Below are 139,191 nucleotides of genomic sequence, written 5' to 3' on the forward strand. Positions count from 1 at the left end.
AGTTCTCATGAACTAGAACATTAGAGAATCAAGATTTGAACCAGAGGTGATGGTTTTTAAAATATGTCTGCTAGATATCAAAATGAGTGCATGGGATTTGATATATGTACATAGGTAGGCATAGAAATAGATAGAGATGCTCAAGGATATGTGTATATGCACATATGAATATGTGTGCATGTATATACATGTATCCATTTCCCAACTCTGTCTTTTAAGAGGATATAGAAACAATATCACCCCAGTAACAATAAACACCCTAGTGCCCACATCTTGATTTCTCCATATCATTTTCTGCTAGAAGGAACCCTGGTCTCCTTGGAAAAATGGATGATTCCAAGGCTTGGACAGGGAATACACAAGATGAGTCTGACATATCTCATGTTGAAAAGTAACAAACTACTCAAAGAATAATGACAGCATGTCAAAAGGACACAAGAACCAACTTAAAGGGCTCCCACTCACCAAATCTAGGGCAACCTAAATATCATGATAAGTATGGATACCCTCAGTTCACTGAGAGATTTGAGGTCAGGGACAGTCTTAGAAGACAATAGAAAACAGTGTTCTGAGTGTTGCCCCTAGAATGAGCATTGTGTTAATATCATAGAAATGGGACACATGTGTCCCCAGGTCCCATACCTGGAATGTAAAAATAGTATCCATTAACAGCGTCAAGTAAAAGATTATAACCTATTATAAAAACTAGAAACCCGGGCTGGGCATGGTGACTCAAGCCTGTAAATCTCAGCACTTTGGGAGGCTGAGGCGGGAAGTCTGTTTGAGCCCAGGAGCTTGAGACCAGCCTGGACAACATAGGGAGGCCCCGTCTCTACAAAAAAAAAAAAAAAAAAAAATTACCTGGGCATGGTGGCATATGCCTGTGGTCCCAGCTACTTGGGAGGCTGAGGTGGGAGGATCACTTCAGCCCTGGAGTCAAGGTTGCAGTGATCTGTGATCATGCCACTGCTCTCCAGCCTAGACAACAGAGTGAGACCCTGTCTCAAAAACAAACAGAAAACTAGAAAACCAAGATTCTATGCCGATGTCAATAATATAAACAAGTGTTCTTCCTTACAGTAGAAAACCAACAATACATTTAGAAAGATTACAGAATTTTTTTAAAAAACATGATTTGACAACCACAGTAATAACTGATTCAGGGAAGGGCTACTAATAAATGCTAAAACCAATGGATGCAAGTTTGAGAAATAATAGGATATCTTCATAGTCTCAAAGTATTTCTCCAAAGGAAATACATATTAATTATAAAGAGTAAAACGGTGGACAGCACCGTAACCCCATGAACAAAGTTAACATTGCTAGTAATGGGACTAATTAATAGCACCTGCCCCTCATGCCTTGAGCTACAGGAGCTCAGCATGGCATCAGTGATATTCCTGCCCAACATGCATAACAGAATCTAATCATGGAAAAGCACCAAAAAACCGAAGTTGAAGGACAATTATACCAAGTAACTGGCCAGGTAATCTTCACAAAGGTCTGTGTCAAGAAAGACAAAGCAGCAGAAACTTTCAAATTACAGGGGACAGCTAAATGCAACACATGGTCTTGGATTGTTTTGTTATAAAGGACATTATTGTGAAGTCTGAATAAAGTCTGTAGATGAGACGAGAGAATTCCCTGTTTTTAGGAAATATGCAACAAAATATTCAAGAGTAAATGGGCATCACACCTTAGATGACTCAGAAGAAAAAGGGAAGAACAGAGATAAGTGATACAGTGAAACCCTGATGTTTGGGGGATCTGGGTAAACAATATTTAGAAATTCTTTGTACCGTGTTGCAAGGTTTCTGTAAGTCTGAAACTATGTGAGAACAAGTGTTTAAAAATAAAGCATAAAATGTAAAACATCTCTTCTGCAAATTCTTTGGCACTCCTCCCATGAAGAGGTAAAGTCTAATCACCTCCCCTTGAATATGATTTGGACGTAATGACTCATTTCTAACCAATGAATATGGTGTATGGATGCCTAATTATAAAAGAAGATTCAGCATGTATCAGAACAAGGAAGTTCTGGGGCATGTGTTTTGTGTAATTCACGCTCTGTGTGGTTCATGTGCCCATTGCTCAGATAAAGAAGCTGGAGCTCAGAAAGGTGCCCAAATTCAGAAGACTAATAAATGGTGGAGCCAAACTTCAAACTTAGGGCACTGGAGCCTCCAATCCCAGGCAGGTGGCCTTGTGGACGGGGAGCTGGGACCTGGAGTCTGCCCGCCTGGCCAAGGCCTCTCGAGTGCTGCAAGATGGGTATTTGGGGCCGGATAATTCTCTGTGCACCATAAGTTGTTTAGCAACATCTTTGGCCTCTACCCAGAAGACGGCAGGAGCACCTGACACCCAGTTGTGACAACCAAAAATGTCTCCAGACATTGCCAAATATCTGTGGGGGTGCAGGGTGCAAAGTTCCCTCATTTAAGAACCACTGACCTAGGGTGAACCGTGGTTCCACTACTTACTTTTCACATGACCTTGGACAAACAACCTTGTCCTCAAGGTCCTCTGTGCCCCCATGTCCTCACCTGTAAAATGGAAAAATAATAACATGTGAGGTTAATGTGAGGAATAAATAAGAATCCAGGAAAGCAATTGGCCCATCATGTAAGAGCTACTTTGCCCATAACCCTAGGGTGCCTTCCCTCCAAACACAAAGCTGTGCACAGAGGAGGTACACAGTGAAGATCTGCTGTTGTATAGCTGTGGGGATGAATCAATTAACCATTTCAGTAACAAATGAACAAAAAACTGAATGTCCTGATCTGTGCACTAGTGCATTTGCTGACTGAAGATGTCCTGGCATCCTCTCTCACCATCAAAGAGCAGTTAGGATTAAAGACTCCACAGCCAGGCTACCTGGGTTCAAGTTGAGCTCTGCCACTCAGGAGTTATGTGACCACAGGCTGGTTATTTAGCCTGCCAATGCCTTCATTTCCTTATCTGTAAAATGGGGTAATAAAAGTGCTTACCTCACAGGGCAATGAGAGTGAAATGAATTAATACATGTATTGTACCCAGCACAGGCTGGGTCTCCATCATGCCTGCTGCAATTGCTGCTACAGCAATTAACATTAATCCTATCACACTCCTCTTTTATAGCCCTCCAGCCACACTCCTCTGAGGGTGCCAAGAACAATCCCATTTCCAAGCCTTTGCACTTGCCACTCCCTCTGCCTGGATTGCTCTCCTTCCCAGACATTAGCAGCCCTCCAATCCTTACTTCATCAAGGTCTCTCTTCATGTGGCTCTTTGGAAAGTCCTCCCCTGACCACCATAAATAAAACAGCAGCTTCACCACCCTACTCACCCTGGGCTTTTTGCAACATAGCAATTACCCCTGCCTGGCATTATCTATCCTGGTCAGTACAGCACAGTGCAATGCAGTGCAGTATAGTACAGATCTCTTTATTGGCTTATCTCTCCCACAGCTCACATAAATGTTCCAAGAGAGCAGAGAATTTGATTGACAACTATATTCCCAGCATCTAGAACAATGCCTAGAGCATAGTACGTAATTATAATGAATGGTGAGTGATATTTTACAGAAGGAAATTCCAAAGTCCTCACATAACCCATTTTCCATAACACAGAACTTATTTAAACTGGAGCCTAGAACAGTGTTTTTCACAAAAGATTTTGCTTATAGCAACCCATGCTTTAGAACAGAATATTGTAAAGACTTCCAGATCAGTTAGATTTGAGTTTCTCAAGTAGTGACTGTGGACTCCAGTGAAACAGTAACAGGAATTCCACCAAACAAGGTTCACAAAGTGAATGGCATTGGGAAATGATACAGAATCTTCTCGCACTGGAGATGCATCATGCACAGGAGAAGCTCTAAGAAGTCCTATCGAGAAAACAGGTGTTGAACCTGGGTTTGCTGAACTTATTTCACCAGAGACCCCATCCATTAACATCTGCATCACAAAGCACAATTGGGTAAACAGTGATCCAGCTGAAGTCCTTCCATTTACAGACACAGACAGAAAATGAGGCCCAGAAAGGTTAATTGACTCACTCAAGGTCATGCGACCATCTCCTGAATCGTAGAGCTGTGTGCTTTTCACTGCCCCTAATGTTGCCTAATGGTTCACTTAGCTATCCATTCACAGGAGGTCAGAAACTGTACACGGGCCTCAGATTCCAGTATCATTTTGACTAAATTATATATAAAAATTGATGTACCGAATAGGATTTGCTTTCAATCTCACTATTCCAGAATAGTCATTCATTCAACAAATATTTATTAAGTACGATGTGCCAGGAGCTGCACATTTTGCAGTTGGCTGCACAGAAGACTGACAATAAAATTAGCCTTAGAGAGATCAAAATTGATTGAACTGTCCTTGATAAAACTGCTTCAAAGCAGGGACTTGCAAGAAATTGCATATTCACATTTCATTTGCTTCCATTAATAGTGCTCATATTTAGATCTGATGGTAATACTATGCTCTCAACTGGTGTGGGTCTGGAATAAAACACTCCCCTTGACTGTGCACACTGCAGAGAGGAAAAACAAAATGATTGGAGTCAGCTGGGCTTTTCTATTGAGCACCTCGACCTACAGATTTTCCAATTTCAAGTTCATTCACATTTCATCTCTGGCTTCTACATTTTAGTTAAAAAGCATTTCTCTATTTGCTATTGTCCACTAAGGAAAATGCCTATTTAAAAATAGATTTCTTTTTTAAAGCATCTTGATTCACACATTTCAAAGCCCTTCAGAAAACAGGATTTCTCAAAAGCCATGTGATTCTAAAACATGCTACAGATTTCAGATGGAGAAAGATTCAAGATATTATTCTACATGAACTTTTCAATGAACTGATCGCATCTGTCTAGGAATAAGGAGAGTTGTCTCATGTTACTTCAAAAAAGATTCCAAATGAAAAAAAAAATCTGGGCTTGAGAAGATCTAATGCCATGCCATTGAAGCCAGGTTTCAGCACAGACCCAACATGTGTATAAGTAATAAAAAGAAACCTGAGAAAACAGAAGCTCCTCAAGGTCCTTTGCCCTGGTGTATCTTTAAGGCCAAACTGTAAAGAGAATAAGCATGTACTTCCAGACCCAGCAAATGTCTTCTTTGCATTTTAAGGATGCACTCATCGTTTCTTCAGAAGCAATCCTGAAACCCAGTGTAGCAAAGCAAAGATAGTCACCACATAATACAAATAATCTGTGTTTATTAGATACCAGAATAAATCAGGGAGACTTCTTAAGCTATGGTAAAGAGACCCCCACCAGCACAGAGAGAAGAAATGACACAAGCACAAAGCCACGGGAATCCAGACCCAGGAAAGCTGTGCTCCCACCACATCACTGCACACACACAAAACCTGCTGTTTAAAAATCAATTCAAACACAAACAAGTGACTGAAAAAGCCATTTGTTTAAAAAGGGAGGGGAGAGCATATTTTTTAAGGACCAAGTATCTTTTTTTTTTTTTTTTTTTTTTTTTAAGGAGCCAGCACCATACTCTCTTCTCTCACAGGATCATTGTTCCATCTCTGGTAGGCTGGGTACATTTGACTGAGTTTATTGCAACTGCTTCTGCCAATTCTTTGAACTATCAATCAATGGGGTGAGGTTTCTAAGCACACCAGCTACTACACAGAAACACATGATAAAGGGAGCAGTACTGGAAAGCCATGTATTTGCTTGTGTGTGCATGCTTGTCAATGTCTGTGTGGTTATGCAGATCCATGAGGGGGTTTCTTAATGCAGTTTAATGGAATCCATTTGGGGTGAAAGGTGTTATTTTGTCTAAAGAAATCTCCCCCTCGCAGTCCAGCTCTCAGACAGACTCTGCAACAGGGTCACCATCTGGGGATGTCTGATAGATCTGGGACATGCGATCGAAAGGACTCTCCTCCTCCTCATCGTTGTCCACCTCCCGGTCCCCGGGGGGAACGGCGTTGGGCATCATGTGGATGTAGGCAGCTGCGATTTCCTTGTGGAAGACCGTGTCTTGGCTGTAGGAGATGAGCTCATTGCTGATGTTCACCGTCTCCACCGGCGTGCGGGAGCAGACGTGGCTGCACCCCAGCAGCTGGGCAAACACCTTCCGGAAGTCGGCGTTGAAGGCATAGTGACTGGGTTGAGTGAGGAGTTGGCCCAGCAGAACCAGATGAAGACATCGAATGTGGTCTCACTGACGCAGGGGAAGCCGGCCGGAGGGCCTTTGGGGTGTCCACTGCAGAAAGGGACCATGCAGTTAAGGATGAAGAAGGGCAGCCAGCAACACACGAAGACCCCCATGATCACCGACAGGGTCTTGAGAACCTCGGTCTCCTTCTTGATGGAAAACCGCAGGCTGGTGTCGGGCGCGCAGCCTGCGCTGCTCCGGCAGCTCTGCACGTGCTCTGCGGCCCTCTCCAGGGAGGAAATCCTGCGGATCTGCACCTGGGCGATGCTGTAGATGCGCGTGTAGGTCACGATCATGATGGCCATGGGGATGTAGAAGCTGATGAGCGAGGAAGAGATGGCGTAGGTTCGATTCAGGCTGGAGTCACAGTTCTCTGCCCTCACGTCGGGCTCCCAAACGGCCTCCTCCCAGGGCGTCCAGTTGGCCAGGTTGTTTGGCAGGTCCAGCCCACCTCAAGAGACCGCCTGGTCCCTGTGCCAGTTGAGCTGGACCGGAATGAAGGAGATGAGGCTGGACAAGGTCCAGGCCGGGTGGACCATGACCAAGGCCATGCGCTGGGTCATCTTGCGCTCGTAGCGGAAGGGCCTGGAGATGGCCCAGTAGCGGGCCACGCTGATGACCTGCTGACGCACAGGTTCAGGATGGAGGCGGTGGAGCACATGATGTCGAAGGCCACCCAGACGTCGCAGAACGCTTCAAAGGGCCAGTAACCGGCCACCTCGGCGACTGCCTTCCAGGACATGACCAGCAGCGCCACGAAGAGGTCTGACACAGGTAGAGACACGATGAAGACGTTGGTCATCTTGGCGCGCAGGTGGCGGCTCCGCACGATGGCTGCGGACACCAGCACGTTGCCCAGCAAGGTCCAGATGATGAGTAGGGTCAGCAGGCAGGCGGTGACCACCTGCACGGGCCCCAGTGGCGGTGCCCCCGCCGAGCCCCCCACGGCATTCCCCTGCACCAGCTGCTGGTATAGCGCTAACTGCCCCGGGTACGCGGTGCCGTTGCTCCTTGGCGGCAGCATTTCGGGCTGGGCCGCAGAGTCGGTTTGTGTGCGATCCCAACTACAGCCCTGCGACCCCCAGGCAGCCCCATCGGGCACCCCGAGGATGCGCCCCCTCAGCCAAGGGACCCTCGAGCCCCAGAGGGCGCTCACCATGAGCTGCGCCGGGTCCCGGAGCGCGCGGGGACTTCTCTTGCTTCCTGAAGCGCCTCTGGCTCGGTGGCCGTGGTGCGCCCCTCCAGTCTACGCGATGGGCACAGGAAGCGGCTGGTGCCCGCTGACAGCCAGGGCTGTTCTCGGGAGTCTGCGGCGCGCCACATGGCAGCGACAGCGGCTGTGTCTGGTTCGGAGCGAGAGAAGGGAGCAAGCCGCCACTGAGGGGCTGGGGCAGGCAGTCGCCGGCGCCGGGCTGGCACTGCGGCGCTGCCGCGGTCCCTGGCCGCTCCCCGGCCCCGCGTCTCGTCCCCCGCGCCTCCGCGCTGGACTCCAGCCCCACCTGTGCCTTGGCGCCCTAGCTCACCGCGCTCGGCGCGCCAGAGTGTAGTGGTGATCCCGCAGGTCCCAGGAGCGCCCCAGCGCCAGACCCTAGCCCCGGGCCGGGGAAAATTCTTCCCGGGAAGACCGAAGGGTGCTTGGTGTAGCCCTGGAGTCCTAGCCCTAGCCACGCTTGGGGAACAAGAGGTGGGGTAGGGATGAGGACGCGAGGGCTTCCGGAGGGGGAAAGAGCATTTGAAGTGTAAAGGGGACCGCCTTGGATTGCCCACAGACCTGAGTCCCAATCCGGACTTTATTCCTGGCTCTGCAACTTTAAGGGCCCTACATTACTTTACCCGGCCTTGGTTTCCTTCTCCACAACGTGGAATAATGATTCCTCCTCCTAGAACAGTGTCAGAACTCAGGGAAGCCTTCTAGGATGAGGTGTCCAGTAGACAGTGTCTCCTAGGAACAGGCTCCCGCTTCCCCCAGCCCCTCCCTCAACACCATGAGGCTGGGGCTTCACCTGACCTCTTGGGAGACTGTCCTTTTCCCCACCACCGCCCCCAGTCCTTCAGTGATTTTTCCTTTGGGGAATAATTTGGAATGAACCCAGAAGACAAGAGGAGGAAGAGAGCCCCCCACCCCCCCCACCCCCAGAGAGTTGGAAGCCTCTTCTTTGCAGGGCACTTTTACAGTCTTTCTCTTTTTCAACCTTGAGAGGGGTGGATACATAGCTCAGTGTTGAACAGAAAAGGAACTGACGGGGCCCAAAACCCAGACTGAAAAAAAAAAATGATGGAAAACAATAAAGAGGGAAAACAGTGTTCCTGAGCTCTGAGTGCACCTCCCAGCTGACAAGTTGCATTTGTGAAGTGTTTCGGCCTCTGCTGGCGTTAAGCTCAGCTGAAGGCAGCTGGGAGAGAAAGGGATGTGACAGCAGCCAGCTGCACAGCTCCAGCTGCGACCTGCTGGCCCAGACACCTGCAGCATGGTGAGGTCTAGTAACAGACTAGACTTTCTCCTCCCTTCCTAGTCTCCCCCTTCACCAAATGCACTTGCACCCTGGACCAACACCTGCAAGTGGCCCAGCTTCTCAGACTTAGGCTGCTCAGCCTACACAGTCCCTTCCCCCAACCTCTTTCCCCTTCAGTGCTTTCTGCCGCTGGAGAAGGCAAGACCATCTGTCCAGGTGCCTAAACCTGAAACTGAAGAGCCATCCTCACCTTCGGTCTCTCCTCATCTTCTAGGAGCTGGATCACTCCTCTGGCCATGGACATCCCTGTCCAGAATTGTGCCTCCTCCACCCTGTTTGAAGGTGGCACTCTCCTGGCCTCCAGGCTCTGCCCTGACCCTCTGTCTTCCCAGAGGCAGTGATCTTTCCTGAATGTGACTATGCTCCTGTCACTTCCCTGATGAAACACCCTCAGTGTGTTTCATGATCAGCTCCCTGTGGCCCCTGTTCCTCTCCTGGAGAGGAGAGGAACTAAAAACACAAAAATACAAAAAATTAGCTGGGCGTGGTGGTGGGTGCCTGTAGTCCCAGCTACTCCAGAGGCTGAGGCAAGAGAATGGCGTGAACCTGGGAGGCAGAACTTGCAGTGAGCCGAGATTGCGCCACTACACTCCAGCCTGGATGACAAAGCAAGACTCCATCAAAAGAAATGAAGAAAAGAGAAGAGAAGAGACGAGACGAGGACAGAAAGAAAGACAGACCGGAAGAAAAGAAAAGAAAAGAGAAAAAGACCATATCACCCAAATATGAGAAATTCTCCCATATATACATACTTGTATCTAGATGACTAATCTCTGGAAAGTTATAAGAAAACACTGGTTCTTTCCAAGGAAGGGATGGCCAAAAGGTAGGCTAACTTAACATTGTTCACTCTTTTTAAGACCTTTGTATTTCTTGTATCATGCACAGGTATTGCCTATTCAAAAACAAACCTACAACAGGGAAAGACTGAAAGCTTTTCTTCAATATCTGCTACAAGGCAAGGATGCCTACTCTTAACACTTATATTCACCATAGTCCTAGCCAGAGCAATCACATAAGAAAAGGAAATAAAAGGCATCAGCAGAAAAAAGGGGGTAAAATTATCCCTGTGTGCAGATGACATGATCCTGTATGTAGAAACCCCTAAAAATTCCACAGTTACTAGAATAAATGAATTCAGTCAAGTAGCAGGATACAAAATCAATATACAAAAATCAGATGCATTTCTTTATACAAATAATGATCTGAAAAAAAATCAAGAAAACATTTCCACTTAAAATAACATCAAAAAGAATAAAACACCGAGAAACAAATTTAATGAAGGAAGTGAAAGCTTTATATACTAAACACTATAAAATACTGACAAAGTAAACTGAAGACACACAGCCGGGCATGGTGGCTCACGCCTGTAATCCCAGCACTTTGGGATGCCAAGGCAGGTAGATCACCTGAAGTCAGGAGTTCAAGACCAGCCTGGCCAACATGGTGAAACCCTGTCTCTACTAAAAATACAAAAATTGGCCAGTCGGGCATGGTGGCAGGCACCTGTAATCCCAGCTACTTGGGGGGCTGAGGCAGCAGAATTGCTTGAACCCAGGAGGCGGTGGAAGTTGCAGTGAGCTGAGATCACACCACTGCACTTCTGCCTGGGCAACAGAGCGTGACTCTGTCTCAAAAAACAGAAAAAACCTACAGACACAAATAAATATAACGATATCCCCAAGTTTGTGGATTGGAAGAATATTGTTAAAATGTCCATACTATCCAAAGTGATCTACAGATTCAATGCAATCCCTATCAAATTTCCAAAGGCATTTTTTACAAAAATAGAAAACACAATTCTAAAATTTGTATTAAATCATAAAAGACCCTGAATAGCCAAAAGAATCTTGAGAAAGAAAAACAAAGTAGAAGGTATCACACTACCTGATTTCAACTTATATTACAAAGTGATAGTTATCAAAACGTATGGTACTGGCATAAAAGCAGACACATGGATCAATGGAACTGAATACAGAGCCCAAAAATAAACCCAAACATATATTATGAGCTGATTTTTGACAAGTCCAATAAGATACAATAGGGAAAAGATGGTGTCTTCAATAAGTAGTGGTAAGAAAACTAGATATCTATATGCAAAAGAATGAAACTGGACCTGATGCCTATCTTACACATCATACATAAAAAGCAACTCAAATAGATTAAATACCTAACACCTGAAACCATAAAACTCCTAGAAGGAAATATAGGAGAAAAACTCCTTAATATCCTCCTTGACAATGATTTTTTGGATATCACACCAAAAGCTCAGGCAGCAAAAGCAAAAATAAGCAAGTGGGACTACATCAAGCAAATAAGCTTCTGCATAGCAATAAAAAAAAATGGGGTAAAAAGGTAGCACAGGGATTAGGGGAAAATATTGGCAAACCACACATCTGATAAGGGGTTAAAATCCAAAACATATAAGGAACTCACACAACTCAGTAGCAAAAAAAAATCCCCAAATAACTGGATTTTAAAATAGGCAAGGACCTGAATAGCCATTTTTCCAAAGTCACACAAATGGTCAAATGGTATATGAAAAGATGCTCAATATCATAATCATGAGGAAAATGAAAATTAAAACCACAATAGATATCATCTCGTGTCTCTTAGAATGACTATTAACAAAAAGGCAAAGACATAAGTGTTGGTGAGGATGTGTAGAAAATGAAACCTTTGTACATGGTTGATAGGAATGTAAATTAGTATAGCCATTATTGAAAACAGTATAGAGTTTCCTTAAAAAAAATACAACTACCATAAGATCCAACAATGCCTCTGTTGGGCATATATTCAAAGGTAATAAAATCAGCATCTGAGAGAGACATCTGGATTCCCACGTTCATGGCGGCATTACTCCCAATAGCCAAGACATGGAAACAAACTAAGTGTCCTAATGGACAATTTACTTACCCATTCAAGGACAGATGAATGGATAAAGAAATTGTGACATTTGTTTATACATATATTAAGTCCTCCCTTAATGTCATCAATAGGTTCTTGGGAACTGAGACGTTAAGCTAAATGAACATACAGCAGGTCCTCAAGTAACACTGTTTCCTTCAATCTAATTTTGGCATAATGCAAAATGAAAAAAAAATCAGTTTTGTCATACTTTTTTTTCCCTCTTAACCACAGTTTCTAAGAACTTACTGATGACAATGAGGACTTTATACAATGGAATAGTTAGCTTTAAGAAAGGAGATACTGCCATTTGTGACAACATGGATGAACCGGGAGGAAAGTATGCTAAATAAAGTAAGCCAGACACAGAAAAATACTGTATGATCTCACTTAAGAAGCAGAATGGGAGGCAGGGGGGTGAGAAGCTGAATGTATAGAGAGTAGAATGGTGGTTATCAAGAGTCTGGAGGCAGGGGATGGGTGGGATGGGCAGAAGTAGGTCGGAGGGTACAAATCTGCAGTTAGGTAAGATGAATAATTCTAGAGATCAAATTAATACACAGCATGAGAACCATAGTTAATAATATTGTGTACTGAAAATTTGCTGAAAGAGATTTTAGGTGTACATACACAGAGAGTAACTATGGAAGGTGAAGGATACAGATATTTGTTTGACCATAGTAATCATTTCACTATGTATACAAAGCATGTTGTATACCTCAGATATGTATAATAAAAATAAATGAAGAAAAAAACAAAAAACTGTATCCTACCTGCCAAAAACAGTTTCAAATGCATTATGTCTTTGGATTTAGCATGGAATTCACCTTTGCAGGCCCACTTACCTACAACATTATAAATATACCAGGTGATTCATTGTACTATTCACAGTAAAAGATTGAAAGAACGCCGGGAGTGGTGGCTCACGCCTGTAATCCCAGCACTTTGGGAGGCCGAGGCGGGCAGATCACGAGGTCAGGAGATCGAGACCATCCTGACTAACATGGTGAAACCCCGTCTCTACTAAAAATACAAAAAAATTAGCCGGGCGTGGTGGCGGGTGCCTGTAGTCCCAGCTACTCGGGAGGCTGAGGCAGGAGAATGGCGTGAACCCAGGAGGCGGAGCTTGCAGTGAGCGAAGATCATGCCACTGCACTCCAGCCTGGGTGACAGAGTGAGACTCTGTCTCAAAAAAAAAAAAAAAAAAAAAAAAAAAAAAAAAGATTGAAAGAAACCCAAAGGTCTATCAACAGGGGAAAGAACAGGTAAATTAAATTGCTTATATTTCCATACAAAGGAATATTTGCAGCCATAAAAAAATGAAGGACAGTAAAAAGTAGTAAGACAAAAGGAACAAAATATATATACACACACACACACACACTATATATATATAAACACACATTTCCTTGTACATGCATAAAACACATCTGGAAAGTTACACGAGAAACCTCTGAGGTTTCTGGAGATGCAAACTGGGGGCATGAAGGCAGGGGAAAGGGAGAGACTTCACTGTTTACCTTTTTATTATTTTCCAATTTTAAATCATTTGAATGTATAACTTGTCTAAAAATCAAATTTTAAAAGTTGAGGGAATTAACATTACAGAAAGTAACAAACCTCAAGGAAGCAGCCACCTTCACCAGATGGACAGTCTACCTCACTCTTCCCACGCTCCAGTAGTTACTGAATGCCAGTCCCCTCCCTCCATTCAGTCTGCCCAACCTGCTGGCCTTCTAGAGCCTCAGAGCAGTCCTATTCCCACACCTCCAAACACATCCATACACTGTGATGGTCGATCTGGGACCACCAGTTGAGAGGAAATGTGTTGTGTTTCCACTCTTCAGACAAACAGAGTGTTATTTTATTGAGGTTTGGGATTTTTTCTTGCATTAACAGGGTTTCTAGATCCCAGTAGGTGAATGAGAAAGAAGTATGCTTTTATTGCATAAGGAATTTGTTTCTGATACACCAAAGTGATGATGTATGACTTTTCTTAAAGAAGTGGTTATTAGAAGAGTTAAAAATCAATAGAAACAAAAAGTCATAGGTATTGTTCCAATACTCCAGGAACATCACAATTTGGATTCTGTAGATGTGTGTAATATAATGTGTAATATTACATTCTGACAACCTCAAGTTGAAAACTGCACAGCTGAAGATCACTTATAGTCAATAACACTTTTCAAACTTTAATTTTAAATTCATTAAGTCTCTCCCTAATGTATCATACTTTTTAATAAAGGAAACTGTCAGATACGCTATAATACAGAGGAAAACGTTTATATACTCTTTCATTATAATTTTTCCACAACTTCCAAAATGAAGAAAAAGACATGGAAACATTAAGTTCAGAGAATAATTGTGGCAGACAATTCCCTCCTCCTGAAAGTTCAATTACCCCAACACAGGCAAAATTTCTTACCAACTCAAAAGGAACTGAATTCACATATAAAGACAAACGTGGGATTCTGTTGAGTTCTGTTGGACACAGAACACAATTGCTCAAGCACTGGTTGGGCACCTGTATTCTAATAGCTCACGATTACTGAGCACTCCATGTCTGGGAAGAGCCAGTGCTGGGTGCCTGGCATGCATCCTTGCACCTCATCAGCACAACTATCCTATGGGCTCATCCTGGTTCACCTATTTTATAAAAGAGAACACTAGAATCAGAGAAGTTAAAAAATTTGCCTAAAAACATCCAGAGTAGGTTTCATCATTGCCCACTACTTTATAATGCTTTCCCAAGGGTACTGAGACGTTATCAAAACATGTTAGTGAAACAGTCTAAAACATCACAAATTTTAGGTTTAATACAAAATACCCAGAAAAGGGCAGCGTTATTAGAAATCTCAGCATAATGTAATAATAAGAACTTATGATGATTGTATTCTTTTCCTATTTTTTCTCCCGTACAGGCATATGAAATACCATAAAACTTATTTTAGTGGTGTGTGTGTACATGTAGTTTCAGGATAATATAGTAATCTAAAACATTTTTAATATGGCAAAGTTTGGCAATACTAAATTTTTAAAAAGGATTTTTATTTAGCAAACAGAAAGCAAAAATGTTGTCCAAGTAACATGCATTTATTTTATCCCTAGGAATGTACCTTTCCTTCTGCAAAGGATGTGAGATCCTGGCATGTAAAGGAACGTGAGGGACTAGTCATGAAAATACTGTATATTCAATTCCTTAAATTCTAAAATTGTCTTAGCATTTAACATCTAACACACTAAACAATCTTTTTTCATATTCAATAAAAATAAAGACAAATTCAGTAAATTCAGATGGGCTATTTTATCACGTAAATTTTAAAAAAGCAAGGGTAATTTTTCAACTGATTTTCTTTTACCATGATACGAGTCAATGAGAAAATATGAAATTGAAACATATCACCATTTCTCAGTGTTTACAAGTGGTAAGTCACAAGGAAAACCTTCCAAGATCTTCTGTGTTGTTTTTAAAAGGTATTATAATCACATAATTTGGGAAACAATGTGTACTATTATCAAGAAACCTTTCATATTTTGTGAAATGGAGCACTTCCCAAATTTAAGAGACTATGGAAACCTTTTTCAGACATTTTTTAACATCCTCAGAAATGGAAATTCTTGTTAATGCTGATCTGATCAATTCCTCCAAGTATATGGACTACTTCTTTGCAAACTCCAAGCCCCCAAATCAAATTACCTGTTCAACTGTATCTGAAAATCAGTTACATACAAGCATCAGAAAGTGTTTCTCCCAGCAACATAGACCCAAAACACACTACAAAACAAAAATTATCAAGAACATACAAAAGACATATCTTTTCATGTATTTATTTATTTTTTGAGATGGAGTCTCACTCTGTCACCAGGCTGGAGTGCAGTGGCTCGATCTTGGCTCACTGCAACCTCTGCCTCCTGGGTTCAAGCAATCCTCTGCCTCTGCCTCCCAAATAGCTGGGATTACAGGTGCCTGCCACCACGCCCAGCTAATTTTTGTATTTTTAGTAAAGACGAGGTTTCACCATGTTGGCCAGGATGGTCTTGATCTCCTGACCTCAGGTGATCCACCCGCCTTGGCCTCCCAAAGTGCTGGGATTACAGGCATGAGCCACCGAGCCCGGCCACAAAAGACATACCTTTTCAAAGCCACAATTACCTCTCACCTGGACCATTGTTTCTCACTGATCTACCTGTCATAACTCTTGCACCTAATCATCTACTTATATCATAGGAGAGTGTTCCTCTTAAAATATAAATAAGATCATGGTGTTCTTCTTTTCAGGAACATTCAATGGCCTCCCATTCCATTGCTATTAAGCACAAACTACTGACACATCACCTTATGGTTGTGTGAGATATACTGAGCCGTCCTTCTTGTCCTCACATCTCTAATCTTCTCACCTTCTGACTGTCCCCTCTGCTCACTCTGTTGGTCTCCACAACACTCTTCAAACATGCTCAGCACACTCTCACCCAGAGCCTTTACACTGGCTTCTTCACTGTCTGGGGTGCTCTTCTCTCAGGTAATCAAGTGGCTCACTCACTCACCTCTTTAAAATCTGTGCTCAAATACTGCTTTCTGTTCATATGGACTCTAAACACCTGTCTGTACTTCCAATTCCTTTTTTTCTTTTTTTTTTTTTTTTTTTTGGAGACGGAGTCTTGCTCTGTTAACCACGCTGGAGTGCAGTGGTGCAATCTCGGCTCACTGTAACCTCCGCCTCCCAGGTTCAAGCAATTCTCCTGCCTTGGCCTCCTAAGTAGCTGGGATTAGAGGTGCATGCCACTGAGCCCGGCTAATTTTTGTATTTTTAGCAGAGAACGGGTTTCACCATGTTGGCCAGTCTGGTCTCGAACTCCTGACCTCAAGTGATCTACCTACCTCGGCCTCCCAAAGTGCTGAGATTACAGGCATAAGCCACTGTGCCTGGCCAGGCAATTCCTCTTTATCAAACTTTATTTTTACCATGGAACTTGCCAAACACATTATAATTAACTGATTTTTTTTAAGAGTTGAGTTACCTAACATTAAAATATAAACTCTATGCAGAGAATTCTACCTGCTTTGTACACTGATATGATTTCCAACATCTGACATACAGTAGGTATTCAATAAATTCTATTGTCTAAAAGCCGGCTGCAGTGGCGCATGCCTATAGTACCTGCTACTTGAGAGGCTGAGGCAGGAGGATCACTTGAGCCCAGGAGTTGGAAACCAGCCTGGGCAATGTAACAAGACACTGCCCCTTAAAAAAAAAAAAAAAAAAAAAAAAGCTATGAAATAAAATGTAATGGAACAGAAATAATTATCACTTCACTTCTGAATCAGTTGAAAATAAATAACTGCCCCAAAAATGAGGAAACCTACAGTAATCCTCTTTAATTCATATTGGATTTTAGGTTACTATTAAAATATTTTGCTATCTCAAGAATTCAGCAGGCTGAGCAGAGCAGATGGCTTGAGCCCAGGAGTTCAAGACCAGTCTTGGCAAAATGGCAAAACCCCATCTCTACAAAAAAATACAAAAATTAGCCAGGCGTGGGGGCCCACATCCATGGTCCCAGCTACTCAGGAGGCTGAGGTAGGAGGGTCGCATGAACCCAGTAGGCAGAGGTTGTAGTAAGCCAAGATCATGCCACTGCACTCTAACCTGGGCAACAGAGCAAGACCTTGTCTCCCAACCAAAAAAAAAAAAAAAAAAAAAAAAAGAATTCAGCTAGAAAAACCTTATATTTACTTTGATTAAGAAAATGTTTATAAACCAATACTTTATGATGCACACTGGTGAATATGAAGTTATACCTGAAGTAATATTAAATGACAGCTTTTCCATTTCTAGAATGTATGCCTCAACTACCTTAACTTAAACATGGTATTATCCAAGCTCACAGTATCTGAGAAGGTTTGTGTCGTTATCTAGCAAACTAAAGTCAAGACCTCTGTATTTCCCCACCTGTGATCTTCAAAGATATGGTGCTCCTTGAGATTTCTGTAAGGTAGGTCTGTTCTAAAATGTGTGAAAGGAAGAGAACCCGAAAAGGCAAGGTCTAAGAAGATCACTCATTTGGAGATGGCAAGGGTCACATCGGGGTTATCTAAGTCAGTGTGATTTACCCTTTGGTAAACCATACACATATTTCAAAAGTTACTTTATATGCTGTAATTCTTGCACACATATTTCACGGAAAATAAATTAGTATTACCTCGACTATCATCCATATCACCATCCCTTGAATGTTCTGATTGGATGTCTGGAGGGGTCTGAAGGACGGCCACGCTATTCTGATTTATAATCTTCAATTTCAGTTTTGGTTTTGACAGTTTTCTTCTTGGAACTGTAACTGTGAGGCTCTGTAACTGAGTCTTCCCTGATTCAGTCAAACACACACCATCCTGGGTATAAGTCTTGGGTGGGTCTAAAATTACAAAATCCCAAGAATACAAATTTAAACTTTCATTTTAAGTTTGACCGATTACTGTTCCAAAATACCCATGTCAAGGGAATGTGACTGTAGTTCTAGAAAGTAATTACGTATCTATGAAATGCATGAATAATTAATTTCATGATACCCAATAAAAACTAGGAACAATAGGTCAAACTTCCTTGGATTATAGGCAGAAATGTTACATGTTTTTAAAAAATGGTCTTCCTGGGCCCGTTGTGGGGGCTCATGCCTGTAATCCCAGCACTCTGGGAGGCCGAGGCGGCAGGCAGATCACGAGGTCAGGAGATCGAGACCATCATGGCAAACACAGTGAAACCCTGTCTCTTCTAAAAATACAAAAAATTAGCCCGGCGTGGTGGCGGGCACCTGTAATCCCAGCTGTGCGTGAGGCTGAGGCAGGAGAATCGCTTGAACCCGGGAGGCGGAGGTTGCAGTGAGCCGAGATCGTGCCACTGCACTCCAGCCTGGGCAACAGGGTGAGACTCCGTCTCAAAAAAGTCTTCCTGGCATTTTTATGTTCATGTCCCAATAAAAAGAGTTAGAAGCACTGCAAATATATGCAATGCTCAGCTAATCCACTATGAGCTTTTTCCTGGAAAAGATCAAAAGGCAGGGATCTATTTACACAAGAGAAGAGAGAATACTCCAGAAGCTCATCTGGAAAAATCAGAGTATCAACATAATTACTAATAGGGAGAAGTAATAAATAAGTACAAATCCTGCAGATTTAATTTTAAATGTACAAAACTGTTGTTCCTTAGAACAATTTCTGTACTATCCAAATGTTTTTGTATCAGGTGCTATTAAATACAAGTATTCAAAAGAATGACTGTTTAATAAGAATATCATATTAATCACCATACTAGGCTTATTAATTATTTTAAAAAATTAAGAGATTGAATTAATTCTAAAAGAAATCTGCTTGCTAACTAGGCCGTATTTTCTGTTAACTGATAATTAAGCACAGTAATATATCAATGAAACCAAAGCAAGTATGGCATTAATGGTTATTCTAAGAGCTGTTATTTTTGTTGCCAACTTGCTGAAATTTATAGGAATACTGCCCCAGTAAAGCTGGATGACATTTTATATATCATTGTGGAAATGATTACCAACATTACAGAATTTGGATAGAACACCCATATGATTGAAGCAGATTTTACAAGTGGTAAGCCAATTATGTAAAAATTAAGCAAAGTAAATTAATTAAATTAAGTAAAGCATTTCAAATTTTAACTAGCTCTTTTACTTTTGTGACAATTTGTGCTACAAGTGAAGATCCACAGCAGTCTGAGGAAGGCACTGAAATGAAAAAAAAAAAATCCAGGTAATTCTTTTCAGAAAAGGTAGAGTGTATTTACATACTTACATATGATTAAAATTTCTGTTTCTATACTCATTTTATTAAAATAAATGTTTGAACACTAAAGTTAAAAGCACTTTTTAAAGCAACAACAAAACAAGAAGTGATGAAGGAAATACTCAAGTCATGGAGGAAAACCTGGCTAAGAAAGAATCAACACATTGGATTTTAACATATTGTCAATAACTACAAGATCATGTTCCTTGGAAGCAAAATTATAGTTTACATCTAAAGTATATGCTTTTTATTGTTTCATGTAAATTGTTTTATAACAAGTTGTGATAAGTCATGTATAACCAACAATAATATTTTTCATAAAATACTTGTCAAAGTAAGTTTCACAAAGACAAAATAGAGTAGAGCTAAGCTAATTCATTGGTTATGGACAGTAAGGTGCAAGTGAGTGGTACAAGAGTGCAGACTCACAGTTTAAATTATTCTCTTACCATTAGACGCAGGCATATAGGGTCTGCACATGTTACAATCAAAACCAATGTCTGCTACATTTTCCACTTCTTCCTCAGTATTTAAGTTCTGACGAACTGCATGCATCCATCTAAAAAGACCATATTTGTACATTTTTTTAAAAAAATGGAATATACTGAGAACTGCTACCTTTTAAAACCTGTAACACTGAGTCATCAAACTTAAAAGCCCTAAGCCTCACATGCTCCTCCTACCTTGCCCTTTTCTCCTAACTATCCCTATTAACAGAAAAACTTTCATAGAGCTAAGGAGGAAATAAAAAGGAATGAGAACAACTATTAGAGAGGAAGCAAAGCACATTACATAAGGAAGCTAATTATTTTATCATCATATATTAAATATTTCAAAGACAGCAAGGAAGCTAGTTAGGGCAAACACAAAGGTATTCAGAAAACGGCAAATGGCAGTGCTAGCATATATGGGCTCCAGGCAATGCATCTAACTTGAAGTAGACATATATCATGGAAAGCGATGTTGAATGGTAATTGGGAAATAAAGTAAAAAGTTGTCTTACAATGGAACAGATAATTAGTAGCCAGAGTCCCAAGAATACTGTACTACTGATAAGATAATACTATCAATATATGTTCACTGCTTAACTTCTAAAGAGTACAACAATATACCAATGAAAGCAAGGAAACATTCTTGATTTTGAAATTCCACATAATTACGTAGGGAGGGCAGAAGGTGCTATCTAATACCTAGATATCTAGTATCTAGAGCTTCTAGAGAAAGTGGTTTAAGGAGAACAGAAAGTGTTAGATATTTTTTATAATCTATTAAAAGATTCAGAAATCCTTCATAAGAAACAGCATAGATGAAGGCAATAATTCTCCATCTAATTTCAAGGGATTCCTAAACCCTCAAAAAGGCCTAAATTAAAAATCTTCAGTCTTGGGTGGACACAGTGGCTCACACCTATAATCATAAAACTTTGGGAGGCTGAGGCGGGTGGATCACAAGGTCAAAAGATGGAGACCATCCTGGCCAACATGGTGAAACCCTGTCTCTACTAAAAATACAAAAATTAGCTGGGCGTGGTGGCATGCACCTGTAGTCCCTGCTACTCCGGAGGCTGAGGCAGGAGAATCGCTTGAACCCAGGAGGCGGAGGTGGAGTTTGCAGTGAGCCGAGATAGCACCGATGCACTCCAGCCTGGCGACAGAGCAAGACTCTGTCTGTAAATTTAAAAACAAAACAAAACAAAACAAAACTTTAGTCTGGAGTTGAGAGTTCAAAACAGGAAATCAATTCTGTAAGTTTCTAGGTGACTAAAAATCTACAAGGCAAAAAGCTCTGTACCTAAAACTTGTGATTAAGGAAAAGCTATTTTCCATTTTTTTTTTTTTTGCTACATTTCAAAGAGAAAAGCTTTAAAAAGATGAAAAAATAGCACAATACCTATCACATTGTCTTCATTGCAGAATAAGATCTTCTTCTTTATAGTTTCAATAGCAGACTGGACAGGAAGATAAACTTGCACAAGGAGCGCACTGTGTGTAATTGTTCTGCCATTCACATCTTAGACCTGCAGATGTTGCTCCACAGTGTCTGCACCAAACACACCTGAAATCCAAATCCCCCCGAAAAGTCTCAATTTTATTTTCTTAGTTATTCAGTTACTGTAATTCAGGAAGCTACATACGAACATAATGGGGCAAATGATTTAATGTGTATGTGAAAATTTTTCTGATTAGTGGTATCTATCATAGAATATGTGTATTATTCAATTAAATAGGTATGGCTAATTTTTAAAAACTAAAGTGGTATGAGAAAGCTCTGAACTTGAAAGACTAACAAGGCAAACAAACCCTAGAGAACCATTTGCACTTCCAGTCTCCTTTGGGAACTGTCTGCAATGGAGGGTCTAGGCAGTAGGTGTGATAACTTATGTCACAATCATCACACAGCAGGAATCTTCCTGGGTCAGTTGCCTTCCCACAGGCCTCACACACAGTGCACTCAAGACACCTCCAACCTTTGCTAAGAACCACTTTAGTGATCTGTAAAAGAAACAACCAATCCATGTGATTTATGCATTAACCTAACATAATCAAATATACTATATAAATTAATATGGTGCTTATGTACCTAGAAGCAGAAAGGGGCAATCAACTAACATTTATTGAGCGCCTACGGAGGCCCAATACTGGGTTGGGCATGTTCATACACGCTTTTAGGAGGCTACTGAGCAGAATAATAGAAAATGGCACATATTTTAATGCCTTTTTAAAGTCCACATAATTACCTTATGCTGTACATTTAATGTCCACTGTATTTATAGATATAGTGACCAGATTTTAAAGAAATCAAGTAAGCTTCACTATTATTGATACATAATTTGAAAATACATCAACAAAATCTCCATCTACATTTCCATGCTTAGAATCAATAGAAAAAATACCAAAAAAAATAATGTAAAGCATGAGTTCTTAGGGACATTTTATGATCTTAGAAGATTTCTATTTAGACTATGAAGCTAGGAATTCTGAAGTTCACATTCACTCCTCTGTTTATTCTCCCCTCTCTCAAGGGTATAAGTTAGCAGAATATTTGGGAATTTCCAAATCCCTAACAAACTCCTGAAGGAAGCCACACCATGTAATATTAAGATTGCGGAACTTCTTAAAGATCTCAAAAGACTAGGATCCTCAGACAGAACCAATCAAGTGCCCACATTATAATGAAACAGCAAGTAATGAGGGTACAGAATAAAAATTCAGATCATGAGGTACAAGAAAGCCTAAAAGCTACCAGAGAAGAAAATAAAAGAGTTAAATTCAAAGGAACACCCATCAGAATGGCACAAAACTTCCCAACTCCAGATGCTAGAAGAGTATAATCTTCCAATTCTACAGGAAAATACTTTTCAAAGTACAATTCTCAACCTAGCTACACAAGCAACTATGTGTGAAGACAGAATACGTTGTAGACACAGGAAGACTCAAAATTCAGCTCCTTCATTCTCCTTCTAATAAAGTTACTTAGAGATATGCAGAACAGAATGAGGATGTATTACAAAGAAAAGGAAGACTTGGGATCTATAAATCAACAGATCCGACAAAGGACATCAGGCCAGGGAAGTTTAAGGATGAGAACAACACACCCAGAAGCCACTGGCACATATCAGAGCAGGAGAAGGGAATGTCTAGAAAGAGGGTAGGACTTCTCCCAGAAAAAAACAGTACTTTAAAAAATAATCTTATATGATAGTTCTATAGTAGGCAAAAACAAAGTACGAATGGAGAGTCACTATTACTTTCTTGTTATTAAAAACTCCATGAAAGACAAAAGAAACTCATAGTATACTGTTTAGATCTGCAGTGAACATTTACTGAGTCATAACCAACACCTTATTAATTGAACTAAACATAGTAATACAACTATATTGGGAGAAGGAAGGAGGTGTATTTTAAGACCTAAATCAGAATTTATTTATTCACAGCAGAAAGTCAACAAAATCTAGCATTGATAAAGCAGTAAACCAGTTGATTATTTAGAGCTATAGCATTAACCGCAAGAAAAAAGACCTGAAAAGATTAAAAGTGATTCCCTCAGATGTGGACGTAGAGTAAGACAAGAGTTGGTTGTTCATTACAAGGCCTTTTTTTTTTTTTTTTTTTTTTGAGATGGAGTCTTGCTCTGTTGCCTGGGCTGGAGTGCAGTGGTGTGATCTCAGCTCACTGCAACCTCCGGCTCCCATGTTCAAATAATTCTCCTGGCTCAGCCTCCTGAGTAGCTAGGACTAGAGGAATGAGCCACCACACTCGGCTAATTTTTGTATTTTTAGTAGAGATGGGGTTTTACTGTGTTGGCCAGGCTGGCTTGAACTCCTGCCCTCAAGTGATCCACCCACCTCGGCCTCCCAAAGTGCTGGGATGACAGGTGTGAGGCACCACACCTGGCCCATTACGAGGCTTTTAATGTCATTTGATTTTTAAACATGTATATTTATTATTTTGATTAGCTTATTGATTTTTAAGAATTTGTCTTAGATTACCAAGTTAGTATATTATTTGCCCAAATGAAGGAAATGGCCTGGGGTAAGATCAGAGTGGCTTAGAGCAGTAGCCAGCAAACATTTCCAATAAAGGGCCAGAGAGTAAACAGAAAGTTTTGAGGGCCATATGATCTGTTGCAACTTTATAAAAACTCTGCCAGTGTAATGCAAAAACCGCTACAAATATATGTAAACAAAAGAACTTGGCCATATTTCAATAAAAGTTTATTTGCAAACACAGGAAATGGGCCAGATTTAGTCTATGGGCCAGTCTGCCTGACCCTGGCTTAAACAATGACCTGAAGACAAAGTGGCAGACAGATCTGAGGTGTTTAGTGGCAGAATTTTTAAAATATTTATCTTCATTCCTACTAAGTTTTCTTCACAGATACCTGTGGTCCCTTTTACAACCAAACTCTCACGTTTCTCCGCTTATATTCACTCTTCAAAACACTACAGTCTGGTCTCTACACCCACATCCACTCATAACTGCTTAAGCCAGGCTTGTCAAGACCTTCTTATTCTCAAATCTAATGGAAACATTAGTGTTTGTGTTTCTTGACTTCTAGTACTTCAACACTTCAACAATTTCTCCATCTTTGAAATTTCCTTTTAACTTAGGTACTGGGGTTGTACTATCATTTTTTTCTTCCATTGAACCAGTTTAGCCTTAGTTTTAAAAGTTTTTTCAAATAAGATGTCATCCAGGATTCCATCCATGGTACCATGTCCAAAGTTGTTACAGATATGTTTTATAATCTAATACGGATACATGCTTCAACGATAATGGAGTATATGGGACCAGCCTGTTTTCCCATAAGATAGTAGAAAATTGGACAAAGTGTATGAAACAACTGTTTTCAGATATTGGACAACACATAGTAAAGGAGACAGTGGTCTCTGAGAGGAAGGAAACACTCAGGGAGTCCTATGATATTCTGCCTAGAAACATTTTCCAGAATGCTGCCCAGGGAGGGAGAACCTCAGCAGAGTACAATCAATGGCCTCGCTGAGGTTAGGGGAGGCGAGGCAGTGGAATTTGCAGGACACAGTACTCAAAATGAAGAAGCAATAAGGACTAAGAGCTCCAGAAATCTACAAAGGATCCCCTGAAGTCTTTGGTGGAACACCAAGCCGTACTTCTAGAAGCCCAAAGACCCACAACCAGGGGAAAGTACATCTACTGGGAATGTGTAAGCTGCACAATTACCAGAGCTTGCAAAAGGCTCAAAGACAAGTGAAGCACAACCAGTCAGAGTACAAAGACACTGGTGAACAGGGGGTAGAATTCAGTAGTGATCCCAGAAAGGCCAAGTCTTAAGTATAGGGTTAAACTAATGCTAGGACTGCAGCTACCAAAATGTGGACTAGGGAACCCCAGTGGGTCTGTAAAGTTAAAACAAGTTTAAATAATACTAAGATTTAATTTGCCTTTTTTCACTTTAATTTATTCACAATTATACAGTGGTGTTTATAGAAGCTACATGTTGTATCATAATATTACATTGACATTGTACAGGTTGTGCTTCTGTAGTCTTGTGTTACAAAATGTTCCTAGTTTTAATTTCTAAAATGCTGAATAGTCCATAGTTAAAATCCTCATGAACAAAAACTATGGCGTCCCCAGTAATTTTAAAGAGTGTTAAGGTTCTAAAACCATAAAGTTTGAAAATATCCACCTTAGAGTGAAGGCTTTCTAGACTTGCCCCAGCAAGCTTAAAAAGAAGCTTCAAAGGTATCAAACTTATCCACAAACAATTGCCTCCTGCAATAAAAATGCAAGCTGAGCCAATTCATATATCCCTAGTATATTTCTAGATACTGCTGTATTTCTCAATGAGACTGCAGTATTCTATACTGTCCAAAACAGTGTCATGTAAAAGGAACCACACATAATTTTTAAAAACAGGAATAACTAGGTGTCTGATAGTGCACTAATTGTCCAATCTTAACTTATGTAAGTCGTACTCATCTGTAAAATGGGAATTCGGTAATTGTTGGATGGGTTAAAAGAAATACATTACTATCTTGAAAGGGATCTTATTCAATTTCCTTAGGTCCAAAACATTAAGCATTCTAAAAAACAAAATCTAATGATAGCAGCTACTTTTATACAGAATATAAAGTACAAAGAAGAAAAGAAACATGTTTTATGCATATATAACTCCATTTTTAATTGGCTTTATATACTCTGTGTTTTTCAGTCACATAGCATGAGCAACTAATTTTAAAAAACTACAGAAATTAACCGTACTAGTCTTCTATTTTGGATAGTATTAATTACAATCTTTCATTTTGATTCCTAAATTCACAAAAACCTGTATTACCCTATAAAATAAATACTAGTGTAGTTATCAACAAAGAATTCTGAAGGAGATAATGTTGATTTGCTTACTATACTGACATTTTACTGACAATGATATAACACAGTGATGTCTGAAGGGCAGGGGAGAATGGTATAAAAATCACTCATGGTTCACAACCTATTATTGAAACTGAGGTTAGTATTTATATTACATAGTATGGCAATACTAGAAAAGATTTCCTTGTGGAGTATACAGTTTAAGACCTCTGCTGTACAGCTATACCTCCATGCTTGCTTCCAGTGGCCATGACACTTTATTCAAATATGTAAGTTTTATTAAGACTGAGTTTATTAAGAAAAAACCAAGAACCTTAGATACAACTAGTGAAGTATTGAGACCTGTCCATATTTAAAACCAAGCACACGATACCACTTAAAAGGTTCCCCAGAAAGCCTCTATCCTGAAATGCTTGAAAGTGAGCAGTGCTGACTCTCGATTATTACCGATTGCATTAAATATGACACTTGTTTTCTTTCTTTTGGCTATAAGGAGAAAATGTCATTTTGTATATGAGTGAGCACAGAGGAGACAGAATGTGGGAAAGAACAGAATGGGATAATAATTTTTTACTAAATACTCCAGTTCTCAGCTTTATAAGTCAACAGACAAAATGAATCAGCTAAACCTAAAATCTTTGTGAATAGTATAAATTGTCTTTTAAATTAAATGCATATATTTTTATGTTTTACTTTTTCAAGACAAAAGCAGGATATTAGTACAATATAAGATTTATAGAGGAGCAAATTTCTTGAGATAGGAAACCCTTAAAAGCAGTATTTAAAGTACTTAAATACTGTCACATATGTTTAATAATCATAATACTTAATTGTGAGAACTGGGAGCTCATGTTACTACTAAAACCAAATAAAAATTCAATACATATTTGTTAACTCAGTTTAAGGATGTTTACCTTAATACTGACACAGTATGGATGGTAACACTGACCACACTGAGAACAGGCAAGTAATCTTCCTTCTGCTCCTTGGCCAAAACTGCCACAAACTACACATATATCCTGAAGTTAAGAAAACAGAACATATTTTAAATGGAGACTAAGCTAAAAACCTACAAATTTTACTTTAAAAATACCTTCTTAACTAATATAGCTCTATAGCTAAATATTGGATCACTTCTGTGTATATGAGATAAAGCAGAAATGTGCAAGGAGGAATTCAATGAGGAAGACAGTAAATTGTCAAGTTCAAACCTGATTCAAAGTGAATTTGTCACTGCTAGAAAACAACACAACCATATCGAGCACAGAGTTTTCTTCATCATCCTTATTTGATGAAATATCTGCAGTAGACACCTATAAAAAGCAAAATACACAAAATACGAAGTTATATTTTTCACTTGTTTTACACTTAACTGGAAAGCTTCAGAAAATTCATAATCAAAACATATATTTTTGCTAAGGTCTAGAATAACAATTCCAAATATTAATGCTAAGATACTACAGCAAAATGGAGTCATGACATTTTATTATTCAACTCATTCTCTCTTTAGAGGTAGAATTCCTTTAGACCAAGAAGTAATGAGAAAATATAATAAACCTGTCTTAGTAAGACTTGATTATGCAGAATTCTAATCAAGAAACTATAAATGATAATATTATAGGTATGTACACCACAAATCTATCACTATTTTAATGACACACACTTGGGATCTGCAATGTAGTTAGTCTGAACTGAGATGTCCTGCAAACAGAAAATACAGCACATAATTACATATTACATGTTGAAATGGTAATATTTTAGATATATCGGTCAAAATGGAAGGCATTAAAATTAATTTCGCCTGTTCACTATACCTTTATTTTGTTTCGAGAGGAGTTTCACTCTTGTTGACCAGGCTGGAGTGTAATGGCGCGATCTCGGCTCGTTGCAACCTCTGCCTCCTGGTTCAAGCTGTTCTCCCTTACTCAGCCTCCCAAGTAGCTGGGATTACAGTTGTCCACCACCATGCCCAGCTAATTTCTGTATTTTTAGTAGAGATGGGGTTTCACCATATTGGAAAGGCTGGTCTCTTAACTCCTGACCTCAAATGATCCACTGCACCCAGCTCACTGTAACTTTTTAATGTGGCTACTAGGAAGTTTTAAATTGCATATGTGGTTCTCATTATATTTCTATTAGCACCGCTTTAGAATATTATTTTGAATAACATCCAAATTTCAGTATCAGCCAAATGATTATCAACCAATATTGTTCAGTCTGGACTTAGTTCTATTTGACTAAATCAACTAAGTAGCCACTGGTTTGTTAATAATTTCTAGAGTGATATGAAACAAAATAAAGCTCTGAACTAGAAGTTGTAGAAGAAGACAAGGAGGGCACTGCCAAAATCATAAAATACAATCCTCTTTCTTTAAAAAGCTTACAACCGAAGCCTGGAAAGACAGAGTTGAAACACAACAGGTTATGTTCAAGGTCAAAACATAAAACGACTGAATTACTTTTCTTGAGGAACAACTGAAAGATTAACCAGCTGGGTGTGGTGGCTCATGCCTATAATCTTAGCACTTTGAGAGGCTAAAGTGTGTGGATCGCTTGAGCTCAGGAGTTCGAGACCAGCCTGGGCAACATGGTGAAATCCTGTCTCTACCAAAAATACAAAAAACAGCCGAGCGTGGTGGCACACGCCTGTAGTCTCAGCTACTCAGGAGACTGAGGCAGGAGAATCACTTGAACCCAGGAGGCAGAGGTTACAGTGAGCCAAGATTACGCCACTGCACTCCAGCCTGGGTGACAGAGGGAGACCCTGTCCCAAAAAAAAAAAAAAAAAAAAAAAGAGGAAGGAAGGAAGGTTGGTTGGTTAACTAAATAGAAGGACTATATCTCAGTATTTTTCAATACAAATACATTTAAAAGCAGTTTTTTTTTGTTTGTTTTTTTGTTTGTTTGTTTTTGAGATGGAGTCTTGCTATGTCACCCAGGCTGGAGTGCAGTGGCACAATCTCAGCTCACTGCAAGCTCTGTCTTCACGGCATTCTCCTGCCTCAGCCTCCCGAGTAGCTGGGACTACAGGCGCCTGCCACCATGCCCAGCTAATTTTTTGTATTTTTAGTAGAGATGGGGTTTCACCATGTTAGCCAGGATGGTCTCGATCTCCAGTCCTCACGATCCACCCACCTTGGCCTCCCGAAGTGCTGGGATTACAGGCATGAGCCACCGTGCCCAGCCTAAAAGCAGTTTTAATGGATAGTACTAATGCTTTATAAGAGCAATTTATAGTCATATGAACCCTAATGACTACAAGTGTTAATAATGCCAATATTCATCATTAGGGAGTAAGTAAAGCCATGACAAATCCAAACATTAGAAAATTACGCAACATTTTAAAAGTAGGGAGGTAGAAACTTGTATAGACTGCCATGAAAGAAATTATCAAAAGACGTTGTTGATGAAAAAATAAATTGCAGAACAGTATTTGAGGTATAGCACTATAATATAAAAACATGCAAAGTCATTATATGTAGTCTATGGGCACATACAATAGGTTGAATCATAAGAAATTGCTGCTTTTCATCAGTTCAGAAATAATATTGGCAATTTCATATGGATCAACCTAATATATAAATATACCAAACTGGTAACAGGGAAATAAGGAGGACTTGAGGAGTTAGTAATGGTAAATTCTGATCTACCTATAACGCTTTAATTTTTTTAATAGAGAAAATGTATTGATGTGTTATATGCATAGCATTAACAAAATTAGCTTTCTAAGATTTTAGAGAATCATCCAAGATGATTCACAAAAGTAGAATCATCATCACCAGTAAGAAACTAAGTGACTACTAAAAGTAATCATTAATTCAGTCATAGGACTAATGATGCATTGACAAGGTTATTGAGATATATAATTGTGGAAATGGCTAAAATAGAGATAAAGTATCTATTTCTACCTCCCAACCACTAACAGAAAATTCAACACATTATACACACTGAGCAGCTCAAAGAAATTGTAAAGATCCATTATTATTTTTAAAAGGAAATTTAACCAGTGGATGCTTTCACTGAAAATGATAAACAATATATTCCCAGTATAAACCAGAAACAAAGTCTGCAGTAGAAAACTACAATGTCCCTAGATTCAAGTGGGGGTGGGGAGTCATATTTAAATAATAAGTGCAGAAAAACCAAAATATTTTAAAATAATTGTCCATGCAAGAAAGAAAACAGTATCATCTAGCTTGAAGACCCACTGTTTTTATTTTATAATTTATTTCATGACCTTTAGACTGCTAGAAAAATAAAACCTAACTTGAGGGCAAAGGTAATCTTTCAGAAAATATGTGCTATTGTTGCCTGCATAGATAATAGTGTGATTTATCCAGAAGGTGATAGAAATTTCATTTTCCTAGACCACAGATATAAGCCAAGGAGAATAGAAAGCTCTGACCTAAACTTCACAAGTGTCCCTTCCAAGCAGGGACACGTAAGAGTAAACAAAAAAAGAAGATCAAACTAAACTCAAAGTGAGAAGATAGGAAAAAATAAAGATGAGAATATAAATCAATAAAACAGAAAGGGGAAAGAAAATAGAGAAAAGTCCATGAAAACAAAGGCTGACTCAAGAAGATCAATAAGATTGATAAATCTCTAGCCAGACTGATCAGGAAAAAAATAAGACAAGATACAAATTATTAGTATCAAGAATGAGGAAGGTGAAATCACTACAGATTCTACAGGTATTAAAATAATAAGAAACATTATGATCAACTCCATTCCTTTAATTTGTCAAGATAGACAAAATGAACAAATTTCTTGAAAGGTGCAAATTTATGCAAGGAGAGACAGATAACCTAAATAGGTACCTATTAAAGAAATAAAATTTGTTGTTAAAAACTGTCCCACAGGCTGGGCACCAGTGGCTCATCCCATAATCCTAGCACTTTGGGAGATGGATCACCTGAGGTCAGGAGTTCGAGACCAGCCTGGCCAACATGGCGAAACCCCATCTCTACCCAAAACACAAAAATTAGCTAGGCATGTTGGTGCATGCCAGTAATCCCAGCTACTCAGAAGGCTGAGGCAGGAGAATTGCTTGAACCTGGGAGGTGGAGGCTGTAGTGAGCAGAGATCACGCCACTGCACTCCAGCCTGGGCATGGTGGCTCATGCCTGTAATCCCAACACTTTGGGAGGCCAAGGCAGGTGGATCACATGAGGTCAGGAGTTCGAGACCAGCCTGGCCAACATGGTGAAAAACTGTCTCTACTAAAAATACAAAAAAAAAAAAAAAAAAAAATTAGCCAGGCATGGTGGCAGGCACATGTAATCCCAGCTACCCAGGGGGCTGAGGCAGGGGAATCACTTGAACCTGGGAGGCAGTGGTTGCATGAGCTGAGATTGTGCCATTGCACTCCAGCCTAGGCAACAAGAGCGAAACTCCATCTCAAAAGAAAGAAAAAAAAAAAGAAAACACAACAAAAACCCCCCACAAAGAAAATTTCAGGCCAAGATGGTTTCACTAATAAATTCATGTATAATATAAGAAGATACATTTCCACTACTACACAACTTTTCCAGAAAACTGAAGATGAGAATATACTTTCTGATTCATTCTATGAAGCTGGAGTTATGCTGATACCAAAACCAGATGAAGACATTACAAGAAATTAAGACTACAGGCTGGGGCATGGTGACTCACGCCTGTAATCCCAGCATTTTGGGAAGCCAAGGTGGGAAAATTGCTTGAGCTCAGATGTTCGAGACCAGCCTGGACAACATAGTGAGATGCTGTCTCTATTAAAAATTTTAAAAAAGTAGTTGGGTGTGTTGGCACACAGCTATGGTCCCAGCTACTTGTGAGACAGAGGTGGGAGGTCAAAGCTGGAGTTAGCTATGATCGCACCACTGCACTCCAGCCAGGAATTAGAACGAGAACCTGTCTCAGAAAAAAAAAAAAAAAAAAAAGAAGAAAAAAAGTGCACAGGTCTACAACCGTGGTGCATCCACAGTTTTATTAATATTCAGCAAGAAAAGGAAGTACACTGTTAACAAGTACAACAGCATAGATTAATCTCCAAATAATTGTGCTGAAATAAATCAGTCCAAAAAGCACACAGTTCTGTATGATTCCACTTATATACAACTCTAGAAAATGCAAACTAATCTTGGGGACAAGGACGGATGGCAGGGGGAATGCAGAAAATTACAGAGGGACATGAAGAAACGTTGGGAGATGAATATATTCACTATCATGATTGTGGTATCGTTTTCAAGGGTGTATATGTATATATCAAAGCTTATGGAATTGTACATGTCAAATATAGCTTATATCAACTATACCTCAATAAGCCTGGTTTTAAAATTTTTCTTTTTGAAAAAAGGACAAGAATCTAAGCTTCCTTATTCCTGGTTTAGTAGTAAACTTGAACAATTTCACCTGTCTCCTATACTTAAAATGACATTTCAGAATTTTAAAAACAGGATTTTAATAAAATAGCGAAGTTATTACATAAAATATTTGCTAGTAGTTAACAAATATATTTGTAATACACATATAAATAAAGCCTCGTAACATGATAGTAAGCAAATATCAATCTTAAAATTTTTTAAATAAAAGAGCAACTATATTACATACTGACTTTTTAGAGAGGGTTGGCATAGAAAGATAAGGAGTCAAAGAGGAAGGTAAGAAAAGAGAAAGGATGAGAAAGTAAATATACAAGAAAACGTAACCAGAGGCTCAAAAAAAAAAAAAAAAAGCAAAGTAGGACAGTAAAATAAACATTTTGACCTATTTATATGATTTTTAAGTTCAAAATAACTTGCTATGAGATTTTCATCATTAACTGACATTTAGATTAGAGAAAATATACATGAAGCAAGCCTCACCCCAGGCAATACAACAGCTCCGATTCCACTTTTCAGCTTTGACCTGCCTCGGCCACCTCGCCCCGACAGTCCTGCACCTCGAGGTCTCCGCTTTCCTGGAAATCCAGACCCATGGCCCTATGTAACAGATTAGGAAAAGTCAACATTCTGTGACAGCCCAAAATAATTTTTAAATCCAAATGCCACTGAGATAAAACATTTTATTAAATGTTATACAAACACTTCTTTAGATAAGTATTAAGAGACCTGGCTTATTATTTTTATCTTTAAAAGTATATTCCACAACTTAAAATTCTAAATATAAAATGCTTACAACCTTAGAATCATACTTTCGGGCTGTCACTGTGAACGCTATCAGCAAGCCTTTGCATGATTTTTCTCTTTGCCACTCCTACATTCTCGGTGACGACAACAACTATAGCCTTATCCAGATATTTCGAAGTGCAACAAATTGTATTCAATATAGAGTAAGGATAAGGAAGAACTCTCTCATTAACTGGTCTCGCGGTGATTACAGTAATAGCTAACATCTATTGAGTACTTACTATGTACTAATCTAAGTATTTTTTACTCTCAACAATCCCATATAGTAGGTTTTATTATCCTCGTTTGAGATGAGTGTGCTGAGGAATAAAATGGTTAAGTAACTTGTCCAAGGTCGCTTAGCTAGCAAGCCTGGCTCCAGCGTCCCTGGGTTGGAAGCATATTCTGTACTGCTACATCAGCATGAAAGTTTATTTTTGCTAGTGTGTAACAGTATTCTTCCTGTCATTAAAATTAAGTCAGTTTCCTTCACTATTCAACAGTTCTCTTATGAACTCAACATTTCTACCTCATTCACCATTGTATTTAGAGGAAAATTTATTATTATTGTTATTACTTTTATTTTTGAGACAAGAACTTGATCCGTCACTCAGGTTGGAGTGCAGTGGTGTGATCACAGCTCACTGCAGCCTAGAACTCTTGGGCTCAAGTGATCCTCCTGCTTCTGCCTCCCAAAGTGCCAGGATTACAGGAGTAAGCCAAAGCGTCCAGCCAGGAAAAATTATTTGAGGATTACAGGAAAGCTGACAAAAGGCTTTGTGAAAGCTTTGCTTTAAATAATCTGAATAATAAATACTTGAAATGGAAATAATTTATCTGACTTCTTACACAAGAAATAAACCTATGGGAAAATGTGTTAAATTCCCTGATAATTTCAGACATTAAGTACCAGAGTATGGTGTTCCCTGCCCCCTCACCCTTGTTCGTACTAATTAATTACTCCTTGAAAAAACCTGGCACCTACCTAAGTAGATGAATTATGTGTATTTAAAATTATCCAGATGCTCAGGAAAATACTTAGGTGTTTCCCTCACCATAAGTTAAATAATATGTCATATCTTCAACTGATGTCCCTTATCATAGTTTGAAATAAACTGATTCCCTATTTAGCAGAATGGTTTCCAAGTCAAAAATTTATGATGATACTGTAAGCATAAAATAGAAACACATGAACAAAAGGAATGGGAGGAATGGCTTTTTTCCCTTTGGATGTAATAAATACAGCCAGCTCCCAGTTTCAAACTGCCACTCCTGTCTTCTCTTACCCTGCTCTCCTTGAGATCCCTTTTGAGAAGTGCATCAGCTTCTTTGCACAACAGATAGATGGGGTCAGGTTAGTTTTTTGGGTTTTTTGTTTGTTTGTTTGTTTTTGAGATGGAGTCTCGCTTCTTTGCCCAGGCTGGAGTGCAATGATGTGATCTTGGCTCACTGCAACCTCCATCTCCTGGGTTCAAGCAATTCTCCTGCCTCAGCCTCCCTAGCAGCTGGGATTACAGGCACATGCCACCACGCACGGCTAAATCTCTTTGTATTTTTAGTAGAGACGGGGTTTCACCACTTTGGCCAGGTTGGCCTCGAACTCCTGACCTCCGGTGATCTGCCCCCTCAGCCTCCCAAAGTGCTGGGATTACAGGCGTGAGCCACTGCGCCCGGCCGAGTTTGTTTTGTTATTAAGCTGGTATAAAAGATTTTTGAAAAATTAAGTCAGTGATTAAAAATCAAGACTACAGTAATCTCTCAATTTCTTTTCTCAAACATGAAATGCTGACCCAGAAAAAAGGTAAGTAAAAATTGGTGGTCTATATTATCAAACTGTCAAATGAGGTATATTTATACCTCAATATCTTGGATGATATCAGGGGGAGGTAGGGAGGTTAAAAAAAAATAGTACTTCCAGTCATGAAAGAAAATAAAGTATAATCTAGAATTCCTTAAAATCCTTGATTAGTCTGAATTAAACAGCCATATTCCAGAATATTAAATATAGAATATGAAGAAAAACTGTCATCTCCAGTCAATGAAGTATTTTAACTTTTGAGTTAATACTTTTTCAAATTAATTTTTTTCTCTTCAAAATGCATCACACTACTTAACTCACTTCAAGGACTGGCACAGCCATCAACCAATGTCATGGGGGAAAAAGCCTTGTCATTTTAAGGTATTAAACAGACAATGAAATCTGCCACAATTTTGGTATTTCTTCTCCATAAGAACATAATAAATTAATGGAGTTTTTTCTTTTGCTTTTTTCTAAGCAACAAAGTTTTATGATATCATGAATGAAAAGGTCCTTAATTACCTTTTGGTCTACATGTCAAGGACTTCTCCCTCATAAAACCGGTAGTAATCACAACAAAAGGAATTAACCATAAAAAGAGGTATTAAAAATGTATATTGATTTTTAAATGCAAGCATATTATTTCTTTACATTAAAATTTTTAGATTTAAAAAGTGTTTCTGGAAGCTCAATCTAGAAAAGAAAGATTTAATTCTTTACACCCAGTAGGGCAAAACAAATCAGACAGAAATGATATATGAATGTAAATGCAATTTTATTTACCACTTTGATGCTCCAAATGGCACTGCCAGGAAGCTGCCTGGGTTTAAAAATTTCCCGACCTCCTGAAATGTCTGGGGACCAGGAAGGTGGGCTCACTGTATTATGGGTACTCCAAGCCTCCTAGGATATGGCAGTTGAGAAAATAGATGTGTAAAACTCAGCAACATAAAAGGTCAAAGCCAGCAACTAAGGAATTTTAGAACAGCAAAAACAAATGCAAACATATGGAAATTTAGGACAAATTGCTTCAAGGAAGGCAAAATAAGCTAATCACTAACAGTGATTTAAACATTTAAGTATAACAAATAACTTAAATGATTGCTGCTACAGAGACATCACTACAATGAAACATTAAAAATTAAGGTTTATATGACATCAACATTGACTCATGAACTGCAATTACTGCACCAAAAAGTAAATAAAAGTCAATCACACTTTAAGAATTAACACTAGAAGAAAGTATTGGGGGGTTATTTTTCTTCTAACAACTATCACTCTACTTAAAAGGAGAAATGGATAACCATAAGGAATTCTATATTCTATAGCTATAAACAACCAAAACCAGTAGGCCAAAGAATGCAATGAGAAACATAAGCAATAGATAAATGCATAAACTTTACACTGTAGAGAGCTGGTAACATTAAAATGCAAATACCATTATAATCTTAGCATTTAATCACTCTTTCTTCAGTGACCATTAGTTGCCGGTTTGGTTTCGGTTTTTACTCAGGGAAATGAATACTTTATGGAAATTACATCCAATGGACAAAAGTGAAGAAACGTTAAAGCAAATTGTCCTAAATTTGCAAATTAAAATGCCTAAAGTACCTGATAAATTATATAGAAAGTAGTATCTTATTAAAATCTATATAACTAAAACTAAAACATTTTACTTCCAAACAACCACATTCAGCAATACCCTGAACTAATCTGAAGATGCTAAACAGCATAAAGAAAAATGTTTACTCCACAAAGATAACATTTTAAAGAAAAACAAGACAAATGTCAAACAATAAAAGGATATATTTTGAATTAGGTAATTCAATGGTGCATGCATAATTTTACCAATCAAGTAACCAAAACTTAAGACAAGGTACATGGTACTTACCAGGTTTCTAGAATATCATCAAATTAACAAGTACTATCTCATTAATCACATAAAAATACCACCAGGAATTAAAATAACCAGAAATAAGAATGTGACTACTCTTGGGGTAAGAGATAGGTAACGGAATAACAGTATTTTGGAAAAGCCACACAAGCAATAGACTGGTTTCATTTTTAAGTCACAAACTCAACCCACACACATTGAAGTCCAGCAATCCAACTCATTCTCTCCAGCAAACACTTTATTTTTTTCCCCCTCCAGGATTACCCTCAGGTGTTCTTTCTTACCCATCAAATCTCTAACCTAGCTCAGGTAATCACTATGCTGATTTCACTGAGCAGCAACCACTGCAGGTCAATTACCTCACTTTCATAATTTCAAATCAACTTGAATCTGTACCTATGTCTTCTTCCCTACTATTAGTAGGGAAGTGTTGTCAAAAGCCATTTCTCTTTTCTCATTTTACTCATGCTCCTAACATCTGGCATACTGTTCTGCTGGATTTGGCAGCAGCCCACCTGTGGATATTTCACTGACTTACTCGCTAATCTTTCTTCATCTCCTGTACGTGTTCTTCCTCTATTTGACTTCCAAAGCCCTGGAGTTTCCCAGGGCTTGAGCCTAGATCCTAAATGGTGTTATCTACAATGAGGGCATCTTGCAAGTTGATGCTTCCCACATTCTTATTTCTAGTTTTAATCAAAGATCTCCAAATTAGCAGGATTTTCAACTTCCTCCTTAGCATTTCCATTTTCTCACATAAAACCCCTCTTAATTTTGCCATGGTTAAAATTTCTCCCTTAACCGGTTTCATCCCAGTCTTCCCCATCCTTATAAATGGCATCCAGTCCCTTGTCACTCTCCTCTGCTCCTTCAGTCCTCTCCCCCAACACCTCGTCAATGCAAATCATCAGCAAATTCAAGACTTTTTATCTTCAAGTTTTGTCTCCGATCCTTCTGCTTCTTGTCACTTCCACCACTAGCAGCCCACTCGTGGCCACCACCATCTCTCACCTAACCTGCTACAAGAGTCTACTGCTGGTTATGCTTCTCCCACCCTGCATCTACTCAAGCCTTTCCCCACAGCAGCCAGAGGAACTTTTCAAAAGTACAAATGTGATCAAGCAAGTCACTATTCTATTTCAAATCTTCAATTGCTTCTCAGAGCACTTAAAAGACAAACCTTTCCCAGTGCCTTTCTCCAGCTCATCTTGTGGCACTTGTCTCCCTGCTGCTATGCTCCAGCTATTCTGGCTTCCTTGCTGTCCTTCAAACATGCCAAGCTCTTTATCAATCAGAGCCCAACTGACTCAGAACACTTCACTATACCATTCCAGCCCTTCAATAAATGTCTGGCATTTTCTTTCTTTCTTTTTTTTTGAGATGGAGTCTCGCTCTGTCACCCAGGCTAGAGTGCGGTGGTGCGATCTCGGCTCACTGCAACCTCTACCTCCCAGGTTCAAGCAATTCTCTTGCCTCAAGCCTCCTGAGTAGCTGGGATTACAGGCATGCACCACCACGTCCGGCTAATTTTTGTATTTTTAGTAGAGAAAGGTTGTCTCCAAGTTGCTCAGGCTGGTCTCCAACTCCCGACCTCAAGTGATCTGCCCACCTTAGCCTCCCAAAGTGCTGGGATTACAGGTGTGAACCACTGCGCTGGGCCAATATTATTTTTTTAAGAAAATACTAATAAAAAGGAACAATTGATATTAAATAAAATTTAACTATTGACTATAAATATATGTTTCAAGAGATTTGAGTGAAAATACCATTCTACGTTAAAATAAAAAATATAACATTCGATAACTATAGTAATAACATGTTCTCAAAGATTCAAGGGGCTAAAGCTAATGAGAAAAAGTTAAATATAAACATCTTACAATTTACCTAATTACTTGAAATAGAAACTTATGTTTATTCCTGTATTTCTCCATTTTTCCAATTTCTAATGTCTACTTCTTTCCATTTTGTATTTTCTTATATTGAGGCAATTTAAAGAGGATATGCCAGGTCTTCAGAAAGCCAAGAACTGAACATAAGCACTCTGGAACCTATCTGAACTTAATTTTGTCCAAGATTTTTTTAATGGTTGAAAATTGGCTCAACTGGGGATACTAAGAGGAAATATCAGGGGCAAAGGGGATTTGGGTTAAACAGATCGAACAGGATTCTTACTGAAGGCAGGCCAGACTGATCAGAAATCATCTGGAGGGTGGTGGGAGATAACAAATTTGATCAGATATCAAAGGTGATCAGTACTGAGAGTGGGGGATTCTTTGCAAGTTTCTTCCTAAACCTGAGAGATGTGGGTCAGACTAGGATGAACACTGAAAGCTGAGGCTGAGAGGTGGCTTAGAGGATCCCAACTAGAGTTTGGGCAAGGGGAGAGGCTTTGTCAATGCAAACATGCATTCAGCAATATTACCAAGTACAGATGCATGCACATAAAAATACTGAAAGGAAATATAAGAAAATGTTTAAAAATTTTTAGTGGCTTATTTATTTTATGTAATTTAAATATATATATATATAAAATTAAGGTGTACTTTGAACACATACTAACACATTCAAAGAATTAAGTATACATTTGATAATACATAATAGTTACAAAATAAGCAAGGTCTTCATGCAAACGAGTTTAGAATTTCCAGGGTTTATTACTTAGCATTTGATCAGCAGGCCTGTAACTTCTTCTGCTGCCCATTCATTGCCCATTTTATTAAAAATTCCTCAAGTGGATGCATTGGAATGGAAGAAACACTGACTCTTTCCTTCAAAGAAGGAAACAACAAACCTTGTTTGACAACCCTGGTCAAACAAGACAAGGACCAAGTGGCCAGTGGTAAGGAAAGTTGGTCAAAACTAATGAATGACATTTTAGATTAAAAGTGAATTTTATTTAACCCAATTATTCTTATCCTATGCACACAAATTTGAATTTAAGTTAGCTTGATGTAGATGGTCACCCCATTCCAAAGCATGAGTCCAAATACCCTAAGGTTCCAGAAGGAGCCAGCTTTCTTCAGAAGGTGGCAAGCGCATTGCAAAGTACTGAGGAAAACTTTCTTTAAAGTATCTTTTTTCATCATTCCATATTTTGCTCCTTATAATTGCAACTGCTCTCCTTATATGTCTCTTTTGAAACTTCTCACTTGTCTAAGGTGCTATTGTTCCTCCTCATCTTTTTTTTTTTTTTTTTAATAGCATAGTCTCTCTCCCTCCTTGCCATGCTGAAAAGGCTTCTGACTTGCTGTTCTTGCCAGGAAATATTTCTGCAGGGCGTATTGGAGTGGAACTACTTACAGAGTGTCAGGGCAAGTCCTTACATTTGTTTATGCTTAGGACACAACACAGAAGATAATTTTCTAAGTTAAAGATTGTATGATTTTATCTTGACTTCAGAAACTGGTCATACTTTTTTACTTTAGTTTCTAAGAACCTCAGAGCTGAACTTGAAACAACTTTAATAATTCCAATGAGACATTTGTTATTTATCCTTTTTAAAAAAGACTTTTCTAATTTAAATAATTTTATTATTGCTCTAAATTTGCCAGGTTCATTTAAGAATTTTATAAACTGTTTTAAAACTAATTTACATTAAGTTGGAATAAAGTTAACCAAATTAATACAAACATATTTTATTGCACTTCTCTTTATTGTGCTTCACAGATAGGAACATTTTTTCTTTATTTACAAATGAGATGTTTGTGACAACCCTGGTGAAGCAAGTCTATTGGTGCCATTTAACAAACAGCCTGTGCTCACTTTGTGTCTTGGTTTCACACTTTGTTAATCTTCACAATTTTTAAAATATTTCCTTATTATTATATTCGTTACGGTGATCTGTGATCAGTGATCATTAATGTTATGGGAGGCAGAGTTTGCAGTGAGCAAAGATCATGCCAGTGCACTCCAACCTGGGCAACAGAGTGAGACTCCATCTCAAAAAAAAAAAAAAGGAGTTTTTATATGTAGGGTACAAAATACTATCTGACCTTAGGGTGTGTGCAAATTTTTCTGAATTAATTAAGACTTAAATACCAACAGGAGTGATTGTTTTTGTTACAATCACCAGGTGGGTGATCTGATACTTTCCCCTGAAAAATGCATATACAAAATTTTCACATAATTTAAAAACATCCACAGATGCATAGCTATGGATTCAGTTTATGGATCAAGAATTCAACTCCTCAGAAGTAAAAGATTACATGAGAAAGTATCTGATATTGAGGTGACAAGGAATAATGTTGAAATGTATCTCATTAAAAAGTGCAGACAGTTGTGGCTAAGACATTGGGTATTACAGAGGTGCATCCATGTGTCCAGTGAGAAGACTTTAAGAATCTGTTTGGGAATAATGAGAACATGAGCATTCTCCTCCCTACCTCTAGCACTCCCCTCCTGCTATTTGGGTATTGTGAATTTACCAAACACAGTGATTTAGGTCACTTTTATTATTTCAGAAATTCCAGATACCTTACTACTTATATAAAATAGCCCTTGAAAGGATGCTTACCATTAAATAATGTATAATACAAAGAAAAGACAAATGTATGTGATCTGTAGTGCACAGTTATAATACAATCTGAATACTACATTTAAATTTTTCACTCCACTTTCCAAGAAATAAAGCATTGATTCTAAATATATTATCTATTTGTCAAAACAAATAGAAACTATCTAGTGTTTCATTTATAAAAGAAATTAATTAATGGTGTCTCTAAGTTAATTTTTTACTTCTTTTCCCCATATCATTTTTATATTATATGAGAGCATATTTTTCTACTCTACCCTAGAATTAATAAACGAAAAATAAGGTATGATAAGAAAACTTCAAATATAAACATAACCAAACTAAAATAACACCTTTTTTCTTCTATTTACTTTATTTCTTGAACTCAGTGATGTAATATGTCTTCATCTGCCTCTGAGAATACACTTAAAACTACAGAAGTAAATTAACATTTTCCCAATTCACATGTAGTGCAATATTTAAGATTTCATCTAATTGAACACGTGTTGGATCAAATTTATAATACTAAAAGCACTCTTCTACATACTGCAATGTCTAGATGGAAGACAAGCTAGTCAGGTGGCAGAGTGAACATCATTCTGGTAGGCCTTTTCAAGCTGTCACTTGCAAGATGTTTGGACTGCTGAGAATGTTAGCCATAATTAATTGCAGAGATAGGAGGCTGCAAATGGGTGAGGTAATGTTCAAATGCATGGAATGATGACTAGTCATAGTAAAAGATAATAGATGTGGCCACATTGCTTTGAGAAAATTTAGAGAATATTTTGGGTCACAATGATACATTTCTGCATTATTTGTGGAATGTTTTCAATGTAATTACATCACACAGGTAGACTTCCAGATCCTGTGTCTAACTTACTTTCCTTGGCTCTGTGGGAGAACACATATTCTAATGAAGTTCATTTTAAGGCAAATATTTCTTGAAAATACAAAACTGATAGATATATGTATGCAGGTTTCCTTCTTATACGTCTTTTATAAACAATGAAGTTGTATTTCTCCTTTAGTGTTTAATGTGTTTCATCAGATAATGCCCTAGAAGTTTTATCAAATTTTTCTGTCTACCATTTGAAGATGTATGAGAGGGAAAAAATGCAGTCTGCCTGCTTCACTAACAAAAGTAGGACAAAGGCCATCACAACTGAAATATGTGAAACACTTGGTTTTATGAATTTCAAGCATTTTATATCTCTACATTTGGACTCGAGTAAAGACATTTCATAGAAAAACTGAAATATTTTTATTTGTTTATTTTTTAATCTTGATAACCTGCAATAGTTTACAGCCAGAATGGCAGCTTTTATGTATGTACACTCATTTAAATACAGTTTCATACCGTAAATAGCCATGGGGCAAAATATCTGCCTCTAGGCACAAAAAAAAAAAATCTTTGCCGCTAAATAAACACCTTTAAGTGATACTGCAAAGAATAGATATGAGGTAATTTTTTACCTAAATGACTCTGGCCTGTATTAAGACATATTCACTGTAACAATTCAAGTTTTAAAATCCTTGTTTTGTAACTCAAAAATATATCTTTTTTACAAAACACATCTTTACATTTATTGCTATTGTACATTTATTTGGCAGGAAACAGGGATGTTTGATGTCTTGCAATGATAAAGCGATCGTATTCAATAGAAAATTGTCTCACATTCTGCAAGACTTTTGAACATTCTATAAGACAATTACATAAGTGAAAAACAAATTTGTAGATATTTGAGTACAACCATTTAATATATGAATAAAAGCAGTTCAGAACATTTTAATGTACACTGCATTTTCTGATAGTAAGATTTTAGGTTAAAATAAGATTATACTTCAAAAAGTGTACCATTTTGAAAAAAAAATCATATCACTGCTGGCAATGCCATTTTCATACTAGTCCAACATATTGCTTATCCATCTGTGTTTGTTTGATTTTACTGTTATTACTTTATGATAATGCTAAAGTACATACATACACACACACACACACACCTAAGGTGTGCAGGCTTTCATCCAAGCTTACTGGTATTAATTAAAAATCAACCAGAGGTAGGGAAAAATAAAACTTATTCAAAAATACTATTGCAATAGGGAGAATATTCCAAACTCAATCTACAGGTGTCTCAGGATCAAACAGGAAAAGGCTTTCCTTTTCTAGGGAAGGACAAGCAGGGCTGGCAGAAGCCTCCTTGGAGAGAAGAACAGGCAGTGGGGTGAGCAGGTGGCAAAACCAGGATGCTCCAATAAAAATAGTTTCTCTGGGAGTCCCGCTCATTTTTGGAGTGAGCTGTTAGCGGGCTGGTCTGTCCTTTAGTGCTTGTTCAGTCTTAGGTGGTGAGCCAAGGTCCAGGGGCCTGAGGAGAGGAGACAAGACTGTCTGAAGTTTGATAAAATCAAGTCAATGGGTAGTTATGAGTAATTGTGAGCAATTGGTCAGCTTTGGGCTCAGCACACACCCCACCTTATGTTGTTTACCACAAACAAAACTTGTCCCTAAAAATTTTTAGGAATGGCATCAGATATAGCGAAGGTTTGCAAACTGATTTTCAGGGTTGGGCTGGTCTTCATGTGTTTGTTAACCTTGAGGACTAGGTATATCATTTGTTAAGTGTGTTATTGGACTGACAGCTGCTCTCTATGAAAAGTAGAATAATCATTGAATATAATAAAAAGAATAATTATTGAAGGTTGGATAAAGAGGTCCGCGGAGCGATGGGCGAGTACGCGGGTGCCACACGCTCCTCGCCTTCTGCTGCCTGCAACTGGTGGCAGCGCTGGAGCAGCAGATCTTTGACTTCCAGGGCCGCCTACCAGTGAGCTCCCACCCTAGCCAATTTCCTGCGCCTCGTGGCGCTCACCCTGGGCATCGTGGGCACCGCAGTGTGGCTGACGCTCCGGGCTGGCCTGAGTGCGTTTATCACCTGCTTCTACCCGAAGGCTGGACCCAATATCCCCAGACCGCGACTTCCCCACAGCGTCCAAATGCCCCTGTACCGATCCAGGGATGGAGAATCGCCGGGCAGCGGGCGACTCCGGTTCTGAGCTTCCCCTGGCCATGGGGGGCTGCCGTGCAGTCTTGTCCCTGGCTGCCTGCTGCACTGTCCCTGCAAAGAAGCCCTCAGCAGCGCCCGCAGATCCTCCTGGCGCTGCTCCGCTTCCTGTTCGCCAGCTATGGGAGCAAAGTCTTCCTGAAGGAGGAGGCAGCTTTGACTTCATCAGCGGCTTCCACTCCTAGGGATGCCAGGCGCCCCAGAAGACGTCACGTTGACACCAGCAGCCTCTATGCGCTTCGGGTAGCCCTGCCCCGCCTGCCCTGGCCCTGTGCCCTTGGCGCTGGACTGACCTCGGCAGCCGCGATCTTGGTCAGGACCAGCAGGCACAGCCCTGGGGGCTCGGGACCCACTGCAGCCTGTGAAGGCCCCATGGCTCTGCACACAGAGAGGCGGAGCAGCAGACTTTGGGACTTGGCCCCTCACAACCAGGACTTCAGAGAGGATTGGGGCGGGTAAGGGAGGGGCCACGGAGTCCGCATTTTAAAAAAATTCAGACTTAGTGTGAGCTGGAGCTTTTCTCCCTTCTCCAGCCTCTTCCTTTCACCCTTCACCCAGCATCCCGCCCCTGTCCAGAGAGAAACAGCAGGAGGGCTTGCCCTTTCTATCTCACCGCACTCACTCCCCAGCCTGAGGAAAGCCGGGGGAACTAGGGGCAGGAGTTCTGGTTTCTCATCTCAGGTCCATCAGACTCTGGGTGACAGCTAGCAGAGCCCTAGCCCTCTCGGTGCCTCAGTTTCCCCACCTTGCCATTAAGAGTCCCTTGGTAGGTGAGCTCTTCTAGCCTTCTCATATAACTCTGAATTCTGTGGGCTGGGGTGGGATTATAAATCCCATTTTGCAGATGTAGAAACTGAGGCCAAGAGAAATGAAATGGTTTGAGGCCACACTGCTAGATTTTGGTGGAAGCAGGCCTTGAACGCAGCGGACTTTCTGTAGTTTCAGCCTCTAAAACCCAGTGTCCTCTCTGAGTTCCATTTTCAGGCCCCTCACTACATTCACACATCACTGCTTGCCAAGACCTCTCCTCAACCACCATCTTATCAAAGGTGACAAGAGTCACCTTTGCTCCAGTTCCCAGCAAGTTCCTCATCTCCATCAGAGACTGCCTCAGCATGGATTTCATTGTCCATATCATTATCAGCATTTTGGTCAAAGCCATTCAACAAGTCTCTTGGAATTTCAAACTTTCCCACATTTTCCTGTCTTCTGAGACCTGCAAATTGTTCAACCTCTGCCAGTTACCCAGCTCCAAAGTAGCTGGGATTACAGGCACACACCACCACACCCGGCTGATTTTTGTATTTTTAGTTTCATCATGTTGGCCAGGCTGATCTTGAACTCTCGACCTCAGGTGATCCTCCCCCCTTGGCCTCTCAAAGTGCTGGGATTACAGGTGTGAGCCATTGCGCCTGGCTGCTGCTCCTTTTTTTTTTGTGATGGACCTGGGAGATCTTTAGGAATGAGGGAAATGATCCTTTCTTTGAATAAGGCAGAATACTAAAGACTAGCCAGCCCTCAGGCTCATGGTGGTTGCTGCTATTCTGTTGAATGTGAACCATAGCCTTTAGAAAGGAGCAAGTCTTTGTGGAATACACAGGATTTGAAGTGCAACAAAGGGGTGGAAACCCAGCTGACCATGATACCTTCAAGTGAGTTTTTCCACTGAATTTGATTATTTTCCCATTTGGCACTTCTTTCTGGGTTTTTTAAGCAGCCCAAAAACTCTAGGTGATTTTACTTTTGTAATTGTATTCTCTTGGGAATGCTCATTCCTGATTCCTCGTTTCACCAAATAGGTGTGGAACCTACTTGTTTCTGCCTATAATAATTCTGGAGTCTTTAAACAAAACGACTGTGACTTTTCATGATGAGTAGAAGATAGATTTTACTCATGCTACAATCAATATTAATTCCTTGCAGTTCAAAGACACTGAGGCCTTGTCTAATAATATAGAAGTTGAACTTGGACTTGGGAGATGACTCCTGCCTCTCGTCCTCTCTGTGGCTCTGCTTTCTATTATTTTACTCATAAGCTTGTTTTGTCTCCTTGCTGAGAATTGTCAAACATGAAATGTAATTTCAGGCTATAGTGAAGAAAGATGACGTAGGCAGAAGAAATTGGCAATCATTTGGCCTGTACATGTTGCTTTTTGTTTTTTTTTCTGGACTTAGGATATAGACCACACCTTGACATTTCTGGCCTTTGAGTCTTTCACAACTGTGATTATAATACATTAGCTCTTCTAGAAGTTAGAAGTGACTTTGGATTAAGTCTTTCATAAGGTGGCTAAATGAATTTATATGGCTCATCACAATTCACTAGATTGGTTAAGCAGGAAGTTTACAGAGATTTTTTTCTTTGCTGTAAATGTTTTTCTAAATTGAAAAACTTCTATTACTGTCTTCTGGAGTACTAGAAATAAGTGCAAGTGATTGTTTTTGGCAGGAGGCCACATAAACATTTCTGCTTCTCTGTGCCTTATGGGTAGCATTGATATAAATTGTTAAAAATAATGATTGTAGATAGATAATGTATCAGAATTTGGGCTCACCTGCGGTAGCTGCTGTTGACCCAGAGGGACCACTGGGATCCTCACATCTCAGGGCAGCACATCGTTTGCAGCAATGGTTGGTTCTACGCAACCTTTTATGAAATTAGGTGAGGCCCTTGCTTAGAATTTTTTAAAAGATTAATATGAGTTTATATCTCTTTAAATATCAGTTTCTAATATTTTTTTAAAGGCCTATGTTTACAACAAATTTAGGAGATACCTTTATGCACTACTAACTAGTGTTCTTTTGTGGTGCTTTAGAAATTCTGGCTTACTTGTATTTTTGCTGGCCTTCTAATGATTTCACTCATCAATCAGAAGATATTTGTGTCCACCTCCCTGCTTCCTCTCCGGTGATCTTGTCTATTCTTGGCCATTTTAGAGTTGACTTAGCAGCCTTCACAAAACTGATTGGAATTTCCACTGGGATTAAATTGATAGGTCATTTTTGGGAGACCTTTGCAATATTGAACTTTCCAATCCATGAACTTTACTTATCTGCCCATTTATTATGTTTGTTTTTGGTAGATTACAAAATTATATGATCACTCCAAAAATTACCTTGCCCTTTATAGTAAAACCTTCCATTGTAAACTTCTGGCAATAACTGATCTGTGTTCCTCTGGCATTGCTTTTTTTTCAGAATTTTATACAAATGGAATCGTTCAGGATGTAGCCTTTTGAGTCTGGCTACTTTCATATACTGTATCAACAGTTATTCCTTTTAATTGCCAAATAGTAATCCATTGTATAAATACTACATGGTTTGCTTATTGGTTTGTCATTGGAGGAATATGGACTATTTTCACTTTTTGATAAATTATAAGTGGATTGGAATTCACAAAGTGCTTTTTGTCTGAGCATAGGTTTTCATTTCACTTGTGCAAATGCCTAAGGGTAGGATTGCCGAGTCACATGGTCCATGTACGTTTGACTTTATCAGAACCTGCCAAATTGTCTTCCAAAGTGCTGTGCCACTTCTGTTTCTTTAATAAATACAGGGGTATTCAAGCTGTCTGTTTCTTCTTGAGTTTCGGTAGTCTGTCTTTCAAGGAATTGATCTATTTCACCTAATTTGTAGAATTTAGAAGCATATAGTTGTTTGTTTTGTTTTTGTAGTGTCCATTCTAGCCTTCTAGTGTCTACAGGATTTGTAATAATATTCCTTTCATTTCTGGTATTGGCAATTTGTGTTTTCTCTTCTTCCTTTGTCAGTCTGCTAGAGGCTTCCTCATTTGATTGACTTCCACCTCCCACCGCCCTTGCAAAGAACCAACTTTGGATTTCGTTGAATTTTTTTCCTTTACTGTTTTTGTTTAAATATTACTGATTTAGTCTGTTTTTCTTATGCCTGATTTGAGTTTATTTGGTTCTTTTTTTACTTAAAGTAAATGCTTACATTATTGATTTGATGCTTCATTTCTCATAATTTAGTGCCATAAATTGCCCTGTAAGCACATATTTTGATAAGATGATGTCATATTTATTAAGTTCAAACTGTTTTCCAATTTGTCTTAAGATACTCTCTTTGACCTATGGGCCATTTAGAAGTATGCCATTTAACTTCTCATATTTGGGGATGTTCTAGAAATGTTCTAGATTCCTAGTTTAATTCTGTCATCAGAGAAAATAATTCACTGAATTTTAATTGTTTAACTTTAGGGTTTGTTTTATGACCCAGAATATGATCTCTCACCACCACCATCCAGATAATTCTTCAGGTTTTGACGTTTCCCAACCTGTCTGCTGGTTACTTTTCAGAGTACTTGGGTCATTGCTATTTATATTTTGTCCAGAGTTTCAAATTGTGATCAGTGGAAATGACAGGCCGTAGCATGCATACGCCATCCTGGCCAGCATCACAGGCGGTCAGCATATCTTTCTGTTGTTGTTTTGAGACAGGGTCTCACTCTGTTGCCCAGGCTGGAGCACAGTGGCATGATCAGGGATCACTGCATTCTCAACCTGCTAGGCTCAAGTGATCCTCCCACCTCAGCCTCCCGAATAGCTGGGTCTATAGGTGTGCTGCCATGCCCAGCTAATTTTTGTATTTTTTATAAAGACGTGATTTTGCCTTGTTGCCCAGGCTGGTCTCAAACTCCTGAGCTCAGGCCATCCTCTCACTCGGGCCTCCCAAAATACTAGGATTATAGGCATGACCACCACACCTGGCCAGTACATCTTAAAAATAATTGCTGATCCACGTTGAATAATGATGGCCTGTAAATATTTTCTCTTGCACTTGCCTTGTTGGGTTTTGATATCAAGGTTATTTTTATTTTAACCTTGTAAAATGAACTCGGGAGTCTTCTTTTTTTATTCTCTGTGTTGGTGGCAGAGTTTTTTTTGTTGTTGTTGTTTGGTTGGTTGGTTTGTTTCTCTTGTATGTTTCATGGAACTTTTTGGTGAAGGCACTTGGGCCTGGAAATTTCTTTATGGGAAGTTTTTTCATTACTGATTCAATATATTTAATCTATGTAAGTTTTTTTTCTACTTTTTGAGTCAATTTTGATTTTTTTTCCTAGAAATTCATATCTCACCAAGTATGGTGGCTTATGCTTGTAATCCCAGCACTTTGGGAGGCTCAGGTGGGAGGACCACTTGACTACAGTAGTTCAAGACCAGCCTGGGCAATATAGTGAGACTCCATCTCTACAAAAAAAATAAAAATTAGCTTGGTGTGGTGGTGGGTGCCTGTAGTGTGAGCTACTTGGGATGCTGAGGTGGGAGGATCATTTGAGCCTGGAAGGTCGAGACTGCAGTGAGCTGTGATTGTGCCTTCTTCCTTCCCCCTCCTCCTCCTTTTTACTTTTCTTCCTCTTCCTTTCTCTTCTTCTTTCTCTCCTTCATTATCCCTTTCGCTGTTTCTCTTTCTCCCTTTCTCTTTTTTCTTTTCTTTCAATTTTCTCAATTACTAAGAGATGTTTAAGTACCCTTAGCGTGTTAGTAGATACGGTTATTTCTCCCTTTAGTTCTCTTTTGAGATTTATAGTCACTCAAATAAAGAGATAACCCAAACATAAGCGTCACAAACAGGCTTTCATGCCATTCTTAATTTGGTCCTGTAATTCTTCATTGCTGTATTAATTTTCTGATGCTTTTAAGGATGTTTTATAACAAATTGTGTAGCTTTTTCCAATGGAATGTTTATTCTGAATTATCTAATTCATATTGTAAGTATAGAGGGAGTTTAATATAAAATTATTAAACTAATATTTGTGAAAGAATGTATTTGTGCATTTAACAAATATGTTAATCCTCAGACTGTTATTGGGCAGCTGAGCATACAGGAATAAAAATAACACAATTTTTATGTGTACAATATTTATGGAATACGTTACTGGACCCAATAAATAATTTAGTTAATAACATGACAAAGAACAGAAATTGTATACACCATAGAGCATAGTAATGGAATAATGAATGATTAAAGTTATTAATATTAGGTAGAAAGTGAAGGGTATCTTTGAGAGCAGAATTCAAGGAAGCAAGCAATTCGCCTTATCAGGAAAGAGTTACCTGTGGATAAAGGAGAAACTGAAAAATTTACAAGTCAAGACTTTTTGAGCAAAAACAAAAATATGACTATTAGTCACCAATTCAGTACAGTGAAAAAAATGTTGAAGAGATATCTTGGAAGTAAACCATGTTGTGGAAGAGCATGTAGGGTTTTGATAATCATGGGATGATTCTGAATTAATTTTAAATGCGATAGGAATATATGAGATAATTTCACCAGAGAATAAAATGATTGTGTTTGCATTTCAAAGGGGTGTATCTGGTGCACTGTGTAGAATAAATAGGTTATGTGAGCAAATAAATTGGGAGGCTACTCTAATCCAGTGAAAAAAGGTAGTGACTTAGGTGAGAATGCTGTCAGCATGAGTGGTAGTAGTGGTGAGAAGTCGTTAGGCCATGGATGTATTTCATAGGACTGGCCAAGAGAACTGCAGCTAAATTGGAGTGTAGGGAGTGAAATAGAGAACTCAAAGATGACTCTCAGCAATGGAAGGTGACAGCTGTCACTGAAGCATGCTGATGCCTCTTATTAAGAGAGTTACTTGGGAATGGCAAGATCAAAACTTCTCACTTTCAAATTTATGAAAAATATTGTTTTCAGAACGAGTGACTTTGGGATCAGAAAGCCACCATTCTAATTGATGGTTCCACGACTACACGGGCTCACAGTCGCAAGAGCAAAAGTAAATCATCACAAAGGTGCTTCTTGATAATTCTAGAGAATGGAGAATTACTGTAACATCTTTCTGATTTTAGGAGAGGTAGCAGTTCCCTTTTTAGCCTAAACGCTATTTCTTTTTAAAGCTCAGCCAAGAGACTCCATTATAATTTTCAAATGTGTGTAACTTAAATTCTCATATGAAATACCACTATGCTTAAATTAGTCAAAACATTTTCCCCATCTACAACTCTATCTTGTCATTGTAATCATGTTCACAAAAGTGACTGCAGCTCTCAGACCCTAAAAAGAGAAAATCCAGGGTAGTTTATCTGATCTAGTTAGTTTCGAAGACAGGATCTAGAGATTATTTAATATGAAATGGGTCACCTGAAATGAAGTGTTTACTGAAAACAGCTTGGATCAGCCCAGTTTTCTACCACTGAACCATGCATTTGGTTTAAAAAACACAACAACTCTGCGGAATATCGGCTGTTTCCAACTGTGTTGAAGGTGTTAAAGAAAAGAGCATAAAATTAAAAATGATCATCTGAGGCCTTTATAGTCTCTGCTCAAGAGACTAGAGTTTTCCATTCTTAACGAAACACCCAAATATCTTAATAATTGGGCAAAATCTAAATATCAGAGATAATTTTATCTTGAAGATTGTTAAATTATAACGGTGATTCACTAGCTTGCCACGTCTCTGAGTCAAAAATTAGGTCTTTGTTTAGGAATCAATCATAATCTGCAATTTGGAAATAGGAAGATTTTAGAAGACTCAGACATTGACTTTCTTGTGTGCAAAAAAAAAGACGTATTGAGATAAGACAAGTCTTTCCTTGCAAGGATACCTCTAATGCTCATACACCACCTCCCCTAACATTAATAGAGCTTCCAGGTCACTAACCAGTGTCAGAGAGCAGCCCACACAACCAGAAATTCAAAAGATGTCGAACATAGGGTCAAGCTTAGAATAAGACGTCTTAGCTAATTAAGTATGCTTTTATCCCGAAATTCATATTAACAAAATCTTGGATATGTCAGAGAATGCATTCTAAGTTCACTCAACCTAGGAGGGAGAAACATAATTTTAAATTAAGAGCTGAAGCATTCTTGTCCTAACACAAAGCAAGGAAAACGAAATATCACACCACAGGAGGGATTTCACAAATTTGCGTCAACATCAAAACCTTAAAATAGGCAAGGAGAATGCAGATTCACAATGAACTCTTGTACTTGTTTTGTTCAGAGAAGAGACGGTTCTGAGAGAATGACAGTGAACTAACCCCAGCTGGGTTTAGTTGGTGCTTTCAACTGCTGCTTCTGATCAACTCCTTTAGCTAGAATAAATTGATGAGGATTTTGGCCTGTGGTATTAGAGATGGTTATTAATTTTTTCCTCTTATTTGCATTGTTCAATATAGTAAATACTAGCTGTATATGGCTACTTCAATTCAAATTAATTACAATGAAATATACTTAAATATTGAATTTCTTAGTCACTCTTGGTTCATTATTGAATATCTTCAGCTAAGATTTCCCAACTAAAGACACTAAGAGGTGGCTTAGTTAACCGGTCATCCACAAATATTGAAGCTGCTGTTAACTCCTGATATATTCTCTGCAAGGAGAATACTCATAAGCCTCCTCCTGAAATCAGCAGCCTAGAGATAGTTTTATAAACTGGATACAAGTTGGAAATCTATATACTCTTTAAGTGTTTGAAATATTAGCTTTCCAGGGAAGAAAATCAAATTCATAAGATATGCTAGGACAATTTAACTCAAGATGTTCAAAACTGAAATGACATATTCTACAACATGTGATAAAACCACCCCCTAACAACTTAAAGCAAAACAGGGGTGGACCTTAAAGACCTGCCTTTTCCTCATCCCCCAGCCAATCAGTTTTCAAATCTTGCATTTTATTTTGAAAGGTCCCTATCCCCCTGGTCTCTTGTTTCTAGACTTGGCACATATTTAAGTTTGTTACCTCTCTCTACTGACTTTTCTCTCTTCAAACAGTATCTATGCCTGCCAAATGTGAACGTACAAGAAACAAATCAGAATGTGCCATTCTGATTTAAACTGCTTATTAGTTAATACCCTCAAGATAACATCTGGGTTCTTAGCTTCAATGAGTCAAGCCTACTTACATCTTTTTGTCTTTGGCTGCACATTTCCTATCACATCGCACTCCAGCAATGCCAAGCTGTGCCGGCCTTCCACTCCATCTCCATTATTTCGCCCTCCGCCGCCACCGCCGCGGCTTTTTCCCGCCCCCCCGCCGCCGCGGCTTATTCCCCCCACCCCGCCTAGGCTTTTTGCCCGCCGCTGCTTTGTGCCCCCCGGCGCCAGGGCTTTTAGCCCGCCGCGGCTTTTTGACCCCTCGCCGCTGCGAATTTTGCCGCCGCGGCTTTTTGTCCCCCGCTGCTGCGGCATTTTGCCCCCCTCCGCTTTTTGCCCCCCCGCCGCCGTGGCTTTTTCCCCCCTGCCCCCACGGCTTTTTACCCGCCTCGGCTTTTTACCCCCAGCCGCCTCGGCTTTTAGACCCCACCCCGCCTCGGGTTTTTGCCCGCCGGGGCTTTGTGCCCCTCGCCGCCGCGGCTTTTTGCCCGCCGTGGCTTCCCCACCCCCCGCCGCGGCTTTTTGTCCCCCTGCGCCACGGCTTTTTGCCCGCCGCGCCTTTTTCTCCCCGCCGCCGCGACTTTTTGCCCGCAGCGACTTTTTACCCCCGCCGCCGTGGCTTTTTGCCCCATCGCCGCTGCGGCTTTCTGCCCCCACCCGCCGCTGCGGCTTTTTGCGCCCCCGCCGCCCCGGCGCCAGGGCTTTTAGTCCGCCCCGGCTTTTTGACCCCTCGCCGTTGCGAGTTTTGTCGCCGCGGCTTTTTGCCCGCCCCCCGCCGCTGCGGCTTTTTGCCCCCCGCCGCCTTTTGCCCCCTCGCCGCCGCGGCTTTTTCCCGCCGTGGATTTTTCCCCCCTGCCCCCGCGACTTTTCACCCGCCGCAGCTTTTTGCCCCCACCCCGCCTCGGCTTTTTGCCCGCCGCGGCTTTTTGCCCCCCGCCGCCGCGGCTTTTTGCCCCCACCCCTCCTCGGCTTTTTGCCCGCCGCGGCTTTGTGCCCCCCTCACCGCCGCGGCTTTCTGCCACCCACCCGCCGCCGCAGCTTTTTGCCCCCACCCTGCCTCGGCTTTTTGCCCGCCGAGGCGTTTTGCCCCCCGCCGCTTTTCGCACCCCGCCGCCGCGGCTTTTTCCCCGCCGTGGCTTTTCCCCCCTGCCCCCGCGGCCTTTTACCCGCCGCAGCTTTTTGCCACCCGCCGCCGCGGCTTTTTGCCTCCACCCCGCCTCGGCTTCTTGCCCACCGCGGCTTTTTACCCCGCGCCGCCGCGGCTTTTTGCCCGCCGCGGATTTGTGCCCCCCTCGCCGCCGCGGCTTTTTGCCCGCCGCGGCTTTCTGCCACACACCCGCCGCCGCGGCTTTTTGCCCCACCGCCGACACAGCTTTTTGCACACTCGCCGCCTTGGCTTTTTGCCGCCGCGGCTTTCTGCCCCCTCGCTGCCACGGCTTTTTGCCCCTCCGCCACCGCCGCTGCTTTTTGCCCCACCGCCGCCGTGGCTTTTTGCCCACCGCGGCTTTTTGCCATCGCGGCTTTTTACTCGCCACGGCCTTTTACCCGCCGCGGCTTTTTGCGCCCCGCTGTCACGGCTTTTTGTCCCCCTGCCGCAGCGACTTTTTCGCCGCCGCGGCGTTTTGCCCCCGCCGCCGAGGATTTTTGTCCCCGCCGCCACGGCTCTGAGGGCGGGAGCGGCAGACTCGGCTGCCAGCTCTACTGGCGTCCTGGCAAGGGCAGCTCTGAGGGGTGCTCCTGGTCCAGCTCTCCTGGCTCAGGGATTCCTTGCCTAGGCGCCGGCGCCCCAGGCTCCTTGCCTAGGCCCCTGTGGCCTGCATAGAGTGGCGCTGCCTGTGGAGGCGATGGGAGAGAAGAAGGAGGGCGGTGGTGGGGGTGATGCGGCGGCCACGGAGGGTGGCACAGGGGCTGCGGCCAGCCGGGCGCTGCAGCAGTGCGGGCAGCTCCAGAAGCTCATCGTCATCTTCATTGGCAGCCTGTGCGGGCTGTGCACCAAGTGCGCTGTGTCCAACGACCTCACCCAGCAGGAGATACAGACCCTGGAGGTAAGGGGTTCGGGGACCCGGGCTGGGCTCCAGGAGCGGCCCGGACACCTCCTTCGGGGCCCCAGTTCACTCCTGGCCGAGTTGCATCTTTGAGCCCACGTCACCCCCTTGGAGGCTTCCCCTCCCTCCTGCACTCGCTGATGCGGCACCAGGGGACCCAGGACCAGCCCTCACCTTGGGCAGGATTTGTGGAGCGGGTGCGTGGTGGGAACTGGGATGGAGGCTCCAGGGTCCCGTGGGGGTGGGGGTGGGCTGCGTGAGGACATCCCCTTACCCCCTGAATTTCCATCTGGTCCAGCCCTCTCATCTTGTAGGTGAGGAAACCGAAGGCCTGAGGGAGAAATGACTTGCCAGGAACCCCTGTTAAGGAAAATTAACAAAGTGTGGTTATTAAAGAAGAACTGAGTTGGGAGTCAGACCTGGAGGCCCGCACCCGTGGTTAAGACATTATACCACCTTGAGTCTGGCCTGTTGACTGAGGGTGAGCCACTCCATCCTCATGTGATTGTGGGGTCTTAACCTCAAGGGGTTTCCTGCAGGAAGAAGCAAATGGGTTTGCTTTCCTAGCTCTGTCCAGTACGTTAGGGACCCTGAGGACTGAAGAGATTCTTGGAGAGCCATCTGGTGTATGTCATGGGTGGGTCTTTTTGGAAGGTCAGTCTGCCCAGTGGGCTGGCTCAGCCCAAATGAACTGTCTTGAATCTTTGGAGTTGTCTGTGTACTTTTAAGGGCTTCTCAGCCTTGCACCAAAAGATCCCCCTGGAAATTAGGTGGGAAAAACCTTAACTTTTGTGGGGCCTTGTGTTTGTCTTAAAAGTTCATGCACATAGCCAGGTGTGGTGGCTCCCACCTGTTATCCTTTCCTGGATCCCTTGAGTCAAGGAGTTTGAGACCAACCTGGACAATATAGTGAGACCCCATCTCTACAAAAAATAAAATATTAGCCAGGGGTGGTTGTGCGCATCTGTAGTCCCAGCTACTACTGTGGCTGAGGCGGGAGGAGCACTTGATCCTGCACTGAGCTCTGATCTCACCAGTGTACTCCAGCCTGGGCCACAGAGCAAGACCGTGACTCAAAAAAAAAAAAAAAAAAAGACAAGAAAAATTCTTCAAGATTTTGCATTCTGTCCCACTACCCATTGGTTTTCATGTCAAGATAATGTCAGAAATTCTTTACAATTGCTTCCAGAAGGAGTAGCCTTTTGATCTAGTGCACAGGTGTCCAGTCTTTTGGCTTCTCAGGGCCACATTGGAAGAAGAATGCTCCTGGGCCGCACATAAAATACACTAATGCTAAAACAGCTGATGGGGTTAAAAAAAAAAAAAGGTTTGTGCATAATTTTCATGCTACCCACCACCACAGATAGGTGGAAAAGTCCTTGTAGGCAAAGGGTTGGACACGGCTGATCTAGTGTCTTGTCGTCCGTTTTGGCTTTCTCCCTGATTCCAGAATGCAGGTAGAGATGTAGAGACATGCTCTCAGGACAGCTGTTGAGATAAAAAAAATTCGTTGTCATTTATTCCCAAGCACAGCTGTTTCTCATTGCATTGAAAAAGTCTCCATTCAAACTGCTGTCACATATAAAATCTATTTATGTAAGTCTGTATTTTTCTGTTGTCTTGGCCTTTGTAGGCAGTAGTGTGTTTTAACCGAGCAAACTGTCCTTCCAAATAATGAAGCCGAAGTCAGCCTACCTACTTGCCATTTTTCTTCCCCTTCCATTTTTGTAACCTCAGAATAATTGTAAGAATGAATTAAGATTTGTGTTTAAGGCCAGGCACAGTGTCTCAGGCCTGCAATCTCAGCACTTTGGGAGGCGGAGACGGTTGTATCGCTTGAGCTCAGGAGTTGAAGACCAGCCTGGGCAACATACTGAGACTCTGTCTTGTATAATTTAATTAAAATTGAAAAAAAGAAGAGAAAAAGACCTGTGTTTAAAATTTAAAAAAAGGGGGGGGAAAGTGTAATGCAAAATGTGGACTATGCCAGCTATGATTGGGAAAACTAGTTTTTCATACAGCATTATCTGTAGACTTGTATTAGCAGCATACTGGTCATAAGCGTTTTGCTTTCCTCAAATATGATGAGGCAAGCTAATTTAAAGTGTGTTGGGGCTTTCTGCCGCGTGGCTCCTGGAGGTGTTGAGTCCCAATTTAGCCAATTAATTTAGGTTTAGTTTTGACGTGGATAAGGGAGACCAGCTTCATTCATGGTGTACACACAGTTTTGCGAATAAGGAAAAAAAAAAGCCACCTGAATGTTCCTACTCATTAGATGCTATCTGGAGAGCTCCTACCCCACCCTCACCAAGGCCCGGGCCATTAAAAAGACTCAATGCAGCCTTTCTGTATCTCATACTGTATTCTGCAAGATACTCCTCTGAAAGAAAGTTGTGCTGCATCAGCCATCTCCCTCCTGAAGATCCCTGCGGATGAAGATTTGTGTTTTGAAAGTTCTGAGAATTCCTGCAACAACAATTCTCAAACTTATTTGTCCATGGGATCTTCTCTTCCACTGAATGTAGTTGGGGAGACACAGCCTTAAGCCTTGAGCAGAGAAAGAGACAAGAAACTGTCGGCTCACTTACAACCAAGTGTTGTGTTTATGTTTTAGGTTTTTATGAAACTGAGGTGCTGTTTGAGGTTTTAAATGAAATTGGGTGGTTGAGGAGAGGCTGCTATCCCTGTAGACTTAGCCAGCCATGAGAAGTTGCCTTTTGTTGAAGGAGGTGTTTTAGAAAGGGAAATAGGGTGTCTCCTGGGCATCGCATTAGCAATTAAATACATGTATCACTGAAATGAAATGATATGATGAAATGATGAAATGAAATGATGAAATGATGAAATGAAACGAAATGATGAAATGAAGAAATGAAATAATGAGCTGAAATGATGATGAAATGAAATGAAATGATGAAATGGAATGATGAAAAATGAAATGATGACATAAAATGGTGAAATGAAATGAAATGAAATAATGAAGTGAAATGAAATGAAATGATGAAATGATGAAATGAAATGAAAAGATGAAATGATGAATTGAGGAAATGTATGAAATGATGAAATGAAACGAAATGAAGTGAATGATGAAATGACGAAAAAATGAAATTAAATGATGAATTGATGAAATGAAATGATGAGATGAAAAGGTGAAAAGAAACGAAATGATTAAATGAAATGAGGAGACGAAAAGATGAAATGAAATGATGAGATGAAATGAAATGATGTGATGAAATGATGAGATGAAGTGAAATGATGAAATGAAATGATGAGATGAAATGAAATAATGCAATGAAAGATGATATGATGAGATGAAGTGAAATGATGAAATGATGAAATGTGATGAAATGGAATGATGAAATGAAATGATGAAATGAAATTGTGAAATGAAATGAGGAAATGAAATGGAATGATGAAATGAAATGAAAAGATCAAACGGTGAAGTGAAGAAATGATATGAAATGATGAAATGAAATGAAATGAGGAAATGAAGTTAAATGATTAAATGATGAAATAATGAAATGAAATGAAATGATGAAATGATGAATTGATGAAATGATCAAATGAAATGACGAGATGAAAAGATGAAATGAAATGATGAAATGTAATGACGAGATGAAAAGATGAAATGAGATGAAATGATGAGATGAAATGAAATCATGAGATGATGAAATGATGAGATGAAGTGAAATGATGAAATGATGAGATGAAATGAAATGATGAAATGAAATGAAATGTTGAGATGAAATGATGAAATGAAATGAAAGAATGAAATGAAATGATGAAATGAGATGAAATGAAATCATGAGATGAAATGATGAAATGATGAGATGAAGTGAAATGATGAAATGATGAAATGTAATGAAATGATGAAATGGAATGATGAAATGAAATGATGAAATGAAATGGTGAAATGAGGAAATGAAATGAAATGATGAAATGAAGTGAAATGATGAAATGATGAAATGAAATGAGAAGATCAAATGGTGAAATGAAGAAATGATATGAAATGATGAAATGAAATGAAGTGATGAAATGAAGTTGAATGATTAAATGATGAAATAATGAAATGAAATGATGAAATGATGAATTGATGAAATGATCAAATGAAATGAGATGAAAAGATGAGATGAAATGAAATGATGAAATGAAATGACGAGATGAAAAGATGAAATGAGATGAAATGAGATGAAATGAAATCGTGAGATGATGAAATGATGAGATGAAGTGAAATGATGAAATGATGAAATGTGATGAAATGGAATGATGAAATGAAATGATGAAATGAAATTGTGAAATGAAATGAGGAAATGAAATGGAATGATGAAATGAAATGAAAAGATCAAATGGTGAAGTGAAGAAATGATATGAAATGATGAAATGAAATGAAATGAGGAAATGAAGTTAAATGATTAAATGATGAAATAATGAAATGAAATGAAATGATGAAATGATGAATTGATGAAATGATCAAATGAAATGACGAGATGAAAAGATGAAATGAAATGATGAAATGTAATGACGAGATGAAAAGATGAAATGAGATGAAATGATGAGATGAAATGAAATCATGAGATGATGAAATGATGAGATGAAGTGAAATGATGAAATGAAATGAAATGTTGAGATGAAATGATGAAATGAAATGAAAGAATGAAGTGAAATGATGAAATGAGATGAAATGAAATCATGAGATGAAATGATGAAATGATGAGATGAAGTGAAATGATGAAATGATGAAATGTAATGAAATGATGAAATGGAATGATGAAATGAAATGAGGAAATGAAATGGTGAAATGAAATGAGGAAATGAAATGATGAAATGAAATGAAGTGAAATGATGAAATGATGAAATGAAATGAGAAGATCAAATGGTGAAATGAAGAAATGATATGAAATGATGAAATGAAATGAAGTGATGAAATGAAGTTAAATGATTAAATGATGAAATAATGAAATGAAATGATGAAATGATGAATTGATGAAATGATCAAATGAAATGAGATGAAAAGATGAGATGAAATGAAATGATGAAATGAAATGACGAGATGAAAAGATGAAACGAGATGAAATGAGATGAAATCGTGAGATGATGAAATGATGAGATGAAGTGAAATGATGAAATGATGGAATGACAAAATGCAACAATGAGAAGAAATTATGAAATGAAATAATGAAATGAAAGGATGAAATGATGAGATGAAATGATGAAAGGATGAAATGAAATGATGAGGAAATGAAAAGATGAAATGAAATGAATAAGTGAAATGATGAAATGATTGAATGAAAACATGAAATGATGAAATGATATGAAATGATGACATGAAGTCAAATGATGCAATGATGAAATAAATGAAATGAAATGATGAAATGAAATGAGATGAAATGATGAAATGATGAGATGAAAAGATGAAATGAAATGATGAGATGAAATGAAATGAGATGAAATGAAATGAGATGAAATGAAATCATGAGATGAAAAGATGAAATGAGATTAAGTGAAATGACGAAATGAAATGTCGAGATGAAGTGATGAAATGAAATGAAATGAAACAATGAAATGAAGTGAAATGAAATGAGATGAAATGATGAGATGAAATGATGAATTGATGAAATGAAATGAGATGAAAAGATGAAATGAAATGATGAAATGATGAGATGAAAAGATAAAATGATGAGATGAAATGAAATGATGAGATGAAATGAAATGGTGAGATGAAATGAAATGATGAGATGAAATGATGAGATGAAGTGAAATGATGAAATGAAATGTTGAGATGAAATGATGAAATGAAATGAAAGAATGAAATGAAATGATAAAATGAGATGAAATGATAAGATGAAATGATGAAATGGAAGGATGAAATGAAATGATGAAATGAGGAAATGAGATGAAATGATGAAATGATGAAATGAAAGGATGAAATGAGGAAATGAGATGAAATGATGAAATGATGAAATGAAAGGATGAAATGAGGAAATGAAATGAAATGATGAAAAGAAATGAAATAATGAAATGAAATGATGTAATAGATGAACCAAAAATTCTTATTCACTTTTTTTCTGGGCATCTTCCTAAGAGTATTTTAGTGAGGTTAATTTCTAAATATAAATTGCTATTCAATGGCTATACAGTTGGCCTTTGCACCACAGGGGTTTGAACTGTGCACGTCCACTTAGCAAAACCAACAATTCTACATCCTTATCCACATCCTGCCCATGAGAAAGATGAGGATGAAGACCTGTTTGATCATCTACTTCCATTTAATAACTAGTAAATCTATTTTCCTTATGATTTTCTTTTTTCTTTTCTCTGGCATGTTTGTTAAGAATACAGTATATAAGACATATAACATATTAAATATGTGTTAATTGACTGTGTTATTTGTCAGGCTTACAGTAGGCTATTAGTAGTTAAGTTTTGGGGGAGTCAAAGTTATAGTGTATTTTCTACCGTGCAGGGGGTCCAGCACCCCAACCTCCGTGTTGCTTAAGGGTCAACCGTACGTGTTATTTCCTTTCCTGTAAGAGAAAAATGATGAGAAGGTCTTTTCTCCAATAAGTGTCTTCAAAATGTAGCAGATTTGAAATGTGTTGGCGCCACCATTTTGCGTCTCACTTTGAAAACTTATTATTTAAAATCGTACTAAAGCCTACCTTACTTTTCCAACCTTAGAAAAAATGTTCCAAAGAAAAGGGGCGAAACCATGCTAGTTTGCCCTGAAATTTGAAATTACCTTTTAAAAATATATTTTGACATTAATTACTTCCAAACTAGAGATCAGTTGCATACAAATGGCAGGTCACCCTAATCCACCCTATGACTGCACTTAGATTTATGAGGGATTGTGCCATCTAGAAAGGGCAGAGAGGAGGAATAGAGTGCTCTGCGTCTTGAAATATAAACATGCACATAGCCACATGCTTTGATTCTGTTGTCACTGTGTACTTACTGCTAGGAAGAGGGCATGTTTGTGTATTTTTATGCTAATTATTATCCAAGTTGTTAATGATTTACGCTTTCAGAACCATATAAAGATTTTTTTCCTTTCAGATATAAACTATCTTGCATTGTTCTTCTGATCATATGAGGGATAAATTTGCCTAAATATTCTTCAGACCATAATAGTATGTCCATATAAATGCCAGTAGCAAGAGTAGAATCAACCACAACTGCCTTAGTAATTATTTAAAGCATGTCTGCCTATAAGTAATTGGCATTTTATATAATCAAGAATCTTTGATATAATAATCTCTCAACTATTTGAAACACGGCTCACATGTATTAATTTTTTAAGCAAATATATATATAATATCAGTGTATATGAAACTGAATTTTGGACTTTAGAACAGCTTCTTAGAATCCTGACTTAAATGTCTACAGTAATAGTTGGCTTAAAAAAATTTAGCACACTGTCACTATGATGAAAAAAATTACTATAAAATATTTAAAAATTTTTTCCACCCTAACATTTAGAATATTCTCACATTTGTGGTTAAAACCTATTGTGATTGTTCTTAGAATTTAGATAAAAAATGTCCCAGAAAGATTGAAGAGAAGCACTTTAGTCAATTTTTAGTTGTTGAAGCATGAAGAAATGGCATTTCATTGACATTTTAAAAATTATTCAGATTCCCTCTTTGAATTCAAGAATTTCAAAGATATCTTATTTTAAAATACCAAAATAGGAATAGAATATGAAGGGCTGGTTATGAGTAATATGATACAATTTTATGAGATGATGAGATTACAATAACAATACCTCCTCTCATAGAATAGCCAGCAAGTCTCCACTAAATAACAGTGCCTTGATTTTATAGATGTTTCATCATGGATATTGAGTTAATGTGAACCATTTGTAGACACAGGAGTTTATTAAAGACTTATATAATATCTTTCAAGTATTTAGAATAGTGTTGAAATTAAGCCTGCATCCCCACGATTTTCAGCGGTGCTGATGCCTAATAAACTCAACCCCTTGCATGCCAAAATTGGCTTAAAGCCCATCTGTTACCCAAGCTACACTTCAAGCATCGAGGTTCAAAAATGTGATTTTGAATATGCAAGAGTTTGAGGAATTCACTACTCACACTTTCTTGAACAGTCTATCCAAGTGCATCAAGCAAAATGTGAGTAAAGAAATTTTGAGCAAAGGATTGATAGTAATGTTGAATACATTTAATAGTAGATCAAAGATTAAAAGGTGAAAGTGAGGGTGAGAAGAGTGTATGAATGCTTTGTGTTCTGACAAAGAGAATGTAGCACCCAGGTCCTACCTGCTTGGATGCATTGCCAGTGCCCACGGTAGGCCATTTTATCCAGGTTTTTAGGTATTGTCTTATTTTGTTTGTTTTTTTTCTTTTCAGGAGTCTTAGTCCAAGACCAATAACTCCGTAACTGGTAGATTTGGAAGACTTTAATAGTGCTTAACATTTTGTACATAGCTTTATAACAGTTTTCTTTTTCTTTTTTTCTGAGAGATTCTTTTCAATATACCCCATCATGGTTGAACTCAAAAATCATTGCTTATTTAAAATCTACAACTGCTGACGTTTTGTAACGTTCGCATTCCAGGTAATTGCTTTTTTGTGCATTTTCTGTATTTTTCTCCATCAGTCTACCTAGATATTTGTTAGATTTAATATTTTAATATTTTTCTGAAAAAGTGAGCTTTTGCATTTTTAAATATATACCCAGTTGCTTTAATTCTGCTTTTTCGTGTACTATTTCCTCGTTTTTTTCTATCTTGTTTTTTGTTTTTTTTTTTTCTGACACGGAGTCTTGCTCTGTCGCCCAAGCTGGAGTGCAGTCGCGTGATCTCTACTCACTGCAACTTCCACCCCCCACGTTCAAGCAATTCTCCCACCTCAGCCTCCCGAGTAGCTGGGGTTACAGATGCATGCCACCATGCCAGGCTAATTTTTGTATATTTAGTAGAGAGTGGGTTTCACCATGTTAGACCAGGCTGGTCTCGAACTCCTGACCTCAGGTGACCCACCTGCCTCGGCCTCCCAAAGTGCTGGGATTACAGGCGTGAACAATGGCGCCTGGCTATCTCCTTCATTCTTTAGGTTTATTTTACTGCTTTTATCTCTCTCTCTCTCACTGTTTCTCTCCTTCTCACATTCACTTTGCAGTTGTCAAATAGCCCAGGTGATGTTACAGATTTACTCCTTATAAAAGGAGGCATTACACATTACACATGCATCTTAGTGGCCTCACAAAAGTGTTTGGTTTATTTGTAGTGACTATTCACCTTTAAAATATTTCAATATTCAATAAAATGGCTTCCAACCAATATTATTACACTTATGTTTCTAACTTTCGTTTTTGTATTGATATCTGCCTTCATTGCTGTTTGTTTAGGACATATATTCTGTGTCACGTTATTTCCGTGAAAATTGTTTGAATTTGTGGTATGGTCTAGAAAATGTTAATTTTTGTAAGTATTCTGTATGAACATGAAAATAACATGAATTATAATATTCAAGTTCCTTATATAATATTTGCCCGTTTTAAAATCCACTAGCTTCTTTTAAAACTTACTCTTTTAATTTTTTCTTTTATCTATTACTGAAAGACGTGTGTTTGAAATGTCTATAATATTTGGGGGCTTATCCATTTCTACTTACTTTCTGATATTTTTGCTTTATATAATTTGACTCTCTCTAAATACGTGTGTGTCTGTGTGTGTGAGAGAGAGTGTGTGGTTTGTGTGTATATATATATGTATGTATCAGGCTAATACACATTGAAGTCATCACATTTTAATAACTTAAAACTTTTATCACACTGTTTACACTAACTTATTTTAATAAATGTTTCTAACTTACATTCTATTTGGTCTACATAGCAACTTTTTAAAAAATGTAGTGTGTTTGTATGTATATCATATATACACAGTATCTGTATTGTTTGAACTTCAAAGTTTCTGTAAATTTATATATTAGCTGTGTCTCTTGTAACTATGATAGAGATGGATGTTTTAAATTTTGCCAATCTTTGTATTTTAACAAAAACATTGTCTACTTAGGTTTAAGTTAATCTTTGATCATTTATACTTAATTTTGTATTAGTAATTTGTTGTGTGTATATATATATATATATATATATATATATATAAAATGTCTCATTTTCTCCTATCACTTTCTGTCTTCTTGTTTTAAAATTATGACTTTTATTTTTATTGTTTTCATAGATACAACAGAGAAATGCATAATGTCCAGTCAATTTATTAAAGTTCCAAAGTCGGTCGCGCGCAGTGGCTCACGCCTGTAATCTCAACACTTCGGGAGGCCGAGGCGTGTGGATCACGAGGTCAGGAGTTGGAGACTAGCCTGATCAACATGGTGAAACCCCGTCTCTACTAAAAATACAAAAATTAGCCAGGCAGGGTGGCACGCGGCTGTAATCCCCGCTACTCAGGAGGCTGAGGCAGGAGAATTGCTTGAACCTGGGAGGCAGAGGTTGCAGTGAGCGGAGATGACGCCACCATACTCCAGCCTGGGAGAAAGGGTGAATGAGACTCCTTCTCAAAAAAAAAAAAAAAAAAAAAAAAAAAAGAATTGCAAAGTCATACCTTTCTGCTCTTGTCAGACAATTAAGGGGTCTTTGAATACTTCAGCCCTAATAATTTGCTTCCTAACATACATATTGCAGTGCTTACCTAATTTTAAATATTCTTTTGTTTCAACACCTAATTTTCTATTTTGATCTATCTTTATGTTTACAATATATTTTGCTCTGTGTTCATTCTTTGATTTCAGAACTTCAATCTTTCTGAAGCGTGTTTTCAGAGTTTCCTTTGAGTTTCTTTAGTGGAATTCTGCTGGTGGTGTTTTGTTTTTTGTCTCTAAATATGTGATTTAGCCATAGGTTGATGAATATTTTTCTTGGTTGAGAATTTCAGAATGGCATTATTATTCTTAACAAATAATATTGTTTATTTTACCTTTCATGCTTTCAGATTTCAATATGATTAAAGGTAATTTGATTTTTCTAGTGCTAATTGAAATATTTTTCCCTTCCTGATTGTTTACTATTTCTCTAGGAGATATGTAGATGTAGGTTTATCTCCATCGTAGCTTGCTTAGCATGCATAGAAGTTTTGAATATGTGGATTAGTGTCTTACAGAACTCTAGAGAACTTTCAGCCAAAATACCATCACATATTGTCCCTTCCCCGTTCCCTTCCTCTATGAGAACACTCACTAAACACATGCTACACTTTCTCACTGTATCTTCCATGTCTCTTCATGATTCTGTCCACATTGTGCCTTTTTTTAAATTTTCTGTAATGCATTCTGAAATATTTATGAGCTCTCACCATGGCCATGTCTAATCTGATGAGTTCATTTTTGAGTTTTTAATTTAAAATACTATATACAAACTACTTTTCAAATTTACTACATCAACTTTTTAGTCTCCTAAAAATATATTCCTTTTTTTAAATTTTTTGAAAGCAAATGTGCTTTATAATCTAACAGTGATATTTCTACTAATGAACCTCTGTGGATCTGTTTGTACTCTTTTTCTGCTTTCCTTTCAAATGGTGGAATATCATTTCCTTGCGTACTTAGATGCCTTTGAATGACAAAGATTTATTTTTCTCTGAAAATTATTATTGTGCACTTTTGCATATTAGTAAGAAGAAAATTTGCCAAAGAGAATTTGAATTTTTTGTGAGTCTACTAAAGGCACCACCATTCTGGGACCACATTATATTAATTCTTGGCCTAAAGGTGTTTGGACGTATGTTTGGACAGCACATTTAAACAATTTTTAAATTAATTGCTGTAAATCATTAATGATTGAGTTTCTTTAAATCTGTCCAATCTCAAGTCATTTTTATTTGCCATTTCCAGGGAATGTGAAATGAGACTAATTTACCTCTGATTCTTCTTTATACTGAGGAGATAAATTTTGGTGCTAGCTTTAGGGAAGAGCTCCTGTGTGATGCCCTATCTTGGGAAACACTATGTATTTCTTTACTGTCCTATGTGATGTATGACCATAGGAATCTGCACTCATTCATTTTGCTACATGTCCGTAGGGCAAAATCAGTATCAGTGTTTAGGTGTATTTTGTCTGCTCCCTGCATTCCCATGGTTTTAACCTTATCTTTTACTTTTTTTTGTGAACATACCAATGCTTCAATTTTTTTCCAGTAATATAATCAACTATACTATAAGAGAAAAATTTCGATAAAACACAAATTTCATGTTTTCCTACTCTAATTGGCTTTTACGTAAAAAATACAGGTAAAATTTATTTGTGCTTTTTTGCTATTTCTGTTTTGCTATTTTCTGTTTGTCTATGTCTTCACCACATAGACACAATTAGGGAATTTTGTACACTCTTGTGCCAACTGCTTTGACAGTAACAAAATGTATTTCTCGAACTCCTAGGTATAAAACTCAAGTATCCACTATTTAAATTCTTTTTTGCTCACTTCTAGTATGTTTCCAGTCTCAATAGAAATCGATGCCAATCCAGAAATACAAGCATTATTCTAATACTTCTCACACATTACTGGTATGGATGACATTTTCTAGATCTCCTTAAATACTATCATTTTTCACTACTTGTATCTTAACTGTTAAGTTCAACATTTTCTGTAATATTAATATATTGTGAAAATTTCCTTTCTTTCTTATTTGTCCCAGGTTCAATGTTTTGCAGTCTCTACCTCACCCTGTGAAGCATAAACATTGTACATGCTGTACAAATAATACATCGTTCATGTACTTAGAGATTGCACAATTTTTATTTGGTTGACAATAGCTAATGTTTTCTTCTTCATTTTCTATTTCCTGATTTTTCTTTATTTAGTATATACTACACTGCCATAAAAATAAGAACGTTTTACAAACTAAAGCAAAAGGAACCCTAGGAATAAAATGCACAAATAAAATATATAAACATACGTTTAGGTGTACCACGTACACTTGTAATTTATTTAGACTTTTAATTTTAGTACAATTTTAATTAAAGTCTGTGTATTATCTGTCATCGTCTTAGTATTTTTTATATAACAAATTGTGTAAATCAAAAAGTATCAATGTCATTGTAAACTATCTTGGCAGAGGTTGATCTCCAAGGAATAATTTCTCTCCTAAATTATGCCAATCCAAATTTCACTCTACCGTCATTCTTTTCATCAGTTTCAGAGGAATAATAAATTTCAAAATTGTTCAAGGTACTTCTTTTAGTTCAAGTAACATTTGACAGGTGTAAAACTGTAGACAGACTGATACAAACGTATTCTAATTGACTCAAAATTATATGGGACCTATTTTAAAATCTAGATTTTAAAATGTCGTGTCAACATACACATGTTCTCCTTGTGAAATAATTGTTTTTTATTCTCTGGATAGAATAATTTAATCTTTAAACCTTCCATTCACTCTTAGAAACAATATATTACATAAGGATATGCTTATAAAAATAATTCCCAACTAGCTTTTCAGTTCAGAAATATATGTGAAGAATCATCAAACATCTAATGGATTTCAAGGAGAAATGGGTTAGTAATTTATTCCATATGTCTCAATTTTTCCTAGACTCAAGGCTTCCTTTAAAATAATTGTAGGCATTTAAGAAACCATGCAAACTAAAAAGAAGAAACTGTGACGCTGCCGCTTAGGCTTTTTAAGTCTTTGGACATGATTCAATATATTTTTTAAATTGTATCTTAATTAGACATTGTGAGTTCACCATCTTCCTGTCAATACAGCATCCAAGCTGATTATCATAGATTACAAGTTCAACTATCAACTGTGTTCTGAGAGTCTAAAAAAATAAATGAACGTATTTGTTTGGGTATTCTTAAAGCAGGAGTGAGGACACAGCGAAAGTGAGACAAGGAAAAGAGAACAAAATAAAACAGGAAAGACAGAAAAGCCAATACCACACGTGTTAAGAGGTAAGTTCCTGTGTTAGATATCTGGGCTTAATATTATGGGAAGCTATGTGGAGCATGCCTCAGAATTACATCACTGAATCCAGGGAGATTCTTCTTAGTTACCCTCACCTTTTCTTCCCACTTCATGCCCAGTAACAAGCTCCCGTGCTGCTAGAGAAAGTCCTCAGCTAGAAACTGGTGCAAATTCTGGAGATGAGACCTTGTAGAGTGTTAAGAATGGTTTTCTTCCCAGCAGCTACAGCTAAGGAATAGGGGCTGGGCTATGAATACATCTGCTACAAACCAATAAAGCCCTTATGCTCCTTTTGGTGATCGACAATGTATTTAAAAATATTAGATGATCAAGAAGGGCTGCAGAAAGGAGGAAACAGAAACAAACAGCACACCTCTTGGTTTATTTTTTTTTCATTTCATCAGTTTCAAGGAAAATATGTTTGGAGTTCCTGGCATAGAGAATGTCACAAAGACATGTTTTCAATAGTAGTGCTATCCCGAGCGCAGAGAAGACCCAAAGAAAGCCCAAGTGGCTGCTGGAACAAAATCAGACACCGTGCCACCTGTCCACACTCCTTGGCTCTGCCATCATGCTGAAGATCGCTTTAAAGGACTGGCTTCCCTCCCCCCAAAATTAAAAGAGCACAGACTGAGAAACTGAATGTGGGAGACAGCAGTGGATTATGCTGTTCTCAGGGGTCACCTCAGGTTTGGAAGCATTCTTTCAAATTAACCCATCTCAGGCCATCTGCAGAGAAGAAAGGTGGTACCTAACTTTTTTTCTTGTCGGCATTTGGTAGGGGTGTTTTATTGACCAAATATGTTCCCACAACCTCGTTTTTTGTGACTAACTAAATATAGTAGAGTTTTAAATTTTATCATCAAAATCTATAGACAATTTTTGATGAAAATAGACTCCATCTCTATGTCCTGCTTTTCTTCTTCTTATTAATTACATTGCTGTATAAAAGAACAAGACTTCAGCATCAAGAATATCTTGTCTCTTGGCATTGAATTTATACAAGGTGCTCTTTCTTTAATGCTGTCTCAAAGGACATATTTTTACTCATTAAAAAGGAAGATCGGAATCTAGTTGTATGCACTGCTCCAACATATTAATAATTAAAATTAGGAGGTAAATGTGGTCAAAGCTATAGAAAGACTGAGATGTCATTTACATCGATTACTCTATAGCACTCTACAAACAGAAATTGTTAAATAATAGTTTATATAAATATTTTGTAGCATTTCAAATATTTGAGTGCTTGAAGTTTCTCCTCTTTTATAGTTCAGATTATCAATTTGAAGACTTACTCCGCTAGTTAATATGTTTTTAGTCTCGTTTGAGTATTATATAAAAGCAATTTTCAGTTAAATGTGTTCCGCTTACATAAAACGTTACAAATTATTGAGGATTTAATTACTTATTCATGTTCCTGTAATGTCTTTAGAAGATTTTCTTATTATTACCTATCAATATATGTATGCTTTGTCAAAGAAAAATCAAACATATATATCATTGAAATTGAAACTTTTTAAAAGTACTTATTAATTCTATTGAAAAACCACATCCATAGGAACAATTACAATATAATATTGTGAACATGTAAACATATACCCTATGTCTATTTTATGTATAAGCATGTATGATTAAAAATATAGTGAAGAATTTTTAAACCTAGTATTATAAAGTAAAAATTAGTTAACTTCCGATGATTATTTGTTAATTAAGATAAAATTATTTTGATTTGGGTGATTTTAAATAAAGAAAAATATTAAATTACATGACAAAAATTCTTTATAAAATGTTTATGATTTTTACATTGGTTTTATCACTTTTCCCACTATTTTATTTTAAGATGACCTGCCTTGTTTAAAACACTGTATTCATCTTAGTTAAATTAGATTCCATTTGTAAAATAATTAACAAATGATTTGCTCTATTGTACAGTGCGGTTATAAACTGAGTCAGTATCTCAAGATTTGATCCCCATTATCATCATCTGTGGCCCTATTTGTTTTATAAATGTATTGTCTTTTTCCATGCCTGTCACATCTCTATTGCTCTTTCATTTTTCTCTTTGTCCCTTATAGGGAGCATTGCCTATCTCTAGATTAAGCAAAAGTTGCATCATAAAAAAGCACAATAACCTGCTCAATCTTTCTCACACAGAGAAATGTTTGTTAAGTAATTAAAGTGTAGATGATGATACAAAGAGCTTGATTAAATTAGATGCCAAAGTACCCTTGTGATTCAGAATATGAATGGTATTTAATTTCTTTGAAATCATTAATTGCTGAGTGAGATTAATTAATGCCAATATTCCAGAAGATGTTCCAGTCAGTAAAATGTATACAACGTGCAAAAGATTCAGAACTCTGAAGGGCAACATTATTCTATAATTAAGAATTAAGAATTAATTCACATTAATTACTGGGGAGAAATACTTTTTAAGAATTAATGACTGAGAAAATGTTTTTATTTTTTATTTAGAAAATTATTTTGTGCATGAGCATTACCGCAAGTTTTGCAAGAAACATAAATTTAAAGAAACAATTATGTGCACAAGATGAATTTAATAACATCTTGATATATTCCACGATTGCGGTTTTATTTGGTAAATCTTTCAAGGCACACCATTTAAAGAGAATAAATGAGTCTTGGAAATCTTGTAGGTAAGGGTAAATATTAGGATGCATCCAGTTACATTTACACACACATACAGTTACATTTACACACACATACACGCATACAGACTGAGTCACGTGTGTGTATATATATATATGAATTTACCAATTGATGTTAACTAATATTTATAAGAGCCAGTTGGATTGATATATATTGTTGAACCTGAAAAATATTTATTATATACATGTTTAAAATACAGAAATAAATAGCAATTGCACTAGGCATTTGAAACTGTACTAAAATATAAGCTGTGAACATTTTGTGATCATTACAAATTCTTACACTGAATAAATATTTTTATTTTTACAATATTAATATGTTTGATACCTGTGTATATTTTTTTACAATGTGTTATTTTATTTTTGTCATAGAGTCATGTCATGCATAATAACATTTTAGTCAAAGATGGATTACATATACAAAAGTGGTCCCATGAGATTATAATAGATATTTTTACATACTTTTCTACGTTTAATTATGTTTAGATACATAACCTCTTACCACTGTGTTCTTATTGCCTGCAGTATTCAGTACAGTAATGTAGTACACAGATTTGTAGCCTGGGAGAAAGAGGCTATACCATATAACCTAAACGTGGTAGGCTGTACAATCTAGGTGTTTGTAATACTCTCTGTGATGTTTGCAAAATGGTAAAATTGCCTACGAATACATCTGTTAAAACGTATCCCTATCATTCAGTGATGTGTGACTGTACTAAAATGCTCAATGTAAGTTTCAATGCCCTCCATAAAATTGTTGTACTGTGAAATACAAATCTCTCACCCATGGCCTGAATATGTTTGCAAACTAAGCAGATCATGGGAAGGAGAATGTGCTGGCACCGCTGGGATGATTTTCTCACTCTACATGAATAATATCTACAGACTTCGTGAATATGAGCCACTTGCATAGAGTTAAAGTAGGCATCTCTTTGCTGGGAAAATTATCAAATGGGAGTATGAAGTGTTTTTACAAGATACTCGTTTGTTTGTAGCTGGTAGGCCTACAGTGGCTCATGGTAATGGTTGAGGTTGCTAAGATTTGGTGGAAGAAGGCAAAATGAAATGGCCACTTATATGGTATATGGTATATGGATCACTTATTTCTGTTGAGTTACAAACTCAGCTGGCTATTTCTCCTATGTTAGTTATTTGGAGAAAAAAAAACGTGATGGTAATTTTGGGGTAACAAATACAATATTTGATGAAAGCAAATTTATTGAGGGTTAGACAAACTACAAGATACTTTAGGCTACAAAGTCAACACGAGAGTTCTGGCCCAAATTGTGCAGAGTTTGCGTCCAGCTGCACAGTTCAAAGGAAGAGGCCATGTAAGAAGATTCTCACTTCTGACACCAACTGCCAGTTCAGGGGTTTCCCCTGAACACCCTCAGTTTCAAGAATTTACTAGAAAGACTCACAGAACTCATTGAATGCCATTGTACTCATGGTTTATAATAGAGAAAGGGTAGAAATTAGGACCAATAGAAGAGACATATCATATAAGGTGGAATCTAGGAGATTTTGAAGGTTAAGTTTCCATTGTCTTCAGGACATATTACCTGTCATTGTTGTACAGCAACAAACATGGAGTACTACCAACCTGGGGAGCTCACCTGATGCTAACAAGACACTACTTACAAAATGAAAAGACAAAGGAAAGGATGAGATAAGATGACGTTCCACATTAAGGCACTGGAACGAATAGCAAACTAAACCTAAAGCAAGCAGAAGGAAGAAAATTAAAATTAGAGAAATTAATATTTTATAATAATAATATTTGTTAGTGTTGAATAATTGATATTAATTCTTGACTAGCTTTTTTAAAAAAGAGAAATATTCACTTTCCAATTTATTCTGTGGGGCCAGTGTTACTTTGATACAAAAATTAGTCCAAATAGCATAGAAAAATAAAACTACTATAAGTATAAATGCAAAATTCCTTAAAAAATACTAACAAATCAGATCTAGCAACATATAAAAGAATTATACACTATGACAAAGTGAAATTTATACAAGTAATCCCAGGTTGGTTTAACAGCCCAAAATCCATTAAGGTGATACATCTTATCCATAGAATAAGAAAAGAGAATTCATGATCATCTCGATAGATTCGGAAAACACATTTAACAGAATCCAAATGCTTTAATGATTAAAAATAAAAATAAAAACTCAATGAACCAGGAATAGAGAACTTTCTACACCAGATACATGGCACCTGTGAAAAGCCAACAGCAAGCAGGCAACTTAATGGTAAAGGATGCTTTCCCGCTATGGTCAGAGATAAGAATAGGATATATACTTTGACCTCTTCTAGTCAACACTGTACTAAAGATTTTATGCAGGGCAAATCGGCAACTAAAATAATAAGAGTCATCCATATTGAACAGGAAGAAATAAAACTTTATTTGAAAATAACATTGTTGTATATAGAAAATTTTAAGGAATCCACCGAACGATAGAACTCGTAAATTATTTCAGCAATATTACAGCAGACAAGGTAAATGTACAAAAATCAATTGCACACATCTGCAATGAAAACCCCAAAATGAATTTAAGAAAACACTTCAATTTAAAATAGCATAAAAAAAGGAAATATTAATTAATTTGGAAAATGTGATACAAGATTTTACTCTGAAAATTAAAAATTATTGTTTAAAGAATATTTAAATAATTAGTAAACACCTTACACCCATGAATTGGACGATTTGATATTGTAGTACTTTACAATTTGAACTACAGATTTGATGAAATCCCTGCAAGTATCCCAACAGACTTGTGTCTAGAAACTGACAAGCTGATTCTAAAATACACATGAAATTGTAAGGGACTCAAAATAGCCAAAATAATCTTGAAGAAAGAAAACATATTAGGATAATTCACACCCCATGCTCCAAACCTTACTGCAAAGTATCAGTAATCAAGACAACACAACATTGATGAAGGAAAAATATATAGATTGATGGAAGAGAATTGAGAGTCCATATATAAAACTATGTGTCTACAGTCAATGGATTCTTAAGGTGGTGCCATGTGCAATTCAATGAGGAAGAGACAGTCTTTGAACACACTGGGTCAACAACGTACACGTGGATCACCACTTGCAAAATAATAAATTAGAACCCTTACCCCAAAGCATACAAAAATATTAACTCAAATGAATTAAAGACACACATGCAAGAGGTAGAATAAAGCATATGGGAAAATCTTCAGGATTTTGGATCTAGCAAAGAAATAGCTGTAACCCCAAAAACATGAGCAACAGAATAAAAATTAGATATTTAAAATTTCTTAAAAATTAAAGACATCGGTGTTTCAGAGGACAACCAAGCAAGTCAAAAGGCAGCTCCAAAATTGTGAGAAGATATTTGAAAAACACGTATCTATATGTCTGTATATATATATGTATCTTGAATATAGAAAAATTGGTTTAACTCCGTCACAAATATCCCAACTCAAAACTGATAAATGATAGGAATAGATGTGTTTCCCAAGAAGATACATGAACGGTCAATAATCCCATAAAAATATACTCAACAGCATCACTCTTCAGGCAACTACAAATCAAAACCACAGTTAGATACTCTATGGCTAGAACTGACCACTTTGGAAAATAATTTGATGGCTTCTAAATATATGAAACATAGAATTGTCATATGACCCAGAAATTTATTCCTAGGTATACACCCAGATTATTGGAAAGAGGTGTTCAAACACAAATTGTACACAAGTATTTTTAGCAGCAGTACCTAAAATAGCCAAAGGCTGAACACAACTCAAATGTCAATAAAAATATTATTGGATAAACAAAATGTTATATCCATGAAATTGAATGTTATACAGTTATAAAAAGAAATAAAGTACCAATACGTACATGAACCTTGATAGCATTATGCCAACTGAACGAAGCCGGGCAGAAAAGGCCACCTATTGTACGATTCTATTTAGATGAAAACAGAATAGGAAAATCTATAGAGACAGAAAACAGATTTGTGGTTGCTTAGGATTGAGTAGGGGATGGGTGCATAGGAGGTTAACAGCTAGGGAAGGTGGGGTTTCTTTTTGAAGTGATGAAAATGCTCTAAAATTCATTGTGATGGTGGCTCCACTTATCTGTGCATATACTAAAAGCCACTGACTTGTAGACATTAATGTGTGCACTCTACACTATGTAAATTATATCTCAATAAATCCTTTCAAAAATACACAGAAGAGTAAGGGGTTTTGGAATGTTGCAACTGGGATGCAGTTTGAAATACTGAATAGGCCTCATCGAGAATGTGAAGTTTCAGTAAAGACCTGAGGAAGTTGAATGAGCTGATCAATGGATATATGGTGGGCTATCTTTCCAAGCCAAAAAATTAACTAGAGTCTTGATCGTAAGGCAGCAGCATGTTGGTATGTCCAGAGGACAGTGAAGTGGCCAGGACCACTGGTAAGATCAAGGGTGAAGATATAAAATAATTTTGGCGGTTAACATGCGGCAGATGATGATGGGCTTGCAGACCATTGTAAGAAATGTTGTTTTTAATGCACATGAAATGGGGAGACAACTCATTATCCCATTATCAATATTTTAATAAATTGGATCCATGAACCAAATCCAATGAGATTAAATCAATTAATAATAATATGCAAATTTGTATTAAAATTACAAGAATTACTTGCACATTTGAGAACAGGAGAGACATGATTTTTATCAGCAATAATAAACATTATTAATTTTAATTGTGATCAGCTAATTGAGATTAATTGCAATACATCTTGATTTATAATGTGACTGTCAAAAGGAAAATATGATTGTAATCTTATACTACATCTATCAATGTCTTTTATTCATAAGAGTATAGAGTAAGCCCCTAGTTTTCAAAGCCAACCTATGAAGCAGTGACATCTTATGCAAGTTTGCTGCTTTCTGCCACAGTGATCCTTGGTCAGTGGGCACAAATTGTTTACAAAGGCCCCTAGGTCTAGAAATAGTTTGGATCACAATGAACACAGAAACACCTTCATCCCTTCAGAAATACCCATCAATTACTTCCAATACAGAATGAAAAATTGACAAAGGAAATATGTGGATTGTAAAAATGCCAGTTAGCTTGCAACTACATGAAAGAAAAATGCCATTTTTATTACATTAGGTCATTGTCTCACATGAGTTTTGGTATAGCAAAATGTTGAACCAAGGGAAAAGAGAGATGAATTAATGAAGTCATAAGATATCAAGAATTTGAAAGAAAAGGCAGGTCATCTTTGAAGGTTAGTGACATAGCATTCATCTTCTGTTGTCACCTTTCCCGTCATTCCCTGTATGCCTGACGGACAGGTTACACTCAAGTTCAGAGAACAGCATGCAAAATTAGCTACCAATTAATCTTTAGGAAGTGAGCTGCATTTCTAGCCAGACTGAGCTTACGTTTTAGCAGGAAGCATTTTTGGGAAATGTTTATGTTAGACTTTGCCCTTCTTGACAAGGTGAGACATAAACGTCTACTTTATAGACATGAATTGAGATGGGAAGATATTTGGGGGAATCATTTACTCAAACGCTAAATAATAAAGGTACACAAAGGGCAAATTATACTAGATTTCTTTCCCACTTGTTTTCTATGTCTCATGCAATTCACCTTGATTCCCTTCAGTTTCTGTTTAATGTAGAAAGTGGCATTTTCATTATTTTAAGCTTCTAGCACAATGAAAGAATTTCTCTTTTTCATGAACAGGATCATACATGAAAAGGAGGAAGAGTGTCCTATATCATATTTATTGTTCAACAAAACACTGCTCCACGGCTTAAATTCAGTTTAAAAAAGAGAATTTGTTGAACATCTAACACATACATAAAAGGCAGTAAAGACACATGAGAAGAGGGCAGGATATTGAAGTATACAGACTTCAATGCTGAGTTTTATATCTTAGGAAGTTACTCCACCTGACAGAAGCTCAATTTCCCCTGATTTAGGAAGGCGATGCTAATGGGTATTGCATAGGTGTAAGTATAAAAATGTTGTATTTAAGAGAATCCCACAAGCTTGGTATAAGGCAGAAAATAAATAGATGCGACATGAATAAGTAGTTTATTACATTTGTATGCTACCTGCGGACTAGAGGAAGCAAGAAACACAGCCACTATGCTTGATTAGCATTATAGAGATGGTACGATGATGGTTGCCAGAAGCTGGGGGGAGGAGGAAATGGGGAAGTATTGTTTAATGGGTATAGAGTTTCAGTTTTACAAGATGAAACGAATTATGGAGATGGATGGTAGGGACGGCTGGACAATGTTATGACTATATTTAGTACCACTGAACTGTACACTTAAAATGGTTAACAGAGTACATTTTATGTTATGTGTATTTTACCACAATAAAAAAATAAAATACCTTAGGAACATTTTCATGAAAAAGCCCACATAAAATTCATTTTAATGCACGTGTTTATGCATAGCTTTCTATTTTTCTCTTTTCTCTTTATATTCCAAATTCTAATCAGAGAAGGGAATCCCCTCTGTACCTCCAGGATATTCAGTAAAGACCACTGGAGGTTCATGCCCTAGTGACAGTGCTCATTTAGCTCCAAATTACAGATGGCTCTAGACTAACTCAACAAAGTTTAAAGAGAAGATTTAAAACAAGACAAATACTCATCCTGAAGTTACTGAACTGCCTGTCACAACATTATTCAAAGGTAGCCAATAAAATCTAGATATTCAATAGCATAACATCAAAATACCCAAAAAAAACTCTGAAATGCAAAGAAGCTGTAAGACATATATAATTAAAATATATATTAACAGGATAAAAATAAGTCATTTATAAATGACAGAAAAGAAGGAAATTTCAAGATCCTTAAAGTAAATATATTTTATAAATACATATAGATAAATACATATATATGTCAAGGTACTTAAATGAAAATTAAATATAGGAGAAAAATAAAAGTTATAAAATGAAAAATGTGACATATATAGATGAAAAATAAATACTTGAAATAAAAATTCCATGAGATAGAATAAGTAATGGATTTTACCCTAACATCAGAACATTTATAGAACAAATTAGAAGCATTACAAACTAAAGGACAAACGGTAAACTAAAATAAGAAAACCAGAAACTCACTCATAGGTCAGACAATGTGCATCAGTGTAACATACATGTAATCAATATCTCAAAAAGGATGGGTGGGGTAATCATAGGTGAATAAGGAATGGTACACTCATTCCTGAGGGCACCGAGGAGGGAGGATAGCTTTAGATTTCTAAGGGAGAGTTTTATCCATTCATGAAGGTCCAAACCCATGACCAAACACCTCCCAGTGAGCCCCACCTGCAACATTGGGGATCAAATTTTAACATGAGATTGGAAGGGGCAAGCATTCAAACCATAGCAAGAGTTAAATTTCCTTTTTAAAAAATTCACTGATATGATTCCATTTCGCCATAGATAAAAACTAGTATTTCAGCCTACCATTGAGTGTGCTTATAGCTCACCAAAAGGGCACTCAGTCTCGGGAATACAGATTTGCATAGAGGTATCCTATTGCAGTCAAAGAAAGAGCAATGAGGGATAGAAAAGGTTAGTGATGGAGACACCAGCGCTGCATTTTGCAACAAACAATGTAAAAACTTTATGGATTGGTTCTGTTAACTTACTTCAGTTTACATTCCTCTCAGGTGGGAGAATCGTTGCGTTTTTTCTTAAGATAGAAAAGCAATTCAGGTAATCTGAAATCTCCACAAGAAGGATAAGAAGCACAGCAGAAACTATTCTAGGCAGGAAGTCAATCCTTTCAACTGTCTGTGCTCCATAGAAACAATTGTCTGCACTGGGAGTCATATGAGGTACAGACCACAGCCAGACCTCTGATCCTCTCATTAGTGATTTCAGAAGAAATTACCAGTCAACTGAGTAACTCACTGAGTATAGTAAACATTTGGCACTGAAAGAGGTTAGATGAATAACTATTTGTATCACCATATTCATGAAGCTGAAATATGTTCCATTACTGGTATCACATCCGAATGGAAGATATTAAAAGGTCTCTCATCTTGTAAGATAGATATGAAAGAATATTTTCTGAGAAATGAAATTATTAACACACCTGCGAGGTGCATGGAAGAGAAAAAAAAGAATAATCACCTTGAGATCTTCTCCTTGATAAGAGAACTCACTAAAAACATAAAGAGAAAAATACAAGTTTAAAATAATTAACCAGAAGAAGATGACTCTAGAGATTTTAAATTGCTGATAAGATTTTAATTTGCTCCAAGTTGAAAATAATTATATTGCTTGTGTTTTAAGGCACATAATGAACAATTATATCACACATGATAGTTTCAGCAGTAAAATAGTATCCGTTAACAGCTGGAACTCATAAAAGCATAGCACAATGTGAAGATGGAATTTGCTAAAATAAACCATCTGCTGAAAACTACTATTCTGCAAATTTAAAAATAAAGTTTAAATGTTATTTGTCTTATTTAATAGGTCTGTGAAAAAAATGCGCTATTTGGAAAGCAGCTGCTACCTTAATTAATTCTTTATATTAGACGGCTGGTTACAATAATTCACAGTAAGGTGCTACATAGATATATTGCTAAATTTTCTGCATATACTATGTATTTGGCTTAAATTAATTGAAATTTTATTGTTAAAATAACAAATGTACATTTCAATGTTTTGACACAAATTGCAAATATACCTTTAAAAAGCGTCTTACACTCTAAATATTATTTGTCACCTATATATTTGTCTTTTCTCTATAGGAAAATTTAAATTTTTCCCTTGAAGCTTTAATTATTTGAGTCTATAAAACAAACTGATAATGTACAAATTAACAGGAAAAAAAGGTTTACAGATATGTGCACAAGTATGCACTTGGAGTTTACATAATATATATATTATATCTATACAAATATTTGTATATTATAAAGAGATATACAAATATATACTCTTTATATAAAAACTCCAGGAAAGGCAAGGTAGTCAACACGCCTATGCTGTCTTGAGGTTGCAGAAAACACAGAGCTGTAGGTTGGTAAATCAGGCTTTGTGGAAGACAGGTGACGACAAGGAAGAAAGAGGAGCCTGGCAGCAGAGGTGGTCTTGTTACATGGATGAAACCTCACAGGGAGCAGCCCTCCTCTTGGGAAGTATAGATAGGAAATGGCTTTTAGAAATGTAAACGTGCCAGGCTCAGTTAATCATTCCTATACCCAGACAAGGGAGTATCTCAGGGAAAGCCTGTCTATATCAATGCAGATTTTCTCTACAAATGCAAATCTCCCCAACAAACACAGCTTTTCAGCTATTCTTGTAGAAGAAGCTATCTCCAGTCTTCCGAGTAGCCATCGTGAAATATGTCAAAAAGCTGGCCAGGCGCATGCCTGTAATCCCAGCACTTTGGGAGGCTGAAGTGGGTAGATCACCTGAAGTCAGGAGTTGGAGACCAGCCTGACCAACATGGTGAAACGCCGTCTCTACTAAATACAAAAAATTAGCCGAGTGTGGTGGTGCATGCCTGTAATCTCAGCTACTTGGGAGGCCGAGCTAGGAGAATTACCTGACCCTGGGAGGCTGAAGTTGCAGTGAGCCAAGATTGTGCCATTGCACTCTAGCCTGGGCAATAAAAACAAAACTCCATCTCAAAAAAATAATGTATTTTAGGGTAATATTTTGAGTATCTTTACCTCCATATGTACAATAAAAATTATTGCGATTTTTAATCTTTTCTGTGGAGAAAACACAGGTGTGATTTCTAGTGTAGCTGAACATCGTTTATTTGACAGTATTGCACTTGTGTGTGGGTGTGTGCGTGTGTAGCTACTTTTTAATTTGGTTCTCACAAAATGATTAGATACTAACAATTAATTCAGTAAAATGTATGTTTTGCAATATTTCTCCATGTTATTATGCTTTAAATTAGTTTAATCATGCCCCTATAATGTGTACATTTTAACCTTTGACTATAGCTCTCAATCTTACTTTGGTTCCTGTATTTGAATTTATGCTAATAAAGTCCCACAGCTTAATAAGATTACATAAATTTTTTGTATAATTTTTACTAGCATTCTGGTGTCATTTTAAATTATGTAATGAAATCCAATTTTAATTTGGATTATTCTTATCTGAGTTAAGGATATAAATTTTTAATTTTCTTATAAATATTACATAATTATTTCTGAACCATACATTGACTAATCTGCCCTTTATATGATGTGTATTATAAGAGCTTGGGATCGTTTCATTTGCAAAGATGAATGCTTGAGAAGTAGATATTTAATCAGAACATTTCAAAATCTACTGGATAACCTAGAATTGAAACATAGCCTATAGGTTGAAAAACTCCTGTAGTGAAGAAAGAAAATAACTAATATACAGTGACAATATAAATATTATAAGTATTTATTTTATTATCACCCTGAAATTTGATAATACAAACATGTAATATCTACATATCATCCATATATCAGGTCATAAAATATCAATACATTCTTCAAAAATTTAGCATAACAGAAAATGCACTCTCTCTCCTTGATGGAATTAAGTTACAAATAAAAGTAAAAATAAGTAGATAAGTAGATGGAAGTAGATGTTTAAAAACAAAGAAAAATATTTGTTTTGGATAACATAAAATCTCAATTGACAATTCCAATATTTCCAGAACTTTGCCTGTCAACTGGTGGAGAGTTTTCCCCAGGAGACATTTGTCAATGTCTAGGGTTATCGTGGGGATGTCAAGACTGGTGGAGGTGTGAAATTTAGAGGTCACAAGAAACACCTAGCATTGCTAGGGCAGCCTCCCACAACAAAGAATCCTCTGGTCCTAAAGGTAAGTAGCACCAAGGTTGAGAAACCATAATCTAGACAGGAAACACTACGTAGCTATTCCAAGTGCTCAGGAAAACACATCAGTGCCCTCGAGGGGAAAAGTGTAAACATTTTAATTGCTGTACATGGTGACACAAATCCATGTTGTTAATCTAAGTGGAAGGGGCTGAAGCACAAAACGTAATTCAAAGAGTTTACTTAAGCCACAGTGAGGACAGCTGCCTGGAAGAAACAGACCCAAGTATCCTTGGATGTGAACTCCCTTTGGAGCTTTGCAACAAGCAGTTTCTTAAAGGTAAAAAAGGGTCCAGAAGTGGGATGATGCAAAGAGGTTTGTCACAAATTCTCATTGGCTTATGGAAATAACATTTATTAGTGACTGGCTATACACGGTTACACTATTATGGGGTGTGGATTATAGTGTCTGGTGTGGCGTTATTGGTTAATTCATAGCTACTGTGGCAACAGCAAGCAGCCTAGATGAACACACAGCTCAAAGAGGAGCAGGACAGAACTGCTGTGTCATTTGAATATCTCTCTGGGCCTGATTATTTCAAAGGACTTGCATTTCTCACATGAAAGTTATTTTCTTTTCTCCATGTCCATAAATGAGAATAAATAGACGTAAAATAGATCTTTTCGAGGATGAAGTAAATGGAATGAAAAACAAAACCCAAGCTGACCGGAAATCATTGAGGGAAGAAAAGGATATAAATATATGTATTTTTCAAAGTGATTTTAAGCTATTAGGAATCAGTTAAATGTTGGGGGAATTTGTCTGATAATGGGCTAAAGGAGAATGTCCCTTTTGCCTTCTGAAGTCTCCCTGAAAATCACTAATAGGAGGCAGATAAATAGTAGAAAAGGCATACAGGTTTCTGCAATGTGTGTACACTGGAACCCTTAGAACGAAGACCCAGTCACACGATGCGTGCAGAAACTTATCTACCACATGAAGTTTACAGAAAAATGGGGTCTTGGATCACAGGGAAAAGAAAGAAAAAGGTTATGTGAGAAAACGACCCTGGCTAGCAACAGTGGACTTATTACATAGGTGGAATCTCACTGGGAGTAGTCCTCAGAGAGAATAGACAGAAAATGTTTCTTTCAGACATTTGGAGACCTCAGCCTCTCAGTTAACCTTTCCTAGATCCAGACAAGGGGGCAGACCTCAGAGAAAACCTGGCTGCATCAGGGCAGATTCTCTACCGATGCAAATCTCCCCAAGACAGCTTTGCAGCTAACATTGCATTTCCAGCCCTTCTCAATAGCCATTTTGAAATATATCAAGGAAATATATTTAGGGGTAAAATATATTAGTTTCCTTCATACAGCTATAAAACATACAGGAATAATTTTTGTCAATGTCTACTACAAATCCAATATAGCAGTAACTATGAAACCCACCAGATATTGATGAAAAAATATGTAGAGTACCTCAATTACAAATGTTGATACTAAAATGCCAAATAAAATACAAATAATATCCAACAATATTTGAAACAATTAGACAAGAAATTGGCAAAAAAAAAAAAAAAATCCACCTTCGGGATGAAAGTGTGTTTCCAAATTTGGTAATCCAGTAATATTAATAATCATATTGATTAGCCCAAATTAAAAATAAATAGGGGATTCTCAGTACATGCTATAATATATTTGTTAAAAGGCAATATTCATGTCTTTAAAGATTTTAAATGCTATAAAGAGTCTGATATTCTATATGCAAACATGTGTATGTCCATTAGAAGAAGAGAGGCCTGATTTTCATATGTTACTACATAGAGATAGAGAAGTGGATACATTAATTTGCATATGCATAGAGAAAGCATAACATAGAAATTGACTATCATATTAAAAGAATTTTAATTCAACAATAAAATAATTCAAAGGTAAAATTTTAGATATTTTTAACAGGTACATTATTAGTATTAGATAATATTTATAATAATTGTGAAAATACTCAGCGCTAAAATAAGATACAATGTCTAAACATCAGTAATAATACTAGTATAAATATTTGCTTGTTTATACAAGGAAAATTCAAGCTCGACCTAAAATTATAAGGGAAATAAAAGAAAAATATTAAGGGAGCTCTTTCACGACATAAACATATATATATAAACACACACATATAACATGTATATATGTTATATGGGATAGATATAGATTTAGCAGGTTATATCTATATTTGTATCTGTAACTACAGCTGTATGTATCCACATTTCTACATATTTACTCAGTGATATAAATATAGACTGGAATAAATATAAAGACATATATGATTCTTGGATAAAAAGGATTTAGTATCATAAAGACAAATTCTTTCCAAATTCACTTATGAATTCACAACAATATACAGTTTCATTAGTATAATTTAATATTTCTAAATAAATTTCAAGATTCATTTAAAGGAATATAAATGTATACAAGCAGTCAAGAAAGAAGCAAGAGGGCACTAAACTAACTTGCTATTAAAATACATTTTTAAACTTAGTCACTAAAACCGAGCAGTACTGATTTGGAGTACTGGAATTTAGGTGTATGGGATCTCAAAAGCACAGAGCTCAAAGGAGACCCCTGTATGCACGAGAGCTTAGGATGTGCTTTAGAAGGCATTACCAAACCACGGGCAAAGTTACCTTAGTGTCTTAGTCTTACTAGGTTTGAAAAGCCAGAGAAAAGACTCAAGACCACCATATAAGAGCAAAACAAAAGGACAGGGAGAGAATGTGAAGATACTGAAACATTTTACATAAAGTTGTATAAAACATATTTTAAAGAAAATATAAAGTTTTGGATATACATCAAAATCAGCAGAGCCACTAAATAAATAAATAGGCATTGTAAAATAACAAGAGAAAATTTAAACGGATTTCTAAAAACATTGACACCTATGATTTTTAAAATATGTTTAAGAAATCCCATATTTCACAGGGCAGCCTTTCACAACACAGATATGTTAGGACATAAAGGTCCTTCTGTTTTTAATTTACTAGTGTTTATAGGGTTACAAATGTCTTCTACCCTTGTCTTTTGTCTGATGGTGCAAAAATTTTTCATAAGCATGTATTTCTGAATGCCTGATGGATTGACATATATAATATGTTGCTAGTATTAAAATATGAGATGGAAAACGCATCCAATCTTCTCACTGTTTACAGAAATTCTAGGTTTCTCCTATTTACCTCAAGCACATATGGAGCGAATTCTTACCTTTTAATATTGCCATGGCATTCACATTGAACATAAGTTGAACTCTCTCATATGGTAGCTGGGTTCGGATTCTCTTGACAATTTCCAGTTCTAACCCTCACACTTCCTCAGTGTGGTTGGCCCAGATATTGACCCTACACAGTTATCTCCTCGTGGTGACTACCAGCTATGGAACCGTTGGATACAACCTACCTGACTCACCCCACAGACCTCACAGCGCACATGGACAGCCCCCACACGCCACAGTAACCTGCTCGCTTGCAGCGGGAGTCAAGAAATGTGCCTGCTGGCACTCACCCCACCGACTAGTGCCCCGTGGAAAACTTATTTGGGTAATGTTCTGGGCCAAATATGGCTGGAGTCCCACAGACCCCTTTTCTCTCTCCTGCTCCCCACTCATCTTCCCCATTTTGTTCAGCCCTATGAGGTGTGCTACTGTATTAGTCCATTTTCACACCGCCGGTAAAGACATGCCCAAGACTGGGTAATTTCCAGAAGAAAGAGGTTTAATAGACGAACAGTTCCACATGGCTGGGTAGGCCTCACAATCATGGTGCAAGCTGAAAGGCACGTCTCACATGGCAGCAGACAAGAAAAGAGAGCTTGTGCAGGGAAACTCCCCTTTATAAAACCATCAGATCTTGTGAGACTTATTCACTATCAGAAGAACAGCATGGGAAAGACCTGCCCCCATGATTCAATTACCTCCCACCTGTTCCCTCCCACAACATGTGGGAATTCAAGATGAGATTTGGCTGGGGACACAGCTAAACCCTCTTCTCAGCTACCCTCTTCTCTCTGGATCTGTGAGTAATAAACCTACTTCTGTGATTTCCCATGTTTGGTTCTGTGGCCTCCATGTGTCTGAGCTGACCTACACTAGAACCTAACTCTCCTCCTGGCCAGGGTCTCTGAGAGTGGCTCTTGTCAGAAATACACAGGACACAGGTCAGGCAACAGTCACCAGGCATCTCCTAGTCTCAACAGATGTTCTGTGAGAGGGAGGCCTGGTCGTGGGATGCACACCTGGCCACCACTGGGGTAAGGAAGTGTCCTGTGAAAGGCACATGTTAAGCATCCACAACCCCCTGACCAGAACCCCAGAAAGGCAGGGATCCAATTGACAGTCACTCTCCAGAGACAAACCTGAAGCCCTAACTGGAGGAAAAGACAACAATGTAAAAAGTTGAATTTATCTTACTATTTCAATGATCCAGTAAAGACATTCTATGCCTGTACACCACATATTTTCTTCGATTGTGGATTTATTTTAGATAGAATTTTAGGTCTGGCTTTCACTTTAGCCTGGTCCCTACCTCAAGCATAAGGTAAAGATTTTCCATGGGTTCTTTTCTGGTACTACTACCTGCCAGTGTGGGGTCATGTCCTAGTCTATCTTGAGGGAATCCCCCTGTTCATTATTGTCAGAGTGAGACTGTTAAGTCTTGATTTCCCTGGACAACTTCACTGCATGACTTTTAATATGATTTTTTAATATACCCTTTACTGGACAATAAATTCTATAGTTATCTGAGTAAGAGATATGCTCAGGAAGAGGCATTGCCTCATTCAGCTTTTCTCTTTGGTGAACTCGCATATGTTCTCCTCACCCGCCAGTCACCCCTAAACCGTATTGTTCCAAGACAACAAACAGAACTCGAGTGTTTATCTTTCACCACTGGATTTGTGTTTGCTCCATAAAGCTTCATGCTTAACAGAGTTTCTGTTAGCATTTTCTCTATTTATTTTCCCATAAAATATCACAGGCCTTCTTCTTATGGAATTATGGGTGATTTCCTTCAATCTGCATCATATCAAGTTGAGGTTCATGTTGATGAAAAGTAAAACATACGTTGAAAATATCAGTAAGGATGTTTTCCCCTCCTTTTTAGCACCTGTGCTTGTGATACAAGCACATTTTAATACAATTGTAGTCTCATGCTTTGATCATTCCTATGATGAAAATAACATTTTTAGATAAAATATCTGAGTTTTATGAGGCCTTTAGTATGTGATGTGATAGAATATCAGAAGACCATACTTTTTTCTAGTTGTCCGTGCAATTCTATCATTGTTTCATCTTTACTCCTACCAGAGTAATTTTCCAAAATAGATATCTTGTCATTCTTCCTGTTGTTATCAGTAAATAAGTGAAATGAAAAGCTAGATTATATAATTTATCTAGAACAAGAAAGTAGAATTGAATCTATATTCATTAATGAGACTAGTCAATTACACAGACAGGCATTTTACATTTTGAAGATCATATGGACCCATTGTCAGAAATATTATTATTTATGTCTATATGGACATCACCTGTGCATATTTACATAGAAATCAATGATAGTTGATGTTTATTTTTATTATATATATTTTTTGAGATGGGGTCTTGCTTTGTTGCCTAGGCTGGAGTGTAGTGGTGCAATCACTGCTCACTGCAGCCTCAGCCTCCCAAGCTCAAGCAATCCTTCCACCTTGGCCTCCCAAATGGCTAGGACAACAGGTGCACATCACCTTGCCCACTTTTTTTTTTTTAACTTTTGATAGAGACTGGGTCTTGCTATGTTGCTCAGGTTGCTTGTGAACTCCAGGGCTCAAGGAATCCTCTCATGTCAGGCTCTTCAACTGCTGGTATTACAAGCATGAACCACCATATGGGCTGGAAGCTGATTTTTAAAATACTGAGATCATATAGATGACAGCATCTGAAAAATAGACAACACCAAGTTTTACGTTAAAAGGTGTGAGGGTAGCAATATGGTTGTGGCTATTGGGGAGGAAACCATTAGTAAAACCAGTAAGTTAAAGCTCTTGCTTTAAACTTTGGCTATAATTTAACAAATGTTCTATGGAGTGACAGTATGTATGTAACCATGCTATACCCATTCACAGATGCAGTAGAGGGAAGAATTTCTCAAAGACAACTGTTCTAAGACTCAAATTAAACCGTCCTGGGTTTGAAAAGAGAAAGTCCAGGAATTACCAAATATTTTAGATATCAGATACAAGAGAATGCCAGGTATGCGATGATAATCAGCAATGGTTGTTCACACAATACATCAAATCAGTATTTGAATTAGCTTCTGAATTACAAGGACAAATGGATCAAGTCTAGACTCTTTAGTAGAGAAATCTTATCAGGCTGAGATGTGTTTTCCCCTGTTTTTCCACAAGGAGATTACTAATTTGGAAACCTCAGCTGCTCTTATTTTATGCTCTCACCAAGCCAAAAGCTGAAGTTCATCAATCAGTGTGTCTAAGTGTTCACTGGTTATATACCATTTTGTAGTTTCAGCTATCTTTCCAACTTCCTAAATCATCACCTTCATTTGATCTTGTTTTTTTCCACTATCACTTCTTTATTGACCATATAAAGAATATAAGTAAGTTCTTATTTTGTTATTGTTCATTTTAGTCTAATTTCATCAAAAGATCACAATCTTTTAATTTCATTTTAATTTCAAAGATTAAATGAAACCTACATAGAAATGAGTGTAAGATTTGCATTTGCATTATTTTGGCATCAATTTGCTATCCTCCCTCATGCACATAGAGATCATTTCCATGTATGTGATTTCAAACATCCAAGGGCAGTATTAAAAGCAGTTGTAAATTATGGTTCTCATTTTCATGATACAATTACAATATAAACTTCCTCTTGCTGCTGTAACCAATTACCACAAACTTCATATATTACAATAAAGTGACCGTTAATCCAACAGTTCTGTAGTACAGAAGCCTTAAATGAAACTAGCAGGGCTAACATCAAGTTTTGGGTAGGGCTGCAGTCTTTCTGAGGGCTATGTGGCATAATCTATTACTTGATATTTTTCAGCATCCAGAGGCCACCTTTATTCTTTGGAACATGACCTCATTCTTATATCCTATTTTTCTTTTTTTTTTTTCAGATGGAGTCTCCTTCTGTCACCAAGGCTGTAGTGCAGTGGCACGATCTCAGCTCACTGCAACCTCTGCCTCCCGGGTTCAAGTGATTCTTCTGACTCAGCTTCCTGAGTAGCTTGGACTACAGACACTTGCCACCACACCCAGTTAATTTTTTGTATTTTTAGTAGGGATGGGGTTTCACCATGTTAGCCAGGATGGTCTCGATCTCCTGACCTCGGGATAAACCCACCCTAGCCTCCCAAAGTGCTGGGATTAGGCGTAAGCCACCCCACTGGGTCCTCATTCTTGTATCTTAAAAGTCAGTGATGTTGAGTAATTTCTCATGCCACCACCTCCAAGGTTGCCTTTCTTCTGCCTTCTTCTTTCACTTAAAAGGAAGTTTGTGATTTCATTGATCCCACCCATTTAAGACAATCTCTCTATCGTTTTTCTGCAACCTTAATTTCACTTGAAATCTAATTTCACACTGCCGTGCAACCTAACATATTTGTATGTTAGACTCTGGGAATTAGGACATGAAAATTTTTGGGAGGCCATTCTTTGGCCTACAGCAGACATAATCTATTTACCTGCAGATTAAAGCTTTCTATATGTTTCTGACTCCCTCTCTTAATTTTCTAAAATAATATTAATTGCAATAAAGAGAAAGAAAGAAAAGAAAACAAAGAAAGAAAAAGATGGAAGGAAAGAAGGAAGGAAGGAATAAAGAAAGAAAGAGAAAAGAAGGAGGAAATGAGGGAAGGATGGGAGGGAGGGAGGAAGGGAGAAAGGCAGGAAGGGAGAAAACAGAAAACATGAACACAAGAAAGAAAGAAGGAAAGGAAGGGAGGAAGGAAAGGAGGAAGAGAGAATGGTAAAAGGGAGGAAGGCAAAGAAACAAAGAAAAGAAACAGGCGAAGGAAGGAAAGAAAAAGAGGAAAGGAAGGGAGGGAGGAAGGAAGAAAAAAGGAAAGAAAGCAAGAACGTGAGAAAGAAAGAAAGAATATGAGAAAAGAAGGAAGAAAAGGGAGGGAGAAAGGAAGGGAGGGATTAGGGAAGGAAGAATAAGAGGAAAGAAACAAAGAAGGAAAGAAGGAAGGAAGGAGAAAAAAAGAAGGAAAAGAAAGAAAGGAAAAGAAAAAAGAAAAGGAAGAGGAAAAGAAGAAAGGAAGGAAGAAGGCAAGTGAAGGGAAGAGAAGAGAAAGGAAGATGGAAAGAAGTAAGGAAGAACGCTAATGTTATAAATTCTGGGTTTGTTAGAGAATATGCCATATTGTTTTTTTTTCACTAGAAAGGAAAGATTATCTGCCATTGAAGATTGGATGTCTTGTTGGTGATATTGTTGTTCTTAACTTCCACATGATTATTGAGTTTGTGCCTTGTCTTTCCATTACTAAGACAAAAGTGTTGAAGTCTGCAAATATAATTTTGATTTTTTCTAGTTCACCTTTGATTTCTTTCTTGTTTTACCTCATGTATTTGGAGGTTCTGTTGTTAGCTGCATACCCTAATTAGTAGGATGTTTACATCTTCTTGTATGTAATTGATGATTCTATTATGTATTATCTCTCATCTCTGATACTATTTCTTGTTCCGAACTCTGTTGTGGCTAATATCGATGTAGTCCTTCCACAGCCTTATTTTAGTGTTTCCATGATATGGCTTTCTCCATATCTTGATGATAACCTATTTATATCTCTATATATTTGGAGCAAGATATAAAATTTAGACCTGACTTTTTAAAGATTTTTCAAGATGTAATTCTTATTTCTTTTTGTTCTATTTGACATTCTCTGAGTTTCCTATATTTGAAGTTTGATTTTCTGTCACTTCTTTTACAATATTTTTGGCAGTTATTTTGAAAAATATTTCTTTTGCTCCATTATTTTTCCCTCTTTTCTTTTTGGGATTTCAATCATAACTAGAGTAGGTAATTTGATCTCAGTCTTATGCAGGTACTTTTTCTCAGGGTCTCAGGAATGTAACCTTCTCACACTTCTGTTCTTTTCCTGGCTGTGTTGGTGAGCTCAGTGATATTCCTCCTTCACCTTCTAGAGCAGGTTTGTTTTGTTTTTCTTGTTTTCATACTCCCAGCATCAGGAGTATTCTAAGTGTGGCAGTTTTTGTTGCCTTCCCCTACATATTAAGTGGAATATCTTGCTCTATTTGGACTCTTATAACAAAATAACATAAACTGAGTGACTAAAAAGCAACAGATTTTTTTTTCACACTTCTTGAGGCTGTAAGATCTCAGGTCAAGATGCTCACAAATTCAGTGTTGATGAGAGCCCATTTCATGGTTCATAGATAGTGCCTTCTTTCTATGTCCTCACGTAGTGGAAGGCACACAAGAACTCCATTGAGCTTCTTTTATAAAGACACTAACCCCATTCATATGGGCTCGACCCCCAAGACCTGGTCACCTCCGAAGTGTTCTGCTCTCCCTGATCTGTGTCATATACAGACTCTCTTGAATTCCTTACCAATTGCTTGAGAGATCGCATTGAGTTTGTGGGGAAAATGTTTTCAAGATGGTGGATCTTTCCCAACTTCTGCAGCTGTCAGCGGTCTCCCAATCTCACCAGCCCCACTTTGTCTTTAGGAATTTATTGATTATTCCAGCTTTACTTGTCATAGTGGTGTCTATACGCATCTGTCCTATGTAAGTGCGTCTGTCCTTTTTCTCCTTGCAGGTGCAAGTACTCAGGAGTACACTGTTGTTACTAATTACTCAGTATTGGTTGGTACATTGTCAAAGACCAAAGAACATTTTTAAAGATAAAAAAAAGTCTTGGAGGTTGTGTAATGAAGGGTTAATTCTGCAGACATGGCTTTCCAAAATCTTGCGCATTCCAAAGGTCTTCAGGACTGGCCCTTGACAAGCTCCTGGGAGATGTTAACCTATGAGCCCTTGGTATATGTTGCCTGATGTGAGTCTTTGCATACATGAAAACGTAGGTCATATCAAATAGCTGATGCTAACAACGTGATTTCTTGTGAGCACCTGTTTCTGTATGCCTATGACTTTGTGTAATGCCATATTAATATGACCTCTCTTAACGCATAGGGAGGTTGGGAACTGAGTAGCTATGTTCAGTCACAGGACGCTTGATGCATATGTGGCGGAATCCTAATAAAAACCCTGGACTCAAGACTGACTGAGCTTCCCTAGTTGGTAATAAGTTCACACATGTCTCACACCATTGTAAAGAAAATTAGTCAGTGTGAAGTCCCCACTATGAAAGGACACCTGTAAGCTCACATCTGGTTTGTCCTGGACTCAACTTTATGTGCTTTTATGCTTCTGATTATTTTAATCTGGTTTCTTTCACTGTTAGAAACTATAACCACAAAAAAAAATCAGCTTTCTTGGGTTATGTGAATCATTAAGCCAAAGGGGGACTTGGGGACCCCCAATAAAATGTATATATATTCTTAAAAAGAAAAAGTAAACTGGCTATAGCAGATATTGCTGATGACTTGTCTTCTATGTCCTGGACTCAATGTGTTCATCTGAAATTCACCTGATTCCAGCTAACTGAGAGCTCCCCACATCATGCCTGTCTTTCTGATTTTTGGGCCTGCCTGCAAGCTTCTTGAGGCTAACCAGTGCTTCTCAACCACACATAGGAACAAAGAAGGAGTTAGGGGTGGAGAGTTAATGATTCTAAGGCAATCCTTAAGCAATAAGAGATGGGGATTCCAGCATCCCCATCTCTTTGTAAAGTTATTTTGACACAATCTCCATACCTCCATCATTACTGAGCACACAGTAGTAACTACTCATTGACACTGGCTTCGTGTTCTGTTTCATTTTCTCCACTTCTGTGCTTTCTCACTCAATTTCTGATTAAAGTATCTGACCCCAGATATTTGTTTCATAGTCTATTTTTGAGGGAATCCAGAGCCAAGACAATAACAATGGGAGCTTTGCAATGAGGGAGGGTGAGTATAATCATCAGAAGGTTACCTACCTCACTGGGAACATGGAGGCCTGGAGAGCTTGCTGTTTCAATGAGAGAAACATGTTGAATCTCAGTTCAATACATATATATATATGTGCAATAAGACGTGCCCTTTATTTATATCAAAGGAAAGTGCTCTTTACCTCTCTTTGTTGTTGTGTTTTTATCACTATTGCCTACACAAGCAGAATATCATACCCAGGATTTAAAGCCCTCTCTGCAGGATTTTCAAGCTCATGTTTTTATCATAAGTCACTCTGCTTCCATGTGTTTTCAATCTAATCCTCATTCCTCTGCTTTTACACCAGAGAATTCATCACTGACTTATTTTTGACTGACCTTCTTATAGAGCTGTCAAGTACACAATTTCTGCTGTGACCTTTCTCTTAGAGTTCAGTCATATAGCCTCTCACTAGATATCATTTCCTCTTATCTTTCCTAATAATGAATTGTCAGTTAAAACTCAACATTTTTAAGATTGAGCTTACCATCTGCACACACACACACACACCATTATTGGTGTATTCTCATAGCCTTGAAACACTAATGTCACCTTGATGTCTGCCTTTTCTCTCTCTGCTACCTCATTCCTCATCCTTAGATTGTTCTAAAAGATTCAATTAGATCAAATTGGCTAATTATATTTTTAAGATCCTCTCTACCCTTCCCAACATTTCGTTTAACAAAATTTAAAAATTTCTGGCAGGAGACTGTTGAAATCCCCATGGATGACTATGGTTTTACTATTTTACCTTTCAGTTTTAATAGGTTTTATATTAAGTATTTTGAAGTAATGCTATTGTGTGCATACATATTTCTTATTTACATGACTTCTTGGTGTATTTTCCCCTTTTTCATTTTGAAATGTTATTCTTCATCCCCAGTGATATTTCCTGTTCTGATGTCTACTTTCCTCATCACAGTTTTAGGGAGTTTTGGTTTGTTTGTTTTTCTATTGTTTGGTTCAAGTAAGTTTCTTATAAATCTCTTCGATTCCATTCAATGATTCCATTTGTTTCCATTCGAAGATTCCACTCGATTCCATTCGATGATGATTCCATTCGAGTCCATTCAATGATTCCATTCGAGTCCATTCGATGACGATTCCATTAGAGTCCATTCGATGATTCAATTCGATTCCATTTGATTCCATTTGATGATGATTCCATTAGAGTCCATTCGATGATTCCATTCGAGTCCATTTGATGATTCCATCCGATTCCATTCAATGATGACACAATTCAAGTCCCTTCATTGATTCCATTCAATTCCATTCTATGATGACTGCATTCGGTTCCATACGATGATGATTCCAACGGATTCCATTCAATTTCTCCATTCGATTCCATTCCTTGCTGATTCCATTCAATTCCATTAGATGATAACTCCACTAGATTCCTTTCAATGTTGATTTCATTAGATTCTATTCGATGATGATCCAATTTGATTCTGTTCAATGATGATTCTATTTGATTCCGTTCAATAATTTCATTCAATTCCATTCGAAGATTCCATTCGTTTCCATTCGATGGTGATTCCATTCCTGTCCAATCGTTTATTCCATTCGATTCCATTCGATGATGATTACATGTGAGTCCATTCGATGATTCCATTTGATTCCATGCGATGATGATTCCATTGAGTCCATTCGATGATTTCATTTGATTCCATTAGATGAGGACTGCAATCGGTTCCATTCGATGATGATTCTAACGGACTCCATTTGAAGACTCCATTCGATTCCATTCATTGATGATTCTATTTGATTCCATTTGATGATGATTCCTTTCGATTCTATTCGATGATTATTCCATTCGATTCCATTCGATGATGATTTCATTCGAGTCCATTCGGTGATTCCATTTGATTCCATTCAATGATGATTCCATTCAAGTCCATTCGAGGATTGTATTCGAATCCATCTGATGATTGCTTTTGATTATATTCGACGATGATTCCACTCGAGTCTATTCGATGATTCCATTCGATTCCATTCGATGATGATTCCATTCGAGTCCATTTGATGATTCCATTTGATTCTATTCTCCGATGATTACATTCGAGTACATTCAATGATTCCACTTGATTCCATACAATGATGATTTCGTTCAATTCCATTCGATGATTCCATTCTATTCCATTCAATGATGATTCCATTCAGGTCAATTAGATGATTCCATTCGATTCCATTCGATGATTATTCCATTCGAGTCCATTCGATGATCCCATTTGATTCCATTTTATGATGATTCCATTTGGGTACAATAGATGATTCCATTCGATGATGTTTCTATTGCAGTCCACTAGATGATTCCATTCGATTCCATTTGATTATGATTCCATTCGAGTCCATTCAGTGATTCCATTCGATTCCATTTGATGATGATTCCATTCGATTCCATTCGATGATGATTTCACTCGAGTCCATTTGATGATTCCATTTGATTCCGTTAGATGATGATTCCATTCAATTCCATTCAATGATTCTATTCTAATCCATTTGATGATTGCTTTTGATTATATTCGATGATGATTCCACTCGAGCCCATTCGATGATTCCATTCGATGATGATTCCATTCGAGTCCATTTGATGATTCCATTTGATTCCATTCTCCGATGATTAAGTTCGAGTCCATTCGATGATTCCACTTGATTCCATACAATGATGATTCCGTTCAATTCCATTCAATGATTCCATTCTATTCCATTCAATGATAATTCCATTCGAGTACATTAGATGATTCCATTCGATTCCATTCGATGATGATTCTATTCTTCCCCATTAGATGATTCCACACGATTCCATTCGATGATGATTCTATTTGAGTCCATTCGATGATTCCATTCGATTCCATTTGATGATGACCGCATTCCATTCCATTCATTGGTGATTCCATTCAATTCCATTCATTGATTCCATTACATTCCATTCAACAATGATTCCATTTGATTCCATTCGATGATTACACTTGATTCCACTTGACGATGACTCCACTTGATTCCATTCGATGATTCCATTTGATTCTATTTGATGATAATTCCATTCGATTCCATTCGATGAGGATTGCATTCAATTACATTCAAAGATTCCATTCGATTCCATTTGATGATGATTCCATTCGATTCCATTTGATGATTCCATTTGATTCCATTTGAGGATTCCACTCTATTCCATTCGATGATCATTCCATTCGAGTCCATTCAATGATTCCATTCCAGTCCATTTGATGATTCCATTTGATTCCATTCGATGATGATTCCATTTCATTCCATTCAATGATTCCATTCGATTCCATTCGATGATTCCATATGAGTCCTTTCGATTATTCCAGTCGAGTCCATTCGATGATCCCATTTGATACCATTCGATGATAATTCCATTGGAGTCCATTTGATGATGATTCCATTCGATTCAATTGCATAATTCCGTTCGATTCCATTCGATGATTCCCTCAGAATCCTTTCGATGATGATTCCATTCGATTCCATTCGATGATGATTCCATTTAATTCCATTCGATGTTGATTCCATTCGATTCCATTCGATGATGATTCCTTTCGATTCCATTCAATGATGATTCCATTCTATTCCATTCGATGATTCCACTCAATTGCATTCGATGATGATTCCATTTGTGTCCATTCGATGACACAATATATAATTAATTAATTAATATATATAAAATATGTCCCTAGATAAATCATAACAGTTGAAGAACAGAGGCATGGTAAATTTTTTTGCTGTTGTTTTGTTTTGTTTTGTTTTGTTTTGATACAGAGTCTCACTCTGTCACCCAGGCTGGAGTGCAGTGGCGCCATCTCAGCTCACTACAAATTCTACCTCCCAGGTTCAAGCAATTCTCCCGCCTCAGCCTCCCCAGTAGCTGGGATTACAGGCATGCTCCACCATGCCCAGCTAATTTTTGTGTGTTTTTAGTAGAGGAGGGGTTTCACCATATTGGCCAGGCTGGTCTCGAACTCCTGACCTTGAGATCTGCCTGCCTCGGCCTCTCAAAGTGCTGGGATTACAGGCGTGAGCCACCACACTTGGCCCATACTAAGTTTTTTAATGCAATACTTTATCAAGGTAGAATTTACTCTTAAATACCTCCTATGGCTTATGTGCCAGAATTCAGCTTGGGGGAGTTCCTTAGAGATGTTCTCATAGAAATCTCTACAGAAGCCCCCATAACTCCATAACTTAGCATCCATTCTTTCCATACTTACTCTTTCCTCTTCTGTCCTGCATTAGGAAATATGATTCCCTGATTCAGGATCAGGCCTGGGAACTGTCTCACCTATGGCAAAAAATATGAGAAGGGAGAGGTATTTGTTATCTTATCACCTGGCATGCAAAAGATACAGTAAAATCTTCTGAGGATCTCCTAAGGAGCAATGACATTGACTACTACTTGGGACAGAGCTTCTGGGAGCAACTCGCCCAGGGAAGCCAGCTGACAGAGAGGCTCACCAGCAAACTCAGCACCAGTAAGTTGGCCACAGGGCTTTGGAATACTCTCAGTCACCCCCATAGTTCCAGCCCCTGGTGGCCACCACATCTCCACTGTAACTTTTTAACCTAGGATCCTGTTTCTATTTCATTTCCTGGGGCTAATATAGAATGAAGACTGCTCAGTGGGGAGCATGGAGAGGAACACACAGGGCTGGAGATGCCATGGTTACAACTATAGAAACTTCACCACTCATGGAATGTGACCTGTGGGGCAGGGGCAGCATCTATCTGATGCTAAGAGGGAGTAGGGGACATGAGATGGAAGGGCCTTGTTATAGGAGGAAGAGCCCCGAGCTAAGAATTGCAAGACCCAAGCTCTAGCCTGGATGCTGCCACCAACTTGCTAAATGCCTTATCCTTGTGGTGCCTCCATTTATGGCATGGCAATGTACGTGAAGGTACTCCATATATGGATAAAGCGCCATGCTCTTTTATACATGGTTTAGGCACTGGCTGCAGTAGTTCAAGGGCTACATTGGTTATTATTGGGGTCCTCTACTCAGAATTTCCAGAGAATATCCAAAGGAGTAAAGTAGGATCAGACTTGGGAGCCACCTAGCCCACCTCCTGGTGGCAGATGCAGAGGTGGGGCAGGGCTTCTTGTCATCTCCTCAGAGACCAGTGCAGGTTCTGCATGAAAGCTGTGGTGGGACATATGCATTGGAGAGCTAGTCTGCACCAGGACTCGGAGGCTGGAGTGTCCCACAGGGCATCTGGGCAAGGGCCTCATGGTTAATGGAACAAAAGACATTTTAAATGTTTTACCCTGATTTAGGGCAGAGGAAGTCATGATGGTGACCAGCAGGTCAGGGACAGTGAGGTCACTTCTCTAGAGACACAAGCTGAGGTCTCCCAGAATAACTGTTCTGGATGCACACATGAAATGCTCACTACTCTGTCTCCAGATAGGCTCCTGCATTTGTAATGCGGGAAGTGGGACCAGCCTAATTTCTTATTGTTTCTTTCTAAATTTGGTTTGCTGAGGATCATAAAAGTGAGAAAGATCAAGCTGGACTTGAGCCACTGGTCCTCAGGTAATTCAGAGGGGAATCTGGGAAAGAGATTGGGACTAAGGCCCAAAGGGTCAAGGGTGGCGGCAACTCCACAAATCAAGGGGAATAAAGGAAAGTGCTAAATGTATTGAATTCATGCATTCATTGAACACCTCACTGTTGTTTTTAACTAAATTATTCCTTCCCTTTTGGTTTAATCACATTGGCACATTAATTCTCCAGGCTTAGTAACCTAGAAACAGTCTGAGCTAAAAGTGAACTAACTAGGTTTCAAGAGTCTTCTGCCCCACTAAGGGTCACGCTTTCCTGCTGTGTGTTTAATAAGTAGAATGAGCTTTTTGCAAAGTTGGCCTGCCCCAAGTTGGGTTGACAGCTAGTTTAATAGTCACTCAATTGCCCTGGGGGAAAAAAGGAATCATATAACAGGACCTGGTGAAAGAGGCCTAGATGGTGTAGATCACAAGAAGGCTGCAGTGCCTCAGGACCCAGTTCTCAGTGAGTTGCTTCATATAATGATCAATGAAATATGGGCTCAGAGTCCATTGTAGCCACTAGTTGGGGTTCTTTGTGTCATGCTTGTGTCTCAGACTACATAAATGCTTCTGAAAATATCTGTAGTGAAGGACACAGTGCTGTTTTTTGTTTTGTTTTGTTTTTATTTCTAATCCATCATAGAAACATACATGGTCTGAATTCACTTAACTATATGATTCCATTTATCATGCTCTTGGATGCTGGAACAATGGTTTGCTCTGCGTTTCTCAATGCTTGCTTTCAATTTTTATAATTGTCTTGTTGGAGATGGTAACAAACAGTTCGCAGGCTGCAACTGTTCCAGGGATCATACATTAAGCAGCAGTGCCTTAAAAGGAGGGCTAGCTATGTCTTTGCTTGTCTTCGGCATATTATGTGGCCAGAGCACTGGGTAGCTATTCTTTCTCCATCTACACCCCACCTACGCTCCATCCCTAAGCAGAGGTGGGTTATTTCTATTATTCTCTGCAGGCATGGTCCCCTTGGCTTACTTGGCTTTTCCTATGAGCCACAGTCAGGACAGGTTGGTTTGGGCGACCCTGGTTTTACCTGTTGTCCCCCTTCTCCCCACCAGGCTCAGCAGGGAGCTGCAGGAGAAGGAGAAAGTGATTGAAGTCCTGCAGGCCAAGGTGGATGCTCGGTCCCTCACACCCTCCAGCAGCCATGCTTTGTCTGACTCCCACTGCTTTCCCAGCAGCACCTTTTTCCTGTCTGATGAGCTGGAAGCCTGCTCTGACATGGACATAGCCAGCGAGTACACACACTATGAAGAGAAGAAAGCTTCTCCCGCTCACTCAGGTAGCCTCCACTTTCTGGGTGGTACCATCTTTGTCTAGACTGAGTGGAGAACTCAGGAAACAGGACTTATAGCTCCATTATGGTGTGTATCAGGCTGAACATGGCTGTGGGGCCAAGTGTCATGCACAAGCACCAGTGGATCAGGATCTTTGCTCTAATCCTGACTCTACAAGTTACCCCTGTCACCCTGGCCTCCATGGGCTTGTACATGCTGTTGGGCACAAGGTGAGCCATTGTGGGGAGAGTGAGAAGATCACAGCCGACTCTTCTTCCTCGGCGACTCTGTCAGACAGATCTTCTTTAAGATGGAAAACCTCCTTCACCTCTCCTACAATGATCTTGCTACTTATTCCTGAGCAGTGTTCCCTAAACATATGTGGGTGTACACAAATGCTGCTAGTCTTGCCTGATAATTTTGGAGTTGTCGTTTTCATGTTCCAGAGCTCAGAGCACCACTGTCGTCCCTAAGGTGGTTTACCTCACTATAGGGTCTGTCTGCAAGAAAGAAAATGAACACTGCTAACAGTGCTTGTGCTTGGTTCTTTCCCTGAAAGCAAGACTCTAGCCCTGGTACCCCTGGCTAAATATAAGGCCAGGATTCCAGTTCTCTGTAGAACATCAAACGTTTTCTTTCATTCATGGGTTTTATAGATTCCATCCATCATTTGAGTCATTCTGCTGTATTGTCTTCTAAACCGTCATCAACCAGTGCATCTCTGGGGGCTAAGGCCAAATCCAGCAGCAACCCCATCAGCTTGCCAACTCCCCAGAATCCCCCCAAGGAGGCCGACCAGGCCCATTCAGGTATGCAACAGCCAATGGGGCAGAAGCTTCATCTCCTCTTTGATTTTTCTTCAAGGACAGAGGTTTGGACTGTTAGGGGCGTAAATTCATCAAAACCTAGACAGAATCAAGAAACCACCCTCATTCACCAATTGTGTCTGATTTAAGAAAATATTTTAGAAAATAAGTAATCCACATCAGGTTTTGATCCGCACACCAGCTTTGACCAGTAGTTGGCTGACCATTTAAAAAGAAACATTTTTATTGGTTTTCTCTCATTTTATCCTGGGAGGAAAGAGGAAAAATGTTTCTCCCAGGATTACAACAGCCATAGGATGAAAAGAAATTCACATCTACTGATCCACTGTATGTGTTACCCATTAAATCTGCATGGAGATCCTCCCCAAGAGACAGTGCTACTTATTTCATAGCCAAGGACGCTGAGAACAGCCTCAGACAAGGTTCTGTTCATAGTACATTACCATTAATGGAGGTATGAATGGATTGGCAGTCCTTGATATGTACGTAGTGCATATCTTGGGGGCAGTTAAAAGGGTGCATTTCATTTACAAGTCCAGCTTAGTTGCCAGAGGGTACACTGCTCATTCACAGCCCTGTACCAGGGGTGGCAAGGAAAAGGCAAACCTTGTCTTCACCTCCTACCTCCCACCATAGCTGGCTGGCTGCCTTCAGTATGGTTTGTTGTGAGGTTTGACTTGAGTAGAGGTGCTCCCAGAAAGCACAGTGCTTTCTTCTGCTGCCCTCATTTCCCTGAAGGCAATTCAACCAAAATCTTAAAGAAGAGGAAGTGTTCCAATGCTTCCTGAGCCTGGTTTCAAAGTTTCTAGGCCAGAGTGGGCAGCAGCTGGACCAGAATCATGAAGTAAAGCTTTGCTTCCAGAATTGTAGACATCTGCTTAAATGTTTTGGGTTCAAACAGAGCAGAAGATGAAGAATGGAGGATTTAAAAATCAGAATGCCTCCTCAAAGAATGTCTGGGCTGTGTTACCTGGCAATTTGAGTGTATTTGCAGTTTTGATCTGAAATGGTGTCAGCACTGTTGGGTTGTGTTTTAGGATGTAATCATTGTCTTCTACATTAGACATTCTCTATGGGTCAGCCTTGGTTTCTGCCCCCCACCATTGGCTACCTGCCCTTTAATTGCTTTTAGGGAAGAGGAAACAATTTTAAACATTGAAACTTGACAGGGCTTCTAAAGATCTATCTGACAGAGTAACCAAGGAAGAAGAGTCTGCTGTGATCTTCTCACTCTCCCCACAATGGCTCACCTTGTGCCCCACAGCATGTACATGCCCATGGAGGCCAGGGTGACAGAGGTAACTTGTAGAGTCAGGAGCAGAGCAAAGATCCTGATCCACTGGTGCTTGTGCATGGCACTTGGACCCACAAGGTCTCTAAAAACTTGTCTGTAGGTGGGCTGCCTAAAGATCACCAGGGAAGACTTTTTTTAATACAAATTTCCTGTTCCAAGAATTTATAATTCTGTAAGTCTACATTAATGCCTAGACAGAATCAAGAAGGCCTAAAGAATCTACATATATTAAGAGTTTTTGCTATGTGATTTAAATGCCCAGAAGGGTTTGCAAGCCATTTTGTCTAAGCCACTCTACCAAGGCATCTATTTTTAATTTGGTGATTGAACACGTTGATTTGGAATTCTGAAGTTTGTTTCCATCAGAGTCCTCAACTGCATGCACTAGTAATGAAAATTTCCCCACAGCCTTTGTTCATCTCTCTCCTACTCAGGATGGGACCTGATGCCATCAGAGAGGAGTTCTAGGTGGAGAAAGAGTCTTGTCCCAAGGCCAAGGACTGATACATGCTGGGAGCAGAGCCCCAGGGGCCCTTGAGAGCATTCAGGCTCTCTGACTTTTCCATGCCCAGGATTGCTGGCGTGGGGCTCAATAATGCCACCTTACCTTGTTTAGCCAATTGCTTTCAAGATGAACACAGAGGTTGTATGCAGGATAGCCCTGACAGGGGAAAAGAGGGAAGGTCAGCCAGGCCAGATTCTCTGGTAGCAATGGTCACTCTTGGCTGTCTCATCCTGTACCACACTAGGTAATAGCCACTCTGCAGGGTGATGTCTGGTTCTCAATCTTTTGCTCATTCTTTTCTCTCATTTTGATGATGTGTCTCTTTTCTCCCTAACTTTCTGTTTCTAGGCATTTTCACTCCATACCCAAGCTGACTAGACTTCCTCAGGCACCATTGCCCTCAGCTCCATCCAGTTTCCTGCCTTTCAGGCCCACTGGCCCTCCCCTCCTTGGCTGCTGTGAGACACCGGTGGTCTCCTTGGCTGAGGCTCAGCAGGAGCTGCAGATGCTGCAGAAGCAGTTGGGAGAAAGTGAGCACTTCTGCATTTGTGTGCTTGTGAATGGCAGCCCCACACTGTGTTGCTCTGCATGGATCGGGCTGGATGGCAGAGTTCAAAGAAACAATATGGGGACATGTTACAAATGGAAGACTGAGGGAAAGCTCTGCTTGCTTATTTTTTGGAAATGTATTTCCTGTTATTTCTCTGATGTGTGTCTCATCAGTTAACAGGTAGATATGTTCAAGAGGCTCTAGACCTGGTGCTTTCACACTGTAGATAGTGTAGGATATCACCAAGTATGCTGAATCCCTGACAGACTGGTGGACTGCTCATTGGTAGGGGATGGGAGGAGATGTTATGCTTTGCCTATGCAGGATGAAGTGGCCAAGAAAAAGAGGGCCACATTCAGTGGGCTCCTTTGTGTGGCTATTACACTTTTCTGCTGTGAAATGCTGTTAATCAAGTTCAGTTCCTGACATCATTAGGTTGGAGCAAAAAGGGTAATGGTACCACAGTGTCAGCTATGGCATCTGACTGTGAATCCTATCTTCTGACTCCCAAAGATAATTGACCTTATATAGTTATGTAGACTGTGGACAGTCACCTTTTAGAAAATGCTAGATATATTTGTAGGCTGGATGCTCATCATAAATTTAGTATGCTGGTGGTCATTGATAGCTTAAAAAAAAAGACAAACCTTCACATGAATTTGCTCTCTCGTAGCACCTTAAGCACAACAGTTAGAAAGCAGTTTGAATGAACTTAAACTCATTTGTCAGGCACTTTCTGTGCCTGCAAAGAAGCTTAGGTGAGCCAGAGACTGATAGGGTCACCATGCCAGCAGTTTCTAGTGAAGCAAGACAACAGCCAAGAATTTGCATCCCCCTCCCTGTAGCCCTAAATGTCATGTGGACCAACCTATTTCTTTCCTTCTTCCTTTCTTTTTTTTTTTTTTTTTTTTTTTTGAGACAGGGTCTCACTTTGTCACCCAGACTGAAGTGCAGCGGCATGATCTCGGCTCATTGCAGCCTTGACCTCCTGGGCTCAAGTGACTCTCCCACTTCAGCCCCCCAAGTAGCTGGGATTACAGGTGTGTGTCACCATGCCTGGCTAATTTTTGTATTTTTTGTAGAGATGGGGTTTTGCCATGTTGCCAAGACTGGTCTAGAGCTCCTGAGCTCAAGTGATCGGCCCACCTCAGTTTCCAAAAGTGCTGGGATTACAGACATGAGCCACTGCACCCAGCCTAGCCTATTTATTTTGTCAACCCAGCAAATGGATACTTTGTCTAGTGCAGGGAACTCTAAAGCTCAGGGAAGTGAAGTTACTTGTTCAAGGTCACTAGGTGGGAGAGATGGGCTTGAATCTGGTCTTCCGCTCCAGGTTTCACGTTTCTGTTATACCTTTTCTGCTTAGGATGGCTTTGTCACCATCCTGCTTAGAGTATGGGGCTGAGATCAGCTGATCAAACTCTGGGGAATCCTTGCAACAATTTTTTTCCTCTCTTTAGAGACCAGTAGGAGGTGCTGGTGTTTCTGACCCAAAACTTGTTACTTTAGCAGTTGTGGCACCAGCAATGGGTGGGCAAAAATGTCCCCCAAGACAAATGGCAAGAGTATTTTCTAGTTTCCATTTCTTCCTCTTGCCTCCTTTTCCTTTATCTATCCACATTTGTCCATTTGTCTTTGCCCAAAGGGAAGGATGGAAGGAGAGCACTGTCCATGAAAAAGGGTCTATTGTTTTGGGTTAAATTGGAATTACGTCAAGTCTGAGGTCATTGACTGGAGATCAAATGGTCCCAGCCTAGATGAGGAAGATTGTAGCCCTTTCTTTCTCCACCTGAAGTCAAGGTCCTCTCCAAGGGCCATTGCTTATCCAAGCTCACTGTTTGCGTTGAGCCAATTTTCCGTGTGGACAGTGGTGCATGGCGGCCTCTCAGGTCCCTGGGTTAAAATCTTGTGCAAGAGTCTGTATGGTATCTTTGCATGGTTTAGAGCATGTACTGTGTATTGTGTGGCCAATGGACTGGAACATGAGAATACTGATCATTGTTACTGATAGACTTAAAACCTCACATGGCCTTGATTAAAAAGTAAGCTGACTATCTACAACCACTGATTTCTCCCTTTGCCTTGTGTTTGGATGGGGTTGAAGGCAGTTTGAAAGAGGCAGGAAATCACGTATTTGTTGCATCCCTTCAAAAATGTAGGTGCTTAAATTTTTAATCTTCTTCCTTAACTAAGTGATCCTGATGAATATCTAGTATTTTGCAAATTGGAGGAGAGACTCATCACAAGACTTCTCAAACTTCTGCCTGTTAGAATCACCTCAGTATATGTTTCCATACTTTCTCAGATGATTCCAATATGTACCAACATTTGAGAACCAGCTACAAATGGGGCTAAAAGCTGGCAACTGGCAATTACACTAACCCCTCCGAGGAGTTTGGCTTGGTTGGAAGAAACAATGACCTCACTCCTGTTGCTTAGGAGGAGCTACCTGTCTATTCTGCTGCCCATGTTCATAATCCCTGAAAGAAAGCAGGCTTCTGAATTTTCTCCTAAATTGCACTTCTGCCCACCTCTTTCCCTATCTCCTCTATGCTGGGCTTCTTTTTACAGAGAAGTGGAGATGAAGGGGCTCAAGGGAAAGGCCTATGATTTCAAAGGGTCTATGAAAGTATCAGCCTATGAAATGAAAGTCCTACCTGCCTCTGTGGAATAGTATTCAATGATTCTTTAGACAGGAGTGATGACATTTTGCAGCTCTTTGAGTCATGTTGGATGGGATCCAAATAAATACTTGCTTTACATAGGCCCTTCCCCAGCCTCAGCAAAGAGTTCTTCATTCTGGAGGAATTAGGGCCATCATATCCAGCTTGACTTCATGTCCCCTTTCTCTTCTGAAAAACTCCAAGGTGGAACTGACATATTGACCGGTTAGTTTCAGGGGAAGGCAAGTACATGTAGACAAACAAACATTCATGTTCACAGGTAAGCTCAATCCTGTATGCCGCTGCACTCACAACTTGTAACTGTGGGAGTGAATCCTACTTTTAGAACTTTCCTTGGAGTCTGTCATGAAGGATTGTAGTAGGAGCCAGGAGCAGGGCCACTGGACTTTTCCATTGTGTATACTGATGACTTTAAGATACTTTATTCTCTACCTCTTGTGTCTCCTGCTAGGAAATACAAAGGGTGAGAATTACAACCTCTAGGTTACAAGCCTTAGTCTAATTGGTATACCACAGTGAACTGTGATCTCTGACATTCCACAGGTCTCCTTTTAGTCTCTATTCTTAGTAATCACACACTTCCTTGAAAATCCTTCCCTTCTGACACCGCATTTGCTTCTTACTCATGTTTCTTTCTGCCCAGGTGCCAGCACTATTCCTCCTGCTTCCACAGCTACATTGCTGAGCAAAGACTTGGAAGCTGGCTCTTCCCACTACCTCAACTCTGCCCAGCCTGACTCTCCTCCAAGAGGCACCATAGAACTGGGAAGAATCCTGGAGCCTGGGTACCAGGGCAGCAGTGGCCAGTGGGACATGATGAGTCCTCAGAAAGGGAGTGTATCCGGGGACCTATCCTCAGGCTCCTCTGTGTACCAGCTTAACTCCAAACCCAGAGGTAAAGCACAAAGTGGAGATGGCAGCCTTTGAAAAGAAGTCTCATTCAGAGTCTATTCTTTTCCTACCCAGGCAGGACTGTTTCATTCCTCCTCCATCCCTGGCTCACAGAGTGGGGGGTATAAAATGAAAGACCTGTATCAGGGCTCAATCCTTTCCAAGTACGTTCTTCATTCTCCTGCCCAGGGCCTCAGAGCTCTGTAGGGATATGGGAAAGTCGGGGACCCACCTCTTGTGCTCTCATACTCATGTCCTTCCATCTCTCTGCAGCCTGGACTCTTTGCAGCCCAGCCTCTTTGCAGCCCACTCTCTTAGACCCCTCTAGAATGCCAGGCATAGATGGGACTTTCTTCCATCAGTCAGGAGTTGTCACAGGAAAGGGTGCAAGGGTGCAGCTCCCCAACCCTGCACATATATCCTGTGAACAAAATTCAGTCACAGCAAGTGGAGAGGTATAGCTAAGCTCATAAATGCTGGGATGCTACTCAGTTCCAACAGTAAGACAATCGTAATTTTCAGGAAAAGACTGAGCCCAAAGCAAAATGGTTCAGTTAATATCCGACGTGAGCATCCCTCTGACTTTTCTGCATCTTTTTCCTTTGTTTGGCTGGGGGAGGGGGGTGGTGTCATCCCCTCTCTAATCTGCCCTCAGATCTCTAGATCCTTCCAGGCTATTCTTTCATCTTCTATATTAAAAGTGATTTCAGGGAAGCATTCAGTGTCAGTCATTAACTGCATAGGGTGAGTGTAAGATCACATACTTTTACTTTAGGCCTTCTTTCTAAGGGTGGGAGGAAGGGCTTTGTCCCTTGCTAAAGAATGCTCACTCATGTGTCAGTAAGAAGAAAGGTAGAGTGAGGTCTCACCTATCATCCTCATAGTCACACCCAGGAGGTGGCCATACCTTTCCAGATGCTAGGCAGGCCTTGTCCAGAGCCCTCAGTTATTTTTCTAAAACATGTGGAACTCTCATAAGACCCCTGTGTGGGAGGAGGCCCATGGAGATGTTTTAGCAAGTGACTGTTATGTGTTTGAAAGCACATTGACTGTTTAAACAAACTACCATTCCTTTGGGTGTCCGTGTGACAGCACACAGTTGGCAGAAGACTAGTGATATTTACAGGTCTTGCTGCAAGGCCCCTGGCTAGGCCCCACACCCACCAGTAACCAGGATTCTCCATCTCTCACCTCTCTCCATGTCCTGTTGGTTTGGCTACAGGGACTGCCCTGGTGGAAGAGCATCTTGGTGAAATCCAGAACTTGCGCCAGCACCTAGAGGAATCCATCTGCATCAGTGACCACCTACGGGAGCAACTGGAACACCAGCTGGGCTCTACTGCCCATGGAAGTGGTAGGAGAGGCCAAGACCTTCCTGTTTCTGGCTCTATTTAGGGACCTTTAGGCAGAGCTTCACAGATATTCTTTACTTCACTTGCTCCTTATAAATAGTCCAACAAGGGAGGTGGGCAAGTACTGTTATCCCTACTTTCTGAATATATCTGAGTTTAGAGAGTAACTCTCTTTAAGGCAGAACTAGATCTGGTCCCCAGAATCACCTGACATCTCACCCCATACTTAATCTGCTTATATACTGCCTGCTGATGTATGTGCCTTTGTTGCGTGATTGATAAGTGGTGGAGCCAGGTCTGTAAGGGTCCTCCCAACTCCACCCCTGGCCACTTTACCAAGGTGGCCTTTCTCCTTACACTCTCCTTCCAAGCTACTGTCACATGGAGGCCAGTCTTTCCATATGTTTTTATCTTGCCTATACCATAGCAGCAGCTGTTTAGGGAGACTGAGACTCTTGCACCATTGCAGTTACGGCATGTGATGATGCACGCAAAGAATCCACTGAGAAGAGGCACACAGAAAACATGTACCCAGACCCCCATGCTTCATTCAGGGCCAGGCCTTGAGTCCTTGGGGTTTTCTGCTGGGTTGGGGCAGTATCTTTGAGAGATAAAGAATGGGAAACTTTTGGAAGCTTCTGTTACCCAAAAGTATACTTTCTGGGACAGGATCCACTTCTAACTTCTACAGTCAGGGCCTGGAGTCCATACCTCAGCTCTGCAATGAGAGCAGAGTCCTCAGGGAAGAAAATTGAAGACTTCAGGCTCAGCTGAGTCATATTTCCAAAGGTACATGGTCAAAACCCACAAACTGTGGTCACTCTTAAGTTTCGTTCTTCCCTGGCCACACTAATCACCAACTGGAGAAGCAAATAGAAGAAGGTAGAGATAACAGAGCTACTCAGATCCACCAACCCAAACTCACAGCTATTCTCAGTCTAGAGAAGGCTGCTTTCTAAGATGTGCCAACTATGGGCCCCTCAGACTCCTAGTCCCCAGGAGTGAAGAGCTCTAGGAAATCCATCATTTCTGTACAACCCACCTGCATATATCCAGAGTCACCAGCTATCAATCTGGATACCAGTCTGGTATCTGTTCTACCTCCCTTCACTCACAACTGATTTGGAACCAATAAAGGAGGGAGTGCAAATGCCTATCTTCCCTCTCAACTTTCTCCAGACTTTATTGCAGCAGCATGTGTTGCTCCTGGCCCTGCTCTGCCATACCTCTGCCTCCTCACCACATCCCTCACTCATAGACTCAGGGCTCCTCTCTGGCCAGTACTCCTATGACTCCATGCCAAGTGGCACCAGCAAATGCCCCCCAGCACTTTCCCAGCCCTAGCCAGGGGGCACTCACAGGTGGGCATCATTTCTCGTGTGGCTGGGAGACAGCTGACCTTGGTGTTCGTCTACTTGATCAAATCAATGTATTATCGATAACAAAGTATTTTTATTCACAAATATTTATTGAACTGCCATAAAAAGACTGAGAGTAGTATCCAAAAGGATTAAGCCCAGAATGAAGGAATGCTTGTGGAAAAGGAAAACGCCACCAAGAGATATTTCTAAATTAGCCACCTAAATTAATTAATTAATTAAATTAATTGATTTCTATATTAGCAAGAAAATTTGAGAGGAAATGTCACTGCTGGGGGACGATAACAAAAGTTAACAGATAAGAAAGAGGGCAGAACTACTAAGCTACCATTGCATGCTTGGAGAGAATAGAAGAGACCTCACAGGTGAGAAGACAGTAAGAGATTTAAATGAATACAGTTTGTCAGGCTCAGGTGAATCCTTCCCCAGAGGACTTACTGAGCCCGCAGCTGTATTTTTAGAGTGTCTTCAATAATCTTTGACAACTTGTGAAGATCAGAGAAGTGCTGCAAGTTCAAAAAAGAACAAATATCCCAGTTTTCAAAATAATGAAAGTGATATATTCCAAAAAGAAATCTTGATGTTGATCTTTGTCAAAATTCAAGAATGGATTATTGAACAGATGGTATGTGAGCACTTGGAAAATGGTGAACATTAGAAACCAGAATTTCTCTAAAAGCAAGGTAGGACAGATTAAGTGGGACGAAAGGTTTTGCAGAGAGAGAGATGCACCATTCTCCAGGCTGCGGTGGGTGTTGAGCCAGCATGCTCTTCCCCACCAACATAGGGCCTTCCTTCCCTGCTCCTTAGCTGTTTGTCAGGGCAGATGTGCTTGGGGTCATCTTCCTGCTGAGCTCTGACCCCATGATAATAAATCAATCCTCCGTGTTCCTCTCACCAGAGCACTCCCAGGAAATGGAAAGCCTGAGGGAGGCTCTGCTGTCCTCTCAATCCCACCTTCAATAGCTGGAAAAGGAGCTGGAGCACCAGAAGATGGAAAGGCAGCAACTTTTGGAAGACTTGAGGGAGAAGCAGCAAGAGTTCTTGCATTTCAGGGAGGATCGTCTTTCCCTCCAGGAAAATGACTCCAGGTAAGAGGGGACCCATTGACACAGAAGGTAGCATTCTTCATTCTTACATTCATTCTTACATTAGAAGAAGGGATATTGGTAAGACAATTGGTGTCCTCTTTTGGAAACCTCAATGTTCCCTCTGCTATTCCTGATTTTTGTGTGTCAGTTGTTGGATAGGAAGGCGCTTTGAGCAGAAGAAAGTACTTCTCTGGGAATGCCTTGTCACTCCCAAGTTGAGAGAGTAAAACTCTGTTATAGAAATCTTCAGTATATCAGAGACATGACAAGGAAGGGTTCCCATGCTTCCAATTAGGTATAGGACATTAGTCTCACCATCGCCTAGGAAGCTTCTATACTGGCTGTGATGCTAGGTCCCATCATAAGCCTTGTAACTGCTTGTCAGAATGAAAAGAGCACTGTAGGAGCAGTAAGGAGACTGTGCTGGTGTATCTGTTCTGCTCTGAACTAATGTAGGTAATGGTGTGTTTTCAAGCAAAGTTACTTGACCTCCCTCAGCCACCATTTCCACATCTGCAAAATAAAAGTGATGGTCTTCATGACCCCCTGAGTTGACATCTGGGGCTCAGATGTAACCCTACCCATAAACCTTTATGAACCCCTGGGTTGACATCTGGCTCTCAGCTTATTGCTCTGGTGTGACTGAGTGGCCCTGCCATTTCAGTGGGCCTTGCCGCTCCCTGGTCAGACTGCAGCACAAGCTGGTCCTCCTGCAGCAACAATGTGAAGAGAAACAGCAGCTCTTTGAGTCCCTCCAGTCAGAGCTACAAATCCACAAGGCACTTTATGGCAATTCCAAGAAGGGGCTGAAAGGTTTGTGTTCTTCTCCCCTTACCCCATGAACTTTTTGCTCTTGCATAAGATGCTAGTGAGGTCTTTCCTTTGGGAGTTGTGGAGATCATGGGAAGCTACAGAGTTCTGTCTCAGAAACCCCACCCAAGCCTGGGGCTCCCAGTAGGAACTCTCATGCACAAAGCCCAAGGTGACAGGTTGGTAGCACGAGCAAGATCCAGCCTGATCATTCTTAATTACTTTAAGAAAATCTGGACATTCCCATTCTAGACATTCCTATCAATGTCTAGATTATAACTTTTTTTTTTTTTTTTTTGAGATGGAGTCTCGCTCTGTCACCCAGGCTGGAGTGCAGTGGCATGACCTCGGCTCACTGCAAGCTCTGCCTCCCAGGTTCTGGCCATTCTCCTGCCTCAGACTCCCGAGTAGCTGGGACTACAGGCACCTGCCACCATGCCCAGCTAATTTTTTTGTATTTTTAGTAGAGACAGGGTTTCACCATGTTAGCTAGGATGGTCTTGATCTCCTGATGTCATGATCTGCCCACCTCGGCCTCCCAAAGTGCTGGGATTACAGGTGTGAGCCACCGCACCTGGTGATTATAACATTTTTTAAAGCAAAAGAACAGTCCTAATGATATCATTTGAAAAGGCCTCTAATATTGTCAGTGATACATACTGACAACCCATTCAGCCCAATGTAGCAGGCAGTCTGCTCCCACCCTGACCCTTTCCCTAGTGACATCTGGCTCTCAGCTTATTGCCCTTTCATTTAATTTTCATAAATCCTGATTTAGTTTCCTGATTTTCTAAAGAGAAGGTGAACTGGAATTTGAAGAAATACAGGGGCTTACCAGGCTCGGTGAATAGCTTAAGTTCAAAGTCATGGTGAGTGTTGAGTCAGTGGGGACCAGCCTGCCCACAGGAGAAAATTAAAAGACATGAAAACAAAAAAACTTCATAGAAATACCACTAATAAGACCTAAATTTCAATCCTGGATTTAAATATTAAGGACATTTTTTGAAGACTTTGCTTCCTACTGAAATAATAATCTAATATTTGAGAATTTTGATATATTTCTTCATTCTTCTTTAAATGGAGGAGAGTACTCAAAACATAACGTTAATAAGTCACAGCAGGCTGGGACAGAGGGCTGACATCAATGTCATGAAATTTAGCAAAGATTAAAAGCAAAATCCTGAGCTCGATTAAAAGTATCAGTGGTAGAAATATAGGATGAGCATAGAAATATAGGACAGGCAGCCATTCATGGACTTCAGGGTTTGGGGTTTGGTAGAAACATGTTCACACAAGAATGGCATAGGCAAAAGGATGCTAGAAATACCAGCTCAAAATAACACTACAGTAGTGTAAGTGTGATGTTCACCTGTGGAGACCATGTCTAAAATATTGTTAGATTATGGGGCACCATCTTTGAAAAGGGCATTGACACACTAGGGAACATAATGAAGACAGGGCGCACAATGGTGTGTACCAGACATCTTGAACTGGTCAAAGAAACTAAAGAAATTTAGGCTTTCAAAAGATCTTGAGGACATGAGAACTGGCTTCAGATATTTGAAGAACTGTCAAGGTGAAAAAGAACTCATGTATTTTATGTCCCTCCAGAGGGCTAAACAAAGAGTGAAGGGCAGTGGAATTTAGATTGGAATTATCATAAATCCTGATTTAGTTTCCTGATTTTCTAAAGAGAAGGTGAACTGGAACTTGAAGAAATACAGAGGGGCTCACCAGGCTGGGAGAATAGCTTAAGTACAAAGTCATGGTGAGTGTTGGGTCAGAGGGACCAGCCTGCCCACAGGAGAAGCTTGGGGTTTGGGGAGTGAGAAGTCAGGATGGTGGAGCAGAGTCATCAAATCTTGAAAGCCCACAGGTCAGGGGGAAAGTTGACATTCTGTACAGTAGATAATGAAACTAAGTCTGTTCTTTTTCAAAGAAGATAAGTATATGATGAAAACAGAGCTTTCAGATGCTAAGTCTCAGGGGATGTCCTGGAGTTGGGAGACGTTAGAATCTGGGAAACCTATTGGATGGGTCTAGTGATATTCTGGCACATTAAGAGATGACAGTCTAATATAAGGTGCTATTGGGAAGATGAAAGGGTATAGATAGATTTAAAAACATCTCTTTAAAAAATAAGCAAAATTTAATGAGAACTTGGATTGAGAAAGAGAGAGAGCAACATCACAAAACTTTGGGCAAAATTCAAGAGTAGATTATTTACCAAAGTCTCTAAAACTAATTCATCCTGAGCTACCTTTCCTTTCATGCTTTTCTCCCTGCCTTTTAGGACTCATTTCAGAGCTACAACCACTAAAGCTCCATAATCTCTTTTTTTTTTTTTTTTAATTATACTTTAAGTTTTAGGGTACATGTGCACATTGTACAGGTTAGTTACATATGTATACATGTGCCATGCTGGTGCGCTGCACCCACTAACTCGTCATCTAGCATTAGGTATATCTCCCAATGCTATCCCTCCCCCCTCCCCCCTCCCCACCACAGTCCCCAGAGTGTGATATTCCCCTTCCTGTGTCCATGCGATCTCATTGTTCAATTGTTCAATTTCCACCTATGAGTGAGAATATGCGGTGTTTGGTTTTTTGTTCTTGCGATAGTTTACTGAGAATGATGGTTTCCAATTTCATCCATGTCCCTACAAAGGACATGAACTCATCATTTTTTATGGCTGCATAGTATTCCATGGTGTATATGTGCCACATTTTCTTAATCCAGTCTATCATTGTTGGACATTTGGGTTGGTTCCAAGTCTTTGCTATTGTGAATAATGCCGCAATAAACATACGTGTGCATGTGTCTTTATAGCAGCATGATTTATAGTCATTTGGGTATATACCCAGTAATGGGATGGCTGGGTCAAATGGTATTTCTAGTTCTAGATCCTTGAGGAATCGCCACACTGACTTCCACAATGGTTGAACTAGTTTACAGTCCCACCAACAGTGTAAAAGTGTTCCTATTTCTCCACATCCTCTCCAGCACCTGTTGTTTCCTGACTTTTTAATGATCGCCATTCTAACTGGTGTGAGATGATATCTCATTGTGGTTTTGATTTACGTTTCTCTGATGGCCAGTGATGACGAGCATTTTTTCATGTGTTTTTTGACTGCATAAATGTCTTCTTTTGAGAAGTGTCTGTTCATGTCCTTCGCCCACTTTTTGATGGGGTTGTTTGTTTTTTTCTTGTAAATTTGTTTGAGTTCATTGTAGATTCTGGATATTAGCCCTTTGTCAGATGAGTAGGTTGTGAAAATTTTCTCCCATGTTGTAGGTTGCCTGTTCACTCTGATGGTAGTTTCTTTTGCTGTGCAGAAGCTCTTTAGTTTAATTAGATCCCATTTGTCAATTTTGGCTTTTGTTGCCGTTGCTTTTGGTGTTTTGGACATGAAGTCCTTGCCCACGCCTATGTCCTGAATGGTAATGCCTAGGTTTTCTTCTAGGGTTTTTATGGTTTTAGGTCTAACGTTTAAATCTTTAATCCATCTTGAATTGATTTTTGTATAAGGTGTAAGGAAGGGATCCAGTTTCAGCTTTCTACATATGGCTAGCCAGTTTTCCCAGCACCATTTATTAAATAGGGAATCCTTTCCCCATTGTTTGTTTTTCTCAGGTTTGTCAAAGATCAGATAGTTGTAGGTAAGCGGCATTATTTCTGAGGGCTCTGTTCTGTTCCATTGATCTATATCTCTGTTTTGGTGCCAGTACCATGCTGTTTTGGTTACTGTAGCCTTGTAGTGTAGTTTGAAGTCAGGTAGTGTGATGCCTCCAGCTTTGTTCTTTTGGCTTAGGATTGACTTGGCGATGTGGGCTCTTTTTTGGTTCCATATGAACTTTAAAGTAGTTTTTTCCAATTCTGTGAAGAAAGTCATTGGTAGCTTGATGGGGATGGCATTGAATCTGTAAATTACCTTGGGCAGTATGGCCATTTTCATGATATTGATTCTTCCTACCCATGAGCATGGAATGTTCTTCCATTTGTTTGTGTCCTCTTTTATTTCCTTGAGCAGTGGTTTGTAGTTCTCCTTGAAGAGGTCCTTCACATCCCTTGTAAGTTGGATTCCTAGGTATTTTATTCTCTTTGAAGCAATTGTGAATGGGAGTTCACTCATGATTTGGCTCTCTGTCTGTTGTTGGTGTATAGGAATGCTTGTGATTTTTGTACATTGATTTTGTATCCTGAGACTTTGCTGAAGTTGCTTATCAGCTTAAGGAGATTTTGGGCTGAGACGATGGGGTTTTCTAGATATACAATCATGTCATCTGCATACAGGGACAATTTGACTTCTTCTTTTCCTAATTGAATCCCCTTTGTTTCCTTCTCCTGCCTAATTGCCCTGGCCAGAACTTCCAACACTATGTTGAATAGGAGTGGTGAGAGAGGGCATCCCTGTCTTGTGCCAGTTTTCAGAGGGAATGCTTCCAGTTTTTGCCCATTCAGTATGATATTGGCTGTGGATTTGTCATAGATAGCTCTTATTATTTTGAGATACGTCCCATCAATACCTAATTTATTGAGAGTGTTTAGCATGAAGGGTTGTTGAATTTTGTCAAAGGCTTTTTCTGCATCTATTGAGATAATCATGTGGTTTTTGTCTTTGGCTCTGTTTATATGCTGGATTACATTTATTGATTTGCGTATATTGAACCAGCCTTGCATCCCAGGGATGAAGCCCACTTGATCATGATGGATAAGCTTTTTGATGTGCTGCTGGATTCGGTTTGCCAGTATTTTATTGAGGATTTTTGCATCAATGTTCATCAAGGATATTGGTCTAAAATTCTCTTTTTTGGTTGTGTCTCTGCCCGGCTTTGGTATCAGAATGATGCTGGCCTCATAAAATGAGTTAGGGAGGATTCCCTCTTTTTCTGTTGATTGGAATAGTTTCAGAAGGAATGGTACCAGTTCCTCCTTGTACCTCTGGTAGAATTCAGCTGTGAATCCATCTGGTCCTGGACTCTTTTTGGTTGGTAAACTATTGATTATTGCCACAATTTCAGAGCCTTTTATTGGTCTATTCAGAGATTCGACTTCTTCCTGGTTTAGTCTTGGGAGAGTGTATGTGTCGAGGAATGTATCCATTTCTTCTAGATTTTCTAGTTTATTTGCGTAGAGGTGTTTGTAGTATTCTCTGATGGTAGTTTGTATTTCTGTGGGATCGGTGGTGATATCCCCTTTATCATTTTTTATTGTGTCTATTTGATTCTTCTCTCTTTTTTTCTTTATTAGTCTTGCTAGCGGTCTATCAATTTTGTTGATCCTTTCAAAAAACCAGCTCCTGGATTCATTGATTTTTAGAAGGGTTTTTTGTGTCTCTATTTCCTTCAGTTCTGCTCTGATTTTAGTTATTTCTTGCCTTCTGCTAGCTTTTGAATGTGTTTGCTCTTGCTTTTCTAGTTCTTTTAATTGTGATGGTAGGGTGTCAATTTTGGATCTTTCCTGCTTTCTCTTGTGGGCATTTAGTGCTATAAATTTCCCTCTACACACTGCTTTGAATGCATCCCAGAGATTCTGGTATGTTGTGTCTTTGTTCTCATTGGTTTCAAAGAACATCTTTATTTCTGCCTTCATTTCGTTATGTACCCAGTAGTCATTCAGGAGCAGGTTGTTCAGTTTCCATGTAGTTGAGCGGCTTTGAGTGAGATTCTTAATCCTGAGTTCTAGTTTGATTGCACTGTGGTCTGAGAGATAGTTGGTTATAATTTCTGTTCTTTTACATTTGCTGAGGAGAGCTTTACTTCCAACTATGTGGTCAATTTTGGAATAGGTGTGGTGTGGTGCTGAAAAAAATGTATATTCTGTTGATTTGGGGTGGAGAGTTCTGTAGATGTCTATTAGGTCCGCTTGGTGCAGAGCTGAGTTCAATTCCTGGGTATCCTTGTTGACTTTCTGTCTCGTTGATCTGTCTAATGTTGACAGTGGGGTGTTAAAGTCTCCCATTATTAATGTGTGGGAGTCTAAGTCTCTTTGTAGGTCACTCAGGACTTGCTTTATGAATCTGGGTGCTCCTGTATTGGGTGCATATATATTTAGGATAGTTAGCTCCTCTTGTTGAATTGATCCCTTTACCATTATGTAATGGCCTTCTTTGTCTCTTTTGATCTTTGTTGGTTTAAAGTCTGTTTTATCAGAGACTAGGATTGCAACCCCTGCCTTTTTTTGTTTTCCATTTGCTTGGTAGATCTTCCTCCATCCTTTTATTTTCAGCCTATGTGTGTCTCTGCACGTGAGAAGGGTTTCTTGAATACAGCACACTGATGGGTCTTGACTCTTTATCCAACTTGCCAGTCTGTGTCTTTTAATTGGAGAATTTAGTCCATTTACATTTAAAGTTAATATCGTTATGTGTGAATTTGATCCTGTCATTATGATGTTAGCTGGTGATTTTGCTCGTTAGTTGATGCAGTTTCTTCCTAGTCTCGATGGTCTTTACATTTTGGCATGATTTTGCAGCGGCTGGTACTGGTTGTTCCTTTCCACGTTTAGCGCTTCCTTCAGGAGCTCTTTTAGGGCAGGCCTGGTGGTGACAAAATCTCTCACCATTTGCTTGTCTGTAAAGTATTTTATTTCTCCTTCACTTATGAAGCTTAGTTTGGCTGGATATGAAATTCTGGGTTGAAAATTCTTTTCTTTAAGAATGTTGAATATTGGCCCCCACTCTCTTCTGGTTTGTAGGGTTTCTGCTGAGAGATCCGCTGTTAGTCTGATGGGCTTCCCTTTGAGGGTAACCCGACCTTTCTCTCTGGCTGCCCTTAACATTTTTTCCTTCATTTCAACTTTGGTGAATCTGACAATTATGTGTCTTGGAGTTGCTCTTCTCGAGGAGTATCTTTGTGGCGTTCTCTGTATTTCCTGAATCTGAACGTTGGCCTGCCTTGCTAGATTGGGGAAGTTCTCCTGGATAATATCCTGCAGAGTGTTTTCCAACTTGATTCCATTCTCCGCATCACTTTCAGGTACACCAATCAGACGTAGATTTGGTCTTTTCACATAGTCCCTTATTTCTTGGAGGCTTTGCTCATTTCTTTTTATTCTTTTGTCTCTAAACTTCCCTTCTCACTTCATTTCATTCATTTCATCTTCCATTGCTGATACCCTTTCTTCCAGTTGATCGCATCGGCTCCTGAGGCTTCTGCATTCTTCACGTAGTTCTTGAGCCTTGGTTTTCAGCTCCATCAGCTCCTTTAAGCACTTCTCTGTATTGGTTATTCTAGTTATACATTCTTCTAAATTTTTTTCGAAGTTTTCAACTTCTTTGCCTTTGGTTTGAATGTCCTCCCATAGCTTAGAGTAATTTGATCATCTGAAGCCTTCTTCTCTCAGCTCGTCAAAATCATTCTCCATCCAGCTTTGTTCCGTTGCTGGTGAGGAACTGCGTTCCTTTGGAGGAGGAGAGGCACTCTGCGTTTTAGAATTTCCAGTTTTTCTGTTCTGTTTTTTCCCCATCTTTGTGGTTTTATCTACTTTGGGTCTTTGATGATGGTGATGTACAGATGGGTTTTCGGTGTGGATGTCCTTTCTGTTTGTTAGTTTTCCTTCTAACAGACAGGACCCTCAGCTGCAGGTCTGTTGGAATTCCCTGCCGTGTGAGGTGTCAGTGTGCCCCTGCTGGGGGGTGCCTCCCAGTTAGGCTGCTCGGGGGTCAGGGGTCAGGGACCCACTTGAGAAGGCAGTCTGCCCGTTCTCAGATCTCCAGCTGCGTGCTGGGAGAACCACTGCTCTCTTCAAAGCTGTCAGACAGGGACATTTAAGTCTGCAGAGGTTACTGCTGTCTTTTTGTTTGTCTGTGCCCTGCCCCCAGAGGTGGAGCCTACAGAAGCAGGCAGGCCTCCTTGAGCTGTGATGGGCTCCACCCAGTTCGAGCTTCCCCGCTGCTTTGTTTACCTAAACAAGCCTGGGCAATGGCGGGCGCCCCTCCCCCAGCCTCGCTGCCGCCTTGCAGTTTGATCTCAGACTGCTGTGCTAGCAGTCAGCGAGATTCCGTGGGCTTAGGACCCTCCAAGCCAGGTGTGGGATATAGTCTCGTGGTGCGCTGTTTTTTCAGCCGGTCTGAAAAGCGCAATATTCGGGTGGGAGTGACCCAATTTTCCAGGTGCGTCCGTCACCCCTTTCTTTGACTCGGAAAGGGAACTCCCTGACCCCTTGTGCTTCCCAGGTGAGGCAATGCCTCGCCCTGCTTCAGCTCACGCACGGTGCGCGCACCCACTGGCCTGCGCCCACTGTCTGGCACTCCCTAGTGAGATGAACCCGGTACCTCAGATGGAAATGCAGAAATCACCCTTCTTCTGCGTCGCTCACGCTGTGAGCTGTAGACCGGAGCTGTTCCTATTCGGCCATCTTGGCTCCTCTCAAGCTCCATAATCTCTTATCTGTAATTTCAAAATCCAGTAAGATCTCCAAATTAAATTTTTCAAATAGTCATTTAGTGACAAAATCTAGATGAACTGACAAGAAGATATTCATAAGTCTTTATTTATCTACTTAGAATGTTCACATAGCTCATTGCAGAAATAGTTATATGTTTGATTAAGGATTGTGGCTCACCTGCAACTGGGTACATGTTATATACGATATATGCACCCTGTTGCCTTGCTAAAAACTAAAACAAAATTTACTTTTTGAGATACATTTGGCCTTAAGGTTTTCAGATAAGGGATTGTGGACTTGTAGAATATTTCTTAGATCTCTTCATCCCCAGTACAAAGAAATAAACTACATGTGGTGAATGGAGGTAAATATATATACACATATATATTTTTATATATGCATATATATTTATATATACGCGTATATATTCATATATACATGTATATATTTATATATACATGTGTGTATATGTGTGTACATATATATGTACATATATTTCATATATACACATATATAGTATGTATATGCACACAACATATATACACACTATATATAGGTGTATATATGTACACACGTACATATATACATATATACATGTATACACATATACATATATACTGTATACATATATACATATATATACACACAGAGAGAGAGAGAGAGAGAGAGAAGTTGAAAAACTCACTTAGTTATAATCCCTCGTCTAAGTTGCCGAACTCATATCCTCACATGCTACCAAAAGGCCTCCTCCTTCTCCTCTTTCATTTTTGAGAGTGAAGACTGTCAAATCTCTTTCTCCTTCATCCCCTACCCTTCTCTAGCTCAGTGCTGACCTTCTACCTTGGAGGATCCTATACTTTAGCCTACAGGACTAAGGTTACTATGGAGATGAAATATGGACTTATCCTTATCTGCCAATCAAATGCTCTATAGGTGCATGTGTGTAACTTAAACCACAAAGAAGTTTCAGACTGGATGTGTGCCAGCTCAGTGCCATCCCCAGGCCACACACAGAAATGATGACATGTCCATCATAGATGGGTTGCATGAGACTCAGATGATAGTGGGGTCCTTGGCAGAAAAGAGTGTCACAGAGGAGGGTTCTGACAAGTGCTTGGAAATACTTGGGTCAATGTTACCAGACTCCTCTTCTCTCTTAGGTTACAGCCTGGATGCTTGTCACCAAATCCCTTTGAGCAGTGTCCTGAGCCACCTGGTGAGAGAGGTACGAGGTCTGAGAGGGCAGCTGGAGCAAAGCATTCAGGGGAACAATTGTCTGTGACTGCAGCTGCGACAGCAGCTGGATAGCGGTGCTGGCAAAGCCAGCCTCAGCCCCTTCTCCATTAACAAGAACTTCCCAGCCAGCACTGACCCTGGAAACAAACAGCTGCTCCTCCAAGGTAGGAAGGAAAAGGGACTTAGAAAGCTCTCAGCCAGTGGGGAGATCACCAGGATGTCTGCAGCAGAAGGTGCAATCTGCCTGGTCTATGCTCCTTAGGGTCAGGTTGAAATCAGAGATGCTCTAGTCTAGCAGCCTGAGTGAAAGTGTGGGATTTAGGCCAGGCCAGGCTCCAGATTCTGAGTTTACCACTTAAAGATCATTTGATTTGGGCAAGGTGTTTAAAGTATCAGAGGTTTAGGCCTTAGTTTCCTTATATTTAGGATAATAATAATATATACCTTATATGATTTTGAGCATTACATGAAATCATTTACAAATGCTTGGCACACTAAGAATTGCTCAATAATTAGTAGCTGTATATGTTCATATCTTTTTCTTGGATTTGCTTAGTGCTTTAGTATTAGCGAAGTGTTTTCACATATAGAATTTCATCTGTAGTAAAGCAGGTTTTGCTGTCTCTATTTCACACAAGAAAACTTAGGTCTTGAGATATTAACAGACAAGCAAGGGTTTAGAGAAGTTATAGACAAAGCCAGGATCAGAACCAGATGTTGTGATTTTCAGTCTGTGTTCCTTCCAGCTCATTGTGTTCTGTCTCAGTATTGCCGACCTTCCCAGATTCTCTAGTCCCCCTTTCCCTCACAGGTGGGGAACTCAGTGTGTGGCAAAATGTTCCTGCCCTTAAGGAAACAGGGCTCTGGGGAAGTTCTGGACGGTGGGCAATTTATTTCGGGTGGCCATCATTCACTCTCTACCCCTCCCCTTGCCTGCCTTTTCAGATAGGCGTGTTTGACCAGGACCCCCTTCTCTTCTCGATATCCCCCATCAATCTCACTTCTCCCAGTTTTAACTGAAATGTCAATGGTGTCCCCCTAGTCTTAAATCATTCAATTTCTACTTCCTCTGTCTTTTTTTCCTTTTGATACACCATTTAGTACACCATCTCCACTCACCTCCATGGCCATACCTTCAATTTTATTCAAATCAGGAACCACTGTTTGGTTTCGCTAAAGCTGAGCTTTCACTCTCCTGCCAGCTATTTCTGGGTCATGTTAATCTTCATTTTTCTCTGGTTCTTGTAGATGCTTGTTTATCTGACAGTAACCTTATTTGTCAAATGAAGGTGACAATAACATGATTACGCTGCGTTGGCAATTCAGTGAAAAAACACATGTGGGCCGCCATGCAAACCGCCTGGCTGCCAGGAACTTCTCAGCTTACATTAGGTGGATGCCTTGCCCTCCTCTGGGCTGCGCTGATAGTTGTGGTGTTCAGTTATGTCTCCAACTCTTCCTTCTAAACAGGCCTTCCCCTCTCACTGGCTTCCCATACAGCAGCCAAGAAGCCCCACTGGCACAGTCCCTGCCTCTCTTTCTCTAGCACTCCCGAGGCCTGAGCCAGAAAGCAGGCACTGGGCAACACTTGCCTGAGCAGGACCTTTTCTACCTTCTTTGTGATATTTTCCTATTCCTCTACCATAGGGTTGCTTTTTAGTCTCCAGCAAGACAATGTTAACCCACCAAGACTTCCATCTCCGTTCTTTAGACACAAGTACATTTTTTTCAGTATTACCCTCATCAGAATGATGGCTAGAAAGTTGAGTTTAGTCCCCCATGAATCCTTTTATTATTTGATTCTACATTTTAATATGTACTATGTATATTTATACATATTACATTTAGTTACAGGGCATCGTATTAGATACCACACAGAGATTATACTCAAGACTTGGTTTATAAAAATACACCTAATAATTTTTCAAACTAGAGGTTACTTTCTCATGGAACATCCCTCAATTAAAGGAATATCTTTTTGTTCTGAAGAATGGAAACATTCTGAACTCAGTGACTCGTGGGATTTTGCTTTTCTTTTGCTTGTGGCGTGCGCATAATTCTGTAAGAGGAGAGTCCTGCCACCTTAGGCCTCAGTGGGGATGGCTAGGTGTGCATGTGCTTCATGTGCAGTGTGTTCCAGGGCTCCTGAAAACTGTGGTTGCCTTTACTCCCCAGATTCAGCTGTGTCCCCTCCAGTCTGGGATGTTGGTATGAATTCCCCAGCTCTGGTCCTCCCCAGCTCTGTTTCCTCTACTCCTGGCTCAGAAACAGCCATAATCAACAGAACAAATGCTAAATATGGCAACTAAAGGGCCCAGGGACTGATGATGGAAAGTGATTAACGCAAACAACCTTTTTTTGTCTCTAAACATATTATCTGTATTTAGAGAGTTTTCTCTGCATGCCCCAAGGCCTTTAGCCCTACTCACTGCACCTTCTGTGGCTGGCTTTCTTGCCATTATTCATCCTCCAATAGTTTTCCTATTGCTGTTTTTGCTTCATTGCACCATAATCTCTCCATTCTTGAAAATGTTCTCTGTATCCAGCTTGATTTCCTTGTCTGTGTCTTCTCTACCCAGAAACTTATTATTTATTATGATTTGTCCTATTTCATTAGCCAATAAGGAAAAAATTGTCTCCTGGAAAATTTATCTTTAAGACATAATGTAAGAAAGATTATAAAAATATAGAAGCCAGAAGATCTCTATGGACTTTGCCCCAGCCTTGCACATTCCAAGGCTTCCTTTCTTGCTCCAAGCCTCTTCCTTTTCTTGTTCCCTGCCTCTTTTGAGTTGGAGCAAACTGAGGATATCATTATGAATAACAGAAGATTCCATTGTGTTGTCATTTTCTTTTTCAGGCTTGGGTTTGGATACTTCTCCAGTAATGAAGACCGCTCCCAAGCTGGAGAGTGATGCTACTGATGGCCCCTTTGCCAATAAGAATGGCCGCCATGTCATTGGCCACATTGATGACTACAGTGCCCTAAGACAGCAGGTTGCAGAAGGCAAGCTGCTGGTCAAAAAGATAGTGTCTCTTGTGAGATCAGCATGCAGCTTCCCTGGCCTTGAAGCCCAAGGCACAGAGGTAATCACACCTGTAGGTTTAGGTGCACTCTTTCCCTGTGCCCTTTCTTCCTTTGATGTTAACTGCTTCACCCACAATTTTTGTTTTTTTCTTTTTTTCATGCTTTGCCTTCCTCTTCCATGTATAGCAGCCAGGCCCTTTCTTCTCTATCTCCTATTTTCACTCTGAGTTCTGCTCTGTTCCAGATGTAGCTGACTGGATATTTCCCCTCAGCCCCACAGAAACACGTGGCATTGCCTAGCAGCCTTTGGTAGCTTATTATCTACTGCAGTCATGCAGGCACATGACCATCTGTGGGCACAGTCGACTCAATGGGATGGACAGAAACTGAAGGATTTGCAGGTATATGGCCCCCATATGTGGAAGGGGTGAGAAGTCTGGCAGCCATGGCATTTCCTTGTGCAGACTGCATAGGGAGAGGGAAGGCAGGCAGCAAAGCTTGTCAGAGCACCTTGCCAGTGAGAGAGACCAGGCACCATGGCTGTGCTGTCTGAGCTGCTGGAGACCCATGAATGCATAGGAGCAGCCCTGTCTCCACGGAACCCCCACACTAGAGGACAAGACACACACCCAAGTAGATAAGCACAGTAAGGGGCTACAGGCACAGTATGAGAAGTCATCCCTATGCTGTGAGAGCGCCGATGCAAATGTGGTCATTTATCTCAGGCGAGGAAGGTAACAGGTTCATAGAGGACACAGCAAGTGGGGTGAGTTTTGAAAGCCTTGTGGGTTCTGCAGGTGGAGAAAGGCATACCTGGTAAAGGGAGCAGCACCTTAGTTCTGAGTGCTGCAAATGGTTGTGAGAGGGCTTCACAGGTTCAAGCAGGCCCATGTTCTGTGCCTCACTCACAAAGGAAACTTGAGCCCATGCAGGGGGAAGAAAGTAATCTCTCCACTTCTGTGGTGTTACCTTTCCCCAGGAGCTTGGCAGCAAAGGCATTCATGAGCTTCAGAGCAGCACCAGTGCCCTGCACCATGCCCTAGAGGAGTTGGCTTCCCTCCTCACCATGTTCTGGAGAGCAGCCCTGCCAAGGACCCACATCCCTGTGATGCCTGGCAAAGTGGAAAGATGCCAGTGTCCTTTCTTGGTTCAAACCCAGTTCTCCTGCCCTCTAATACTGTTCTTTCTCCTCAATGTCACAGCTTTTCCAGAAAATCAGGAGCCACATAGTAAGTTGGGATAGACAGAAACTTAGAGGAGTGTCCCTGGAGGGACATCTCTGGCCCATGGTGGCTGCTTTCATTGCAGCTCTAAATACATCCCATTCCCTGCCAGCCCCCTGGCCCCTGGATAAGAAATCAAAGAAGAATAGGAAGGGGTGTGGAGAAGGCAGAGACATCATAACCCTGGCAATCCATAAATGTTCAGTTTCTTTACCTCTCTGAAATTTGGCTGAGATGAAATTAAGTGAAAGCTTCAGCACCCATCTCCCACCCCTCAGGTCCCATGGTCAAATGATCACAGAATGCCCCCATGAGACTGAGCCTTTTTAGCCACTGCCTGGAATCCCTGCATATCACTTAAGCTGGCCTCTCTGGACCAGGCCTGGGGAAAGTCAGCCACCCCTCAGGATCTGTTCAGAGCTCAGGCTAACTCTGATTGGCAGACCCTCATGTAGGCAGGTTTCAGGATCCCCTCCCCAGGGATTCTAACTCCAGATCAATGTCACCAATACCTTTTGGATCCAACTATGCTAATTCCAGGGAGACGGTGTTTTGCCATCTTCATGTTGGCACAAATATTTACAAACTTGCAAACTTGCCTGAGTCCAGATCTCTCTCTCCAGCATAACATTTCTGAACTCTCAATCTTACCTGTGAAGGGAGAGTGACAGAACTGATATCAGGACTAAAGCAAGGTCCTCTTCAGATTTGGGAGCTTTATACCAGCCTGAAGTGAGGTTCTCTTAAGCTAAAGGTGTGTAGGCCTGTGCTAGTCTGCATGGGGAATTCCAGAGTCTCAATACTCCTGCCTAATGGCCTCATCCGAAACTGTCCTCAGCTGGAAGTATTCGAGGCTGTGAAGGAGGAAATCCATTTCAGGAGAGTGGAGAAGATTGTAGAATCCTTCTTTGAATTGGAAAGAGCCACAAAGCACAGGGTGCTTTAGGCCTTCTGCCTGTTCAGTAAGAGTCTGTACCTCTTATCAAGGGAGAATTGACAGAAAGGGAACTTCTGGAACTGAGAACCAAAGTATCCAAACAGGAGTGGCTCCTTCAAAGCATAGCTGAGCATCTGAAGACCGCCAACCAGCAGAAGGAGAGCATGGAGCAGTTCATCATCAGCCAGCGTAGGTTCCCTGAGAGGGAATGGGGGAAGAAACAGGCAGTCTTCCCGATGCCCCACTTGTGCTGCAGATGAGCAGTGACCAGGGGGGCTTGGGGATGTTGGGAGTTGAGACTGATTTGATGTCCCCAAACCTCCTGTGCCATGAGCAATTGTGGATGCAGAGGAGAGGAGGATGGGGTGGATAGCAGGAGACTCCAAGCTGAATGGCCAGAAAGAAATAAATGCTTTAGAATTCTCATGCTAAGCAAGTAGGGTTAATTTTTGCTGGTGATTTCTACTCTGTGGTGCTCTTTTGTTGTTTCAGTAACCAGAACACATGATGTTTTAAAGAAGGCAAGCACTAACTTAGAGGTAAGGAAACTACTGCAGCAGTCAGAGGCACCAAGCCTGTCCCCAACCCATTGCCATCCGTTAGCATATCTTGTAGGTGACCCTTGGCCTGCTTTGGCCTTCCAGGAGAAGATTTTGGGTCCACTTGCAAGATCACAGGTCCTCAGTGAGCATCCTGCTAATTTCTGTTCCCATCACTCTCTCACCCTGTCAGCTCCTGCCCCAGTATTTTGGTTCACTCTCACATTGTCGTCATCTCTCCTTTTTACTCCAATTTTTCTTCTTTGATGCCAAGTCAGGAGACTGGAGAAATGCAATTCAGCTCACTCTCAAAGTCATTAGACATCCGGAAGTCTGCCTCTGAATGAGCTTTTGGTAGAGGGATCTTGAGGCCAGTTATGTGGTCTAGTCTTCATGAAAAAGTAAAAGCAATTTGCAACCTAATAAACTGATTTCACTGCACACTCCTGTGTTAAGAACAGCAATTTGATTTTGATATATCTTTAAGAAACATGACAAAAGAGATCTGTTGGGTCTCATTGGTCTAAAAGAGAATTTGTTAATAAATAACAACTGAATCTTAAGGGGAAAAATGTTATATATGTACCACATATTCTCTACATTTACTTAAAACACTAAGTGTTAACCGTTCCCTAGGAAGTGCTTTGAAGAAAAACTTGAGGTATATGAATGGTTTAAAAATCAGAAACTAAACCTTTTAACGTGGACTTCAAAGCTTTGCCATAAGCAATTGAGCATATTCCTAGAAATATTTCTAAACTGTAACCTGAGAGAATGTTGATCTCCATAGTGTGAAAATAGTGTGAAAATGACTTGGGCCAGTTTAACTTGCTCTTTTTTTTTTTTTTTTTTTCACTAACTCCCTTTTGTTTTTCTCTGATAATTCTTCTCTTTCCTAGGCCTCTTTAGAGCAACACTTACAGGATTGCCTCTGTAAAGCCTTATTCCTGTCCCAGGAAAGGTAACCCAAAAAGTCTCTTGTATCCACTAAAAGGTAACCCAAAAGTCTCTAGTATCCACTGGCTTTCTCCAGTGTGGAAGCTTTCCCCTCCACCTCCCATAGATCACTGGAAAGGACCCGAGGCCTCGGTTCTAATCCCTGGCTTATCACTAACTGCTGTGTGGCCTTGGCTTGTCCTTTAATCTCTATGAGACTGCTGCACCCTTATCTGTCAAAGATGGAACTGGACTTAGTTGAGCTCTGAGGTCCCTGTGGACTTGGCCCCTCCACACCCTCATTGTGGCAACTGGACATAAACTTAACAGAGGACCCCCCTGCAAAATGTCCTCTTCTTTCTACAACAGGCTGTTTCTGTATGTGCATGTTTCATGCTAAGCACTTCTTTCTTGGGTGGACTTGGCAAAGCCCTCTTTCTGCTGAGACAGTGATTTGGAGAGTCACCTGGCCCCTGAAGAGGGAGTGGTAGGATCCAGCCACCCAGTGTGCAGTGAATCGGAGCAGGGATCTCAGCACACAGGGAGGTGGGGAGGCTCCCCCTAACCTCAGGCACCTGTTGTTCTTCGAGACTGCAACGCATGCTCTTAGCTCATCCTCTTAACTGGCTCTCACCGTGCTCCTGTCTTTAGTCACCCCATAGCTCTCACTCCAGCTTCAGGTAGCCATCAGTAGGGCCTGGCAATATACACTGATTTGGTTTGTTTTATTTTTGTCTGCAGGTGAAATCCCTAAGAGCTCTGCCATGTACTCCTTGTGACCCTTGCCTTCCAGGAACCATGCAAGAAGCGCAGCCACCAGAAGTCCTTAAAACAGCAGGAAACGTGGGCCTGTCCCCCTTTTGTGCAGCTACCTATCTGCTGAGGAGCTTCTGGGCCTCATTCCTCCAAGTCCACGGGAGGGTCCAGAAGAGGGGGTCAGAGATGTATCCTGGTGGAGCTGGGAGAAAACCAGAAAGCCTTTCTGACAGCTATGGAATACCGTTAGCCAAGGTCCACTTGGCCCAGCACTAAGCAAAAGATGCGTAGTTTGCATAGAAGGTTTTGTGATACTGCTTCCCAACAGCCCCAGCAGCTTGGGAACTAGCAACAACACATTTCTTGCCTCATCAGCTGTCCTGAGATGGAAAACTCAGTGGATATAGGACCCTGATTACGATGAATGGGGCACATGGTCCCAATGCTGGAGCTCCTCTGGCAGGTTCTAAAAGCACACTACTGAGCAGCGGTGCCCTGCTGGACACTGCTGGCAGGGGCTCAGTGAGCACTACTCACAGATCCACACCTGACCCTGTTGGGTCCAGTCAGACTGGGCCTTGGTCTGCACTGTAGCACCTGTGTTCTTTGAGTTCACATCATGAATGTGACTTCCCAGATACCATTTCAGGCTTAACCTAGCACATCCTATTTCTTTTCTTCTATGATATCCAAATTGGACTGACCTCACTTCAAATACTCTGTCCCATTTTGTCACCCTGTCTTACCTCAGGGAAATTGGGGACTGATGGCCAGACCAATTCTGTTGAAATTCTTGCATAGAGCAAACCTGTGCTGATTTTTAAGTGGCATGGGAGAGGCCCCCAGCCACAGTAAAGCCTAGTCTGTGTCTTCACAGTGTTGATAGAATCTGCTTGTGTGTATAAATGTATGATATAGATTTACATATGTTGCTATCGCCATATATTGAAGGCCAACATAACTGGTGGACAGGGTAGGTGAGAGAAAATGAAAGTCTTTTTGGTGATTATTAAAGCAAAATGTGTATAAAGAAATAAATAGTTTTTCTTTCACTGCTTTGTTTCCCATTTCTGCACCAATCCCTTGACAGTATAAAGAACTGGAAAGAGAAAATGGGAAAGACAAACTGTGTTTAAGAAGTGCATAGTCTAATGCTTGAACTCTGACTTTAAAAGATTAAGGTTTTCCTTCTTTGTCATTTTGTAAGAATCCTCAGTCTGAAAATATGAAAGAATGGTTCTTAAACTTGGTGTACCTTAGAAGCAGCTGTGAAGATTACAGGAACTACCTCCTGGTCTCCAATCCCAGGAGATTTAGTTGGTGTGAGCCCTAGAATCTGCATTTTTTAAATATAAGCACCCCAGGTGATTCCATTACATGTGGGCTGCAGATCACAGTTTAAAAAAACAGTGTTCTATAACATTGAATCAAAACTAAAACTACATTTAAGGACCTTGAATCAAAAAGTATGTCATTCCATTAATATTTGTATAAAAATTTTAAAATATTCCTTGGGAAAAGTCCCTAGCTACATGCTTTTGATCCCCAAGATTAAAATAAAGCTATCACTTCACAATTATTTACTAGAAGCATTTAAAAAATAAACAGGTAGAAGGTGGAGTAAGATGGTAGAATAGAATTCTCCAGCAATGGTGTCTCTGAAGGAACATCAAATTGAACAACTATCTATGTAAGAAAACAATTTCACAAAGGCTAATCAGGTGAGAGATCATAGCAGCTGGTTTTAACATGATAACAAGAAAAGATGCATTGAAGAAGGGAGGACGGACACTTTTCCATTGCCTATGACACCTCTCCCCCAACCACAGGAAATGCATCTCCGAGAGAGAATCTAATGGCTTGGGGACAAGGAGGAAAGTGTGGGACTTTATATTGAAACTTAGTACCAGTCTTGCCATAGTGACACATGGCACTGGACAAAACCCCACAGCACTTGATTCCAGGCTGGTGCCCACAAAAGAAGCATTTAGACCCACTCTGGGCCACAAGGGAATCAGATGCCCCAGCAGGAAGAACCCACCAAAGTTCTGGCCGGCTTTATCTCTGGAAATTTATTGGGCTACAAATAAATTTCAGTGGCAGCCAGGCTGTAGTTCAGAGGTGACAGCATGCTGGCAGCCCTCACAGCCCTCGCTCACTCTCGGTGCCTCCTCGGCCTCGGTGCCCATTCTGGCCGCACTTGAGGAGCCCTTCGGCCCGCCACTACACCACGGGAGCCCTTCTCTGGGCTGGCTGAGGCAGGAGCCGGCTCCGTCGGCTTGTGGGGAGGTGTGAAGGGAGAGGCATGGGTGGAAACCGGGCTGTGTGAGACACTTGGGGGCTAGCTGGAGTTCCGGGTGGGCATGGGCTTGGCGGCCCCGCAATCGGAGCGGGACTTAGCACCCTGGGCAGCAGCTGCGGAGGGTGCGCCGGGTGCCCCAGCAGTGCTGGCCCACCAGTGCTGTGCTCGATTTCTCCCTGGGCCTTAGCTGCCTCCCTGCGGGGCAGGGCTCCGGACCTGCAGCCCGCCATGCCTCAGTCCCCCACAGTGGGCTCCTGCACGGCCTGAGCCTCCCCAAGGAGCGCCGCCTCCTGCTCCATGGCTCCAGGTCCCATCAACCGCCCAAGGGCTGAGGAGTGCGGGTGCATGGCGTGGGACTGGCAGGCAGCTCCACCTGCGGCCCTGGTGCGAGATCCACTGGGCGAAGCCAGCTGGGCTCCTCAGTCTAGTGGGGACTTGGGAGAAACTTTATGTCTAGCTAAGGGATTATGAATACACCAGTCAGCACTCTGTATCTAGCTCAAGGTTTGTAAATGCACCAATCAGCATCCTGTGTCTAGCTCAGGGTTTGTGGATGCACTCTGTATCTAGCTAATCTGGTGGGGACTTGGAGAATCTTTATGTCTAGCTAAGGGATTGTGAATGCACCAATTGGCACTCTGTATCTAGCTCAAGGTTTGTAAATGCACCAATCAGCACTCTGTGTCTAGCTCAGGGTTTGTAAATACACCAATCAACACTCTGTATCTAGCTTATCTAGTGGGGACGTGGATAACTTTTGTGTCTAGCTCAGGGATTGTAAAGGCACCAGTCAGCACCCTGTCAAAACAAACCAATCAGCTCTCTGTAAAACAGACCAATTGGTTCTCTGTAAAATGGACCAATCAGCAGGATGTGGGTGGGGCCAGATAAGGGACTAAAAGCAGGCTGCCCAGCCAGAAGCGGCAACCTGCTCAGGTCCCCTTCCACGCTGTGGAAAGTTTGTTCTTTTGCTCTTTGCAATAAATCTAGCTGCTGCTCACTCTTTCGGTCCACACTGCCTTTATGAGCTGTGACACTCACTGCGAAGGTCTGCAGCTTCACTCCTGAGCCAGTGAGACCACCAACCCACGAGAAGGAAGAAACCCCGAAGACATCCGAACATCAGAAGGAAAAAACTCTGGACACGCCACCTTTAAGAACTGTAATACCCACCGTGAGGGTCCGTGGCTTCATTCTTGAAGTCAGTGAGACCAAGAACCCACCAATTCCAGACACATAGTGACTGCAGTCCTTGGGCAAGCCCTGAAGCTGCATAGGTCTGGAAGACCCTAGACTTGAGGTGTAAGCCAGTACGACAGCAGCAGGGCAGCAGCTATGGGAATGTCTGTATCACCCCTCCTCACACTCCAGGCAGTGCAGCCTGAAGAGAGATTCCTTTTGCTTGGGGGAAAGAAAGGGAAGTAAGCTAGAGGCTTTACCTAGGAATGTAGAGAACAATCCCTGAACTTCCCCAAGTCCACAGGGCTGGGGACCTAGGAATCTATAAGAATTGCAGTGTACCTGGGCTTTGAATGCCCTGTAGTATAAGAATGGCTGCAGTGATCACTGGCTTAGGGAACTCGTCAGCCCACTTTGAATTCCTGGAAGGTCCTCTGAAGGACAGGTACAAACAAGACCTGACTGCAAAGGCTGGAATAAATACCATATTCTCCAATGCCCAGATATTGACCAACATCTACAGTATCAATAACATTTAAGTCAATATGACCTCAACAAATGGACCAAGTAAGGCACCCAGTGACCAACCCTGGAGAGGTGGAGATGTGTAACCTCTCAGGGAATTCAGAATAGCTATTTTGAGAAAGCTCAATGAACTTCAGGGAAACACAGAGAAGCAATTCAGAAATATATCAGAAATTTAACAAGGATACTGAAGTAATAGAAAAAAATCAAACAAATCCTGGGCTGGAAAATGCATTAGTGGGTCTCAGTAGAACTGATCAAGCAGCAGAAAGAATTAGTGAGCATGAAAACAAGCTATTTGAAAATACAGTCAGAGGAGAAAAAAGAAAAGAAGAACGAGAAGGAACACAGAATGCTTAAGAGATCTAGAAGAGGGCCTCAAAAGAGAAAATCAAAGATTCATTGGCCTTAAAGAGACGGTTGAGAAGGAGCAAAGAGTAGAACCCTTATTCAAAGAAATAATCTTTTTTTAAAAAATACTTTAAGTTCTAGGGTACATGTGCACAACGTGCAGGTTTGTTACATAGGTATACATGTGCCATGTTGGTTTGCTGCACACACCAACTCGTCATTTACATTAGGCATTTCTGCTAACGCTATCCCTCCCACAGCCCCCCACCCCACAACAGGCCCCAGTGTGTGATGTTCCCCTCCCTGTGTCCATGTGTTCTCATTGGTCAATTCCCACTTAAGAGTGAGAATATGCGGAGTTTGGTTTTCTGCCCTTGTGATATTTTGCTGAGAGTGATGGTTTCCAGCTTCATCTATGTCCCTGGGAAGGACACGAACTCATCCTTTTTATTGCTGCATAGTATTCCTTGGTGTACATGTGCCACATTTTCTTTATCTAGTCTATTACTGATGGACATTTGGGTTGGTTCCAAGTCTTTGCTATTGTGAATAGTGCCACAATGAACATAGGTATCCATGTGTCTTTATAGTAGCATGATTTATAATCTTTAGGGTATATACCCAGTAATGGGATTGCTGGGTCAAACGGTATTTCTAGTTCTAGGCCCTTGAGGAATCACCACACTGTCTTCCACACCGGTTGAACTAATTTATACTCCCACCAACAGTGTAAAAGCGTTCCTATTTCTCCACGTCCTCTCCAGCATCTGTTGTTTCCTGACTTTTTAATGATCGTCATTCTAACTGGCATGAGTGGTATCTCATTGTGGTTTTGATTTGCATTCCTTAAATGACCAGTGATGATGAGCCTTTTTTCCTATGTCTGTTGGCTGCATAAGTGTCTTCTTTTGAGAAGTGTCTGTTCATATCCTTTGCCCACTTTTTGATGGGGTTGTTTTTTTCTTCTAAATTTGTTTAAGTTCTTTCTAGATGCTGGATATTAGCCCTTTGTCAGATGGATAGATTGCAAAAATTTTCTCCCATTCCGTAGGTTGCCTGTTCACTCTGATGACAGTTTCTTTTGCTGTGCAGAATCTCTTTAGTTTAATTGGATCCCATTTGTCTATTTTGACTTTCGTTGCCATTGCTTTTGGTGTTTTAATCATGAAGTCTTTGCCCATGCCTGTGTCCTGAATGGTATTGCCTAGGTTTTCTTCTAGGGTTTTTATGGTGTTACATCTTACATTTAAGTCTTTAATCCACCTTCAGTTAATTTTTGTGTAAGGTGTAAGGAAGGTATCCAGTTTCAGCTTTCTACATATGGCTATCCAGTTTCCCCAGCACCATTCATTAAATAGGGAATCCTTTCCCCATTGCTTGTTTTTGTCAGGTTTGTCAAAGATCAGATGGTTGTAGATGTGTGGTGTTATTTCTGAGGGCTCTGTTCTGTTCCATTGGTCTATATCTCTGTTTTGGTACCAGTACCATGCTGTTTTGGTTACTGTAGCCTTGTAGTATAGTTTGAAGTCAGGTAGCATGATGCCTCCAGCTTTGTTCTTTTGGCTTAGGATTGTCTTGGCTATGGGAGCTCTTTTTTGGATCCATATGAAGTTTAAAGTATTTTTTTTCCAATTCTGTGAAGAAAGTCAGTGGTAGCTTGATGGGGATAGCAATGAATCTATAAATTACCTTGGGTAGTATGGCCATTTTCATGATATTGATTCTTCCTATCCATGAGCATGGAATGTTCTTCCATTTGTTTGTGTCTTCTTTTATTTCCTTGAGCAGTGGTTTGTAGTTCTCCTTGAAGAGGTTCTTCACATCCTTTGTAAGTTGGATTCCTAGATATTTTATTCTCTTTGAAGCAATTGTGAATGGGAGTTCACTCATAATTTTGCTCTCTGTTTGTCTGTTCTTGGTGTATAGGAATGCTTGTAATTTTTGCACATTGATTTTGTATCCTGAGATTTTGCTGAAGTTGCTTATCAGCTTAAGGAGATTTTGGGCTGAGATGATGGGGTTTTCTAAATACACAATCATGTCATGTGCAAACAGAGACAATTTGACTTCCTCTTTTTCCTAATTGAATACGCTTTATTTCTTTCTCTTGCCTGATTGGCCTGGCCAGAACTTCCAATACTACATTGAATAGGAGTGGTGAGAGAGGGCATTGTTGTCTTGTGCTGGTTTTCAAAGGGAATGCATCCAGTTTTTGCCCTTTCAGTATGATATTGGCTGTGGGTTTGTCATAAATAGCGCTTATTATTTTCAGATATATTCAATCAATACCTAGTTTATTGAGAGTTTTTAGCATGAAAGGCTGTTGAATTTTGTTGAAGGCATTTTCTGCATCATTTGAGATAATCTTGCGGTTTTTGTCATTGGTTCTGTTTATGTGATGGATTACGTTTATTGATGTGTGTATGTTGAACCAGCCTTGCATCCCAGGGATGAAGCCAACTTGATCATGGTGGATAAGCTTTTTGATGTGCTGCTGGATTCAGTTTGCCAGTATTTTATTGAGGATTTTCACATCCATGTTCATTGGGGATATTGGCCTAAAATTATCTTTTTTTGTTTTGTCTCTGCCAGGCTTTGGTATCAGGATGATGCTGCCCTCACAAAATGAGTTAGGGAGGATTCCTTCTTTTTCTATTGATTGGAATACTTTCAGAAGGAATGGTTCCAGCTCCTCTTTGTACCTCTGGTAGAATTTGGCTGTGAATCTATCTGGTCCTGGAATGTTTTTGCTTGGTAGGCTATTAATTATTGCCTCAATTACAGAACCTGTTATTGGTCTATTCCAGGATTTGAGTTCTTCCTGGTTTAGTCTTGTGAGGGTGTATGAGTCCAGGAATTTATCCATTTCTTCTAGGTTTTCTAGTTTTTTTGCATAGAGGTGTTTATAGTATCCTCTGATGGTAGTTTGTATTTCTGTGGGATCAGTGGTGATATCCCCTTTTTCATTTTTTATTGCGTCTATTTGATTCTTGTCTCTTTTCTCCTTTATGAGTCTTGCTAGGGGTCTATTTTGTTGATCTTTTCAAAAAACCAGCTCCTGGATTCATTGATTTTTTGAAGGGTTTTTTGTGTCTCTATCTCCTTCAGTTCTGCTCTGATCTTAGTTATTTCTGTTTTCTGCTAGCTTTTGAATGTGTTTGCTCTTGCTTCTCTAGTTCTTTTAATTGTGATGTTAGTGTGCTGATTTTAGATCTTTCCTGCTTTCTCTTGGGGGCATTTAGTGCTATAAATTTCCCTCTACACACTGCTTCAAATGTGTCCCAGAGATTCTGGTATGTTGTGTTTTTGTTCTCATTGGTTCCAAAAAACATCTTTATTTCTCCCTTCATTTCGCTATTTACCCAGTAGTCATTCAGGAGCAGGTTGTTCAGTTTCCATGTAGTTGTGCAGTTTTGAGTGAGTTTCTTAATCCTGAGTTCTAATTTGATTGTGCTGTGGTCTGAGAGACACATTGTTGTGATTTCTATTCTTTTACATTCACTGAGGAGTGTTTTACTTCCAATTATGTGGTCAATTTTAGAATAAGTGTGATGTGGTGCTGAGAAGAATTTATATTCTGCTGATTAGGGGTGGAGAGTTCTGTAGATGTCTATTAGGTACACTTGGTCCAGAGCTGAGTTCAAGTCCTGGATATCCTTGTTAAGCTTCTGTCTCATTGATCTGTCTAACATTGTCAGTGGGGTGTTAAAATCTCCCATTATGATTGTGTGGGAGTCTAAGTCTCTTTTTAGGTCTCTAAGAACTTGCTTTATGAATCTGGGTGCTTCTGTATTGGGTGCATATATATTTAGGATAGTTAGCTCTCCTTGTTGAATTGATCCCTTTACCATTATGTAATGGCCTTCTTTGTCTCTTTTGATCTTTGTTTTTTAAAGTCTATTTTATCAGAGACCAGGATTGCAACCCCTGCTTTTCTTTTTGCTTTCCATTTGCTTGGTAGATCTTCCTCCATCCCTTTATTTTGAGGCTATGTGTGTCTTTGCACGTGAGATGGGTCTCCTGAATATAGCACACTGATGGGTCTTGACTCTTTATCCAATTTGCCAGTCTGTGCCTTTTAATTGGGGCATTTAGCCCATTTACATTTCAGGTTAATATTGTTATGGGTGAATTTGATCCTGTCATTATGATGCTAGCTGTTTATTTCACCCATTAGTTGATGCACTTTCTTCCTAGCATTGATGGTCTTTACAATTTGGCATGTTTTTGCAGTGGCTGGTACTGGTTGTTCCTTTCCATGTTTAGTGCTCCCTTCAGGAGCTCTTGTAAGGTAGGCCTGGTGGTGACAAAATCTCTTAGCATTTGCTTGTCTGTAAAGTATCTTATTTTTCCTTCATTTATGAAGTTTCGTTTGGCTGGATATGAAATTCTGGATTGAAAATTCTTTTCTTTAAGAATGTTGAATATTGGCCCCCACTTTCTTCTGGCTTGTACAGTTTCTGCTGAGACATCCGCTGTTAGTCTGATGAGCTTCCCTTTGTGGGTAACCCTACATTTCTCTCTGGCTGCCCTTAACATTCTTTTTTTTGTTGTTCATTTCAACCTTGGTGAATCTGACAATTATGTGTCTTGGGGTTGCTTTTCTCAATGAGTATCTTTGTGGTGTTCCCTGTATTTCCTGAATTTGAATGTTGGCCTGCCTTGCTAGGTTTGGGAAGTACTCCTGAATAATATCCTGAAGAGTGTTTTCTAACTTGGTTCCATTCTCCTGATCACTTTCAGATACACCAATCAAATGTGGATTTGGTCTTTTCATATAGTCCCATATTTCTTGGAGGCTTTGTTCATTTCTTTGTACTCTTTTTTCTTGAATCTTGTCTTCTGGCTTTATTTCATTAATTTGATCTTCAATCACTGATATCCTTTATTCTGCTTGATCGAATTGGCTATTGAAACTTGTGTATGCTTCACTAGGTTCTTGTACTGTGGTTTTCAGCTCCTTCAGGTCATTTAAGCTCTTCTCTACACTGTTTATTCTAGTTAGCCATTCATCTAACCTTTTTTCAATGTTTTCAGCTTCCTTGCAATGGATTAAAACATGCTCCTTTAGCCCAGAGAAGTTTGTTAATACCGACCTTCTGAAGCCTACTTCTGTCACCTTGTCAAACTCATTCTCCATCCAGTTTTGTTCCCTTGCTGGTGAGGATTTGTGTTCCTTTGGAGGAGAAGAGGTATTCTGATTTTTGGAATTTTCAGCCTTTCTGCTCTGGTTTCTCCCCATCTTTATGGTTTTATCTACTACTTTGGTCTTTGATGTTGGTGACCTATCGATGGGGTTTTGGTGTGGATGTCCTTTTTGTTGATGTTGATGCTATTCCTTTCTATTGGTTAATTTTTTTTCTAACAGGCAGGCCCCTCAGCTGCAGGTCTGTTGGAGTTTGCTGGAGGTCCACTCCAGACCCTGTTTGCCTGGGCGTCACCAGCAGAGGCTGCAGAATAGCAAATATTGCTGCCTGATCCTTCCTCTAGAAGCTTC

At 39.7% G+C, this 139,191-nt stretch overlaps 3 long non-coding RNA genes and 3 pseudogenes across 5 annotated transcripts, besides 1 other annotated feature; 3 read left to right on the forward strand and 3 right to left on the reverse strand.

The window, feature by feature from the left end:
* On the reverse strand, positions 5,188 to 7,586 carry LOC101929815 (dopamine receptor D5 pseudogene; annotated as a pseudogene).
* Positions 17,762 to 55,308, reverse strand: KMT2CP3 (lysine methyltransferase 2C pseudogene 3; annotated as a pseudogene).
* NKAIN1P1 (NKAIN1 pseudogene 1) lies at positions 44,203 to 45,739 on the forward strand (annotated as a pseudogene).
* Positions 55,224 to 72,481, forward strand: LOC101927452 (uncharacterized). 3 transcript variants are annotated; one of them, XR_426810.5, is made up of 7 exons: positions 55,224 to 55,556; positions 55,871 to 56,037; positions 64,040 to 64,133; positions 65,758 to 65,876; positions 68,017 to 68,093; positions 69,393 to 69,483; positions 69,901 to 72,481. It is a non-coding gene; the product is annotated as an uncharacterized LOC101927452 (long non-coding RNA). The 3 variants fall into 3 exon arrangements; XR_002958627.2 differs by lacking the exon at positions 55,224 to 55,556 and having other exon boundaries at positions 55,878 to 56,037; positions 69,396 to 69,483; XR_002958628.2 differs by lacking the exons at positions 55,224 to 55,556; positions 68,017 to 68,093 and having other exon boundaries at positions 55,878 to 56,037; positions 69,396 to 69,483.
* Positions 55,423 to 55,716: a silencer, noted in NCBI's record as "tiled region #1883 duplicate 1; K562 Repressive non-DNase unmatched - State 22:ReprW". NCBI's record gives its function as "represses a minimal TATA promoter and a strong SV40 promoter by Sharpr-MPRA in K562 cells {active_cell/tissue: K562}" and the evidence as "EXISTENCE:reporter gene assay evidence [ECO:0000049][PMID:27701403]".
* LINC02799 (long intergenic non-protein coding RNA 2799) lies at positions 55,824 to 57,069 on the reverse strand. The gene is made up of 3 exons (XR_002958629.2): positions 56,912 to 57,069; positions 56,013 to 56,089; positions 55,824 to 55,916 (listed from the first exon to the last, which is right to left on the reverse strand). It is a non-coding gene; the product is annotated as a long intergenic non-protein coding RNA 2799 (long non-coding RNA).
* A 54,749-nt stretch (positions 72,482 to 127,230) lies between the features above and the next one.
* On the forward strand, positions 127,231 to 129,562 carry LOC112268273 (uncharacterized). Its single transcript, XR_002958621.2, has 3 exons — positions 127,231 to 127,295; positions 127,599 to 127,645; positions 129,375 to 129,562. It is a non-coding gene; the product is annotated as an uncharacterized LOC112268273 (long non-coding RNA).
* The last annotated feature ends 9,629 nt before the right edge of the window (positions 129,563 to 139,191 follow it).

Source organism: Homo sapiens, chromosome 1 (assembly GCF_000001405.40).
Source record: "Homo sapiens chromosome 1, GRCh38.p14 Primary Assembly".
NCBI classification, from domain to species: domain Eukaryota; kingdom Metazoa; phylum Chordata; class Mammalia; order Primates; family Hominidae; genus Homo; species Homo sapiens.